The following is a 124774-nucleotide window of genomic DNA, read 5'->3' on the forward strand; positions in this document are numbered from 1 at the left end:
TTCATCGTCCAACTCGTCCTTCACATCAGTTCCTGTTGGTTCCAGTGTTTCATGACACTTCAGAGATGTGATGATATCTGATGTCATTTCTGGTTTATTTACTTTGAAATGAGGCAGAAAAAAGTTGTAATTATCTACAATTATCTTCCCATCAACAACATAATTCTAGAAATATATTTTTTACAAAACAAAATGGAAAATACAATAAATACATTTATGTTATTAAGAATACATAAAGACATGCAGTCACCTTTAGAAATGTTTCCCCGGAGATTCCTCAGTTCCAGCTAATTTTACACTGAGCACAACAAACTCCAACTTCTCTCTGTTCGCATATAAAGGCTTGTAGAACACGTGAGCTGCTGCAGTCTTTTACAGCCAATCACAGCAGAGTGTTTTCTTATTTAAATTTGATTGGAGGATGTGGGGAAGTGGGCCGGACAAAGAATAGTGAAGAAAAGGTTTCGGCATTAAAAGTGAGAATGATCCCAGACATCAGTCTGAATGCGCATTTAGCTGCTATTTAGCATAACTGTATCTGTGATAATGTGTAGAAAGGAGAATCACTCACAGAAAACACAAGAATATTTCTTCTTGTTCAGAACAACTGTGCCTGGGAGCTTACTTGCTCTCTTATCTGGGTATATTTTACCCCCAAGGAAGGCGATGGGTGCCACTTACTGGTGTGGAGTGACATTAATGTTGCCAACTCCTCAGTAAAGTTTTTTTAAAGTTAAAGTGATTGTCACATGTGATACACAGCAGCACAGCACACGATGCACACAGTGAAATTTGTCCTCTTCATTTAACCCATCACCCTGAGTGAGCAGTGGGCAGCCATGAGAGGCGCCCGGGGAGCAGTGTGTGGGGACGGTGCTTTGCTCAGTGGCACCTCAGTGGCACCTTGGTGGATCGGGAATCGAACCTGCAACATTCTGATTACAGGGCCGCTTCCTTAACCGCTAGGCCACCACTGCCCTAGATATTGTAGATATTGGCTGTCCTGCAAGTCGCTTAATGTTGCCAGCAGACTTTTAAGTCTGCTTAAATATACAAAAGTAACAATAAACGAGTGAAATGAGAATATTTTTACCAAAACATTATTTTCATATTAAATCTAGATTAACAATCTAAATGGACCAAAAAATAACAATAGAAAAAAAGCAGAAGACCCAGGTTCAAACCACACTACAACCATTGTGGTCCCTGAGGAAAATCCTCCTGGTGACTGTCCCTGTAATTACTGATTCTAAGTCGCTCTAGATAAGGGCGTCTGATAAATGCTGTAAATGTATATCTGGCTGAACCCTCCCTCCACCTCAGCATTCAGCAGCCATGGCAAGGTCATGAAACAGTTTAACATCAGCTGCATCTGTGAACTTATAAATCCAGAAGCCCAGTGGTGTTTTTGATTTCATTCCATTTACTGAGAGGGATGGCACACAACTGCTGGACCAGGCTTGTCTATCGCTGATCCTACCTCAGATTCTTTATTATACGCTGCACTGCAACTTAGATTCTCCGAACCTCCAGCACTGCTTGCCTGGTCCTTCCACCTGTGAAGGTGCAAGGAAGACAGTCATCTAGACTCTTCTCTGCCCTGGCCCCACGGTGGTGGAATGAATTTCTCCTCAAAGTTAGAACATCACAGTCGCTGAGTATTTTCAAACAGCAAGGAAGCGGCCCTGCAATCAGAAGGTTGCTGGTTCGAATCTTAGGTGATCTTTTCACACATACATTGGGCACCGCAGATTTTCAGACCTTAACGACATTGAGAATCTTTGAGATGTGCTGAGAAGAATTTGTGCAGTGTTCCGACTGTCGCATCATTTGTACAAGATCCTGAAAAGAAGAATGTAACTCTTGTAACTCACTTGGAGTGAATTTATTGAAGCCTTAAAATTTTCCAATATTCAACCAGACAACCACAAGGTTGTAGGTTCAATACATCGTGTTATCACTAAACCCTCCAAAAGAAGCTAACATAATATTTACTTTACTTTACTTTACTTTACTTTACTTTATTTAGCAGACGCTTTTATCCAAAGCGACTTACTCGTTCGATTTCTATAGAATATCGAGTTTACAAACTAAGAGCCCTGATAAGGCTTAGACTTGTCATTGAAGAGCATGCTCGGGGATTGTTGGGTGCTAGACTAAGAAAAATTATAATGTATTTATACATTTGCATTTGTTTATTCAATGTGTACGCATGTGCTTGTGTAAGTGTTAGATTTGTCTGTAATATTTTTGGAATAAGAGGGTTTTCACCTTCTTCTTAAAAGTGGTGATAGTCTCGGCTAGTCGTGTGGAGGAGGGCAGGTTGTTCCACCAGCCAGGGACAACAACGGAGAACAGACATGATTGGAATCGGAGACCCCGTGAAGAAGGATTTAAAAATGCAAAGATCTTTCCTATTACATTTAAGGAAGAAAATGATTTAATAGCAAATGGAAAGATATATCAGAATCATCCTGGTCCTTCCCGGCCAATACAGTACACCTTTATTGGGGCAGTGGTGGCCAATTGGACCTGTAATCGGCAGGTTTGCAAGGTTCCTTTCATGGCTGCCCACCGTCAAGTGATGGGTTAAATACAGAAGACACATTTTGATGTGTGCACTGTGTGTTGTGCTGCAGTGTTTCACAATGAGAAATCACTTCACTTTCCCTTTCTTTACTTTCATGATATTATGGCATTTAATAATGGCCATGTACATCAATGCCAACCTTTACATTGCATTATAGTACATATAGTATAAAAGCACAAACTAAGTAGCAGTTGGGAATATGAAATTATACATCGTTCTATTGCTGCCAACCTTTTTGGAAAATGTGGTTTTGGATAGGAATTGTAAAGTTTGTACAGTTTTTAAAGCCTGCACTGGCACTGCTTCTCTTCGAGATGTAACGTACATTTACATTTACATTTACAGCATTTATCAGACGCCCTTATCCAGAGCGACTTACAATCAGTAGTTACAGGGACAGTCCCCCCCTGGAGCAACTTAGGGTTAAGTGTCTTGCTCAGGGACACAATGGTAGTAAGTGGGATTTAAACCTGGGTCTTCTGGTTCTTAGGCGAGTGTGTTACCCACTAGGCTACTACCACCCCCCGTCTGGTGCGTCTTGAGGTTTAAGTTAATTGTAAAACTCTTCCCACACTCCACACACTGGTAGGGCTTCTCTCCAGTACACTGTAACAAATTGCTGTATTTTTTACAGCAAAATTGTACAGAAACTTACTGTTTTGCCATTTTACAATTTATTGCTGTAATTTGCAATGCATTATGGGTTATACAGGGTTTTACAAGTGTTAACTGTACATTTCACTGTTAGCTGTAATTAATTTACAGGTAGGAGGTGCTTTCACTGTATTTTAAATATTTTTACAAGAATTTACTGTTCTGTTGCATTATGGGATTGCGCGGGCTGATATGGTTTGAAATCTGGTGGACTGAAGCACAGCGACAACAGCTGAAGATAAACAGCAATCGATTTTTTTGGTAAGTTCAATTAAATCTACTTCCATAAGTATTAATTATGTCTTTTAATGTTTAAAACCATTTTCTAAAAGGGATGTGTATTAACTTTATTTATCTGTTGCTTCAGGCAAGGAGGAGAAATGCGGTGCGCGCCATTTCAGAAAGCAGCCTAAAGTAAAAGGTAAATCGTTATCGTCATGTTAATGTTGATATATGCTGCAGTTTGTTTAGCTTTATTTGCCTTTGCTTTCAAGAGTATTTGTAGTTTGGCAGGCACAGCATTGCTATGGAAGTGCGTGTGAGACAAAACCAACGTTACTGTCACGGGTGGGCTGGACATGGCGATGAAGGAGGACGCATTTGCACAATTTCACGCGACAGGGGTTTAATACAAACTGCACACGACAAGGGAACATAAACACGCACAATGACCCGACAGCAAACAGACACGAACAGGATAGTTTTATACAATTATTTAAATATACACCAGGTGAACACGATCAGTGAACATTAAACGAGACAAAGTCATGCTCTGTGACTTTTTTTTATTATAAAATTTTGCTATGGGTTTATAGTTTGTATGTAATTTTTTGTTTTGTTTTGTTTCTTAGGTGTCCAGCAACAGTGGCTGACGTGGAAAAGAGTTTTACACTTCCAGACTCTCCGAGACTGATTTTCAGTTTGTATTTTCTATAACATGTTGCCTGTATTTATTCATTTAGGTGAAATTCTCACTGCAACTCAGTGGATGCTGAGGATTGAGGGCCAAGTGGTCGTGAATCCACACCCCAACTTTGTGGCAGGATTTGCTGCTTTGTTTGCATTAGGGCTGCAACTAACGATTATTTTAATAATCGATTAAGCTGTCGATTATTTTTTTATTAATCGTAGAATACAAAAAAAATTTAAATACAAGAAAAGCATTCATTTCCAACCCTTTATTCAAATCAGAACCAAAATCTTTAGAAAGTGCACAAACATGTTGCTCCTTGAGCTGTTTATAATAATAATAAAATAAAATAAAAATTGACTAACACAAAAAACATACACATGTATGCTTACATCAGCCAAATATAGACTTTCTTTTTTTTTTTTAATAAAGTGCCAACTGAGCTGCCAGAACGATAAATAATTTATAAAAAAATAAAGAACAATACAAATCAGAAAATTTAACAGGATTGTTTGAATGTCAGAACTTGTTCTCTACACTACACTGCAGATGCACACACTCACAGACGCACAAACTCTCACACTGACACACACACACACACTGCAAAAAATGCTTTTCTAACTTAGTAGTTTTGTCCTGATTTCAGTTCAAATCTCTAAAAAATCTTAAATCAAGATACATTTACTAGACACATGAAATAGCATAAGAAATGATATAAGATATAATAAGAAATTTCTGATCAAACATCTCAAAATTAAGTGAATGTTTGTTTAAAAACAAGCAAAATTATCTGCCAATGGGGTAAGAAAACTAATCTTAATGAGATATAATCTCAAACAGAAGTTTTAAGCATCACTTAATTTTTCTTGTCTAGTAATCTTGATTTAAGATTTTTTAGATATTTGGACTGGAAACGAGACAAAATTACTAGGTAAGAAAAGCTTTTTTGACAACAGATTGAAAAATGAATGGTCCAAAAAAGGGCTAGTGAATAAAAACATGTCTTTAGTCTTTTAATGCAAAGTAACTATAGCACCCCTGCTTTACTACTGTTATTAACGAGCTAACGCTAACTTGTCATGCTTGTCAAGCTGGATGACGGGTAAACATTACATTTACAGCATTTATCAGACGCCCTTATTCAGAGCGACAATCAGTAGTTACAGGGGACAGTCCCCCTGGAGCAACTTAGGGTAGAGTGTCTTGCTCAGGGACACAATAGGCGAGTTGTCCACGCGGAGACGCAGAGAACAGTCCGAACGCTGTGTTTTCATCATCCTCCCTCCACACCTGTAGGTGGTGCTGTAAGTCCCCGTCTAGTTCTCCTCCGCGGCGAGTTAAACACCAGCACCAGGGACATTACGTTCCTCACTTCAAAATGGAACTAAAGTAGGATTCTGTAGCGACGTACCCTGCTGCTGAACTCCCTTCCTCCTCATCAAACACTCTTAACATGTTTGCGTTTCAGGTGCTGGATCATTGCCGTGGTGCTCCCGTGCCGTGCCATGACGCTTTTGCATATTTTCGCACAGATTTCTCTGCCTCCGCCCAATATCTGTCCTCTACCCTCCGCTCGTTTTTTTTTGCTCTGCGCCTGTCGATAAGGCGCTAAACTCTGCTAGCATCTGTGCGCGTGTTCATTCCGCTCCACGCTCAAATAAAGTTTTTTTTTTAATAATCAAACGTCTCCGCGTCGCGACATAATGAAGCGATTAGGAAATTCTTTGCCAACTCTTAGTAAACGATTTTTTATCGATTCAATCGATTAATTGTTGCAGCCCTAGTTTGCATCATATCTGGTGTACCAGCATGAGGCATCCTGCACACTTGAGTTTATCCAGAGGTAAAAAAAAAAATACTTTACTATGCATGTGCGTATTTATATTATTAAATATAATATTTTTATATTAAATATAAAAGTTAGAGGTTTCGTTCACCCAAAAATGAAATTTCAGTCATTAATCGCTCTCCTTCGTGTCATTCAAAAGCCATAAGACCTTTGTTCATATTTGGAACACAATAAATATTTTTTAAAGAAGTCCAAGATGATTTTCCCCTTCCATATAGACATCAATAGTAGGTCATATGAGAACTTTTTTTTGCTTTTCATTTCGACGGATTCATTGCTTAAGTGAGATTCGTTTTGGTACCAAAATGCCATTTTGTTGTTTGAGTCTTAAAGGAATTACCATCATTTACTCACCTTCAGGTTGTTCCAAAATTCTGGGTTTCTTTCGTTTTTTAAGATATTTTAAAATGTTGGTAACCAGACAGTTGACAGTAGCCATTGACTTCCATATTTTGCACTATTATTGAAGTCAATGGCGACGTTACTTGTCTGGTTATAAACTACATTAAAATATAATCTTTTGTATTCAACACAAGAAAGAAACAACTTAAGGAAGAGTAAATAATGACCATTTTTCTTTAACTTAGTGCTTTATGCTTTAATCTTGAGTTGTTTGTAGTTGTTTTGTGACAGCTGAATTTTTTCTGTAGTTGAAAAAGTAAAGTTATGTTACCAGTGACAGTGCTGAAGTGCTGTCAGGTGTCAGCTTTAATAAACAGTTTTCTTACAACAGCTTTGAATTGAGTAATTATTTTTTTAAGTCTTTGTTTTAATGCATTCACATCAGTATAATGGTAAAGAGCACTGTACAGTTCACAGTTAAAATTGTTATTTACAGGAATTTCATAGTAAAATGTTACAGCTACATCTTGGCTTTTGTTGAATTCACAGGATTTTTATTGGCAACATAAAATAAAACTGTAAGGCCTTTTTACAAGTTTAATTTTATAATCCTGTAAAAAAACAAATACAATACTGTATTCTGCAAACATCCATTTATTGTAAATTGCTAAGCAGTATTATACTGTAATCCATTTACCTGCAATTAGGCAACTATTTAATAGGATTTTATTGGCAGCATTTTTGCCAGTAAATATTGTGAATTCTACAGTACGTTCTTTACAGTGTATGTATCCTCTGGTGTTTTTTAAAAGCTTGATGAGTGTGTAAAACTCATCCCACACTCCATCACACTGGTAGGGCTTCTCTCCAGTATGTATCCTCTGGTGCATTTGAAGGTGTGATGCTTGTGTAAAACTCTTCCCACACTCCACACACTGGTAGGGCTTCTCTCCATTATGTATCCTCTGGTGCATTTTAAGGCTTGATGCTTGTGTAAAATTCTTCCCACAATTCCCCACACTGGTAGGGCTTCTCTCCAGTAATGTATCCTCTGGTGTTTTTTAAAGCTTGATGCATGTGTAAAACTCTTCCCACACTCCACACACTGGTAGGGCTTCTCTCCAGTGTGTATCCTCTGGTGCATTTTAAGGTTTGATGCTTGTGTAAACTCTTTCCACACTCCACACATTGGTAGGTCTTCTCTCCATTATTATTCTCTGGTGTATTTGAAGGTGTGATGCTTGTATAAAACTCATCCCACACTCCACACACTGGTAGGGCTTCTCTCCAGTGTGTATCCTCTGGTGTATTTTAAGGTTTGATGCGTGTGTAAAACTCTTCCCACACTCCACACACTGGTAGGGCTTCTCTCCAGTATGTATCCTCTGGTGTTTTTTAAAGCTTGATGCATGTGTAAAACTCTTCCCACACTCCACACACTGGTAGGACTTTCTCTCCAGTGTGTATCCTCTGGTGCATTTAAGGTTTGATGCTTGTGTAAAACTCTTCCCACACTCCCCCACACTGGAGGGCTTCTCTCCAGTATGTATCCTCTGGTGTTTTTTAAAGCTTGATGCTTGTGTAAAACTCTTCCCACACTCCACACACTGGTAGGGCTTCTCTCCAGTATGTATCCTCTGGTGTTTTTTAAAGCTTGATGGTTGTGTAAAACTCTTCCCACACTCCACACACTGGTAGGGCTTCTCTCCAGTATGTATCCTCTGGTGTTTTTTAAAGCTTGATGTGTTGTGTAAAACTCTTCCCACACTCCACACACTGGTAGGGCTTCTCTCCAGTATATATCCTCTGGTGTATTTGAATGTGTGATGCTCGTTTAAAACTCTTCCCACACTCCACACACTGGTGGGTCTTCTCTGGTTTTAAACTGTAGACATACATCTTGAACTTGTGCATTTTTTCATCAGTTCCCTTTTTACATGTTTTATATCCATGAGTTTGTTTCCAATGTCTGCAATATAGGAACAATTTAAAGTGAAATTTATACTATTTACAATAAGTTTTTTTTTCTATGATGTAACACTTGTTTGAAACAAAATACAATTATACTATGACATGAAATCGGTTAAATACTCCAGCAACAATAAAAATCACATCTGGTTATCCAGTCATAAAAAAATAGCAAAGAGCTGCTGTTGCCAATTTAGCAACTTAGTATATAGATCTACTGACATTTCAGATACATTTAACAACATTTTAAAGTTTTTAATAACTTTCTAAATAGCATTGGTTACTTTCTGTATAGCATTGTAACTACATTCTCCTGTAAACCAGGCTGAAACACAACACACGCAGTCACCTTTAGAAATGTTTCCCCGGAGATTCCTCAGTTCCAGCTAATTTTACACTGAGCACAACAAACTCCAACTTCTCTCTGTTCGCATATAAAAGGCTTGTAGAACACGTGAGCTGCTGCAGTCTTTTACAGCCAATCACAAGCAGAGTGTTTTCTTATTTAAATTTGATTGGAGGATGTGGGGAAGTGGGCCGGACAAAGAATAGTGAAGAAAAGGTTTCGGCATTAAAAGTGAGAATGATCCCAGACATCAGTCTGAATGCGCATTTAGCTGCTATTTAGCATAACTGTATCTGTGATAATGTGTAGAAAGGAGAATCACTCACAGAAACACAAGAATATTTCTTCTTGTTCAGAACAACTGTGCCTGGGAGCTTACTTGCTCTCTTATCTGGGTATATTTTACCCCCAAGAAAGGCGATGGTGCCACTTACTGGTGTGGAGTGACATTAATGTTGCCAACTCCTCAGTAAAGTTTTTTAAAGTTAAAGTGAAGTGATTGTCACATGTGATACACAGCAGCACAGCACACGATGCACACAGTGAAATTTGTCCTCTGCATTTAACCCATCACCCTGAGTGAGCAGTGGGCAGCTATGAGAGGCGCCCGGGGAGCAGTGTGTGGGGACGGTGCTTTGCTCAGTGCCACCTCAGTGGCACCTTGGTGGATCGGGAATCGAACCTGCAACGTTCCTTAACCGCTAGGCCCACCACTGCCCTAGATATTGTAGATATTGGCTGTCCTGCAAGTCGCTTAATGTTGCCGCAGACTTTTTAAGTCTGCTTAAATATACAAAAGTAACAATAAACGAGTGAAATGAGAATATTTTTACCAAAACATTATTTTCATATTAAATCTAGATTAACAATCTAAATGGACCAAAAAATAACAATAGAAAAAAGCAGAAGACCCAGGTTCAAACCACACTACAACCATTGTGTCCCTGAGGAAAATCCTCCTGGGTGACTGTCCCTGTAATTACTGATTCTAAGTTGCTCTAGATAGGGCGTCTGATAAATGCTGTAAATGTATATCTGGCTGAACCCTCCCCTCCACCTCAGCATTCAGCAGCCATGGCAAGGTCATGAAAACGGGTTAACATCAGCTGCATCTGTGAACTTATAAATCCAGAAGCCCAGTGTGTTTTTGATTTCATTCCATTTACTGAGAGGGATGGCACACAACTGCTGGACCAGCTTGTCTATCGCTGCACTGCACCTCAGATTCTCCAAACCTCCAGCACTGCTTGCCTGGTCCTTCCACCTGTGAAGGTGCAAGGAAGACAGTCATCTAGACTCCTCTCTGTCCTCAAAGTTAGAACATCACAGTCGCTGAGTATTTTCAAACAGCAGCATATTTAGACTAACTTGTAAGTTTCTTACAGTCTGACTTATGTAAGAAAAACAACAACTGAGCCCAGCGGTTAAGGAAGCGGCCCTGCAATCAGAAGGTTGCTGGATCGAATCTTAGGTGATCTTTTCACACATACATTGGGCACCGCAGATTTCAGACCTTAACGACATTGAGAATTTTTGAGATGTGCTGAGAAGAATTTGTGCAGTGTTCCGACTGTCGCATCATTTGTACAAGATCCTGAAAAAGAAGAATGTAACTCTTGTAACTCACTTGGAGTGAATTTATTGAAGCCTTAAAATTTTCCAATATTCAACCAGACAACCACAAGGTTGTAGGTTCAATACATCGTGTTATCACTAAACCCTCCAAAAGAAGCTAACATAATATTTACTTTACTTTACTTTACTTTATTTAGCAGACGCTTTTATCCAAAGCGACTTACAAGAGGAAGACACCAGCAATTCTCGTTGATTTCTATAGAATATCGAGTTTACAAACTAAGAGCCCTGATAAGGCTTAGACTTGTCATTGAAGAGCATGCTCGGGGATTGTTGGGTGCTAGACTAAGAAAAATTATAATGTATTTATACATTTTGTATTGTTTATTCAATGTGTACGCATGTGCTTGTGTAAGTGTTAGATTTGTCTGTAATATTTTTGGAATAAGAGGGTTTTCACCTTCTTCTTAAAAGTGGTGATAGTCTCGGCTAGTCGTGTGGAGGAGGGCAGGTTGTTTCCACCAGCCAGGGACAACAACGGAGAACAGACATGATTGGAATCGTAGACCCCGTGAAGAAGGATTTAAAAATGCAAAGATCTTTCCTATTACATTTAAGGAAGAAAATGATTTAATAGCAAATGGAAAGATATATCAGAATCATCCTGGTCCTTCCCCGGCCAATACAGTACACCTTTATTGGGGCAGTGGTGGCCAATTGACCTGTAATCGGCAGGTTTGCAAGGTTCCTTTCATGGCTGCCCACCGGTCAAGTGATGGGTTAAAAACAGAAGACACATTTTGATGTGTGCACTGTGTGTTGTGCTGCAGTGTTTCACAATGAGAAATCACTTCACTTTCCCTTTTCTTTACTTTCATGATATTATGCATTTAATAATGGCCATGTACATCAATGCCAACCTTACATTGCATTATAGTACATATAGTATAAAAGCACAAACTAAGTAGCAGTTTTGGGAATATGAAATTATACATCGTTCTATTGCTGCCAACCTTTTTGGAAAATGTGGTTTTGGATAGGAATTGTAAAGTTTGTACAGTTTTTTAAAGCCTGCACTGGCACTGCTTCTCTTCGAGATGTAACGTACATTTACATTTACATTTACAGCATTTATCAGACGCCCTTATCCAGAGCGACTTACAATCAGTAGTTACAGGGACAGTCCCCCCTGGAGCAACTTAGGGTTAAGTGTCTTGCTCAGGGACACAATGGTAGTAAGTGGGATTTAAACCTGGGTCTTCTGGTTCTTAGGCGAGTGTGTTACCCACTAGGCTACTACCACACCCCGTCTGGTGCGTCTTGAGGTTTAAGTTAATTGTAAAACTCTTCCCACACTCCACACACTGGTAGGGCTTCTTCTCCAGTACACTGTAACAAATTGCTGTATTTTTTACAGCAAAATTGTACAGAAACTTACTGTTTTGCCATTTTACAATTTATTGCTGTAATTTGCAATGCATTATGGGTTATACAGGGTTTTACAAGTGTTAACTGTACATTTCACTGTTAGCTGTAATTAATTTACAGGTAGGAGGTGCTTTCACTGTATTTTAAATATTTTTACAAGAATTTACTGTTCTGTTGCATTATGGGATTGCACGGGCTGATATGGTTTGAAATCTGGTGGACTGAAGCACAGCGACAACAGCTGAAGATAAACAGCAATCGATTTTTTGGTAAGTTCAATTAAATCTACTTCCATAAGTATTAATTATATCTTTTAATGTTTAACCATTTCTAAAAGGGATGTGTATTAACTTTATTTATCTGTTGCTTCAGGCAAGGAGGAGAAATGCGGTGCGCGCCATTTCAGAAAGCAGCCTAAAGTAAAAGGTAAATCGTTATCGTCATGTTAATGTTGATATATGCTGCAGTTTGTTAGCTTTATTTGCCTTTGCTTTCAAGAGTATTTGTAGTTTGGCAGGCACAGCATTGCTATGGAAGTGCGTGTGAGACAAAACCAACGTTACTGTCACGGGTGGGCTGGACATGGCGATGAAGGAGGACGCATTTGCACACTTTCACGCGACAGGAGTTTAATACAAACTGCACACGACAAGGGAACATAAACACGCACAATGACCCGACAGCAAACAGACACGAACAGGATAGTTTTATACAATTATTTAAATATACACCAGGTGAACACGATCAGTGAACATTACACGAGACGAAGTCATGCTCTGTGCTTTTTTTTTATTATAAAATTTTGCTATGGGTTTATAGTTTGTATGTAATTTTTTTTGGTTTTGTTTCTTAGGTGTCAGCAACAGTGGCTGACGTGGAAAAGAGTTTTACACTTCCAGACTCTCCGAGACTGATTTTCAGTTTGTATTTTCTATAACATGTTGCCTGTATTTATTCATTTAGGTGAAATTCTCACTGCAACTCAGTGGATGCTGAGTATTGAGGGCCAAGTGGTCGTGAATCCACACCCCAACTTTGTGGCAGGATTTGCTGCTTTGTTTGCATTAGGGCTGCAACTAACGATTATTTTAATAATCAAGTAAGCTGTCGATTATTTTTTTATTAATCGTAGAATACAAAAAAATGTAAATACAAGAAAAGCATTCATTTCCAACCCTTTATTCAAAATCAGAACCAAAATCTTTAGAAAGTGCACAAACATGTTGCTCCTTGAGCTGTTATAATAATAATAAAATAAAATAAAAATTGACTAACACAAAAAACATACACATGTATGCTTTACATCAGCCAAATATAGACTTTCTTTTTTTTTTTTTAATAAAGTGCCAACTGAGCTGCCAGAATGATAAATAATTTATAAAAAATAAAGAACAATACAAATCAGAAAATTTAACAGGATTTGTTTGAATGTCAGAACTTGTTCTCTACACTACACTGCAGATGCACACACTCGCAGACGCACACACTCACAAACTCTCACACTGACACACACACGACTGCAAAAAATGCTTTTCTAACTTAGTAGTTTTGTCCTGATTTCAGTCCAAATCTCTAAAAAATCTTAAATCAAGATACATTTACTAGACACATGAAATAGCATAAGAAATGATGTCTTGTTTTCTGATAAAACATCTCAAAATTAAGTGATTGTTTGTTTAAAACAAGCAAAATTATCTGCCAATGGGGTAAGAAAACTAATCTTGATGAGATATAATCTCAAACAGAAGTTTTAAGCATCACTTAATTTTTCTTGTCTAGTAATCTTGATTTAAGATTTTTTAGATATTTGGACTGGAAACGAGACAAAATTACTAGGTAAGAAAAGCTTTTTTGACAACAGATTGAAAAATGAATGGTCCAAAAAAGGCTAGTGAATAAAACATGTCTTTAGTCTCTTAATGCAAAGTAACTATAGCACCCCTGCTTTACTACTGTTATTAACGAGCTAACGCTAACTTGTCATGCCTGTCAAGCTGGATGACGGGTAAACATTTACATTTACAGCATTTATCAGACGCCCTTATCCAGAGCGACAATCAGTAGTTACAGGGACAGTCCCACTGGAGCAACTTAGGGTAGAGTGTCTTGCTCAGGGACACAATAGGCGAGTTGTCCACACGGAGACGCAGAGAACAGTCCGAACGCTGTTTCATCCCTCCTCCACACCTGTAGGTGGTGCTGTAAGTCCCCGTCTAGTTGCTCCTCCGCGGCGAGTTAAACACCAGCACCAGGGACATTACGTTCCTCACTTCAAAATGGAACTAAGTAGGATTCTGTAGCGACGTACCCTGCTGCTGAACTCCCTTCCTCCTCATCAAACACTCTTAACATGTTTGCGTTTCAGGTGCTGGATCATTGCCGTGGTGCTCCCGTGCCGTGCCATGTCGCTTTTGCATATTTTCGCACAGATTTCTCTGTCTCCGCCATGTATCTGTCCTCTACCTCCGCTTGTTTTTTTTGCTCTGCGCTGTCGATAAGGCGCTAAACTCTGCTAGCATCTGTGCGCGTGTTCATTCCGCTCCACGCTCAAATAAATTTTTTTTTAAATAATCAAACGTCTCCGCGTCGCGACATAAAAGAGCGATTAGAAAATTCGTTGCCAACTCTTTTAGTAAACGATTTTTATCGATTCAATCGATTAATTGTTGCAGCCCTAGTTTGCATCATACTACATCTTCAATCTGGTGTACCAGCATGAGGCATCCTGCACACTTGAGTTTATCCAGAGGTAAAAAAAAAATACTTTACTATGCATGTGGGTATTTATATTATTAAATATAATATTTTTATATTAAATATAAAAGTTAGAGGTTTCGTTCACCCAAAAATGAAATTTCAGTCATTAATCGCTCTCCCTTCGTGTCATTCAAAAACCGTAAGATCTTTGGAACACAAATAAATATTTTTTAAAGAAGTCCAAGATGATTTTCCCCTTCCATATAGACATCAATAAGTAGGTCATATGAGAACTTTTTTTGCTTTTCATTTCGACGGATTCATTGCTTAAGTCAGATTCGTTTTGGTACCAAAATGCCATTTTGTTGTTTGAGCTTAAGGGGATTACCATCATTTACTCACCTTCAGTTGTTCCAAAATTCTGAGTTTCTTTCTTTTTTTAAGATATTTTAAAATGTTGGTAACCAGACAGTTGACAGTAGCCATTGACTTCCATATTTTTGCCCTATTATTGAAGTCAATGGCGACGTTACTTGTCTGGTTATAAACTTCATTAAAATATAATCTTTTGTATTCAACACAAGAAAGAAACAACTTAAGGAAGAGTAAATAATGACCATTTTTCTTTTAACTATTGCTTTATGCTTTAATCTTGAGTTGTTTGTAGTTGTTTTGTGACAGCTGAATTTTTTCTGTAGTTGAAAAAGTAAAGTTATGTTACCAGTGACAGTGCTGAAGTGCTGTCAGGTGTCAGCTTTAATAAACAGTTTTCTTACAACAGCTTTGAATTTGAGTAATTATTTTTTTAAATCTTGTTTTAATGCATTCACATCAGTATAATGGTAAAGAGCACTGTACAGTTCACAGTTAAAATTGTTATTTACAGGAATTTCATAGTAAAAATGTTACAGCTACATCTTGGCTTTTGTTGAATTCACAGGATTTTATTGGCAACATTTGTTGCCAGGTAGTACTGTATTAAGCATAATTACAAAAAAAACTGTAATGCCTTTTTACAAGTTTAATTTTATAATCCTGTAAAAAAAACAAATAAAATACTGTATTCTGCAAACATCAATTTATTGTAAATTGCTAAGCAGTATTATACTGTAATCCATTTTACTGCAATTAGCAACTATTTAACAGGATTTTATTGGCAGCTTTTTTGCCAGTAAATTATTGTGAATTCTACAGTACGTTCTTAACAGTGTATGTATCCTCTGGTGTTTTTTAAAGCTTGATGCATGTGTAAAACTCTTCCCACACGCCACACACTGGTAGGGCTTCTCTCCAGTATGTATCCTCTGGTGTATTTGAAGGTGTGATGCTTGTATAAAACTCATCCCACACTCCACACACTGGTAGGGCTTCTCTCCAGTGTGTATCCTCTGGTGCATTTTAAGGTTTGATGCTTGTGTAAAACTCTTCCCACACTCCACACACTGGTAGGGCTTCTCTCCAGTGTGTATCCTCTGGTGCATTTTAAGGTGTGATGCTTGTATAAAACTCATCCCACACTCCACACACTGGTAGGGCTTCTCTCCAGTATGTATCTTCTGGTGTATTTTAAAGCTTGATGCATGTGTAAAACTCTTCCCACACTCCACACACTGGTATGTGCTTCTCTCCAGTATGTATCCTCTGGTGTTTTTTAAAGCTTGATGCATGGTGTAAAACTCTTCCCACACTCCACACACTGGTAGGGCTTCTCTCCAGTATGTATCCTCTGGTGTTTTTTAAAAGCTTGATGCATGTGTAAAACTCTTCCCACACTCCACACACTGGTAGTGCTTCTCTCCAGTATGTATCCTCTGGTGCATTTTAAGGTTTGATGCGTGTGTAAAACTCTTCCCACACTCCACACACTGGTAGGGCTTCTCTCCAGTATGTATCTTCTGGTGTTTTTAAGGTTTGAAGCTTGTGTAAAACTGTTTCCACACTCCACACACTGGTAGGGCTTCTCTCCAGTATGTATCTTCTGGTGTTTTTTAAGGTGTGATGCTTGTGTAAAACTGTTTCCACACTCCACACACCGGTAATGCTTCTCTCTCAGTATGTGTCCTCTGGTGTATTTAAGGTTTGATGCTTCTGTAAAACTCTTCCCACACTCCACACACTGGTAGTGCTTCTCTCCAGTATGTACCTTCTGGTGTCTTTTAAGGCTTGATGCTTGTGTAAAACTCTTCCCACACTCCACACACTGGTGGGTCTTCTCTGGTTTTGAACTGTAGACACACGTCTTGAACTGGTGCGTTTTTTTCGTCAGTTCCCCTTTTACATGTTTGATCCGTGAATTTGCTTCCAATTTCTGCAAATATAGGAAAAATTTAAAGTGACATTCATACTATTTACAACATGAGTAAGTAGTTGTGATTGGTAGTTTTTTCTATAATGTAACACTTGTTTGAAACAAACATGAGAAAATACAATTACAAGATGACATACAATAAAAACAACAATAAAATGACATATGGTTACTCCAGTCACTAAAAAAGCAAACAGTTGCTGTTGCCAATTTAGCGATTAGTAGATATAACTACTGACATTTCAGATTCATTTAAAAACACTTGATTTTTTAATTTAAAAAACAAAGAGACAAATCTAGTGATATTTCGGGAAAAAAAACTAGTTACTTTCTGTATAGCATTGTAACTACATTCTTCTGTAAATCAGGCTGAAACACATGCTTTGCATAGATCATCTCTAATGCAAATTGAGAAAGCTGCTAGAATTCCTACTAAAATCCAAATAACTATAACAACCCTTTATTTAACTCCACTCACCTGCATAGACTTCATCGTCCAACTCGTCCTTCACATCAGTTCCTGTTGGTTCCAGTGTTTCATGACACTTCAGAGATGTGATGATATCGATGTCATTTCTGGTTTATTTACTTTGAAATGAGGCAGAAAAAGTTGTAATTGTTCTACAATTATCTCCCCATCAACAACATAATTCTAGAAATATATTTTTTTACAAAACAAAATGGAAAATACAATAAATACATTTTATGTATTAAGAATACATAAAGACACGCAGTCACCTTTAGAAATGTTTCCCCGGAGATTCCTCAGTTCCAGCTAATTTTACACTGAGCACAACAAACTCCAACTTCTCTCTGTTCACATATAAAGGCTTGTAGAACACGTGAGCTGCTGCAGTCTTTTACAGCCAATCACAGCAGAGGGTTTTCTTATTTAAATTTGATTGGAGGATGTGGGGAAGTGGGCTGGACAAAGAATAGTGAAGAAAAGGTTTCGGCATTAAAAGTGAGAATGATCCCAGACATCAGTCTGAATGCGCATTTAGCTGCTATTTAGCATAACTGTATCTGTGATAATGTGTAGAAAGGAGAATCACTCACAGAAAACACAAGAATATTGCTTCTTGTTCAGAACAACTGTGCCTGGGAGCTTACTTGCTCTCTTATCTGGGTATATTTTACCCCCAAGGAAGGCGATGGTGCCACTTACTGGTGTGGAGTGACATTAATGTTGCCAACTCCTAAGTAAAGTTTTTTAAAGTTAAAGTGAAGTGATTGTCACATGTGATACACAGCAGCAAGCACGATGCACACAGTGAAATTTGTCCTCTGCATTTAACCCATCACCCTGAGTGAGCAGTGGGCAGCCATGAGAAGTGCCCGGGGAGCAGTGTGTGGGGACGGTGCTTTGCTCAGTGGCCACCTCAGTGGCACCTTGGCGGATCGGGAATCGAACCTGCAACATTCTGATTACAGGGCCGCTTCCTTAACCGCTAGGCCACCACTGCCCTAGACATTGTAGATATTGGCTGTCCTGCAAGTCGCTTAATGTTGCCAGCAGACTTTTTAAGTCTGCTTAAATATACAAAAGTAACAATAAACGAGTGAAATGAGAATATTTTTACCAAAACATTATTTTAATATTAAATCTAGATTAACAATCTAAATGGACCAAAAAATAACAATAGAAAAAAAGCAGAAGACCCAGGTTCAAACCACACTACAACCATTGTGTCCCTGAGGAAAATCCTCCTGGGTGACTGTCCCTGTAATTACTGATTCTAAGTTGCTCTAGATAAGGGCGTCTGATAAATGCTGTAAATGTATATCTGGCTGAACCCTCCCTCCACTTCAGCATTCAGCAGCCATGGCAAGGTCATGAAACAGTTTAACATCAGCTGCATCTGTGAACTTATAAATCCAGAAGCCCAGTGTGTTTTTGATTTCATTCCATTTACTGAGAGGGATGGCACACAACTGCTGGACCAGCTTGTCTATCGCTGCACGGGAGTAGCCAAGGAGCTTGGCTATTTTACTATTTCTCCAGGGTTCTTATTGTGGGGGTAGCAAGATCCTACCTCAGATTCTTTATTATACGCTGCACTGCAACTTAGATTCTCCGAACCTCCAGCACTGCTTGCCTGGTCCTTCCACCTGTGAAGGTGCAAGGAAGACAGTCATCTAGACTCTTCTCTGCCCTGGCCCCACGGTGGGTGGGAATGAATTTCTCCTCAAGTTAGAACATCACAGTCGCTGAGTATTTTCAAACAGCAAGGAAGCGGCCCTGCAATCAGAAGGTTGCTGGTTCGAATCTTAGGTGATCTTTTCACACATACATTGGGCACCGCAGATTTCAGACCTTAACGACATTGAGAATCTTTGAGATGTGCTGAGAAGAATTTGTGCAGTGTTCCGACTGTCGCATCATTTGTACAAGATCCTGAAAAAGAAGAATGTAACTCTTGTAACTCACTTGGAGTGAATTTATTGAAGCCTTAAAATTTTCCAATATTCAACCAGACAACCACAAGGTTGTAGGTTCAATACATCGTGTTATCACTAAACCCTCCAAAAGAAGCTAACATAATATTTACTTTACTTTACTTTACTTTACTTTACTTTATTTAGCAGACGCTTTTATCCAAAGCGACTTACAATAGGAAGACACCAGCAATTCTCGTTCGAGTTTACAAACTAAGAGCCCTGATAAGGCTTAGACTTGTCATTGAAGAGCATGCTCGGGGATTGTTGGGTGCTAGACTAAGAAAAATTATAATGTATTTATACATTTTGTATTTGTTTATTCAATGTGTACGCATGTGCTTGTGTAAGTGTTAGATTTGTCTGTAATATTTTTGGAATAAGAGGGTTTTCACCTTCTTCTTAAAAGTGGTGATAGTCTCGGCTAGTCGTGTGGAGGAGGGCAGGTTGTTCCACCAGCCAGGGACAACAACGGAGAACAGACATGATTGGAATCGGAGACCCCGTGAAGAAGGATTTAAAAATGCAAAGATCTTTTCCTATTACATTTAAGGAAGAAAATGATTTAATAGCAAATGGAAAGATATATCAGAATCATCCTGGTCCTTCCCGGCCAATACAGTACACCTTTATTGGGGCAGTGGTGGCCAATTGGACCTGTAATCGGCAGGTTTGCAAGGTTCCTTTCATGGCTGCCCACCGGTCAAGTGATGGGTTTAAAATACAGAAGACACATTTTGATGTGTGCACTGTGTGTTGTGCTGCAGTGTTTCACAATGAGAAATCACTTCACTTTCCCTTTTCTTTACTTTCATGATATTATGGCATTTAATAATGGCCATGTACATCAATGCCAACCTTTACATTGCATTATAGTACATATAGTATAAAAGCACAAACTAAGTAGCAGTTTGGGAATATGAAATTATACATCGTTCTATTGCTGCCAACCTTTTTGGAAAATGTGGTTTTGGATAGGAATTGTAAAGTTTGTACAGTTTTAAGCCTGCACTGGCCACTGCCTTCTCTTCGAGATGTAACGTACATTTACATTTACATTTACAGCATTTATCAGACGCCCTTATCCAGAGCGACTTACAATCAGTAGTTACAGGGACAGTCCCCCCCTGGAGCAACTTAGGGTTAAGTGTCTTGCTCAGGGACACAATGGTAGTAAGTGGGATTTAAACCTGGGTCTTCTGGTTCTTAGGCGAGTGTGTTACCCACTAGGCTACTACCACCCCGTCTGGTTGCGTCTTGAGGTTTAAGTTAATTGTAAAACTCTTCCCACACTCCACACACTGGTAGGGCTTCTCTCCAGTACACTGTAACAAATTGCTGTATTTTTTACAGCAAAATTGTACAGAAACTTACTGTTTTGCCATTTTACAATTTATTGCTGTAATTTGCAATGCATTATGGGTTATACAGGGTTTTACAAGTGTTAACTGTACATTTCACTGTTAGCTGTAATTAATTTACAGGTAGGAGGTGCTTTCACTGTATTTTAAATATTTTTACAAGAATTTACTGTTCTGTTGCATTATGGGATTGCACGGGCTGATATGGTTTGAAATCTGGTGGACTGAAGCACAGCGACAACAGCTGAAGATAAACAGCAATCGATTTTTTGGTAAGTTCAATTAATCTACTTCCATAAGTATTAATTATATCTTTTAATGTTTAACCATTTTCTAAAAGGGATGTGTATTAACTTTATTTATCTGTTGCTTCAGGCAAGGAGGAGAAATGCGGTGCGCGCCATTTCAGAAAGCAGCCTAAAGTAAAAGGTAAATCGTTATCGTCATGTTAATGTTGATATATGCTGCAGTTTGTTAGCTTTATTTGCCTTTGCTTTCAAGAGTATTTGTAGTTTGGCAGGCACAGCATTGCTATGGAAGTGCGTGTGAGACAAAACCAACGTTACTGTCACGGGTGGGCTGGACATGGCGATGAAGGAGGACGCATTTGCACAATTTCACGCGACAGGAGTTTAATACAAACTGCACACGACAAGGGAACATAAACACGCACAATGACCCGACAGCAAACAGACACGAACAGGATAGTTTTATACAATTATTTAAATATACACCAGGTGAACACGATCAGTGAACATTACACGAGACGAAGTCATGCTCTGTGCTTTTTTTTTATTATAAAATTTTGCTATGGGTTTATAGTTTGTATGTAATTTTTTTTTGGTTTTGTTTCTTAGGTGTCAGCAACAGTGGCTGACGTGGAAAAGAGTTTTACACTTCCAGACTCTCCGAGACTGATTTTCAGTTTGTATTTTCTATAACATGTTGCCTGTATTTATTAATTTAGGTGAAATTCTCACTGCAACTCAGTGGATGCTGAGTATTGAGGGCCAAGTGGTCGTGAATCCACACCCCAACTTTGTGGCAGGATTTGCTGCTTTGTTTGCATTAGGGCTGCAACTAACGATTATTTTAATAATCAATTAAGCTGTCGATTATTTTTTTATTAATCGTAGAATACAAAAAAATGTAAATACAAGAAAAGCATTCATTTCCAACCCTTTATTCAAAATCAGAACCAAAATCTTTAGAAAGTGCACAAACATGTTGCTCCTTGAGCTGTTATAATAATAATAAAATAAAAATTGACTAACACAAAAAACATACACATGTATGCTTTACATCAGCCAAATATAGACTTTCTTTTTTTTTTTTTAATAAAGTGCCAACTGAGCTGCCAGAATGATAAATAATTTATAAAAAATAAAGAACAATACAAATCAGAAAATTTAACAGGATTTGTTTGAATGTCAGAACTTGTTCTCTACACTACACTGCAGATGCACACACTCGCAGACGCACACACTCACAAACTCTCACACTGACACACACACACTGCAAAAAATGCTTTTCTAACTTAGTAGTTTTGTCCTGATTTCAGTCCAAATCTCTAAAAAATCTTAAATCAAGATACATTTACTAGACACATGAAATAGCATAAGAAATGATGTCTTGTTTTCTGATAAAACATCTCAAAATTAAGTGATTGTTTGTTTAAAACAAGCAAAATTATCTGCCAATGGGGTAAGAAAACTAATCTTGATGAGATATAATCTCAAACAGAAGTTTTAAGCATCACTTAATTTTTCTTGTCTAGTAATCTTGATTTAAGATTGTTTAGATATTTGGACTGGAAACGAGACAAAATTACTAGGTAAGAAAAGCTTTTTGACAACAGATTGAAAAATGAATGGTCCAAAAAGGCTAGTGAATAAAAACATGTCTTTAGTCTCTTAATGCAAAGTAACTATAGCACCCCTGCTTTACTACTGTTATTAACGAGCTAACGCTAACTTGTCATGCCTGTCAAGCTGGATGACGAGTAAACATTTACATTTACAGCATTTATCAGACGCCCTTATCCAGAGCGACAATCAGTAGTTACAGGGACAGTCCCACTGGAGCAACTTAGGGTAGAGTGTCTTGCTCAGGGACACAATAGGCGAGTTGTCCACGCGGAGACGCAGAGAACAGTCCGAACGCTGTTTCATCCCTCCTCCACACCTGTAGGTGGTGCTGTAAGTCCCCGTCTAGTTCTCCTCCGCGGCGAGTTAAACACCAGCACCAGGGACATTACGTTCCTCACTTCAAAATGGAACTAAAGTAGGATTCTGTAGCGACGTACCCTGCTGCTGAACTCCCTTCCTCCTCATCAAACACTCTTAACATGTTTGCGTTTCAGGTGCTGGATCATTGCCGTGGTGCTCCCGTGCCGTGCCATGTCGCTTTTGCATATTTTCGCACAGATTTCTCTGTCTCCGCCATGTATCTGTCCTCTACCTCCGCTTGTTTTTTTTGCTCTGCGCTGTCGATAAGGCGCTAAACTCTGCTAGCATCTGTGCGCGTGTTCATTCCGCTCCACGCTCAAATACATTTTTTTTTTAAATAATCAAACGTCTCCGCGTCGCGACATAACGAAGCGATTAGGAAATTCGTTGCCAACTCTTAGTAAACGATTTTTATCGATTCAATCGATTCATTGTTGCAGCCCTAGTTTGCATCATACTACATCTTCAATCTGGTGTACCAGCATGAGGCATCCTGCACACTTGAGTTTATCCAGAGGTAAAAAAAAAATACTTTACTATGCATGTGGGTATTTATATTATTAAATATAATATTTTTATATTAAATATAAAAGTTAGAGGTTTCGTTCACCCAAAAATGAAATTTCAGTCATTAATCGCTCTCCTTCGTGTCATTCAAAAGCCATAAGACCTTTGTTCATATTTGGAACACAAATAAATATTTTTTAAAGAAGTCCAAGATGATTTTCCCCTTCCATATAGACATCAATAAGTAGGTCATATGAGAACTTTTTTTGCTTTTCATTTCGACGGATTCATTGCTTAAGTCAGATTCGTTTTGGTACCAAAATGCCATTTTGTTGTTTGAGCTTAAGGGATTACCATCATTTACTCACCTTCAGTTGTTCCAAAATTCTGAGTTTCTTTCGTTTTTTTAAGATATTTTAAAATGTTGGTAACCAGACAGTTGACAGTAGCCATTGACTTCCATATTTTTGCCCTATTATTGAAGTCAATGGCGACGTTACTTGTCTGGTTATAAACTTACATTAAAATATAATCTTTTGTATTCAACACAAGAAAGAACAACTTAAGGAAGAGTAAATAATGACCATTTTTCTTTTAACTATTGCTTTATGCTTTAATCTTGAGTTGTTTGTAGTTGTTTTGTGACAGCTGAATTTTTTCTGTAGTTGAAAAAGTAAAGTTATGTTACCAGTGACAGTGCTGAAGTGCTGTCAGGTGTCAGCTTTAATAAACAGTTTTCTTACAACAGCTTTGAATTTGAGTAATTATTTTTTTAAATCTTTGTTTTAATGCATTCACATCAGTATAATGGTAAAGAGCACTGTACAGTTCACAGTTAAAATTGTTATTTACAGGAATTTCATAGTAAAAATGTTACAGCTACATCTTGGCTTTTGTTGAATTCACAGGATTTTATTGGCAACATTTGTTGCCAGGTAAGTACTGTAATTAAGCATAATTACAAAAAAAACTGTAATGCCTTTTTACAAGTTTAATTTTATAATCCTGTAAAAAAAACAAATAAAATACTGTATTCTGCAAACATCAATTTATTGTAAATTGCTAAGCAGTATTATACTGTAATCCATTTTACTGCAATTAGCAACTATTTAACAGGATTTTATTGGCAGCTTTTTTGCCAGTAAATTATTGTGAATTCTACAGTACGTTCTTTACAGTGTATGTATCCTCTGGTGTTTTTTAAAGCTTGATGCATGTGTAAAACTCTTCCCACACTCCACACACTGGTAGGGCTTCTCTCCAGTATGTATCCTCTGGTGTATTTGAAGGTGTGATGCTTGTATAAAACTCTTCCCACACTCCACACACTGGTAGGGCTTCTCTCCAGTATGTATCCTCTGGTGCATTTTAAGGTTTGATGCTTGTGTAAAACTCTTCCCACACTCCACACACTGGTAGGGCTTCTCTCCAGTATGTATCCTCTGGTGTTTTTTAAAGCTTGATGCATGTGTAAAACTCTTCCCACACTCCACACACTGGTAGGGCTTCTCTCCAGTATGTATCCTCTGGTGTTTTTTAAAGCTTGATGCATGTGTAAAACTCTTCCCACACTCCACACACTGGTAGTGCTTCTCTCCAGTATGTATCCTCTGGTGCATTTTAAGGTTTGATGCGTGTGTAAAACTCTTCCCACACTCCACACACTGGTAGGGCTTCTCTCCAGTATGTATCTTCTGGTGTTTTTTAAGGTTTGAAGCTTGTGTAAAACTGTTTCCACACTCCACACACTGGTAGGGCTTCTCTCCAGTATGTATCTTCTGGTGTTTATTAAGGTGTGATGCTTGTGTAAAACTGTTTCCACACTCCACACACCGGTAATGCTTCTCTCCAGTATGTGTCCTCTGGTGTATTTTAAGGTTTGATGCTTCTGTAAAACTCTTCCCACACTCCACACACTGGTAGTGCTTCTCTCCAGTATGTATCCTCTGGTGCATTTTAAGGTTTGATGCGTGTGTAAAACTCTTCCCACACTCCACACACTGGTAGGGCTTCTCTCCAGTATGTATCTTCTGGTGTTTTTTAAGGTTTGATGCTTGTGTAAAACTCTTCCCACACTCCACACACTGGTAGGGCTTCTCTCCAGTATGTACCTTCTGGTGTCTTTTAAGGCTTGATGCTTGTGTAAAACTCTTCCCACACTCCACACACTGGTGGGTCTTCTCTGGTTTTGAACTGTAGACACACGTCTTGAACTGGTGCGTTTTTTCGTCAGTTCCCCTTTTACATGTTTGATCCGTGAATTTGCTTCCAATTTCTGCAAATATAGGAAAAATTTAAAGTGACATTCATACTATTTACAAACATGAGTAGTAGTTGTGATTGGTATTTTTTTCTATAATGTAACACTTGTTTGAAACAAACATGAGAAAAATACAATTACAAGATGACATACAATAAAAACAACAATAAATGACATATGGTTACTCCATGTCACTAAAAAAGCAAAGAGTTGCTGTTGCCAATTTTAGCGATTAGTAGATATAACTACTGACATTTCAGATTCATTTAAAAACACTTGATTTTTTTAATTTAAAAAACAAAGAGACAAATCTAGTGATATTTTGGGAAAAAAAACTAGTTACTTTCTGTATAGGCATTGTAACTACATTCTTCTGTAAATCAGGCTGAAACACATGCTTTGCATAGATCATCTCTAATGCAAATTGAGAAAGCTGCTAGAATTCCTACTAAAATCCAATAACTATAACACCCTTTATTTAACTCCACTCACCTGCATAGACTTCATCGTCCAACTCGTCCTTCACATCAGTTCCTGTTGGTTCCAGTGTTTCATGAACTTCAAGAGATGTGATGATATCTGATGTCATTTCTGGTTTATTACTTTGAAATGAGGCAGAAAAAGTTGTAATTGTTCTACAATTATCTCCCCATCAACAACATAATTCTAGAAATATATTTTTTTACAAAACAAAATGGAAAATACAATAAATACATTTTATGTTATTAAGAATACATAAAGACACGCAGTCACCTTTAGAAATGTTTCCCCGGAGATTCCTCAGTTCCAGCTAATTTTACACTGAGCACAACAAACTCCAACTTCTCTCTGTTCACATATAAAGGCTTGTAGAACACGTGAGCTGCTGCAGTCTTTTACAGCCAATCACAGCAGAGGGTTTTCTTATTTAAATTTGATTGGAGGATGTGGGGAAGTGGGCTGGACAAAGAATAGTGAAGAAAAGGTTTCGGCATTAAAAGTGAGAATGATCCCAGACATCAGTCTGAATGCGCATTTAGCTGCTATTTAGCATAACTGTATCTGTGATAATGTGTAGAAAGGAGAATCACTCACAGAAAACACAAGAATATTGCTTCTTGTCCAGAACAACTGTGCCTGGGAGCTTACTTGCTCTCTTATCTGGGTATATTTTACCCCCAAGGAAGGCGATGGTGCCACTTACTGGTGTGGAGTGACATTAATGTTGCCAACTCCTAAGTAAAGTTTTTTAAAGTTAAAGTGAAGTGATTGTCACATGTGATACACAGCACACGATGCACACAGTGAAATTTGTCCTCTGCATTTAACCCATCACCCTGAGTGAGCAGTGGGCAGCCATTACAAGTGCCCGGGGAGCAGTGTGTGGGGACGGTGCTTTGCTCAGTGCCACCTAAGTGGCACCTTGGCGGATCAGGAATCGAACCTGCAACGTTCCTTAACCGCTAGGCCACCACTGCCCTAGATATTGTAGATATTGGCTGTCCTGCAAGTCGCTTAATGTTGCCAGCAGACTTTTTAAGTCTGCTTAAATATACAAAAGTAACAATAAACGAGTGAAATGAGAATATTTTTACCAAAACATTATTTTCATATTAAATCTAGATTAACAATCTAAATGGACCAAAAAATAACAATAGAAAAAAAGCAGAACACCCAGGTTCAAACCACACTACAACCATTGTGTCCCTGAGGAAGATCCTCCTGGGTGACTGTCCCTGTAATTACTGATTCTAAGTCGCTCTAGATAAGGGCATCTGATAAATGCTGTAAATGTATATCTGGCTGAACCCTCCCTCCACCTCAGCATTCAGCAGCCATGGCAAGGTCATGAAACAGTTTAACATCAGCTGCATCTGTGAACTTATAAATCCAGAAGCCCAGTGTGTTTTTGATTTCATTCCATTTACTGAGAGGGATGGCACACAACTGCTGGACCAGCTTGTCTATCGCTGCACGGGAGTAGCCAAGGAGCTTGGCTATTTTATTATTTCTCCAGGGTTCTTATTGTGGGGGTAGCAAGATCCTACCTCAGATTCTTTATTATACGCTGCACTGCAACTTAGATTCTCCGAACCTCCAGCACTGCTTGCCTGGTCCTTCCACCTGTGAAGGTGCAAGGAAGACAGTCATCTAGACTCTTCTCTGCCCTGGCCCCACGGTGGTGGAATGAATTTCTCCTCAAAGTTAGAACATCACAGTCGCTGAGTATTTTCAAACAGCAGCATATTTAGACTAACTTGTAAGTTTCTTACAGTCTGACTTATGTAAGAAAAACAAACACTGAGCCCAGCGGTTAAGGAAGCGGCCCAGCAATCAGAAGGTTAATAGCAAATGGAAAGATATATCAGAATCATCCTGGTCCTTCCCGGCCAATACAGTACACCTTTACTGGGGCAGTGGTGGCCAATTGGACCTGTAATCGGTAGGTTTGCAAGGTTCCTTTCATGGCTGCCCACCGGTCAAGTGAAGGGTTAAATACAGAAGACACATTTTGATTGTGTGCACTGTGTGTTGTGCTGCAGTGTTTCACAATGAGAAATCACTTCACTTTCTCTTTTCTTTACTTTCATGATATTATGGCATTTAATAATGGCCATGTACATCAATGCCAACCTTTACATTGCATTATAGTACATTTAGTATAAAAGCACAAACTAAGTAGCAGTTTGGGAATATGAAATTATACATCGTTCTATTGCTGCCAACCTTTTTGGAAAATGTGGTTTGGATAGGAATTGTAAAGTTTGTACAGTTTTTAAAGCCTGCACTGGCACTGCTTCTCTTCGAGATGTAACGTCTGGTGTGTCTTGAGGTTTAAGTTAATTGTAAAACTCTTACCACACTCCACACACTGGTAGGGCTTCTCTCCAGTACACTGTAACAAATTGCTGTATTTTTACAGCAAAATTAGTACAGAAACTTAATGTTTTGCCATTTTACAATTTATTGCTGTAATTTGCAATGCATTATGGGTTATACAGGGTTTTACAAGTGTTAACTGTACATTTCACTGTTAGCTGTAATTAATTTACAGGTAGGAGGTGCTTTCACTGTATTTTAAATATTTTTACAAGAATTTACTGTTCTGGTTGCATTATGGGATTGCACGGGCTGATATGGTTTGAAATCTGGTGGATTGAAGCACAGCGACAACAGCTGAAGATAAAGTATTAATTATGTCTTTTAATGTTTAACCATTTTCTAAAAGGGATGTGTATTAACTTTATTATCTGTTGCTTCAGGCAAGGAGGAGAAATGCGGTGCGCGCCATTTCAGAAAGCAGCCTAAAGTAAAAGGTAAATCGTTATCGTCATGTTAATGTTGATATATGCTGCAGTTTGTTAGCTTTATTTGCCTTGCTTTCAAGAGTATTTGTAGTTTGGCAGGCACAGCATTGCTATGGAAGTGCGTGTGAGACAAAACCAACGTTACTGTCACGGGTGGGCTGGACATGGCGATGAAGGAGGACGCATTTGCACAATTTTACGCGACAGGGGTGTAATACAAACTGCACACGACAAGGGAACATAAACACGCACAATGACCCGACAGCAAACAGACACGAACAGGATAGTTTTATACAATTATTTAAATATACACCAGGTGAACACGATCAGTGAACATTACACGAGACGAAGTCATGCTCTGTGCTTTTTTTTTATTATAAAATTTTGCTATGGGTTTATAGTTTGTATGTAATTTTTTTTGGGTTTTGTTTCTTAGGTGTCAGCAACAGTAGCTGACGTGGAAAAGAGTTTTACAATTCCAGACTCTCCGAGACTGATTTTCAGTTTGTATTTTCTATAACATGTTGCCTGTATTTATTCATTTAGGTGAAATTCTCACTGCAACTCAGTGGATGCTGAGTATTGAGGGCCAAGTGGTCGTGAATCCACACCCCAACTTTGTGGCAGGATTTGCTGCTTTGTTTGCATTAGGGCTGCAACTAACGATTATTTTAATAATCAATTAAGCTGTCGATTATTTTTTTATTAATCGTAGAATACAAAAAAAATGTAAATACAAGAAAAGCATTCATTTCCAACCCTTTATTCAAAATCAGAACCAAAATCTTTAGAAAGTGCACAAACATGTTGCTCCTTGAGCTGTTATAATAATAATAAAATAAAATAAAAATTGACTAACACAAAAAACATACACATGTATGCTTTACATCAGCCAAATATAGACTTTCTTTTTTTAATAAAGTGCCACCTGAGCTGCCAGAGCGATAAATAATTTATAAAAAATAAAGAACAATACAAATCAGAAAATTTAACAGGATTTGTTTGAATGTCAGAACTTGTTCTCTACACTACACTGCAGATGCACACACTCGCAGACCGACACACTCACAACTCTCACACTGACACACACACACTGCAAAAAAAAGCTTTTCTTACCTAGTAGTTTTGTCCTGATTTCAGTCCAAATCTCTAAAAAATCTTAAATCAAGATACATTTACTAGACACATGAAATAGCATAAGAAATGATGTCTTGTTTTCTGATAAAACATCTCAAAATTAAGTGATTGTTTGTTTAAAACAAGCAAAATTATCTGCCAATGGGGTAAGAAAACTAATCTTAATGAGATATAATCTCAAACAGAAGTTTTAAGCATCACTTAATTTTTCTTGTCTAGTAATCTTGATTTAACATTTTTTAGATATTTGGACTGGAAACGAGACAAAATTACTAGGTAAGAAAAGCTTTTTTGACAACAGATTGAAAAATGAATGGTCCAAAAAAGACTAGTGAATAAAAACATGTCTTTAGTCTTTTAATGCAAAGTAACTACAGCACCCCTGCTTTACTACTGTTATTAACGAGCTAACGCTAACTTGTCATGCCTGTCAAGCTGGATGACGGGTAAACATTTACATTTACTGCATTTATCAGACGCCCTTATCCAGAGCGACAATCAGTAGTTACAGGGACAGTCCCCCTGGAGCAACTTAGGGTAGAGTGTCTTGCTCAGGGACACAATAGGCGAGTTGTCCACGCGGAGACGCAGAGAACAGTCCGAACGCTGTTTCATCCCTCCTCCACACCTGTAGGTGGCGCTGTAAGTCCCCGTCTAGTTCTCCTCCGCGGCGAGTTAAACACCAGCACCAGGGACATTACGTTCCTCACTTCAAAATGGAACTAAAGTAGGATTCTGTAGCGACGTACCCTGCTGCTGAACTCCCTTCCTCCTCATCAAACACTCTTAACATGTTTGCGTTTCAGGTGCTGGATCATTGCCGTGGTGCTCCCGTGCCGTGCCATGACGCTTTTGCATATTTTCGCACAGATTTCTCTGCCTCCGCCAAATATCTGTCCTCTACTTCCGCTTGTTTTTTTTGCTCTGCGCTGTCGATAAGGCGCTAAACTCTGCTAGCATCTGTGCGCGTGTTCATTCCGCTCCACGCTCAAATAAAGTTTTTTTTTTAATAATCAAACGTCTCCGCGTCGCGACATAACGAAGCGATTAGGAAATTCGTTGCCAACTCTTAGTAAACGATTTTTATCGATTCAATCGATTCATTGTTGCAGCCCTAGTTTGCATCATACTACATCTTCAATCTGGTGTACCAGCATGAGGCATCCTGCACACTTGAGTTTATCCAGAGGTAAAAAAAAAAATACTTTACTATGCATGTGCGTATTTATATTATTAAATATAATATTTTTATATTAAATATAAAAGTTAGAGGTTTCGTTCACCCAAAAATGAAATTTCAGTCATTAATCGCTCTCCTTCGTGTCATTCAAAAGCCATAAGACCTTTGTTCATCTTTGGAACACAAATAAATATTTTTTAAAGAAGTCCAAGATGATTTTCCCCTTCCATATAGACATCAATAAGTAGGTCATATGAGAACTTTTTTTGCTTGTCATTTCGACGGATTCATTGCTTAAGTCAGATTCGTTTTGGTACCAAAATGCCATTTTGTTGTTTGAGCTTAAAGGGATTACCATCATTTACTCACCTTCAGTTGTTCCAAAATTCTGAGTTTCTTTCTTTTTTTAAGATATTTTAAAATGTTGGTAACCAGACAGTTGACAGTAGCCATTGACTTCCATATTTTTGCCCTATTATTGAAGTCAATGGCGACGTTACTTGTCTGGTTATAAACTTCATTAAAATATAATCTTTTGTATTCAACACAAGAAAGAAACAACTTAAGGAAGAGTAAATAATGACCATTTTTCTTTTTCTTTTAACTATTGCTTTATGCTTTAATCTTGAGTTGTTTGTAGTTGTTTTGTGACAGCTGAATTTTTTCTGTAGTTGAAAAAGTAAAGTTATGTTACCAGTGACAGTGCTGAAGTGCTGTCAGGTGTCAGCTTTAATAAACAGTTTTCTTACAACAGCTTTGAATTTGAGTAATTATTTTTTTAAATCTTTGTTTTAATGCATTCACATCAGTATAATGGTAAAGAGCACTGTACAGTTCACAGTTAAAATTGTTATATACAGGAATTTCATAGTAAAAATGTTACAGCTACATCTTGGCTTTTGTTGAATTCACAGGATTTTATTGGCAACATTTGTTGCCAGGTAAGTACAGTAATTTAGCATAATTACAAAAAAAACTGTAATGCCTTTTTACAAGTTTAATTTTATAATCCTGTAAAAAAACAAATAAAATACTGTATTCTGCAAACATCAATTTATTGTAAATTGCTAAGCAGTATTATACTGTAATCCATTTTACTGCAATTAGCAACTATTTAACAGGATTTTATTGGCAACTTTTTTGCCAGTAAATTATTGTGAATTCTACAGTACGTTCTTTACAGTGTATGTATCCTCTGGTGTTTTTTAAGGCTTGATGCTTGTGTAAAACTCTTCCCACACTCCACACACTGGTAGGTCTTCTCTCCATTATGTATTCTCTGGTGTATTTTAAGGTGTGATGCTTGTATAAAACTCTTCCCACACTCCACACACTGGTAGGGCTTCTCTCCAGTATGTATCATCTGATGTTTTTTAAAGCTTGATGCATCTGAAAAACTCTTCCCACACTCCACACACTGGTAGGGCTTCTCTCCAGTATGGATCCTCTGGTGTATTTGAAGGTGTGATGCTTGTGTAAAACTCTTCCCACACTCCACACACTGGTAGGGCTTCTCTCCAGTATGTATCCTCTGGTGTATTTTAAGGTTTGATGTTAGTGTAAAACTCTTCCCACACTCCACACACTGGTAGGTCTTCTCTCCATTATGTATTCTCTGGTGTATTTGAAGGTGTGATGCTTGTATAAAACTCTTCCCACACTCCACACACTGGTAGGGCTTCTCTCCAGTATGGATACTCTGGTGTATTTGAAGGTGTGATGCTTGTGTAAAACTCTTCCCACACTCCACACACTGGTAGGGCTTCTCTCCAGTATGTATCCTCTGGTGTATTTTAAGGTTTGATATTTGTGTAAAACTCTTCCCACACTCTACACACTGGTAGGGCTTCTCTCCAGTATGTATCCTCTGGTGTATTTTAAGGTTTGATGCATGTGTAAAACTCTTCCCACACTCCACACACTGGTAGGGCTTCTCTCCAGTATGTATCCTATGGTGTTTTTTAAAGCTTGATGCTTGTGTAAAACTCTTCCCACACTCCACACACTGGTAGGGCTTCTCTCCAGTGTGTATCCTCTGGTGCATTTTAAGGTTTGATGCTTGTGTAAAACTCTTCCCACACTCCACACACTGGTAGGGCTTCTTTCCAGTATGTATCCTCTGGTGTTTTTAAAGCTTGATGAGTGTGTAAAACTCTTCCCACACGCCACACACTGGTAGGGCTTCTCTCCAGTATGTATCCTCTGGTGCATTTGAAGGTGTGATGCGTGTGTAAAACTCTTCCCACACGCCACACACTGGTAGGGCTTCTCTCCAGTATGTATCCTCTGGTGCATTTTAAGGTGTGATGCGTGTGTAAAACTCTTCCCACACTCCACACACTGGTAGGGCTTCTCTCCAGTATGTATCTTCTGGTGTATTTTAAGGCTTGATACTCGTGTAAAACTCTTCCCACACTCCACACACTGGTAGGGCTTCTCTCCAGTATGTATCCTCTGGTGTTTTTTAAAGCTTGATGAGTGTGTAAAACTCTTCCCACACGCCACACACTGGTAGGGCTTCTCTCCAGTATGTATCCTCTGGTGCATTTGAAGGTGTGATGCGTTTGTAAAACTCTTCCCACACGCCACACACTGGTAGGGCTTCTCTCCAGTATGTATCCTCTGGTGTATTTTAAGGTGTGATGTTCGTGTAAAACTCTTCCCACACTCCACACACTGGTAGGGCTTCTCTCCAGTATGTATCCTCTGGTGTTTTTTAAGGTTTGATGCTTGTGTAAAACTCTTCCCACACTCCACACACTGGTGGGTCTTCTCTGGTTTTAAACTGTAGACATACATCTTGAACTTGTGCGTTTTTTCCTCAGTTCCCCTTTTACATGTTTGATCCATGAATTTGTTTCCAATGTCTGCAAATATAGGAACAATTTAAAGTGAAATTTATACTATTTACAATAAGTATTTTTTTCTATAATGTAACACTTGTTTGAAACAAAATACAATTATACACTGACATGAAATCGGTTAAATACTCCAGCAACAATAAAAATCACATCTGGTTATTCCAGTCATAAAAAAATAGCAAAGAGCTGCTGTTGCCAATTTAGCAAGTTAGTAGATAGATCTACTGACATTTCAGATACATTTAACAACATTTGATTTTTTAATAACTTTCTAAATAGCATTGGTTACTTTCTGTACAGAATTGTAACTACATTCTCCTGTAAACCAGGCTGAAACACATGCTTTGCATAGATCATCTCTAATGCTTAAATTAATCAGACCTCTTTCAAAAATAATTATTGTGTAGAATAGGTACATAATACAGATATTTCCTCTACAAGACTAACAGACAGAGGTCTTCTTAATCTTCACACAACCATGTGACGCTTGGCAAATTGAGAAAGCTGCTAGAATTCTAACTAAAATCCTTTAACACCCTTTATTTAACTCCACTCACCTGAATAGACTTCATCATCCAACTCGTCCTTTACATCAGTTCCCTTTGGTTCCAGTGTTTTACCACAGTTCAGAGATGTGAGGATGTCTGATGTCATTTCTGGTTTATTTACCTTTTTACAAAAAAACTAATTTTATATTACTGAGAATTTATAAAGACACGCAGTCACCTTTAGAAATGTTTCCCCGGAGATTCCTCAGTTCCAGCTAATTTTACACTGAGCACAACAAACTCCAACTTCTCTCTGTTCACATATAAAGGCTTGTAGAACACGTGAGCTGCTGCAGTCTTTTACAGCCAATCACAGCAGAGTGTTTTCTTATTTAAATTTGATTGGGGGATGTGGGGAAGTGGGCCGGACAAAGAATAGTGAAGAAAAGGTTTCGGCATTAAAAGTGAGAATGATCCCAGACATCAGTCTGAATGCGCATTTAGCTGCTATTTAGCGTAACTGTATCTGTGATAATGTGTAGAAAGGAGAATCACTCACAGAAAACACAGGAATATTTCTTCTTGTTCAGAACAACTGTGCCAGGGATCTTATTTGTTCTCTTATCTGGATCTATCTTTATTTCCAAGGAAGGCGATGATGCTACTTACTGGTGGGGAGTGACATTAATGTTGCCAACTCCTCAGTAAGGAAAGTAGTTATTGGCTGTCCCGCAAGTCGCTTAATGAGTTTTTTTTGCTTAAGCCACAAGTCACAATAAACGAGTGAAATGTGAAAATATTTACCAAAAGATTTTCATATTAAATCTAGATTAACAATCTAAATGGACCAAAAAATAACAATAGAAAAAAAGCAGAAGACCCAAGTTTAAATCAAATTCAAATTTTATTTGCCACATACACAGTCATACACAGTATGAAATTCAGTGAAATACTTTAGCGACTGCTACAGACCACAGTATTGCAAATATTTTAAGTATACAATGAACCAATATGCAAATATTGCAAACATAACCAAATATTACACTTTTATGTTTTTACATAAAATATGTGTAACAGGTAGGGAGAAGGTGTGTAAATGATTGAATTCAAAGTAAAAAGTAGAAAATCTGTGCAAGAGCAAAAAAGTTTGTGCAAGGATTCTGGGGGGATTGAGTCCAGAAGTGATTGAAAGTGAAGTGATTGTCACATGTGAGACACAGCACACGGTGCATACAGTGAAATTTGTCCTCTGCGTTTAACCCATCACCCTCAGTGAGCAGTGGGCAGCCATGACAGGCGCCCGGGGAGTAGTGGGGACGGTGCTTTGCTCGGTGGCACCTTGGTTCTGGATTCGAACCGGCAACCAGAGAGGTGTACTGATTAGGGGGGAGCTTCCTTAACCACTAGGCCACTACTGCCCCTGGGTGCTGTTTTACGTTGGAAGAAATACATAGAATATATAACACCACACAGGCCGGACTTTGATTTACTTAACCTGAGACAATAATGTGTTGTATAAGTAGCAGTAACCATACTTCACTCCCTAAGTGTTTTTTTTATTGTATTTATTTTATTTATTTCTGGAAAACAGACATTCATGTTGATACTTTGTGATTAATACATTTATTAACATGATGGATGTACATGTAACAATTGATACAGAATGTCAACTAAATAAAAAAAAAAAGTGAAAGTGCTGGAGTGTATTGGAGTTCTATGTAGGATTGTTGTTGAGAGCTTGTATAGCCTGCGGGAAGAAGCTCCTCCTCATTCTCTCTGTGTTGGACTTCAGGGAGCGGAAGCGCTTCCCTGATCGCAGCAGAGAGAACAGTCCATTGTTCAGGTGGCTGAGGTCCTTCTCTATCTTCCTGGCACTGGTCCAACACCGCTTATTGTAGGATGATTGAAGGTCAGGAAGCTTGGTACAGATGGTGCGTTCAGCTGATCGAACCACCCTCTGTAAGGCTCGCCTGTCCTGCATGGTGCTGTTCTCGAACCAGGTTGAGATGTTTCCCATCAGGATGCTCTCTATGGTGCAGGAGTAGAAGTCACTGAGCACCTTGGAGGGCAGTCTGAAATCTCTCAGGCGTCTGAGGTGGTAGAGACACTGCTGGGCCTTTTTCACCACGGTGTTGATGTGACAGGACCATGACACGTCCAACATTTCTGCTGATTATTTATTTTATTTTTTCCTCTGTATAAGAAACATTGTCAAATAAAACCTGAAGATTTTAAGGTTTGTTTAACACCAGGACTCTCAAGTCACATTTCAACAAGCTCACATTGTCATGCACCACACATAGAGGTGTGAAACTTCTCTGGTCTCACGGTTCGATTAGATTACGATTATCAGTGCCTCGATATCGATGCATGCCATACATTTTCTACACAGTTAAGGTCTTTGCAACCATGAGCAGAAAATCTCTCTGTTTAGTCCTCTTCTCACCTTGTAACAGTCTCATATGTACTGGTCGTACTTCTTTAAATGCACACCTTTCTCAGCATTTCTCTGATTCGTGTGTAGTGGAGAAAAACCCTTTACAACCTGAAGCCACAAACGCTATAAAAGCGGCTGGTCTAGACGTCCGTGGCGTCAGGTGAGTGCTAACTGAACACAGACCGCTTTTCTGCGCCTTGTAGAAAATCTAAAGCCGCTTTTCATGGCTCAGAGCAAAAAGTCAGCGAGTTTTTCTAGACTCCTGGTAAGACGATAATGTCGGTTTGTAGATCTCTGGACACTCAGAGAAAGATCAGATTTTCCTCCGTTCCAGCTTCGTGTGTGTGTGTTTCGAAGTGGCAGAAAGAAAACTCGCCTGCTTGGATTCTATTAAGTTTCAACTTTGACCGCGGTGCGAGAACAATGCCGGTGGGTGCCTCACCGTGCAGCGTGAAACTCGTACCCAGAGCCGTGCTGTACTCAGGCCGCCACAGTCACTACCGGCACTACTTTTTAACAAGAAAATCACCTAGCAACCCCATTATAATATAATCGATTATGTTTTGCACTGCATCGATGCAATATCGTCCACGTCTGCACCGCCATGCATCGATTATACAATTAAATTCAACACCCCTACCCTGGACACACTCAGGGTTAAGTTTCTTGCTCAGGGACACAATGGTAGTAAGTGTGTTACACACTAAGCTACCACCATCCTCTGTAAACATCATCGAGCTCAAATTGTGAAAGTAGTTATTTTCACACATACATTGGGCACCGCAGAGTTCAGACCTTAACGCCATTGAGAATCTCTGCGATGTGCTGAGAAGATTTTTTGCAGCATTCCACCTGTGGCATCATGTGTACAAGATCCTAACAGAAGAAGAATGTAACTCTTGTAACTCACTTGGAGTGAATTTATTTAAGCCTTAAAACACGGTTGCAGGTTCAATACATCATATTGTCACTTAACCCTCCGTTATCCCTGTAAATGACTGTTGGTTAAGTAATGTCATCTGGTCCCAAAAGAAGCTAACATAATATTTAAAAATGCAAAGATCTTTTCCAATTACATTTGTAAAACCCGCCTATCAGCCCAATAACGGAACCTGATACGACGGTGAAGGGTTTAGTGTGTATGACGTTTTTTGACGCAAAATAAAATAACGAATCTACAAAACTAATTTATTTATCAACCAGATAAATAGTCTTAGATCTGTATTATCTGACTCCAATATAGCTACCAAGACTACAGAGAGTGCAGAATTATTAGGCAAGTTGTATTTTTGAGGAATAATTTTATTATTGAACAACAACCATGTTCTCAATGAACCCAAAAAAACTCATTAATATCAAAGCTGAATGTTTTTGGAAGTAGTTTTTAGTTTGTTTTTATTTTTAGCTATTTTAGGGGGATATCTGTGTGTGCAGGTGACTATTACTGTGCATAATTATTAGGCAACTTAACAAAAAACAAATATATACTCATTTCAATTATTTATTTTTACCAGTGAAACCAATATAACATCTCCACATTCACAAATATACATTTCTGACATTCAAAAACAAAACCAAAACAAATCAGCGACCAATATAGCCACCTTTCTTTGCAAGGACACTCAAAAGCCTGCCATCCATGGATTCTGTCAGTGTTTTGATCTGTTCACCATCAACATTGCGTGCAGCAGCAACACAGCCTCCCAGACACTGATCAGAGAGGTGTACTGTTTTCCCTCCTTGTAAATCTCACATTTGATTGATGGACCACAGGTTCTCAATGGGGTTCAGATGAGGTGAACAAGGAGGCCATGTCATTAGTTTTTCTTCTTTTAAACCCTTTCTTGCCAGCCACGCTGTGGAGTACTTGGACGCGTGTGATGGAGCATTGTCCTGCATGAAAATCATGTTTTTCTTGAAGGATGCAGACTTCTTCCTGTACCACTGCTTGAAGAAGGTGTCTTCCAGAAACTGGCAGTAGGACTGGGAGTTGAGCTTGACTCCATCCTCAACCCGAAAAGGGCCCACAAGCTCATCTTTGATGATACCAGCCCAAACCTAGTAGTCCACCTTCACCTTGCTGGCGTCTGAGTCAGACTGGAGCTCTCTGCCCTTTATCAATCCTGCCACGGGCCCATCCATCTGGCCCATCAAGACTCACTCTCATTTCATCAGTCCATAAAACCTTAGAAAATCAGTCTTGAGATATTTCTTGGACCAGTCTTGACGTTTCAGCTTGTGTGTCTTGTTCAGTGGTGGTCATCTTTCAGCCTTTCTTACCTTGGCCATGTCTCTGAGTATTGCACACCTTGTGCTTTTGGGCACTCCAGTGATGTTGCAGCTCTGAAATATGGCCAAACTGGTGGCAAGTGGCATCTTGGCAGCTGCACGCTTGACTTTTCTCAGTTCATGGGCAGTTATTTTGTGCCTTGGTTTTTCCACATGCTTCTTGCGACCCTGTTGACTATTTTGAATGAAACGCTTGATTGTTCGATGATTGCGCTTCAGAAGCTTTGCAATTTTAAGAGTGCTGCATCCCTCTGCAAGATATCGCACTATTTTTTACTTTTCTGAGCCTGTCAAGTCCTTCTTTTGACCCATTTTGCCAAAGGAAAGGAAGTTGCCTAATAATTATGCACACCTGATATAGGGTGTTGATGTCATTAGACCACACCCCTTCTCATTACAGAGATGCACATCACCTAATAAGCTTAATTGGTAGTAGGCTTTCGAGCCTATACAGCTTGGAGTAAGACAACATGCATGAAGAGGATGATGTGGACAAAATACTCATTTGCCTAATAATTCTGCACTCCCTGTATTCACTTTAGATGGGTAGTTGGAATGAAGAGGACAATAGGGACTGAATAATGTATAAAGTTAGGGAGAACTAAAGACTCTGCAAATTTGCATTGACTTAACGAATCTTGATCAGCAAAACAGTGGCCAGTTAGTAAATCAAGTATAATTAACATAATAACTTTCTACCATGCGGATTTGCACCGACTGACAGGCTGATCACAACAGGGGCAGGAAGAAAAGAACTCTCTATGGTTCACACACAATACCTGCTTACGTGATATAGGATCAAGAAGTTCTTTAAACATACATAAATCTGCCGTGTTGCCATATGATCAGAAAGTTCCCCCTATAACAAACAACTTTAGTTGACAGAATATTCTATAACAAGACTGGAGATTAAAGATATCAATATTTACATTTATTATCATACATAATCTTCACAGCTCTACAGATATAGTAAATAGTTCCTTAATTGTCCAAAACAAGATAGAATGATAGAATGAAAATCAATCCAACATACCCAACAGATGTTACACACAGCACTGAATAAAAGAACAGGTAGCAAAGTTCTTAAAACCGCAGCTTGTGTGGGAGAATCTGAATGCAGTGACTCCCCGAGCGGCACGTTACCTTCCCTTTTGTATCCTCGATCTGGATCACTTTGGGGGGGTCACTATATGACCCCCTCAAGTGTTGGAGACCTTTGATGTTGTTATGGTTTGGTTTCTCATTTATAGGCCTATACTTAAAATTTTGTTGCTGCATATTACAAATATTGTTATTTAGAGTTTCAAAGTTAATGAGATGGCATCATTAAGAAGATCTTGCAGAAATAAGCCTGATGTCTTCTGTTACATTTACGGCGAATACACTCTTGTTCATAACAGGAAACCAATCACAAGTTTCGTAAAGCATGCATACCTTGCTTATTTCAGTATGGCACTAGGTGACCAAGACAAAGCTTCGGCACCACACATGGTATGCAAAAACTGCACTGAGTATCTGCGTCAGTGGACCAAGGGTCGTAAGAGTTGTCTGAAGTTTGGAATACCCATGGTCTGGAGGGAGCCGAGAAACCATGACACTGATTGCTACTTTTGCGCTATTGATGTGACTGGGATAAACAGAAAAAAACGGAACAACCTGACATATCCTGATCTTGAATCAGCACGTCGTCCTGTAGCTCATTGCGATGAAATCCCAATACCTGTCTTTGGAGAACTTCCTGTTACTAGCGACCAAGACTCTTCCAGTGTTGAAGAAAATGAAGAAGAATATGTGGTTGATGAAAGCGGTGCGCTTATTTCTCTCAAGAGAAGGATTTGGTGTACTGTTCAGATATTGCACAACTTCTACACAAGCTTGGAGTGCCACAATACGAACCCACAGATTGGAGACTGTTCATTGACAGCATTTTGCTGCACAATGGCAACCTCTATGCCTCTGTACCCCTCGCACACTCGACTACACTGAAGGAGAAGTATGAAGCAGTGAAGTACGTTTTGGAGAAAATTTGCTATGATCAGCATCACTGGTATATCTGTGTTGACTTAAAGATGGTGAACTTTTTGTTGGGACAGCAGTCGGGGTTTACCATGTACCCCTGCTTCCTTTACATGTGGGACAGTAGGGACAGAACTCATCATTACATACAGAAGGACTGGCCTGAGCGGAAGGAATAGGCCACTACTGCCCCATTTTTTTTGTGTGACTACATCTTTGCTTTTGTTACAATAAAAAGGCACAGTATATGACACAGTGCTGAAATTCTTTAATCAAATAATTCATTTAATCCATCAGAGGGATAGAAACATAAAAAAGGTGACAGTTTGTTAGTTACCGTTTGCTTTTATGGAAATTCAGGTTCTTATTTTGTGGATACAGCAAATTTTGTTATAGAAAATCTGTGAATGTCTAACATCAAAACTGATGTAATCGAAAACATTGGCTATAAATCTGGCAACCAGTTTTGTTGGCAGTTTCTTTTGAAATATGTGTGTTTCAAGCACGGTTCAGAAAAAATCGAAATAAAAGTGTTTCCGTCAGCCGCTTGAGAAGTGTGTCTGTGATTTGACAATACAGAGAGAACAGTACTGATCCTAGTATGGATCCTTGGGTAACTCCATATTACACCAATGCCTTTTCTAAACATTCACCATTGATATTGACAAAAGTGAATCGATCCAGTGGATATGATGTACAGTACAGGCCAAAAGTTTGGACACACCTTCTCATTCAATCAAAACTATGAATGAACACAGGAGAGTGATGGAGTGCTGCGGCCGATGACCTGGCCTCCACAGTCCCCGGACATGAACCCAATCGAGATGGTTTGGGGTGAGCTGAACCGCAGAGTGAAGACAAAGGGGCCAACAAGTGCTAAACCCCTCTGGGAACTCCTTCAAGACTGTTGGAAAACCATTTGAGGTGACTACCTGTTGAAGCTCATCGACAGAATGCCAAGAGTGTGCAAAGCAGTAATCAGAGCAAAAAAAACTAGAATATAAAACATGTTTTCAGATATTTCAGTTATTTTTGTTAAGTACATAACTCCACATGTGTTCATTCATAGTTTTGATGCCTTCCGTGACAATCTACCAATGTAAATGGTCATGAAAATAAACTCATTGAATGACAAGGTGTGTCCAAATCTCATAATCAGAAAGTTGCCGGTTTGAATCCCGATCCGCCAAGGTGCCACTGAGCAAAGTTCGTGCAGGTACAAAAACCACCGCCACTTGACAGACAAAAAGGCTTCTCAGTCGACTCTGTAGCATCCTAGCATGCATGCATGCCTTGCTTTTGTTTACATTTTACATTTACAGCATTTACCAGACGCCCTTATCCAGAGCGACTTACAATCAGTAGTTACAGGGACAGTCTCCCTGGAGCAACTTAAGGTTAAGTGTCTTGCTCAGGGACACAATGGTAGTAAGTGGGATTTGAACCCGGGTCTTCTGGTTCACAGGCGAGTGTGTTACCCACTAGCCTACTACCACATTAATTGGAGCAATAGAAGGTTATGTGCTCTGATGAATCCAGATTTACCCTGTTCCAAATTGATGGGTGCATGACAGAGTTTGAAATTATAAAGCCTAGTTCAGACCTTAACGCCATTGAGAATGTTTGGGATGTGCTGAGAAGAATTTGTGCAGCATTCTGACTGTCGCATCATTTGTACAAAATCCTGACAAAAAAGAATGTAACTCTTGTTACTCACTTGGAGTGAATTTATTGAACCCTTAAAACTTTCCAATATACAACCAGACAACCACAAGGATGCAGGTTTGATACATCATATTGTCATTAAACCATCCGTTATACCAACAATAAAATGACAAAAGCACAAACTAAATAGCAGTTTGGGAATATGAAATTATACATCATACTATTGCCAACCTCTGTGATATGTGGTTTTGGGTTGGAAAGTTTGTACAGTTTTTAAAGCCTGCACTGGCACTACTTCTCTTCAAGATGTAACGTCTGGTGCGTTTTGAGTTTTAAGTTAGTTGTAAACCTCTTCCCACACTCCACACACTGGTAGGGCTTCTCTCCAGTATGTATCCTCCGGTGTATTTTAAAGTTTGAAGAGTCTGTAAAACTCTTCCCACACTCCACACACTGGTAGGGCTTCTCTCCAGTATGTATCCTCTGGTGTTTTTTAAAGCTTGATGCTCGTGTTAAACTCTTCCCACACTCTACACACTGGTAGGGCTTCTCTCCAGTATGTATCCTCTGGTGTATTTGAAGTTGTGATGCTTGTATAAAACTCATCCCACACTCCACACACTGGTAGTGCTTCTCTCCAGTATGTATCCTCTGGTGCATTTTAAGGTTTGATGCTTGTGTAAAACTCTTCCCACACTCCACACACTGGTAGGGCTTCTCTCCAGTATGGATCCTCTGGTGTATTTTAAGGTGTGATGCTCGTGTAAAACTCTTCCCACACTCCACACACTGGTAGGGCTTCTCTCCAGTGTGTATCCTCTGGTGTATTTTAAGGTTTGATGCTTGTGTAAAACTCTGCCCACACTCCACACACTGGTAGTGCTTCTCTCCAGTATGTGTCCTCTGGTGTATTTTAAGGTGTGATGCGTGTGTAAAACTCTTCCCACACTCCACACACTGGTAGGGCTTCTCTCCAGTATGTATCCTCTGGTGTGTTTTAAAGCTTGATGCTTGTGTAAAACTCTCCCCACACTCCACACACTGGTAGGGCTTCTCTCCAGTATGGATCCTCTGGTGTATTTTAAGGTTTGATGCTTGTGTAAAACTCTTCCCACACTCCACACACTGGTAGGGCTTCTCTCCAGTATGGATCCTCTGGTGTATTTTAAGGTCCGATGCTCGTTTAAAACTCTTCCCACACTCCACACACTGGTGGGTCTTCTCTGGTTTTAAACTGTAGACATACATCTTGAACTTGTGCATTTTTTCCTCAGTTCCCTTTTTACATGTTTTATCCATGAGTTTGTTTCCAATGTCTGCAAATACAGGAACAATTTAAAGTGAAATTTATACTATTTACAATTTATTTATACTATTTTTTTTCTATAATGTAACACTTGTTTGAAACAAAATACAATTACACTATGACATGAAATCGGTTAAATACTCCAGCAACAATAAAAATCACATCTGGTTATTCCAGTCATAAAAAAATAGCAAAGAGCTGCTGTTGCCAATTTAGCAACTTAGTAGATAGATCTACTGACATTTCAGATACATTTAACAACATTTTAAAGTTTTTAATAACTTTCTAAATAGCATTGGTTACTTTCTGTATAGCATTGTAACTACATTCTCCTGTAAACCAGGCTGAAACACAACACACGCAGTCACCTTTAGAAATGTTTCCCCGGAGATTCCTCAGTTCCAGCTAATTTTACACTGAGCACAACAAACTCCAACTTCTCTCTGTTCGCATATAAAGGCTTGTAGAACACGTGAGCTGCTGCAGTCTTTTACAGCCAATCACAGCAGAGTGTTTTCTTATTTAAATTTGATTGGAGGATGTGGGGAAGTGGGCTGGACAAAGAATAGTGAAGAAAAGGTTTCGGCATTAAAAGTGAGAATGATCCCAGACATCAGTCTGAATGCGCATTTAGCTGCTATTTAGCATAACTGTATCTGTGATAATGTGTAGAAAGGAGAATCACTCACAGAAAACACAGGAATATTTCTTCTTGTTCAGAACAACTGTGCCTGGGAGCTTACTTGCTCTCTTATCTGGGTATATTTTACCCCCAAGGAAGGCGATGGTGCTACTTACTGGTGGGGAGTGACATTAATGTTGCCAACTCCTCAGTAAGGAAAGTAGTTATTGGCTGTCCCGCAAGTCGCTTAATGAGTTTTTTTGCTTAAGTCACAAGTCACAATAAACAAGTGAAATGCGAAAATTTTTACCAAAAGATATTATTTTATATATATAATATTTTATATTATAATATTGTCATATTAAATCTAGATTAACAATCTAAATGGACCAAAAATAACAATAGAAAAAAAGCAGAAGACCCAAGTTTAAATCAAATTCAAATTTTATTTGCCACATACACAGTCATACACAGTATGAAATGCAGTGAAATGCTTTAGTGACTGCTACAGACCACAGTATTGCAAATATTTTAAGTATACAATGAACCAATATGCAAATATTACACTTTTATGTTTTTACATAAAATATGCGTAACAGGTAGGGAGAAGGTGTGTAAATGATTGAATTCAAAGTAAAAAGTTGAAAATCTGTGCAAGAGTAAAAAAGTTTGTGCAAGGATTCTGGGGGGATTGAGTCCAAAAGTGATTGAAAGTGAAGTGATAGTCACATGTGATACACAGCACACGGTGCATACAGTGAAATTTGTCCTCTGCGTTTAACCCATCACTTTGAGTGAGCAGTGGGCAGCCATGACAGGCGCCCGAGGAGCAGTGTGTGGGGACGGTGCTTTGCTCAGTGGCACCTTGGCGGATCTGGATTCGAACAGGCAACCTTCTGATTACGGGGCCGCTTCCTTAACTACTAGGCCACCACTGTCCCTGGGTGCTGTTTTACGTTGGAAGAAATGCATAGACATTATAACACCACACAGGCCGGATTTTGATTTGCTTAACCTGAGACAATAATATGTTGTATAATTAGCAGTAACTTTCTGGAAAAACAGACATTCATGTTGATACTTTGTGATTAATACATTTATTAACATGATGGATGTACATGTAACAATTGATACAGAATGTCAACTAAATAAAAAAAGAAAGTGAAAGTGCTGGAGTGTATTGGAATTCTATGTAGTATTGTTGTTGAGAGCTTGTATAGCCTGCGGGAAGAAGCTCCTCCTCATTCTCTCTGTGTTGGACTTCAGGGAGCGGAAGCGCTTCCCTGACCGCAGCAGAGAGAACAGTCCATTGTTCAGGTGGCTGAGGTCCTTCTCTATCTTCCTGGCACTGGTCCAACACCGCTTATTGTAGGATGATTGAAGGTCAGGAAGCTTGGTACAGATGGTGCGTTCAGCTGATCGAACCACCCTCTGTAGGGCTCGCCTGTCCTGCATGGTGCTGTTCTTGAACAAGGTTGAGATGTTTCCCGTCAGGATGCTCTCTATGGTGCAGGAGTAGAAGTCACTGAGCACCTTGGAGGGCAGTCTGAAATCTCTCAGGCGTCTGAGGTGGTAGAGACACTGCCGGGCCTTTTTCACCACGGTGTTGATGTGACAGGACCATGACACGTCCTACATTTCTGCTGATTATTTCTTTTATTTTTTCCTCTGTATAAGAAACATTGTCAAATAAAACCTGAAGATTTTAAGGTTTGTTTAACACCAGGAGTCACATCCCAAGTCACATTTCAACAAGCTCACATTGTCATGCACCACACATAGAGGTGTGAACCACAGTTATAATAGTTTTGGATTTTTCATTAGTTTTAGTTTTTATTTCGTTTAGATTTTTTTTTTCAAATTCAGTTAGTTTTAATTAGTTTTTAGAGGCAGATTTACTAGTTTTTATTAGTTTTGATATTTTGAAATTGCTTAGTTTTAGTTTAGTTTTTATTAGTTACAGTGTTAGTTTTAGTTTTTTTTTTTGTAAATTAGGAAATTTGTCAGGTGCATGAATCAAAATCACCAGAATAGACTTATCCATCTTAGCTCCGATAAGGTTATTGACTCTTGCAGCTCCGGGTGTTTTTAATTTTGGTTCGAGTGAAGTGGTGAACTTTTTGAAGGTAATCGAGTCACACAGTCGTGTAGACATTCCAGTCTTAATAAACATATTTACCAATGCTTCTTCTCATTTGTGGTGTTCCTGCGTATTTACTAGCCAGCAGCTACTTGGTCCATTATGGATGCTGTAGTATCACGTTCCTTTCCCATGTTACCTGGCCTGGCTACCGCTTCTCTTTCGGGGAGGGCGGGCGAGAGGCTGGCTTGTTCAGGTACTCTTGGTTCGCCTTTTTGTGTGAGCTTTTCAAATGGACTTTCAGATTTGTGGGGTTTTTCCCCTTGAGAAGTATTCCACATATTGTATCACCTGCTTCTACAACAAGGCACTTACTTTTATTTTTGCCACTGTCATAATCAAAGAAATCCCAAATAGGACTTTCTTCCGCTTTCTTCCGACTTTCGCTGCAGCCATCACGCTAGCCGGTGGCGTCACGGACAGACTATGGACACGTGACGTCACAGACCACGTGTTACCATAATGGTCAAAAACCTGGCTTAAAACTGGCAGCGTGAAGTAAATTGATTTTAATTCAACCCAAAAGGCTTATTACAAAGACGAAAACGAAGGACGTTTTTGCTATAATATTAGTTCGTTTAAGTTCGTTTTGTATACACACAAAACAGTTTCAGTTAGTTTTCGTTTTTTTTTAACTCTTTATTTCAGTTAACGAAAATGCTTTTTCAATTCTAGTTTTAGTTTTATCGTTCGTTTTCGTTAACTATAATAACCTTGGTTTGCACTTTCTCTGGTTTCACGGTTCGATTAGATTACGATTATCAGTGCCTCGATATCGATGCATGCCATACATTTTCTACACAGTTAAGGTCTTTGCAACCATGAGCAGAAAATCTCTCTGTTTAGTCCTCTTCTCACCTTGTAACAGTCTCATATGTACTGGTCGTACTTCTTTAAATGCACACCTTTCTCAGCATTTCTCTGATTCGTGTGTAGTGGAGAAAAACCCTTTACAACCTGAAGCCACAAACGCTATAAAAGCGGCTGGTCCAGACGTCCGTGGCGTCAGGTGAGTGCGGACTGAACACAGACCGCTTTTCTGCGCCTTGTAGAAAATCTAAAGCCGCTTTTCATGGCTCAGAGCAAAAAGTCAGCGAGTTTTTCTAGACTCCTGGTAAGACGATAATGTTGGTTTGTAGATCTCTAGACACTCAGAGAAAGATCAGATTTTCCTCCGTTCCAGCTTCGTGTGTGTGTGTTTTGAAGTGGCAGAAAGAAAACTCGCCTGCTTGGATTCTATTAAGTTTCAACTTTGACCGCGGTGCGAGAACAATGGCGGTGGGTGCCTCACCGTGCAGCGTGAAACTCGTACCCAGAGCCGCGCTGTACTCAGGCCGCCACAGTCACTACCGGCACTACTTTTTAACAAGAAAATCACCCAGCAACCCCATTATAATATAATCAATTATGTTCTGCACTGCATCAATGCAATATCGTCCACGTCTGCACCGCCATGCATCGATAATATACGATTAAATTCAACATTTACATTTACATTTACAGCATTTATCAGACGCCCTTATCCAGAGCGACTTACAATCAGTAGTTACAGGGACAGTCCTCCCTGGAGCAATTTTAGGGTTAAGTGTCTTGCTCAGGGACACAATGGTAGTAAGTGGGATTCGAACCCGGGTCTTCTGGTTCATAGGCGAGTGTGTTACCCACTAGGCTACTACCACCCAATTCAACACCCCTACCCTGGACACACTGGTAGTAAGTGTGTTACACACTAAGCTACCACCATCCTCTGTAAACATCATCAAGCTCAAATTGTGAAAGTGGTTATTTTCACACATACATTGGGCACCGCAGAGTTCAGACCTTAACGCCATTGAGAATCTCTGCGATGTGCTGAGAAGATTTTTTGCAGCATTCCACCTGTGGCATCATGTGTACAAGATCCTAACAGAAGAAGAATGTAACTCTTGTAACTCACTTGGAGTTAATTTATTTAAGCCTTAAAACACGGTTACATCTTCAAGATGAAACATCTGGTGCGTCTTGAGGTTTAAGGTCATTGTCTCCAGTATGTATCCTCTGATGTATTTTAAGGCTATATGCTTGTGTAAAACTCTTCCCACACTCCACACACTGGAAGGGCTTCTCTCCAGTATGTATCCTATGGTGTATTTGAAGGTGTGATGTTCGTGTAAAAATCTTCCCACACTCCACACACTGGTAGTGCTTCTCTCCAGTAGGTGAAGGTGTGATGTTCGTGTAAAACTCTTCCCACACTCCACACACTGGAAGGGCTTCTCTCCAGTATGTATCCTCTGGTGTATTTGAAGTTTTGATGTTTGTGTAAAACTCTTCCCACAAGCCACACACTGGTAGGGCTTCTCTCCAGTATGTATCCTCTGGTGTATTTGAAGGTTTGGTGTTTGTGTAAAACTCTTCCCACACTCCACACACTGGTAGGGCTTCTCTCTAGTATGTATCCTCTGGTGTATTTGAAGGTGTGATGTTCGTGTAAAACTCTTCCCACACTCCACACACTGGTAGGGCTTCTCTCCAGTATGTATCCTCTGGTGTATTTGAAGGTTTGATGTTTGTGTAAAACTCTTCCCACAAGCCACACACTGGTAGGGCTTCTCTCCAGTATGTATCCTCTGGTGTATTTGAAGGTTTGGTGTTTGTGTAAAACTCTTCCCACACTCCACACACTGGTAGGGCTTCTCTCTAGTATGTATCCTCTGGTGTATTTGAAGGTGTGATGTTCGTGTAAAACTCTTCCCACACTCCACACACTGGTAGGGCTTCTCTCCAGTATGTATCCTCTGGTGTATTTTAAGGTGTGATGCTTGTGTAAAACTCTTCCCACACGCCACACACTGGTAGGGCTTCTCTCCAGTATGTATCCTCTGGTGTATTTTAAGCAAATAAAATGATTGTATTTATGGTTGGGGGTCCTAATGAACCAGATTACTTAATTGATTGTAACATTGAAATAAATGTTCACCGATATCAAAACCTATAATTATTCATGGTATAACAGCTTTCTGCTGATTATTTCCTCTGTATAAGAAACATAAGAAATAAACGGCTGAGCAGTATACTGTTCTTTGTGACTTTGTTAATTACAGTATTGTTGACCTGAGTCATGAGGTTTTTTTTCAGTGCCCATGAGCTTGAATGTCTAAAATTTTCTCTTGCCGGTTTGAATCCTGGTCTGCCAATGTCCCACCGAGGTGCCACTGAACAAGGACTATATGCTCTTCCCACACGCCACACACTGCTATGGGTTTATAGTTTGTATGTAATTTTTTTTGTTTTGTTTCTTAGGTGTCAGCAACAGTGGCTGACGTGGAAAAGAGTTTTACACTTCCAGACTCTCCGAGACTGATTGTCTTAGATAATGTACAATGAACCAAAATCTGTAAATTATTTAATAAACTTGGTCTGTTGTATTTTCAGTTTGTATTTTCTATAACATGTTGCCTGTATTTATTCATTTAGGTGAAATTCTCACTGCAACTCAGTGGATGCTGAGTATTGAGGGCCAAGTGGTCGTGAATCCACACCCCAACTTTGTGGCAGGATTTGCTGCTTTGTTTGCATTAGGGCTGCAACTAACGATTATTTTAATAATCGATTAAGCTGTCGATTATTTTTTTATTAATCGTAGAATACAAAAAAAATGTAAATACAAGAAAAGCATTCATTTCCAACCCTTTATTCAAAATCAGAACCAAAATCAGAACCAAAAAAGGAAGTGCACAAACATGTTGCTCCTTGAGCTGTTATAATAATAATAAAATAAAATAAAAATTGACTAACACAAAAAACATACACATGTATGCTTTACATCAGCCAAATATACTTTTTTTTTTAATAAAGTGCCAACTGAGCTGCCAGAACGATAAATAATTTATAAAAAATAAAGAACAATACAAATCAGAAAATTTAACAGGATTTGTTTGAATGTCAGAACTTGTTCTCTACACTACACTGCAGATGCACACACTCACAGACACACACACTCACAAACTCTCACACTGACACACACACACACACACACTGCAAAAAATGCTTTTCTAACTTAGTAGTTTTGTCCTGATTTCAGTTCAAATCTCTAAAAAATCTTAAATCAAGATACATTTACTAGACACATGAAATAGCATAAGAAATGATATAAGATATAATAAGAAATTTCTCATCAAACATCTCAAAATTAAGTGATTGTTTGTTTAAAACAAGCAAAATTATCTGCCAATGGGGTAAGAAAACTAATCTTAATGAGATATAATCTCAAACTGAAGTTTTAAGCATCACTTAATTTTTCTTGTCTAGTAATCTTGATTTAAGATTTTTTAGATAATTGGACTGGAAACGAGACAAAATTACTAGGTAAGAAAAGCTTTTTTGACAACAGATTGAAAAATGAATGGTCCAAAAAAGACTAGTGAATAAAAACATGTCTTTAGTCTTTTAATGCAAAGTAACTATAGCACCCCTGCTTTACTACTGTTATTAACGAGCTAACGCTAACTTGTCATGCCTGTCAAGCTGGATGACGAGTAAACATTTACATTTACAGCATTTATCAGACGCCCTTATCCAGAGCGACAATCAGTAGTTACAGGGACAGTCCCCCTGGAGCAACTTAGGGTAGAGTGTCTTGCTCAGGGACACAATAGGCGAGTTGTCCACGCGGAGACGCAGAGAACAGTCCGAACGCTGTTTCATCCCCCCTCCACACCTGTAGGTGGCGCTGTAAGTCCCCGTCTAGTTCTCCTCCGCGGCGAGTTAAACACCAGCACCAGGGACATTACGTTCCTCACTTCAAAATGGAACTAAAGTAGGATTCTGTAGCGACGTACCCTGCTGCTGAACTCCCTTCCTCCTCATCAAACACTCTTAACATGTTTGCGTTTCAGGTGCTGGATCATTGCCGTGGTGCTCCCGTGCCGTGCCATGTCGCTTTTGCATATTTTCGCACAGATTTCTCTGCCTCCGCCATGTATCTGTCCTCTACCTCCGCTCGTTTTTTTTGCTCTGCGCTGCGCTGTCGATAAGGCGCTAAACTCTGCTAGCATCTGTGCGCGTGTTCATTCCGCTCCACGCTCAAATAAAATTTTTTTTTAAATAATCAAACGTCTCCGCGTCGCGACATAAAAGAGCGATTAGAAAATTCGTTGCCAACTCTTTTAGTAAACGATTTTTATCGATTCAATCGATTCATTGTTGCAGCCCTAGTTTGCATCATACTACATCTTCAATCTGGTGTACCAGCATGAGGCATCCTGCACACTTGAGTTTATCCAGAGGTAAAAAAAAAAATACTTTACTATGCATGTGCGTATTTATATTATTAAATATAATATTTTTATATTAAATATAAAAGTTAGAGGTTTCGTTCACCCAAAAATGAAATTTCAGTCATTAATCGCTCTCCTTCGTGTCATTCAAAAGCCATAAGACCTTTGTTCATCTTTGGAACACAAATAAATATTTTTTAAAGAAGTCCAAGATGATTTTCCCCTTCCATATAGACATCAATAAGTAGGTCATATGAGAACTTTTTTTGCTTGTCATTTCGACGGATTCATTGCTTAAGTCAGATTCGTTTTGGTACCAAAATGCCATTTTGTTGTTTGAGCTTAAAGGGATTACCATCATTTACTCACCTTCAGTTGTTCCAAAATTCTGAGTTTCTTTCTTTTTTTAAGATATTTTAAAATGTTGGTAACCAGACAGTTGACAGTAGCCATTGACTTCCATATTTTTGCCCTATTATTGAAGTCAATGGCGACGTTACTTGTCTGGTTATAAACTTCATTAAAATATAATCTTTTGTATTCAACACAAGAAAGAAACAACTTAAGGAAGAGTAAATAATGACCATTTTTCTTTTTCTTTTAACTATTGCTTTATGCTTTAATCTTGAGTTGTTTGTAGTTGTTTTGTGACAGCTGAATTTTTTCTGTAGTTGAAAAAGTAAAGTTATGTTACCAGTGACAGTGCTGAAGTGCTGTCAGGTGTCAGCTTTAATAAACAGTTTTCTTACAACAGCTTTGAATTTGAGTAATTATTTTTTAAAATCTTTGTTTTAATGCATTCACATCAGTATAATGGTAAAGAGCACTGTACAGTTCACAGTTAAAATTCTTATATACAGGAATTTCATAGTAAAAATGTTACAGCTACATCTTGGCTTTTGTTGAATTCACAGGATTTTATTGGCAACATTTGTTGCCAGGTAAGTACAGTAATTTAGCATAATTACAAAAATTTTATAATCCTGTAAAAAAACAAATAAAATACTGTATTCTGCAAACATCAATTTATTGTAAATTGCTAAGCAGTATTATACTGTAATCCATTTTACTGCAATTAGCAACTATTTAACAGGATTTTATTGGCAACTTTTTTGCCAGTAAATTATTGTGAATTCTACAGTACGTTCTTTACAGTGTATGTATCCTCTGGTGTTTTTTAAGGCTTGATGCATGTGTAAAACTCTTCCCACACTCCACACACTGGTAGGTCTTCTCTCCATTATGTATTCTCTGGTGTATTTTAAGGTGTGATGCTTGTATAAAACTCTTCCCACACTCCACACACTGGTAGGGCTTCTCTCCAGTATGTATCATCTGATGTTTTTTAAAGCTTGATGCATCTGAAAAACTCTTCCCACACTCCACACACTGGTAGGGCTTCTCTCCAGTATGGATCCTCTGGTGTATTTGAAGGTGTGATGCTTGTGTAAAACTCTTCCCACACTCCACACACTGGTAGGGCTTCTCTCCAGTATGTATCCTCTGGTGTATTTTAAGGTTTGATGTTAGTGTAAAACTCTTCCCACACTCCACACACTGGTAGGTCTTCTCTCCATTATGTATTCTCTGGTGTATTTGAAGGTGTGATGCTTGTATAAAACTCTTCCCACACTCCACACACTGGTAGGGCTTCTCTCCAGTATGGATACTCTGGTGTATTTGAAGGTGTGATGCTTGTGTAAAACTCTTCCCACACTCCACACACTGGTAGGGCTTCTCTCCAGTATGTATCCTCTGGTGTATTTTAAGGTTTGATGTTTGTGTAAAACTCTTCCCACACTCCACACACTGGTAGGGCTTCTCTCCAGTATGTATCCTCTGGTGTATTTTAAGGTCTGATGCATGTGTAAAACTCTTCCCACACTCCACACACTGGTAGGGCTTCTCTCCAGTATGTATCCTATGGTGTTTTTTAAAGCTTGATGCTTGTGTAAAACTCTTCCCACACTCCACACACTGGTAGGGCTTCTCTCCAGTGTGTATCCTCTGGTGCATTTTAAGGTTTGATGCTTGTGTAAAACTCTTCCCACACTCCACACACTGGTAGGGCTTCTTTCCAGTATGTATCCTCTGGTGTTTTTTAAAGCTTGATGAGTGTGTAAAACTCTTCCCACACGCCACACACTGGTAGGGCTTCTCTCCAGTATGTATCCTCTGGTGCATTTGAAGGTGTGATGCGTGTGTAAAACTCTTCCCACACGCCACACACTGGTAGGGCTTCTCTCCAGTATGTATCCTCTGGTGCATTTTAAGGTGTGATGCGTGTGTAAAACTCTTCCCACACTCCACACACTGGTAGGGCTTCTCTCCAGTATGTATCTTCTGGTGTATTTTAAGGCTTGATACTCGTGTAAAACTCTTCCCACACTCCACACACTGGTAGGGCTTCTCTCCAGTATGTATCCTCTGGTGTTTTTTAAAGCTTGATGAGTGTGTAAAACTCTTCCCACACGCCACACACTGGTAGGGCTTCTCTCCAGTATGTATCCTCTGGTGCATTTGAAGGTGTGATGCGTTTGTAAAACTCTTCCCACACGCCACACACTGGTAGGGCTTCTCTCCAGTATGTATCCTCTGGTGTATTTTAAGGTGTGATGTTCGTGTAAAACTCTTCCCACACTCCACACACTGGTAGGGCTTCTCTCCAGTATGTATCCTCTGGTGTTTTTTAAGGTTTGATGCTTGTGTAAAACTCTTCCCACACTCCACACACTGGTGGGTCTTCTCTGGTTTTAAACTGTAGACATACATCTTGAACTTGTGCGTTTTTTCCTCAGTTCCCCTTTTACATGTTTGATCCATGAATTTGTTTCCAATGTCTGCAAATATAGGAACAATTTAAAGTGAAATTTATACTATTTACAATAAGTATTTTTTTCTATAATGTAGAACTTGTTTGAAACAAAATACAATTATACACTGACATGAAATCGGTTAAATACTCCAGCAACAATAAAAATCACATCTGGTTATTCCAGTCATAAAAAAATAGCAAAGAGCTGCTGTTGCCAATTTAGCAAGTTAGTAGATAGATCTACTGACATTTCAGATACATTTAACAACATTTGATTTTTTAATAACTTTCTAAATAGCATTGGTTACTTTCTGTACAGAATTGTAACTACATTCTCCTGTAAACCAGGCTGAAACACATGCTTTGCATAGATCATCTCTAATGCTTAAATTAATCAGACCTCTTTCAAAAATAATTATTGTGTAGAATAGGTACATAATACAGATATTTCCTCTACAAGACTAACAGACAGAGGTCTTCTTAATCTTCACACAACCATGTGACGCTTGGCAAATTGAGAAAGCTGCTAGAATTCTAACTAAAATCCTTTAACACCCTTTATTTAACTCCACTCACCTGAATAGACTTCATCATCCAACTCGTCCTTTACATCAGTTCCCTTTGGTTCCAGTGTTTTACCACAGTTCAGAGATGTGAGGATGTCTGATGTCATTTCTGGTTTATTTACCTTTTTACAAAAAAACTAATTTTATATTACTGAGAATTTATAAAGACACGCAGTCACCTTTAGAAATGTTTCCCCGGAGATTCCTCAGTTCCAGCTAATTTTACACTGAGCACAACAAACTCCAACTTCTCTCTGTTCACATATAAAGGCTTGTAGAACACGTGAGCTGCTGCAGTCTTTTACAGCCAATCACAGCAGAGTGTTTTCTTATTTAAATTTGATTGGGGGATGTGGGGAAGTGGGCCGGACAAAGAATAGTGAAGAAAAGGTTTCGGCATTAAAAGTGAGAATGATCCCAGACATCAGTCTGAATGCGCATTTAGCTGCTATTTAGCGTAACTGTATCTGTGATAATGTGTAGAAAGGAGAATCACTCACAGAAAACACAGGAATATTTCTTCTTGTTCAGAACAACTGTGCCAGGGATCTTATTTGTTCTCTTATCTGGATCTATCTTTATTTCCAAGGAAGGCGATGATGCTACTTACTGGTGGGGAGTGACATTAATGTTGCCAACTCCTCAGTAAGGAAAGTATTTATTGGCTGTCCCGCAAGTCGCTTAATGAGTTTTTTTTGCTTAAGTCACAAGTCACAATAAACGAGTGAAATGTGAAAATATTTACCAAAAGATTTTCATATTAAATCTAGATTAACAATCTAAATGGACCAAAAAATAACAATAGAAAAAAAGCAGAAGACCCAAGTTTAAATCAAATTCACACATACACAGTCATACACAGTATGAAATTCAGTGAAATACTTTAGCGACTGCTACAGACCACAGTATTGCAAATATTTTAAGTATACAATGAACCAATATGCAAATATTGCAAACATAACCAAATATTACACTTTTATGTTTTTACATAAAATATGTGTAACAGGTAGGGAGAAGGTGTGTAAATGATTGAATTCAAAGTAAAAAGTAGAAAATCTGTGCAAGAGCAAAAAAGTTTGTGCAAGGATTCTGGGGGGATTGAGTCCAGAAGTGATTGAAAGTGAAGTGATTGTCACATGTGAGACACAGCACACGGTGCATACAGTGAAATTTGTCCTCTGCGTTTAACCCATCACCCTCAGTGAGCAGTGGGCAGCCATGACAGGCGCCCGGGGAGTAGTGGGGACGGTGCTTTGCTCGGTGGCACCTTGGTTCTGGATTCGAACCGGCAACCAGAGAGGTGTACTGATTAGGGGGGAGCTTCCTTAACCACTAGGCCACTACTGCCCCTGGGTGCTGTTTTACGTTGGAAGAAATACATAGAATATATAACACCACACAGGCCGGACTTTGATTTACTTAACCTGAGACAATAATGTGTTGTATAAGTAGCAGTAACCATACTTCACTCCCTAAGTGTTTTTTTTATTGTATTTATTTTATTTATTTCTGAAAACAGACATTCATGTTGATACTTTGTGATTAATACATTTATTAACATGATGGATGTACATGTAACAATTGATACAGAATGTCAACTAAATAAAAAAAAAAAGTGAAAGTGCTGGAGTGTATTGGAGTTCTATGTAGGATTGTTGTTGAGAGCTTGTATAGCCTGCGGGAAGAAGCTCCTCCTCATTCTCTCTGTGTTGGACTTCAGGGAGCGGAAGCGCTTCCCTGATCGCAGCAGAGAGAACAGTCCATTGTTCAGGTGGCTGAGGTCCTTCTCTATCTTCCTGGCACTGGTCCAACACCGCTTATTGTAGGATGATTGAAGGTCAGGAAGCTTGGTACAGATGGTGCGTTCAGCTGATCGAACCACCCTCTGTAAGGCTCGCCTGTCCTGCATGGTGCTGTTCTCGAACCAGGTTGAGATGTTTCCCATCAGGATGCTCTCTATGGTGCAGGAGTAGAAGTCACTGAGCACCTTGGAGGGCAGTCTGAAATCTCTCAGGCGTCTGAGGTGGTAGAGACACTGCTGGGCCTTTTTCACCACGGTGTTGATGTGACAGGACCATGACACGTCCAACATTTCTGCTGATTATTTATTTTATTTTTTCCTCTGTATAAGAAACATTGTCAAATAAAACCTGAAGATTTTAAGGTTTGTTTAACACCAGGACTCTCAAGTCACATTTCAACAAGCTCACATTGTCATGCACCACACATAGAGGTGTGAAACTTCTCTGGTCTCACGGTTCGATTAGATTACGATTATCAGTGCCTCGATATCGATGCATGCCATACATTTTCTACACAGTTAAGGTCTTTGCAACCATGAGCAGAAAATCTCTCTGTTTAGTCCTCTTCTCACCTTGTAACAGTCTCATATGTACTGGTCGTACTTCTTTAAATGCACACCTTTCTCAGCATTTCTCTGATTCGTGTGTAGTGGAGAAAAACCCTTTACAACCTGAAGCCACAAACGCTATAAAAGCGGCTGGTCTAGACGTCCGTGGCGTCAGGTGAGTGCTAACTGAACACAGACCGCTTTTCTGCGCCTTGTAGAAAATCTAAAGCCGCTTTTCATGGCTCAGAGCAAAAAGTCAGCGAGTTTTTCTAGACTCCTGGTAAGACGATAATGTCGGTTTGTAGATCTCTGGACACTCAGAGAAAGATCAGATTTTCCTCCGTTCCAGCTTCGTGTGTGTGTGTTTCGAAGTGGCAGAAAGAAAACTCGCCTGCTTGGATTCTATTAAGTTTCAACTTTGACCGCGGTGCGAGAACAATGCCGGTGGGTGCCTCACCGTGCAGCGTGAAACTCGTACCCAGAGCCGTGCTGTACTCAGGCCGCCACAGTCACTACCGGCACTACTTTTTAACAAGAAAATCACCTAGCAACCCCATTATAATATAATCGATTATGTTTTGCACTGCATCGATGCAATATCGTCCACGTCTGCACCGCCATGCATCGATTATACAATTAAATTCAACACCCCTACCCTGGACACACTCAGGGTTAAGTTTCTTGCTCAGGGACACAATGGTAGTAAGTGTGTTACACACTAAGCTACCACCATCCTCTGTAAACATCATCGAGCTCAAATTGTGAAAGTAGTTATTTTCACACATACATTGGGCACCGCAGAGTTCAGACCTTAACGCCATTGAGAATCTCTGCGATGTGCTGAGAAGATTTTTTGCAGCATTCCACCTGTGGCATCATGTGTACAAGATCCTAACAGAAGAAGAATGTAACTCTTGTAACTCACTTGGAGTGAATTTATTTAAGCCTTAAAACACGGTTGCAGGTTCAATACATCATATTGTCACTTAACCCTCCGTTATCCCTGTAAATGACTGTTGGTTAAGTAATGTCATCTGGTCCCAAAAGAAGCTAACATAATATTTAAAAATGCAAAGATCTTTTCCAATTACATTTGTAAAACCCGCCTATCAGCCCAATAACGGAACCTGATACGACGGTGAAGGGTTTAGTGTGTATGAAGTTTTTTGACGCAAAATAAAATAACGAATCTACAAAACTAATTTATTTATCAACCAGATAAATAGTCTTAGATCTGTATTATCTGACTCCAATATAGCTACCAAGACTACAGAGAGTGCAGAATTATTAGGCAAGTTGTATTTTTGAGGAATAATTTTATTATTGAACAACAACCATGTTCTCAATGAACCCAAAAAAACTCATTAATATCAAAGCTGAATGTTTTTGGAAGTAGTTTTTAGTTTGTTTTTATTTTTAGCTATTTTAGGGGGATATCTGTGTGTGCAGGTGACTATTACTGTGCATAATTATTAGGCAACTTAACAAAAAACAAATATATACTCATTTCAATTATTTATTTTTACCAGTGAAACCAATATAACATCTCCACATTCACAAATATACATTTCTGACATTCAAAAACAAAACCAAAACAAATCAGCGACCAATATAGCCACCTTTCTTTGCAAGGACACTCAAAAGCCTGCCATCCATGGATTCTGTCAGTGTTTTGATCTGTTCACCATCAACATTGCGTGCAGCAGCAACACAGCCTCCCAGACACTGATCAGAGAGGTGTACTGTTTTCCCTCCTTGTAAATCTCACATTTGATTGATGGACCACAGGTTCTCAATGGGGTTCAGATGAGGTGAACAAGGAGGCCATGTCATTAGTTTTTCTTCTTTTAAACCCTTTCTTGCCAGCCACGCTGTGGAGTACTTGGACGCGTGTGATGGAGCATTGTCCTGCATGAAAATCATGTTTTTCTTGAAGGATGCAGACTTCTTCCTGTACCACTGCTTGAAGAAGGTGTCTTCCAGAAACTGGCAGTAGGACTGGGAGTTGAGCTTGACTCCATCCTCAACCCGAAAAGGGCCCACAAGCTCATCTTTGATGATACCAGCCCAAACCTAGTAGTCCACCTTCACCTTGCTGGCGTCTGAGTCAGACTGGAGCTCTCTGCCCTTTATCAATCCTGCCACGGGCCCATCCATCTGGCCCATCAAGACTCACTCTCATTTCATCAGTCCATAAAACCTTAGAAAATCAGTCTTGAGATATTTCTTGGACCAGTCTTGACGTTTCAGCTTGTGTGTCTTGTTCAGTGGTGGTCATCTTTCAGCCTTTCTTACCTTGGCCATGTCTCTGAGTATTGCACACCTTGTGCTTTTGGGCACTCCAGTGATGTTGCAGCTCTGAAATATGGCCAAACTGGTGGCAAGTGGCATCTTGGCAGCTGCACGCTTGACTTTTCTCAGTTCATGGGCAGTTATTTTGTGCCTTGGTTTTTCCACATGCTTCTTGCGACCCTGTTGACTATTTTGAATGAAACGCTTGATTGTTCGATGATCGCGCTTCAGAAGCTTTGCAATTTTAAGAGTGCTGCATCCCTCTGCAAGATATCGCACTATTTTTTACTTTTCTGAGCCTGTCAAGTCCTTCTTTTGACCCATTTTGCCAAAGGAAAGGAAGTTGCCTAATAATTATGCACACCTGATATAGGGTGTTGATGTCATTAGACCACACCCCTTCTCATTACAGAGATGCACATCACCTAATAAGCTTAATTGGTAGTAGGCTTTCGAGCCTATACAGCTTGGAGTAAGACAACATGCATGAAGAGGATGATGTGGACAAAATACTCATTTGCCTAATAATTCTGCACTCCCTGTATTCACTTTAGATGGGTAGTTGGAATGAAGAGGACAATAGGGACTGAATAATGTATAAAGTTAGGGAGAACTAAAGACTCTGCAAATTTGCATTGACTTAACGAATCTTGATCAGCAAAACAGTGGCCAGTTAGTAAATCAAGTATAATTAACATAATAACTTTCTACCATGCGGATTTGCACCGACTGACAGGCTGATCACAACAGGGGCAGGAAGAAAAGAACTCTCTATGGTTCACACACAATACCTGCTTACGTGATATAGGATCAAGAAGTTCTTTAAACATACATAAATCTGCCGTGTTGCCATATGATCAGAAAGTTCCCCCTATAACAAACAACTTTAGTTGACAGAATATTCTATAACAAGACTGGAGATTAAAGATATCAATATTTACATTTATTATCATACATAATCTTCACAGCTCTACAGATATAGTAAATAGTTCCTTAATTGTCCAAAACAAGATAGAATGATAGAATGAAAATCAATCCAACATACCCAACAGATGTTACACACAGCACTGAATAAAAGAACAGGTAGCAAAGTTCTTAAAACCGCAGCTTGTGTGGGAGAATCTGAATGCAGTGACTCCCCGAGCGGCACGTTACCTTCCCTTTTGTATCCTCGATCTGGATCACTTTGGGGGGGTCACTATACAACCCCCTCAAGTGTTGGAGACCTTTGATGTTGTTATGGTTTGGTTTTAGTACTAACATATTTGTTATATCTTATATCTGTTTAATTTATGTGACAGGATGTCACATTATGTCCTCAGGATGAAGAGTCTGTGGGAGAGATCTCATCCACCTGCTCTCATGACCATTTGGTAATAATAGTCCGTGGGGGTCAATCTTTGATCTTGTGACCATTTGGTAAATAATAGTCTGTGGGATCGATTACACTGGTCAACAGTAAAGGTCTAACTTTTCATAGCTGATCTAGGATAATTTAAATGTGCTAAATCCAAAAATCACATTGGTTTTGCGCTACCAGGTCAACTTTTTGATCTATTGTTGAAATTAGATAAACTGATGCCATGCAAAGCATTATGTAAACTACATTGTGTGCGTGTGTGCGTGTTTCTCATTTATAGGCCTATACTTAAAATTTTGTTGCTGCATATTACAAATATTGTTATTTAGAGTTTCAAAGTTAATGAGATGGCATCATTAAGAAGATCTTGCAGAAATAAGCCTGATGTCTTCTGTTACATTTGCGGCGAATACACTCTTGTTCATAACAGGAAACCAATCACAAGTTTCGTAAAGCATGCATACCTTGCTTATTTCAGTATGGCACTAGGTGACCAAGACAAAGCTTCGGCACCACACATGGTATGCAAAAACTGCACTGAGTATCTGCGTCAGTGGACCAAGGGTCATAAGAGTTGTCTGAAGTTTGGAATACCCATGGTCTGGAGGGAGCCGAGAAACCATGACACTGATTGCTACTTTTGCGCTATTGATGTGACTGGGATAAACAGAAAAAAACGGAACAACCTAACATATCCTGATCTTGAATCAGCACGTCGTCCTGTAGCTCATTGCGATGAAATCCCAATACCTGTCTTTGGAGAACTTCCTGTTACTAGCGACCAAGACTCTTCCAGTGTTGAAGAAAATGAAGAAGAATATGTGGTTGATGAAAGCGGTGCGCTTATTTCTCTCAAGAGAAGGATTTGGTGTACTGTTCAGATATTGCACAACTTCTACACAAGCTTGGAGTACCACAATACGAACCCACAGATTGGAGACTGTTCATTGACAGCATTTTGCTGCACAATGGCAACCTCTATGCCTCTGTACCCCTCGCACACTCGACTACACTGAAGGAGAAGTATGAAGCAGTGAAGTACGTTTTGGAGAAAATTTGCTATGATCAGCATCACTGGTATATCTGTGTTGACTTAAAGATGGTGAACTTTTTGTTGGGACAGCAGTCGGGGCTTACCATGTACCCCTGCTTCCTTTGCATGTGGGACAGTAGGGACAGAACTCATCATTACATACAGAAGGACTGGCCTGAGCGGAAGGAATCGGTGCCTTGCAGAGCAGAGAACATCATAAACAACCCTCTGGTGGACAGAGATAAGATACTCTTCCCACCACTGCACATCAAACTTGGTTTGATTAAGCAGTTCACCAAAGCATTGGACAAAGCTGGTGGCTGCTTCATTTACTTGTGCCAGGCTTTTCCAGGATTGACCATTGAGAAATTAAAGACTGGCATCTTTGACGGTCCTCAAATCAGTCAGCTCATCACAGATCCTCAGTTCGAAAAGTCAATGAACGAAGTGGAGCTGGAAGCTTGGAAGGCTTTTGTTATGGTTGTGAAAAACTTTCTGGGCAACAATAAGGCCCCTAACTACGCGGAACTTGTCACGAATATGTTGACTGCTTTCAGGAACCTTGGATGCAACATGAGCATCAAAATGCATCGCTTATACTCACATATGGATCGGTTTCCGGAAAATCTTGGATCTATGAGTGATGAACAGGGTGAGCGTTTCCATCAGGAGATGGAGAACAGGTACCAAGGTCGGGGGTTAGTCGGCCCCAAGTTTTGAACAGTGATGATTGAACATACAATTTCCAGATATAAAGTTAATGTTGTGGTTTTTCGAGACAGAAAATCGCACTATAATAAAATCAACTTAGCTGAAAAACCTGACCTGATCTACAAAAACTGATGCCATATTTGTGTTCTGTGGGCCAGAAATATGTTAAATCAGCAGAAATATATTATAACCCAGTGTTATGTTTCCTGGTTCTCATGGTTTTTCTGAGGTGTCAGGATGTCCCCTGCTGGGACAGGCCTGGTCCTGCCGGGGACCTTACACGTTTAAGGAAGAAAAGTGATTTAATAGCAAATGGCAAGACATATCAGAATCATCCTGGTCCTTCCCGGCCAATCCAGTACACCTTTACTGGGGCAGTGGCGGCCAATTGGGCCTGTAATCAGCAGGTTTGCAAGGTTCCTTTCATGGCTGCCCACTGGTCAAGTTTCGGATGTGTACACTGTGTATTGTGCTGCAGTGTTTCACAATGACAAATCACTTCACTTTACTTACCTTTCATGATATTATGGCATTTAATAATGGCCAAGTACATCAATGCCAACCTTTACATTGCCTTATAGTACATATAGTATAAAAGCACAAACTAAATAGCAGTTTGGGAATATGAAATTATACATTGCTCTATTGCTGCCAACCTTTGTGGAAAATGTGGTTTTGGGTAGGAATTGTAAAGTTTGTACAGTAAAGCCTGCACTGGTACTGCTTCTCTTCAAGATGTAACGTTTGGTGCCTCTTGAGGTTTAAGTTCGTTGTAAAACTCTTTCCACACTCCACACACTGGTAGGGCTTCTCTCCAGTATGTATCCTCTGGTGTATTTTAAGGTGTGATGCTCGTGTAAAACTCTTCCCACACTCCACACATTGGTAGGTCTTCTCTCCATTATGTATTCTCTGGTGTATTTTAAGGTGTGATGCTCGTGTAAAACTCTTCCCACACTCCACACACTGGTAGGGCTTCTCTCCAGTGTGTATCCTCTGGTGTATTTTAAGGTTTGATGCGTCTGTAAAACTCTTCCCACACTCCACACACTGGTAGGGCTTCTCTCCAGTATGTATCCTCTGGTGTATTTGAAGGTTTGATGCTCGTGTAAAACTCTTCCCACACTCCACACACTGGTAGGGCTTCTCTCCAGTATGTGTGTTCTGATGTATTTTAAGGCTTGTCACTCGTGTAAAACTCTTCCCACACTCCACACACTGGTAGGGCTTCTCTCCAGTATGTATCCTCTGGTGTATTTTAAAGTCCGATGCTTGTGAAAAACTCCTCCCACACTCCACACACTGGTAGTGATTCTCTCCAGTATGTTTCCTCTGGTGTATTTTAAGGCTTGTCACTCGTGTAAATCTCTTCCCACACTCCACACACTGGTAGGGCTTCTCTCCAGTATGGATCCTCTGGTGTATTTGAAGGTTTGATGCTTGTGTAAAACTCTTCCCACACTCCACACACTGGTAGGGCTTCTCTCCAGTGTGTATCCTCTGGTGTGTTTGAAGGTTTGATGCGTCTGTAAAACTCTTCCCACACTCCACACACTGGTAGGGCTTCTCTCCAGTATGGATCCTCTGGTGTATTTGAAGGTTTGATGCTTGTGTAAAACTCTTCCCACACTCCACACACTGGTAGGGCTTCTCTCCAGTATGTATCCTGTGGTGTACTTGAAGATGTGATGCTCGTGTAAAACTCTTCCCACACTCCACACACTGGTAGGGCTTCTCTCCAGTGTGTATCCTCTGGTGTGTTTGAAGGTTTGATGCGTCTGTAAAACTCTTCCCACACTCCACACACTGGTAGGGCTTCTCTCCAGTATGGATCCTCTGGTGTATTTGAAGGTTTGATGCATGTGTAAAACTCTTCCCACACTCCACACACTGGTAGGGCTTCTCTCCAGTATGTATCCTGTGGTGTACTTGAAGATGTGATGCTCGTGTAAAACTCTTCCCACACTCCACACACTGGTGGGTCTTCGCTTCTGTTTTAAGATTTGTCTCTGGTTTTGAACTGTAGACACATGTCTTTAACTGGTGTGTTTTTTCTTCAGTTCCCCTTTGACATGTTTGATCCGTGATATTGTTTCCAATTTCTGCAAATATAGGTACAATATGAAGTGAAAGTAGTAAGTAGTTGTGATCGGTAGTTTTTTCTATAATGTAACACTTGTTTGAAACAAAATAAAATTATAATATGGCATGAAAGTGGTTAAATTCTCCAGCAACAATAAAAATCACATCTGGTTATTCCAGTCAAAAAAATTGCAAAGAGTTGTTGTTGCCAATTTAGTGACTTTGTAGATAGATCTACTGACCTTTTAGATTTTTAACAAAAAATTGATGCTTTTGGAAAAAAAAGTTACTTTCAGTACAGAATTGTAACTACATTCTCCTGTAAACCAGGTTGAAACACGTGCTTTGCATAGATCATCTCTAATAATTAAATTGATCAGGCCTCTTTGTGTGTAGGTGTGTGTTTTGTGTGTCACCCAATATTTCAAATAACAGAATTCTTGTGTGGAACAGGTACATAATACAGATATTTCCTCTACAAGACTCACAGACAGAAGTCTTCTTAATTTAATTCTTCTTAAAATTGAGAAAGCTGCAAGAATTCCTACTAAAGCCCAAACAACTATAACACCCTTTATTCGACTCCACTCACCTGAATAGACTTCATCATCCAACTCGTCCTTCACATCAATTCCTGTTGGTTCCAGTGTTTTACCACAGTTCAGAAATGTGATGATATCTGATGTCATTTCTGGTTTATCTTACCATGAAATGAAGCAGAAGAACTTGTATTTCATTTTACAATAATCTCCCCATCAACAACATAATTCTAGAAAAATATTCTTTGACAAAAAGACACATGGAAAACATAATACAACCGACAAAGCAGGTTTCTGGAACTAAAAATTCACATAAAGACACACGGTCACCTTTTGAAAATGTTCCCCGGAGATTCCTCAGTTCCAGCTAATTTTACACTGAGCACAACAAACTCCAACTTCTCTCTGTTCGCATATAAAGGCTTGTAGAACACGTGAGCTGCTGCAGTCTTTTACAGCCAATCACAGCAGAGGGTTTTCTTATTTAAATTTGATTGGAGGATGTGGGGAAGTGGGCTGGACAAAGAATAGTGAAGAAAAGGTTTCGGCATTAAAAGTGAGAATGATCCCAGACATCAGTCTGAATGCGCATTTAGCTGCTATTTAGCGTAACTGTATCTGTGATAATATGTAGAAAGGAGAATCACTCACAGAAAACACAGGAATATTTCTTCTTGTTCAGAACAACTGTGCCTGGGAGCTTACTTGCTCTCTTATCTGGGTATATTTTACCCCAAGGAAGGCGATGGTGCCACTTACTGGTGTGGAGTGACATTAATGTTGCCAACTCCTCAGTAGATATTGCCATCCCTCTCAGTAACTGGAATGAAACCAAAAACACACTGGGCTTCTTGATTTATAAGTTCACAGATGCAGCTGATGTCAAACTGTTCCATGACCTTGCCATGGCTGCTGAATGCTGAAGTGGAGGGAGTGTTCAGCCAGATTTACCTTTACTGCATTTATCAGACGCCCTTATCCAGAACGACTTACAATCAGTAGTTACAGGGACGGGTTAACATCAGCTGCATCTGTGAACTTATAAATCCAGAAGCCCAGTGTGTTTTTGATTTCATTCCATTTACTGAGAGGGATGGCACACAACTGCTGGACCAGCTTGTCTATCGCTGCACAGGAGTAGGCAAGGAGCTTGGCTATTTTACTATTTCTCCAGGGTTCTTATTGTGGGGGTAGCAAGATCCTACCTCAGATTCTTTATTATACGCTGCACTGCAACTTAGATTCTCCGAACCTCCAGCACTGCTTGCATGGTCCCACCTCTGAGGGTACAAGGAAGACAGTCATCTAGACTCTTCTCTGCCCTGGCCCCACGGTGGTGGAATGAATTTCTCCTCAAAGTTAGAACATCGAAGTTGCTGAGTATTTTCAAACAGCAGCATATTTAGACTAACTTGTAAGTTTCTTACAGTCTGACTTATGTAAGAAAAACAACAACTGAGCAAATAAAATGATGGTATTTATGGTTGGGGTCCTAGTGAACCAGATTACTTAATTGATTGTAACATTGAAATAAATGTTCACAGATATCAAAACCTAAAAATTTTCTTATTTAAATTTGATTGGGGGATGTGGGGAATTGGGCTGAACAAAGAATAGTGAAGAAAAGGTAGGCGATAAAGTGAGCTACATTTTATATATTCTAAAGACGTGCTTACTCTTTAATAAAGAATAACCCTAACTGTACATTTGAACATATTTATATGTCCTTTTGATTTAGGCTATAACATGTGCACTTATACGTGTGCGTGGTTTTGGAGAAGAAGAGGCATGAGCTGAATTCCTATGTGTACCAGCACTGCATAAAAGCAGTTTGATTATAACATTATTTGGAAAATTAGCAAGAAAGAAAGCACAGCCTTTTAAGTTTTCTGAAGGATTTGCTATGAAATTTATCTTCCTGGTTCCTGGTCCCACTGTTCTTCTTTTGTTTTTTCTCAATTACAATATTTTGGTTTGTGGTGATGTTCAAAAACGTAATAAAATTATTTTCCTTAACAATATGACCTTTACTTTTGCCATTATTAAGTACCATATATTATATTATCCTGATTTAAAATATGTATACACATAGCTTTCCTCTTAGTAGAATCAGCCCTTGCAATATCTACCCTCCTAAACTGCCCACTTCAACTATATGCTGTACTTACTGTAAGCCCTGTAATGCAGCCCTTCTGTAGCTTTTGTATTTACACTCCTCATACATACACTTTACCTGTAAATGACTATTCTTCTGTACTTCTGGTTAGATGATAACTGTTTAATTGGCTTTTTACACGTTGTAACTTCACAAAGCCAAGTGTAATTTAGGACTAATATGTGAAGAAACAGCAGGTTCCTAAGTAATGCATTTAATATAAGTAATCAGTAATTGCATAAGTAGAATAGTTATATACATGCAGAATTTGTAATGGTGCTGATACACAGACAACAGAGAATCAACAACCTAACATAGGTAAGCTGAACGCCTGCGACATAAGGATATCTATTATATACATCGTACTGTAATTGTCTGCTAACTATGAAACCGAACTATATGGTGTTCAGTCTGTTCAGAAGTTACAACCATATGAATATGAAGAACACCCAAACTGTGTAAATGCATAAAGGTAAGCAGACAACGATTAAAGTGTTATAACCAATAAATTCACGCAACGTCTGTAATCATGCGCATCATGTTTGTCACGTGACCTGCCAGGTTGGTCCATTCATAAAAAAAATAAGAAAACGTTACTATCCACTGCGCTCAGCTAACGAGTTCCACGTGTCATGAGAACGCCCCCACGACCAACCTCCAAATCGGAGAATGCTGACCCAGCTGCACTCCCTTTAACCCGGCCTCCTCAACTCCTCTCACCACTCCGACCAGTCAAATCAGTTTTGCCATTCCTGACTGAATGCGCGCTCAAACTTGTGGACGACCCTGAGGTTGAAGCAGGAAATCTGTTTCAGTAATTAACATAAATCTGCAGTGATCTATGACCCTACTCAAAATTGTGAACTATTAGAAATAGTACCTGTTAGGTTTATCTGTCAGTCTAACATTTACTAAACAAAGAGAAGAAAGACACAAAGCATTTGAGTCCGTTTTACTTGCAAGGAGAGCGAATGGAAGTTACGCCTTACAACAGGCCTCTAAAAGCTCTGGCGTCCTTCATTGCATCTCCTTCTTTTATTTGGTAAGTTCATTAGGGTTCACATAAAATCACACCATATTAGTTAATAATTGTGTATTACACGTAGTCTTATGAATTGATCTTTGGTCGAGTCATGGTGACATGGTGACATGTTCATCTTCGTCTGTAGATTCTTCAGGTGATTGGACTCTGGTTCATCATAGTCTGCTTGTTGTTGGTCCTCAGGTCGCGGTCATGCTGTCCTGCAAACTTAAAACCTTTGCTCTGAGATTTGCTAATGATTAAGAGTTGTCAGTAATATTCCAAGGATTAATACATATTCGTGCTTAAAGGATATGAATAAAATAAGTAATTACATGATAACATATATACATTTTTCCAACAGTACCACTCGTTACATGCCTGGCCCAACACCGTTCTTACTGCATAACTCACCGCGGAACTTTGCTCATATGCACAGGTTTATGATGAATATGGATATTCATATTCCGGGTAATGTAAATGGGATGCACAAAGTTTTGGGCCACTGAGAACTCCATAGTTTCGGGTAAAATGGGATGTGCAGAAATTATATAAAAAAAAAGAGGTTTTACCTGCTTAGCTTCGACACTGTAGAACTCACCTGGAACTCTACACACGCAGATAGGTTTATGATGAATAAGGACGCTGTCAAGAGTGGGGTAGAGAGTGCGAGAGTGTGAGGTAGGAGGGATGCGTAGCTGGTTTTGTCAATAGAAGGTAGGACGATGTGTCGCTAACGTATTTCGATCATTTTAGTCCAATTAGTCTTTTTCCCCCCTACTGAACCAGGTTAGCACACCGGCTAACCCGCGCCTGCACCTGACAGGGTCCGGGCTGCAGCGGAGCAGAAACGTTGCGAACCGAGGAACGATTAGAACCCGTCGAGTCGTCATTTCTGACCCAGTTTCGCACGTCGATGATGGTTAGCCGCGTTAGCTTGCTCCTCAGGCAGCGTTAGCAGTACACACAAAGTATTTATTAATCACGTCTAAAAAAAAAAACATTATTGAGACATCCGAAATGTAAAAGGTCAGTATGTTTCCTAGTAACCTTCTGGTTTTTTTTTGTTTTATAAAATGAAATACAGATATAGACTTGCAGTGTCTACTAACTTTAGTTCAATATAATATAATAAGTACAGCCGTGTGGTATTACATTTAAGAGTTGGTGGGGGTGGGTGATTGGTGTAAAACACAGGAAATTTTAAATATATCTTAGTAAATATATACAAGTCAGAACACCATATACTACATTATAATGAATAAATCGATTTTTTTATGTTTACAAGCCAAATGCTGTTGCAGAAATGAAAAATGGTATTACTAGTGGTGGTAGTAGCCTGAAAGAGGCAGGTTCAAATCCCACTTACTACCATTGTGTCCCTGAGCAAGACACTTAACCCTGAGTGTCTCCAGGGGGGGACTGTCCCTGTAACTACTGATTGTAAGTCTCTCTGGATAAGGCCGTCTGATCAATTCTCTAAATGTAAATTAAAAATTGATGTGCGTTTAGCAATTAGAGCTGTAATCGGGCCTGAAAGGTTTGCCTGCGCTGGCCTGTAATAGAGTTGTTCCTCGCTGAGCAGCCATTTAGCTGGAAAGGTCACGGCGTGAACCGCCATATCCTGATTTATGACCTCAGCAATAAGGTGCAACGGCTAATAACATTAAGGACCCCATCAGGGATTCAGTGAATGAATCCCAGTTACCCAATGCCAGCTGCTCCAAAGCGCACAACTGAGTGATTAAAGGTTTTGTACTCAGACCTTGAAATTGGAGCCACGTTCTGAAACGTCGTGAAGTGTGGAAATAGGACACAAGAGAGCGCTATACCCCAGTTTACCACGTTACAGCATGCCTTATACTACAGTTATACCACTGTTTAATCCTGATTTACATGTAAGGTTTACCTTCCATGATGCAGCTGCTCCAAAGCAACGGGAATCAGGCAGCTGCTGGTCATGTGATGCTGTAATGATTAGTGATCATTTTGGTGAGATATGCTGGTGACATAATATCACATATGAATTCAAAGTCAGCATTGTGCAATGGCAAGTTTGTCGTTTTGAACATATAAAATTGATTATATAACAATAACATGCTGGTCCATTTCTCTCACTGAACCGGCAGATGCGCAACTGGAATTTAAGTATCGATACCAGTCCTTTTTTTAGTATCGAATCAATTTTTTTGACAACCCTACACGCATGTGGAGTTATGTACATGCTGGGAAAAGATGAGTTGATTGGCATAGCTGTGCGAGCCACGGCCAGAGACGAACTGGCTTGATATACAAGGAGGGGAGCACAGTGAATGTGCGCTATAATTAAGGCTAAAGCTGGTCCACTTGCAGTGAATTAATTGAAGCCTTATCAATATTTAACTTGATGTTAAGTCTTGTTAATAAGTCATAGTCATTAAACCAAGACAGAGACTTCATTCCACAACACCGCAATCTTTATTACAAAAAATACGACTAAATCGTGAGCGAATATTAGAGTTAACATGCATGTGCAAATGAATCAAAATTCTCAAATAAAAACAGCACAAAACATGCTTAAATCAAAATACTGTAAAAATACTGTAAAACTACCCACTTTGTCCTATTTACCTTTTTAAGACAGATACTAACTAGGTGTATGCATACCCATATACACACACTAAAACATAAACGAACATAAAAACACAAGGTAACTCCAGACCCGGGAAAAATAAAAGAAATACACTATATTTCAATCAGGTTTGGGAAAAATTTAAATAAGTTGGAGCAAAAAATCTAATCAAGGCCAGCACTAAATCAAAGTAGGACAAACACCAAATTGCTGGGAAACCAGCAATTCAAAATAAAGAAACAACTAAATAAAAACAAAAGGAAACATACAAAAAAAGCAATCAAATGAAAAACAATTAGGTTTAAGAGAGACAGACAGATATAGAGTAAAATATAATATCAAAATACAAGAACAAAACAGCAAATCGCAAACTGGAAGGCCACTCCAATTTACACATCATGCAACCTGCTCAATAGAGGACCAGGAAGCACAGTGCAACCAGACTTCAGACAAGTCACCACGACTGTATACCAAGAGCCAAAATCATTAAACAGGAGTCTATTGTCAAGGCGATTGAAACCCGTTGTCAAGAAGCCAACCAAAGCAATAATTACTCTCCCTCATGGAGATATGATGTCCCGAATTCTGTGCAACCGAGCCAAACAGAGAAAGCAACCAACCTCTCCTGCCACATGTGAACAACTTCCTTAGTAGTGGCTTAGTGGGTAAGGAAACAGATCCATAATCAGAAGGTTGCTGGTTCAAATCCTGAGCTGCCAAGGTGCCACTGAGAAAAGCACCGCCTCCACACACTGCTCCCTGGGCACCTTTCATGGCAGCCCACTGCTCACCAAGGGTGATGGGTTAAAAGCAGAGGACACACTTCGTTGTGTGAGAGATTTTTAAGACAGACGTCTACCCAAACCTCGCCCCTTAATTATTTCACATTGTCATAGGCTGCAAAAAAACAACTATAGACGCAATCTTAATTTTAGCTTTAGTCTTTGCGTCAAGCGGTCCTTTTAGTTATTATTAGTCTTAGTCACATCCAAAGGCCCCAAAGTTCTGGTCAAAGGCAACCTTTGAAGGAGGAAGGAGCTGGTCATAGCAGAAGTGTCAGCCATAGTGAATGAGCATCTCAAGATCAAGGCCATGACCTTTCATTATAGTACATGTAAAAGCACATATATAGAATCTCATAATACTTCAATTAATAAATAGCATTTTGGAGATATAAATATATGGAAATAGATCACACTATTGCAACCAACCTCTGGGACAAAAAAAATAGGTTTTGGGTAATCCAGAATTTCTGTAAATACACCATTGACAAACACTGAAAATTGATTTCATTTAGCAAGTCCTGTTTGTTCAAACATTCAAAGATGCTTTTACTACATGCAATGAGTTTAAATATAATTTAACAGGTGTGATCATATATGATATCAGTTCAACTATGTCTGTACACTTGTAGGGCCTTTCATATTAATATTGGTAAAGTATTACACTGGTAAAACTACTCTCGAATGTGTAATGTGTGTTTCGTTTTAAGGTTTGACTTAGTTGAAAAACTCTGGTAGGGCTTCTCTCCAGTATGTATCCTCTGGTGTTTTTTTAAGGTTTGATGCTTCTTCAAAATTCTTCCCACAATCCACAAACTGGTAGGGCTTCTCTCCAGTATGTATCCTCTGGTGTATTTTAAGGTATGATGCTTCTGAAAAATTCTTCCCACACTCCACACACTGGTAGGGCTTCTCTCCGGTATGTATCCTCTGGTGTATTTTAAGGTGTGCTGCTCGAGTAAAACTCTTCCCACACTCTACACACTGGTAGGGCTTCTCTCCACTATGTATCCTCTGGTGTTTTATAAGGCACGATGCTTGTGTAAAACTCTTCCCACACTCCACACACTTGTAGGGCTTCTCTCCAGTATGTATCCTCTGGTGTATTTTAAGGTTTGATGCTTCTGCAAAACTCTTCCCACACTCCACACACTGGTAGGGCTTCTCTCCAGTATGTATCCTCTGGTGTATTTGAAGGTGTGATGCTTGTGTAAAACTCTTCCCACAGTACACACACTGGTAGGGCTTCTCTCCAGTATGGATCCTCTGGTGCTTTTTTAGGTTTGATGTGTCTGTAAAACTCTTCCCACACTCAACACACTGGTAGAGCTTCTCTCCAGTATGGATCCTCTGGTGTATTTTAACGTGCGATGCTCCTGTAAAACTCTTCCCACACTCCACACACTGGTAGGGCTTCTCTCCAGTATGCATCCTCTGGTGTATTTTAAGGTTTGATGCTTGTGTAAAACTCTTCCCACAATCCACACACTGGTAAGGCTTCTCTCCAGTATGTATCCTCTGGTGCTTTTTAAGGTTTGATGCGCCTGTAAAACTGTTTCCACACTCCGAACACCTGTGGGTCTTCTTTTCAGAATGGATTCTTTGTTCCGTTACAAAGTTCTTCTCTTGTTTTGAACTGTAGACACATGTCTTGAACTGGTGCATTTTTTCTTCAGTTACCTTTTCACATGTTTGATCCGTGAATTTGTTTCCAATTTCTGCAAATATAGGAACAATTTAAATTGAAATTTATACTATTTACACTGTGTAACTTCATGTGATTGGTAGTTTTTTACGCAATGTATAACACTTGTCTGAAACAAATATGGGGTGGCTTTTAATTCTTTCTTAAAAAATTATTCCACTTCTCGCAAGATATTTGCATTAGTTTTGGTATTTTTATATGTGTTCTTAATCTTCACACAGCTATGTGACTTTTGGCAAATTCCTTCTAATATCCAAATCACTTTAACCTGAATCACTCACCTAAATAGTCTTCATCATCCATCTCTTTCTTCACATGAATTCCTGTTGGTTCCAGTGTTTCACCACAGTTCAGAGATGTGATGGTATCTGATGATATTTCTGGTTTAACATCTGTGCTGTTCTGGTCTACACTCCACAGATCAGTAGGAAACAGAGACGGACTGGGATCCATCTTGGGACCTTGGAATGAAGCAGAACATGTTGTAATTATTCTTTGACAAAGACACATGGAAAATACAATAAAACAGACAAAGCAGGTTTGTAAGAATACATAAAGACACACAGTCACTTTCACAAATATTTCCCTGGAGATTCCTCAGGTTCGGCTAATTTTACACTGAGCACAACAAACTCAAACTTCTCTCTATTCTCACATTTTGAGCTTCATAGTAAGAAATGTTTTAAAATTTTTACTATCATGCATACACAGAGGTACACGAGTACACAAACTCACGGACTTGCATACATTTTTTAAGACACTTTCTGTGCCACTGAACTCTGGACATATTGGGATGCCGTAATAAATGTCACACATATTTTAGCCTCCACTGGTAGAAGTTGTAGGTATTTACATGCAGTAATGTAAAGCACAGGTATTAACCATATTGGTGAAGCAAGAAGCAAATGCCTTATGTGGTTTGTACTAATGTAATAATGGGATAACAGGGATAAAAGTTCTCATTCAGATGTGTTTAGGGCTCTTGTGCCCTGGCTGGTGGTGCAATGAGTCCACAGCTGTAAATAAAGATGATGAAAATTCTTCTGCTATAATTTACATATGAGTTCATTCTTATCAATAAAAAACAAAAGGCTGTGAATATTTATGTATATGTGATTTATCATTTCTTATTTTTTTTATATAAATTAGCTAAAACTTTTATTTTCACGTTGGCATTATGGGGTGTCACCTTTAAAAGCGATTAATAATTCATTAAAAATAATTTTTTTAAATGTAATTTATTTAAACAATGTGGGGTGGTCTTTCTTTTAAAAAAATCCACTTCTCTCAAGACTACTTGTAAGGTTTTGGTATTTTTAAACTGAGAAAGCTGCTAAAATTCATACTAATGTTCAAAGCACTTTAATGCCCTACAATCTTTTTAACTCCACTCACCTGAATAGTCTTCATCATCCGACTCTTCCTTCACATGAATACCTGTTGGTTCCAGTGTTTCACCACAGTTCAGAGATGTGATGGTATCTGATGATATTTCTGGTTTAACATCTGTGTTGTTCTGGTCTACACTCCACAGATCAGTAGGAAACAGAGACGGACTAGGATCCATCTTGGGACCTTGGAATGAAGCAGAACATGTTGTAATTATCCACCCACAAAACATAGATCTAAACAGAAAGATATTCTTTGACAAAGACAAATGGAAAATATAGTAAAACGGATAAAGCAGGTAGTGGGCTGGAAGGTTTCGGCATTAAAAGTGAGAATGATCCCAGACATCAGTCTGAATGCGTATTTAGCTGCTATTTAGCGTAACTGTATCTGTGATAATTTGTAGAAAGGAGAATCACTCAGCGAAAACAGGACTATTTACCGGGAAGCTGCAGCTCTCGCTGGGTCTACTTGCTCTCTTATCTCTATCTTTTACCACCAAGAAAGGCGGCGGCGCCACTTACTGGTGCGGAGTGTCACTGCAGGTCGGTGTTCCTACACTTTTCATTACAACGATTTCATTATCTTTTTTTTCTTTGCATAAAAGCATATTCAAAACATGGCCAACTTAAAACATTAACAAACGCCTGAGCAGTACACTGGTCTTTGCCATTTTGTTTCAGGGTATCTGCAGGTTTAAGGGAGCCAAATTAAAGACTTTTAAAGTCATTTTAAGGAAATTTTCATTACATTTAAGACTCTTCATTTGGTTTGTCTAATACACTTGGGCAGAGTTTTTCTCTACAGACACTGTAAGGACTATAGATGCTCTTCTGAATTATTATCTTTCCAAATATCTGTAATTTTTTGTTAGCTTTTGTCAATATTAACAGACTCATACTAAAGCATACCACTAGGGAGCGATCATTTTAGTTTTTATATTTTGGAGTTATTTCATGCGTACACTGCACCTAGGCCACCGATCCAGTAATATCAGAGACATGATTTATATAAGGAGAACTCCAACTCTCAGAACACATCCACCTGCAAGTGCATAATGTAGACGTCTAGCTCCAATGGACGTCTATTAATTTTCCATCAGGCCCGGATGTGGCCTGCGGGCCGACAGTTGATGATCACAGAACGGCAGCATTTCTAAGACCTTTAAACTCTGAATTTAAGGATTTTAAAAATAATATTTATGGCTTTAATGTAAGAGAATCCAATTTAAGACGTTTTAAGTATTCACTGATACCCTGTTGTTTATCATAGTGTAATTCCTTTTTAGGGCCCTCGAATTTGCCATAATAAAAAAACAGTGTTTGTGCCACTCTCAAAACTTTTGGCCACGACTGAACAACGTTTCCTTCGTGATTTTTTTCCCTTTTTGTTCAGTAAGAATCTGGCAATCATTAGTGTTGCCATGTCCGTGCAATATAAACCGTCGAAATATAAACGGCTCGTTCTCGTAGACTTTGACGCAGCAGAACAACGAGATCTGGCAACAACCGGGACGCTGTCAAGATAGCGAAAGTGTGAGGTAGGAGGGATGCGTAGCTCCATCCTGAACGCCACATCTGTCCGGCATGTCTGGTTTTGTCAATAGAAGGTAGGACGGTGTGTCGTTAACGTGTTTAGTTACTTTTAGTCGTATTAGTCTTTAAGCAAGCACTCGTCTTTTCCCCCCTACTGAACCAGGTTAGCACACCGGCTAACCCGCGCCTGCACCTGACAGGGTCCGGGCTGCAGCTGGGCAGAAACGTTGAGAACCGAGGAACGATTAGAACCCGTCGAGTCGTCATTTCTGACCCAGCTTCGCACGCCGATGATGGTCCAGCCTGTCAGCGGTGTGCGCGGACAGGGAGCATGTTAGCCGCGTTAGCTTGTTCCACAGGCAGCGTTAGCAGTTAGCGAGTCTGTATCGCCTTACACACCAAGTAATTATTAATCACGTCTAAAAAAAACATTATTAAGACATCCGAAATGTAAAATCTTTTTTGTTTTATAAAATGTAAATATTGCTGTGCTCATACCTATAATATACAGCATCTAATAAGTTTAGTATAATGTAATACATTAAGCACAGCCGTGTTGTATTACATTTTTTTTTTCCAGGATCTTCTGAAGATGCTCGCTTGTGGAGTCATGAACACGCTGGGAAAAAACGGGCTGATTGGCATAGGTGTGGGAGCCACGGCCGGTGTCGGACTGGCCGGCTACTTGATATACAAGGAGGTGAGCCGGAGACAAAACGAAGCCCCCCCGACCCCGCCGCGACCTTTGCTGCTTGACCGCACTGAAGGGGAGTGCATCCAGGTGGTTGAGGTTCAAGGTAAGGCTGTTGTCCGAAGATGCAGGCTTTTAAGGCCCCTCCTGTCGTAATAAGTGTGCGACACCGCTCTTTCTGGTGTGTTTGTAGAACTGGGCGCTGCATTTCATGGTCTCTCCCCGGAGCAGCAGGTCGAGCTGCGGAACCGTCTGGACGAGGTGCTGACGTGCGTTTCAGGCCTGAAGAAGGAGGTATCTGAGCTACGCAGTGGCCTCAGTGACATTGCTGAGAGGATGATCGAAGACGTGAAGTGAGCCTCACACACCCTGGGGGCAATTCCTTCGTTTTTGATCTAGTTAATGAAATGCCCCCTTCTCCACAGGAAGGCAGTAGAGGAGAGCCACCGGGCACGCCGACGCCGCCACATCCTCCCTCGTGAGCGCTCTGACTCCATGAGCTCCAGCTCCATCTACTTCAGCGCCAGTGCCGGCCCTGCCAGCCTGTACGGTGACAGCGAAGCCGGGTATGGTAGACGCTCTTTCACTGTGTTTGAGTTCGTCTTCTTTAAAACACATTTTATACAGTGCCATCACTTTCAATTTCCACAACCAAAGATGTGCTGTGAAGAGATTAAATTACAAGTTGGGATAAGGAAGTGCATTATAATTCATTTTGGGGGGGGGGTCCAATACAAATGAGAAGGCAAGGTTTCTCTGATTTCCGAAAATCCGATAACGTGAAAATACTGTAGACTCCTGTACTGACCTACACATGGATGAGTGTATGTTTTAATAACCATTATATTCTGGTTTTATATAGCTATTCCACAGCCAACGCAGAATCGGACTACACTGACCGAGAGACGGACCGCGAGACGGACAGGGAGGAGGATAAAGAAGAAGACGAAGAGGACGAAGACCGCAGCTGTGCCACGGTCCTCACCCTCCGCCAGGGGGACTCGCAGGCTGAGGAAGATGACGACGACGACGATGATGAGGGGTTGGAGGTCCCCAGCCCCGAACTGACGTCGCTGCTCTCCCAGTGTGACCTGTTGCATGAGGGGGACCACACAGCGAAGACGCAGGGCTTCCATCTGCTCCACTCCAACAAGCTACTGGTGAGCAACGTGTCCATCCGCGTGTCTGTCTGAATACTTGTCCAGTTTAAAACATGGCCTGAGCTCTTTTTGCCTTCTCTCTGTCAGTATGGTGAAAGCGTGGAGTTCCTGTGGCGTTTGGCCCGGGCCTATAAAGATATGCATGAAGTTACCCAGGATCCTGAGGACAGGAAGAGCTATGCTGAGCAAGGTGAAGTTAGGAATGCTCTTTCGGCACTTTTAATTAATGACATAATCAGTGCTAATTTTTCACTGCAATCTTTTAACTCCGGGCCTGCAGGGTGTGACGAGGCTGAGGCTGCGTTGCAGAGGAATGGACTGAATGCTGAATGCCATAAGTGGTAAGTGCTGAAGTGTTCTCCAGAAGTGTCAGTGTCTCCCGACCATTTAAAAAAAATTATAATAATTCTCTCTATTTTCTTTAGGTTCGCTGTCCTCACCGGTGTCAACTCTCAGTATGACAGCATGCACAGCAAACTCAAGAGCAGTCACATCCTCAAGGTAAACCTGTCTGCAAACTCTTCTCCCCAAGGACATCATTTGTCAAATTCCAAATCTGTACTACTGCACACTAGAATATTTTCATTATTAATTAAAAAAAATTTGGAGATACTTGAAAATATGTAATGATCACAAATGAATGTGATGAAAAGAGCATTGTCTGTTTTAAATGGCAAATTGAGGTACTACAATAAACAGATTATAGTAAATGGTAAACATGGATTTAATTTCACTTTTATTTCAACTGAGCTTAATTCTTTTTTCTCATTTGAAATTTTGTTAGGGCTGGTAACTTTTTTTTTATAATGCAACTCATTTTATAATGTTTAATGCATTGAAATGAACGCATTGTTCTGCTGTCAACGCCTGTGCAGGGAGCGCAGGAGCGGCAACCAGTCGTTGTTTCTCGCTCGCCACAAGAACCCGCTTTCTGTTCTGTTCTATGCAATGCAAAGTAACGGACCCACACATAGGTTTCAATTTGACGGCACACGACGTCACGGTGAATGGGGGGGGGGGAGTGGCTATGTTGATCCCTTCAGCGCTACATGCGCGTGTAACGTTACCGCCTGAGGATTTGAGTAGGCTTTGGTCTAGGAGACTAATCACGTTGGATTGTTATACATTATATATACTATGTAAATAACCGTGGTGTATGCTGTTCAGGAGCATTTAGACCGAGCCATCGCGCTGCGTGATGACGATCCGCTCTGTTTCTACATGCTGGGCCGCTGGTGCTACGAGGTGAGCTGTAGAAATTGGATTTGCATTAAAGTGTTACTCTGTGTTGATGTGTTTAATGCTGCATGTGGCTTTCATGGGATTACCTGTACTAGCGCTTGAGCTAATTGAGCAGCGGCAGTATTCAAATGTGATTATTGAATGTGCAGATGTCTATGCTGGGCTGGCTGGAGAAGAAGGCAGTAGCAGCAATGTATCCATCTCCACATTCGCCAACGTTGCACGAGGCTCTGGAACATTTTCTGAAGGTAAAGGTACACTTTGCTTAGATTTCTGACAGAAATGAGATTAAAATCAACTGCTTAAGTGCAGACATTTTATATGTATATATGACAACACAAGAAAAATGTAATAGTAAAATAATTTCTGCTGTGTTTTATACAAGTGGAGTATACAAGAGAGTAAATAAATTAATATGGTCTTCTGTATAAGTTATTTAAATATTGCAAAGTAATGAATGTCATAAAGTCATTCATTAGTAGATATTTGACAACAGGAATAATATTGTTCCACAGTATACAGACATAATTATTAAATATTTCGGGGCTTAGTCAGTCACATGTGGCCTTGTGTGCCACATCCACGATATGAAGTGCTGAGCACTCTACGCACTGAGTTCATACGGCGCTTTGGTGACTTTGAAGCACAAAAAAAAAAAAAAAACTACATTTTGAGCGTCTCCGCTTTTTGGCCAGGCAACTGAAGTGCTGCATAATGGGATCTGTAGTTTGTGTGTTCTCAGCACTTCATATTGCCGGGCTATAATCTTGCGGGATGTAGCCCGTGGGTCAGTGTATATTGTTCCAAACTGTAATGGCTTTTGGGAATCTGACTGGTCCTGCAATCCAATTGTCTGAATAAATGTAGTCTTTTGCGCCCCCTGCAGGCAGAAGAGCTCAGCCCCGGCTCGTCCAAGACCGTGCGGCTGTACATTGCTAAGGTAACGTGATGTCAAAACTATTGAAATGGGACACTTTTGAAACGTTATTAGAATGTTAATGAGTCTGTCTTGTGTTTGTAGTGTCACAAGGAGCTTGGATACACTTCAGAGGCCTGCAACTGGGCCAGGTTGGCCCTGAAAACACCCAGTGGCACTAGCGAGGTCCGTCAACGTCCTGCAGCATCTCAAAATTTGCCACAAGCCAAATTAATGTCAATTAATGATAAATATTTTATTCCCTTAACTAGCCTGACAGCTCTGAGCTGGAAGAGGAACTGAGAGCTTTAATCGACACGTCAACAGACCCACACTGACCCCCAGTTTTCACGAGCTTCGTCCAACCAAGCGGAGAGAGCCACGGGTTCTCACTGGCTGGTTTTAATCCATGCATCTATGTGTCTGGATGCGAGAAGTGGTTGATCATGGTGGATGATGACCAGTAAGAAGTGTGCGGTCGCACGTTGTAGCAGTCATGCTCACACTTCACCCTTAACATCTCATGTTTACACGATTGAACTCAGACGGGACTTTCCTGTCCTGATTCTTCCCTGAAGTTGCCATTCCTTACTTTAACTTTTTTTTGTTTGATAGCATTCCGCATACATTTATATTTATGTATTTGTGTATTGTTTTTTTTTTTTTTCCCCTCCCCCATGGTACAACTAAGTACATTTGACCTTAAATTCCAATACAACAATAGTAACACTTTAGAGATTGAACAGGTCTGCTATTAAACCTAAAGCACTGAATTGAAATACAGAAAAAATATGTTGCTGCCTTTTTTTTTTTTTTTCCTATTTGATTGACATAAAATGTCTTGATTCTGAAATGTGAAATGTTTGTTTGTCTTTATTTATTAAATGTCTTTTGTTGTTTGGCCTTTTATTTAAAGTCATGACAAAAAAACTGTCCATTTGTCAGTATGTATAATGTATTTAATACCTAAAACTTCTCTGTTCTGCTTTGTTCCCACTTAAATAAACAGATTTTAAGCCAGACATGGCGCTGGGGAAAAAAAACAATCCCGTTGGAAGGAAAAGTTTGTGCTACTATGCTCCAGGACAAACTCTTGCATTTATATCACTGCTCAAAAAGTGAAAATAAAGGGAACACTTAAACAACACGCTTCTGTGAAATTAAACTGTCCACCTTGTCAGTCAGTGTTGCTTCCCATCAATTTTTCATGCTGTTGTGCAAATGAAAAGAAGAAAGTGAAGTGATTGTCACTTGTGATACACGGTGCACGCAGTGAAATTTGCACTTAACCCATCACCCTTAGTGAGCAGTGGGCAGCCATGACAGGTACCTTGCTCAGTGGCACTTTGGGCGGATTGGGATTTGAACTGGCAACCTTCTATCAGACGAATCCGCCCTTCTCTGTCAACCCAGGCCACCCAACTACTGGTTCAGTCCTTAGTAATCTCACGACTGGATTACTGTAACTCCCTTCTAGCTGGTCTTACCACTATGTACCATCCGACCTCTACAACTCATTCAAAATGCAGCAGCACGACTGATCTTCAACCTTCCCAAATTCTCCCACACCACCTCTCTGCTACGCTCCCTTCACTGGCTCCCAGTAGCTGCACGCATCAGGTTCAAAATACTGATGCTGGCCTACAAAGCCAAACATGGAGTAGCACCACCCTACCTCACAGCCATTATTACACCTCGCACTGCACCTCGTATACTCCGAGCCTCCAGTACTGCTCGCCTGGTCCATCGCTGAAGGTACGAGGAAGACATTCATCTAGACTCTTCTCTGTCTTGGCCCCTCGGTGGTGGAATGAACTTCCCCTTGATGTCAGAACAGCTCAGTCACTGAGCACCTTCAAACGGCAGCTCAAGACCTTCCTCTTTAAAGAATATTTAGATTAAATTGTAATTTTCTTGTTGTCAAACTTGTGTACAGAATCTACAACAGAGTGAATAAAATAGATGTATTCATAGTTGGGGTCCTAGTGAACCGTAATTGATCTCTTCATCGATGGTAACTTAAGCACGTTGTAAGTCGCTCTGGATAAGGGCGTCTGCCAAATGCTGTAAACGTAAACCTTCTGATTACGGGGCTGCTTCCTTAACCGCTAGGCCACCATCGCCCCATAAATGGAATATACAACAGGTGGAAATTGATAGTAAATAGCAAGACATCCCCAATAAAGGAGTGGTTCTGTGGATGGTGGCCGTAGACCTTTTGAATGCTGGCGGTGTTTTTGCTCTAGTGGTAGCATAAATTTGACTTCCATTGATAATGTTTGTCTGGTTTTGCTACGAGCACAATGAACGATGTAAAGAACTAAATATTTAGTAAGTATATTTAATTCATTCAGATCTAATTGGGTCTGTCAGAAAGACAGACCATTTATTATTGTGCTGAGAATGGCAAAAAAGAACATGTCTTACGTTAAAGACCGCCACGCGAAGACAGTCAAACGTAAAGAAACAACGGAGTGGTCAGTCCGAAGGCAGTACCACATTAAAGAATTCCCATTTTACAAATTCCATGCCCGCAGCTGTGACCAATGCCCGGACAGACCAATCAAAATTTCCCCTGGAATTTTGGCTTCTAGTATATCTTAATCTTGTGTTCCTTTTATTTTTCTTTAGCAGTGTATATAATAACAACTTGCTTTTTAAATATAATGGAAAAGATTTCAGAAGCTGGAAATCCCCATAATCACCAAAAAAAAAAAGGTTCTTTCACTGAACTATATTTTCAGATATAATATGAACCTACTGATCATGGGTCATGAGTTGTATTATAATCCAAGTAAAACATGACAAAAGGTCGCCTTTTAGTACTAAATTATATACAGAATGCGTAGATATTTAACAAATAACAGGACATGACTATGTACATAACACAGTGTTTCAAAACAGGGAAAAAAAAAAAAAAAAAAAAAAGCTTGTTATGTTCTTCAGCAAGGAAGTCATTAAATGATGAATATGCCGCCGCCTCTCTCATCTCGGTCCACCTCTCCACAGTTTATATCGTGATTCATCTTCTCCCACCAGCGTATCCTGAAGCTGTTGACCAGTGTCAGGTCACGCTCATGCACGAGTCCTCAGTCCTTGGTGTCTCCCACCCCGTCAGCATTGATGGCGAACATGGCCTCAGCCTCGGGCAGGCACGGAGAGTCGTAGATCTTGCATATCCTGGTCTCGCCTCTGCCTTTCCTCAGGTACAGCCTTTCAGAAGAAATCAGAAAACAATTTTGATTAAGTAAAATAAAAAAAATAAAATAAATAAATAAAAATAATAATAATAATAATTTAAAAAGCATGCCGTAGGAAGAAGTCCATGATGTACCTTGTAGTGGAAGCGTGGGCCAGAATGTTGCCTCCAATGGGCTTCTTAGGATCGGCAGAGAACATGGCAGCTCCGTCCACCTGGGCTACCACCTGGTTTGTGATGACAACTGCCACACCAAACTATCAAACAAAAATCAATTATAAACCAATAATAATAATAATAAAAATAATAAAAAAACACCTACATCATTCAGACAGGATGTTGATGACTAACCTCATCAGCCAATCGCAGCAGCATGCGCAGGAAGCGGCCCAGGTGACCCTGACGGGCCGAGAGCTCCCCCCGGCCCGAGTAATCGGTTCTGTACAGGGCTGTAGCGCTGTCCACGATCAGCAGGGCGTACCTAGCAGAAACGAGGACATTCACAACGTCAAAACAGCTCCGCTACTTTTTCTATTAATCGAGAATGGACTGAGTGGAAAGGCTTCCTCTTGATTCTAAACTGACATCTTCCTACCTGGACTCAGCCATCATGGCGGAAGCTTGGTACAGGAGCTGGGTCTGGTGGTCTGTGTTGAATGCTCGGGCATAGGCAACATTATCGAGGACGTCACCCCCAACCAGGCCGTACCTGTCGGACATACATGGGCAGAGTTTCAGTTTGATTAGCTCTGGTGATTACCAAATCCAAACTTGGTTTGAACAATTTTTCTGAGATGAAAAAAAAAAATGTTCCTGGCATTTTGCACATTTTCCCTCGAATCTGTAAACCGGTGGCAATGTTGAGTTTTCCCTCATAATAAACACAACCGGGGTCGAGTTGGACATCTTACCGCTCAGCCACGGCCAGAAGCCTCTCCGGTCGGAAGGTGCCTTCTGTGTCGATGTACATGGCTTTACCCTCGCCACCACCTTGGTCAACAGGCAACTGGTGAGGGCGGGGGAATAATAAATCCATATTCCATCACCATGTACACCTTGTGACCATCAAAATGTGAACAGTATACATTTTAAAATTTTAAAACACTGTACCGCTGTAGTGAACGTTTTAAATTAAACTTTTGTTTAATCCCGGAATCAGAAGTGTGTGTTGTGAGCCAACTAGCTCATGACAGATTGCAGAGATTAAAAAAAAAAAAAAAAAAAAAAAAAAAAAAAAAAGATGGAAACAACTAAAATACCTGACAAGTGACTGCAAGCGTGTGACACAGCTGCGTCTTCCCCGTCCGAAACTCACCAAACATCTCAGTGATGGAGCCAGTTTCTACGCCACCTGAGCATATGAAAATGCAAAAAAAAAAAAAAAAAACGCTAAGAAATAATGGCTTTTTCAAAAAACTGAATCTGTTCAGTAACCCGTGTTCATGTGACTTTAGTACATAAATGACATATTTCATCACAGAATAAATGTGAAGTGTTCCCATGATAAATGTGACATTAATGGCTTTCAATTGTCTCATTTGTCCTTTTGGAAATAAGTACAATTATGTATGCAGAGATGACTTAAAAGTTAAGGTTCCCATTCTTTAGTTAGGGCCATATCTTTATTATATTTTGGTTTAAAATAAAAGCATTTGTGATGTTAAACTTATTCATTATATTGTCATTTTATGCAATAAAGAGATGAATTTAGCATTTATACAGGGATTTAGAGGAAATCTTATAGATATTAAAAAATAGATATTAACATTTTAAATATATAAATGAACACTCAAAATACATTGTAGGGGTGTTAGGAAAATATTGATACAGCAATATATCACAATATTTTACGTGGTGATATTGTATAGCTACAAGGACATGACAGACTGATTACAATATCTTGTATTTCAGCTCTGTTTTTACAATTTTCAGTGAACTGTATATCCTGATATAATCAAATCTTGAACCCTGAAAGGAGAATCGCAAAATAGCTTAAAAATATTGTGATATTATCTTTAGGTCATATCACCCAGCCCTTCATCCAGTGTGGTTAGAAACTGGGAGGGTTATGGGACTGACGCTCTGGGAATAACGGTCCAGGAGAAGCGACAGGAATTACCCTGGAGTAACTTGTCAAGTTCCTTGGAACCGGTCGATATCTGGATGATTTCGGAGCGCCGCTGGTGAAACTCTGTGGCAGTTGTGAAGCCCATCGGTACCAGCTTCGCCGCTTCAGTCTGAGGGGAGGTGGGGGACAGAAGAGGGGAAATTATTATTATTTTTTTAAGATGTACTTTAAACTGATCTTCGCAGGAAGACTATCGTACCAGAATTTTATCTGCTTTGGCCTCACTGATGCCCTTGATGTTGAGAAGTTCCTTCTTGGGGGCATACGCTACAGCTTCGATGGTGTGAAAGCCGGCGTCCTCCAACTTTTTTAGATCACTCGCACTGATGCCACATTGCTGAGGAAACAGAACACCATTAATTAGGAACTTAAATATTTCACGGTTATCTGGCTACGCAAATCTTATTTTTCCACCAGGATGGTACCTCAAGTCTGCTGAGAGGCTGAGGGCCAAAATTCTCCTCTTCCTCAGTCGCCGCCTCCACCCTGGCCTCGTTCCTCATCGCCATCCTGGATTCTGTCGGACAGCCCTGTTAAAAAGCAACCACAGGACATCAGAGCAGCCTCCTCCGTGGCCTAGTAATAAACTCCTGTAAGGGTGGAGCGGGCAGTCCGGGTGAGGGTTACAGGTTCAAATCCCCAACTGGCAAGGGCACCTTTCACGGCTGCCTACTGCTCACATCATGCTGTGTGCTCTGCATCACAGTGATGACAAGAACCAACCACTGGGTCTGGGTGTTAGTAGCCTAGCGGGTAACACACTCGCCTATGAACCAGAAGACCCAGGTTCAAACCCCACTTACTACCATTGTGTGCCTGAGCAAGAGACTTAACCCTGAGTGTCTCCAGAGGGGACTGTCCCTGTAACTACTGATTGTAAGTGACTCTGGATAAGGGCGTCTGATAAATGCTTATTATTTCGAAAATGTCGAACTTGATTCGCCGTGAGCCATATCGACATGCTCGATTACAGACAGCCCCGTATATGTAAACACACAGCACAACAAATAAAATACGACTTGCAACTGTAAGTTAGAAAACGTAAAAGTCGTGTTTGTAACACGTGTTATTTTGCTGGTGCCTGAGCTTTACAAAAAAAAGGCCCGATATACACCAGATCAGACCGGTCCGTCCACGACCCTGGTCCTGACCGTCGTAGACCAACGCAGACGCAGTGCAGGCGACAACCGAACAGCAACGACGCAAAACACACAAAAAAAAAATACACAAAACAGACACGTACCGCACTTAGACGCCGACGGGCGAAAACGTGTCGGTTATCGGTAAATTTAGTCAAATACCCACGTAAGTTAAAAGTGGAAATGTGAGGAGGAGCAGCAGCACAAGCAGGTTTTTTAACAGCGCCGGCGTTTACTGAAGCAGGAGGCCCCGCGCAGGGAAACGCGACAAGGCGACCGCGTCGCCATCTCACTCACCTCTCAGCGAGACGAACTTTCCCGCTCGGCCCGGCGGCGCCGGTGACGTCATGACGTCCACGTCGCGGCGTGCTGTCTTAAAGGGGCAGGCGCGGCTCAAAACGCCGAGAAAGAGTGAGGGGACGTTTAGGAAATATTTCAGACTTTTGGTACACATACACATGTGAAACTGACAAGCATGCATTTATACCTGAAACGCTCGCACAGATACAGGTGAAATAGACTCTTATGTAACAAAAAAAAAATTAACTTCAACGGTGTGTTAAACGCCCATATAGCATTAGTGAAGCTTTTCACATGTTCGTGTGAGGGGAAAAATCTTCACTATATCCGGAAGGCGGTTCTGTGGATTCTTGAGTGGCGACCCGTTTCATATCAGTAATGGTATGTTGCGCATGCGCAGTCCAAACCGGGCAGCGTCGCCGCTCTCCCTTCTTTCTCTCTGTATCATCTCAATACATCTCAGTGTGTCCGCGAAGAACTGAATTATGTCTTCATTGGCCCAAACTCCAAGGAATTAGCGAAGTTAAAAACAAATGAAAAAAATGCATGCGTGTCAGTTTCATTTGTGAATGTGTTTCACATGTGTTTGTGTAACAAGTCTGAAATATGTCCTAAACGTGGACTCTTAGCATCAGAATCAGGAAACTTTATCAATCCCGAAGGAAATTGCTTCGGAAATTGAAAATGTTTCTAGCAGAAGCCAGAGTTCATTAATCGATCCTCAGTTATGGAATAGCAGCATTAAATGAACGGTTAATACATTTAGTAATAACCTGTATTGAATTAGTGTTACACTAAATGCGACATTGCCCTTAACGGAAAACAATTATAATAATAATCGAAGACAGCTCCTAAAGCAAGGAAAAACACTTGCAGATTTTCACGACAAATTTATTTTCACAACACAAAGAATATGCAAAAAAGCACCATTAAACGCTTAGGCTCTTAAAGTGGGAACACTAACATTTTATTATTTACCAACATATATACAACAAAATATAATGTTGCATACAGCTAAATGATAAACTGTAAACATTTATACATACACATTTCCAGTATTTACAACAAAACCGGTTTAAGTCAGGCTTAGGCCAGCAGATCGTCATGAATTATCTTCAGGACCTTGGTTAAGTAGTTCTTGGCAGGGGTTACTGAAGACACGCTGGCCGCTACCTGATCCATTCTGTCAGGGGATTGGAAGGGGGAAAATGAAAAAAATTAAACATTTCGCCTTCTATAATACGATGTTCACTATAAAACTGTACAATATTAACATGGTCAGAAAGTGCTCATTTCTAACCTTGTTTCACCAATATAGTTATGCAAGTGCTGGATCTTAAGACAGCCAAATGGATACGATGAGGGAATATCTAAGGTGATCTGGAACTTGACAAAGGCTTTGAGGCTGGAAAACAAGACACTGACCCTGGAACAAAAACGCAAAAAACATTACTAAAATAAAAGCTTTTATTAAAAAAATGAAACAAATTTAGACCTACATTGTGTCCGAACAACTAATCTCCAAAATCCCCAGTCTGAGAGCACCCCACTTCTTCAGCCGGTGGATCTCTTCGCCCAGGAGACGACAGCGGCTCACCACCAGGCTGACATCATGCAGCAGCTGTCAAGAGAAACACAGGCTGTCAGTTTACTGTGAATCACAAAACTCAAGTTATATGCATGCACTACCAGTCAAAAGCTTGGACGCACATACTCTGTGGCGGTTATGGACGGGAGATGGGAGGACATTTTAAACAGCAAAGCAGCTCACATTGCGATACACCTGTGAACAACCCAGGGTAATTCAGTGCTGACTGGGGGATGATGGGAGTTTTTCCTTTCCACTGTCATGTTTCAAATTCAAATTTTATTCGTCACATACACAGTCATACACGGTATGATGTGCAGTGAAATGTTTTTTGCGACTGCTACAGACCACAGTATTGCAAATGTTGCAAGTAAACAATGAACCAATATGCAAATATTGCACTTTTACGTCTTAAACATAAAATATGTGTAACTGGTAGGGTGAAGGTGTGCAAATGAGTTAGTTTTTTTTTTTTTTTTTGACTGCTGGCTTGGCTTGCTTAGTAGAGGCCTTGAGTATTGTTTTGACAGAAGCCTAGTGGGTAAGACACTCGCCGATGAACCAGAAGACCACAGAGTTACTACTACCATTGTATCCCTGAACAAGATCCTTAAACATGAGTGTCTCCAGGGGGACCGTCCCTGTATATACTGATTGCAAATACTCCGGATAAGGGGCGTCTGATAAATGCAAATAATGAATCAATTTTTCTTCAGTTTTACATGCTTCGACATCTTTTTTTTCATCAGAAGATGCTCATTAACACGAGCCTTTGGGGCTTATGGGCCATCTCCGTTGTCCAACTTAAGGTGGTTGAGAAACCAGTGGTGGCCTGGTCGGTAAGCATACCTTTAACCAAAGGGTTCAAATCCTGAACTGCCAAAGTGTCACTGAGGTATCTTTGAGCAAGTTAATGTGCACACTGCTCCATGGGCACCTTTGATGGAAGCCCACAGCTTACTTGCTGCCTTGTTTGGTTTATTATATAACCTTTGGTGTGTTATTTCAATCTTGTCTCTTCAGTTTTGTTCTATATTATAAAACATACAAGACCCATAAACAAATAAGTTGCTTCCAAACTTTTGATTAGTAGTTTCAAAGTGGTTTAAACCTACCATGGGAATGTCCCGAGTTGTCTGGTACTCCTCTGTCCAATTCTTTTTAGACTGTGTGTACTGGTAAATCAGCTTATGCAGCATATTTGCATGACACTCTGACTTATCAGCTGCGACAAAAAAAGAAAGATTTGGCCAACATGAAAATCACCAAAACGACCAAATGGTAGTGAATGTTTTACTCTCACCATCCAGCAGAAAATGGAATGAGATGTCAAGGAGATCTTGTTCAGACTGGTTGCTCAGGCCATGTTCTCCTATAAAGCATAATGCTGATACATGGCACCTTATCCTCCTCTTTTTAAAAAAATAATGTTATAAACAGTATCTCAAACAGGATGAATCTTACCTTTTGACTGCTGGAAGGTCACTTCTAACTGAATAGAGTTGTACAAAAAGCTGAACAGAGCTCCGCTGTTGCATTTCTGGCTCAGTTTCCATTCATTCACACTTTCAGATAAAAAAAAAAAAATAAATAAAATAAAAAAAAAAATATTTCATTTGGATAATCAGACTAGAATTGTTACAAAACCTCGATTAGCTATTTGTCTAATAAAAGTGTTATTTGGTGATGTATGAGAGCAAAGCTAACCTATCCAGGAGATGGATGTGGTTTTCCATCTCTCGAGTCTTTTTTTGCAAGATCACCAGCTTTTCCCCCAATGCCATCTTCTCACATCCCAACTGGGTAAGGTGCCTACACGCACAAAAAAAAAACAACAATGATAACTCCTAAAAATTCCTGCGGTAAAATATTTTTATTGAAATGAATGATTTTTTTTTAATCACCATCTGAGGCAACAAACAGCTCACAATAAAACATACCTTTGTTTCTTTTCCAGAGCGACATCTAGAGTATCCAGTTCTAGGGTTTAAAAAAAATAAATAAAAAAATTTCAACTACATTACCTCAAAAACCACAGTAATGCTTTTTGTATGTTGATATGTTTCCTGCCTTTTTGCCGTGTTTCCAATATTGGTGGCAGGTCAAATGAATCTGTCACCGCAGAGTCAATTGCAGATATTTCTAGAGTACAAAATATACAAAAAAACGTAATTAAATATGGAGACAAAATCATATAGGATCTCTTTAAAGCATAAAGGTAAAACAAATTGAAAAGTATTGTTAATATATGTAATTCAGTTTTGCCATATTTCTCTCGTTTTGATTTTAAAATACAAATATATATACATATATATATATAAAAAAAAAAGTTGTGCGTAATGACATCATAAAGTGCTACTGTACAATATTTCTGCATACCCATCTCCAAACCATGTGCACATGCATCCAACTCTTCCAGCCACTTGTCAGCCTTCGTTATCTTCTCCCTCAGGCTCTCCTCAGCCTCCTATACTCGGTTGAGGAGGAGGAGGAGAAACAGTTTAGGATGCAATCGCACCAAAAATCACACAGAGACACGTTAAATTGAGTTCCGAAGAGCTCACCTGCACTGTGTGGACCAGTTCAGAATACATCCCAACCTTCATTTCATGAGAGCGGGCTTTACTTCTCTTCCTAAAATAACCCTTTCTCTCTTTCAGCTTGGAGCCAAAGCTTTGGAGCTAGTGGGGAAAAAAACGAATGAAATACATTCATGCTTTTCAAACAACAAAACATGATTATTAATATTTTTTAAAATTACACACCTGTTCTTTTGACAAGACAAGCATTTCCTGCAGAAGGGATTTGTTTACATTTCTGAGCAGACTGTCCTGCTCCAGCATCCGCGGCTTTAATCTGAAAGCACAGACAAAATTATGTATTTATACTCAAAATTATAAAAAAAAAAAAAAAAAAAAAAAAAAAAAAAAAAAAAAAACAAGAAATGGGACACCCACCCTTCCACCAGCTCCGTCAGCTTCTCACACTCAGCATCATAAACCCTTTGTTTGGGGCGGTAAATGTGCAGCTCCCGCAGATGGTGTTCAATACTTTGTTTGTCATCAGGAACAAACTAAAATAAGGTAAAACTCGTAAAATAAACTTTGGTAAAACTCGTTTTATTGGAATAAAACGAGCAAACATGTGCTTCCAATTTTAAGAATTTAACAATAGTAAATTCACACATAAAAACATACAAACATAATAACAATATGCAAAGCTTTTTTAAAAAGCTTGGTCTTCCTGTGAGTCAGGTGGATTTGGATTTACAGTGAAATTTGGTGCCCACCTTTTCGGGAAGTGCACTTGGCCGAGATCTGTGTATGACAAAGTCAATACCAAAGTGTCGCAGAAACTCGTTTACTGTAATGCTGCCATCTTCAACTTTCTGAAATGAAGAACAAAAAAGAAAGCATTACATATATACAGTACAGGCCAAAACTTCGGACTCACCTTCTCATTCAATGTATTTTCTTTATTCTCATGACCATTTACGTTGGTAGATTCTCACTGAAGGCATCAAAACTATGAATGAACACATGTGGAGTTATGTTCTTAACAAAAAGTGGAGACCTGACCTCCAGTCACCGGACCTGAACCCAATCCAGATGGTTTGGGGTGAGCTGGACCAACAAGTGCTTGAAGGAACTCCTTCAAGACTGTTGGAGAGCCATTTCAGGTGACGACCTCTTGAAGCTCATGGAGAGAATGCCAGTGTGCAAAGCAGTAATCAGAACAAAAAAACTAGAATATAAAACATGTTTTCAGTTATTTCACCTTTTTTTGTTGAGTACATAACTCCACTTGTTCATTGGTCCACATGTAAATGGATGTGAAAATAAAGAAAACACATTGAATGAGAAGGTGGCCTTTACTGAATATACACACAAACCAATTTTATAAAACCATACTTTAGGTTGAATACCTTGTGGAAATCAAATTCAGAATCCATTGTCTCATAATCCATCTGGGAGTCACCTTGCATTTCTGCAGATTTATACACTGCAACATGAACATATAGCAATTAGATCATTTTTCGCCAAAATGAACAGAAACATTTCAAGTTCCACTTCGATCACTCACTGGACTCAAACGTTGCTTCACATTTAATATTGGTGGAGTTACTGCTGGAGTTGGTGCAATCCATGGTCTTCACTGACCCTGCTGGACCTTTACTATCCCACAGTACATTAGGGCTTGAAGGGACCTGTTGGGAGGGAAATTGTATACATACAGTTTACCTATTTTCAGCTAAAATGATTGTAAAATTAACCAAATAGTCTTCAACTGAAGGAAAAAATTTACCATTTCTTGAATGGGTGATTCTGACTGTGGCCTCTTTCTTTGAGAATCTTCAGTCTCTTGGTGATCCTCGGGAAATGGTCTTTTCAGGCCTTGAGAGGTTGCTGAATCTTCATCATCCTGCACCGGAACTTCGGATGGTGTTTCTATATCCATTGTCTTATTAAGACAATTTCTGTCCAAGGTTTCAGACACATCCTCATTGGTGCTCATCTCTGGCAGCTCGATATCATTGAGATTGTCTACAGTCTCGAAGCTGCCATTGGGTTCGCAAGTGGTGTAATCATTCTGAACTGCAGCAGCAATTTTGGACATAACAGGGTCAGGATCCGTTGGTTTGGGTCTCGAGGGGAGTTTGGGAAGGAACCCTCCAACAGAAATGCGTGCTGTGAGTGCCTTGTTTTGCCAACTGCCCATGGTTTTCCTCTCAGAACCTTCAGACAGTGAATTGTTCCGCAACTCGTCTGAAGTCGCTGTAGTTCTCAACTCCTTCAGACCTTCCGTTTCAGTCAATCTCTCCCTCAGCTGAGGCAACGGGGCTGTGACGCTCCCCGCCACCTCCTCGTTGCTGTGGTTCATACATTGTAATATGCTTTGAAGTTTTGACTGGAGATCTGCCAGACTCTTGCGTCTTGATTTGATCGGTTCCTCAGACCGGTTATCACCATACATCACTACAGAATCAGCGCTGTCTGCCACATGAGTGTTTCCTTCAGGAAGCACACTTTCCTGACAAAGAAACTCTGTGTAGTGATCTTGAGGATCCACAGGAGCTGGTTCATTTGTTCTTTCTACGCCAACAGAGTCTATAACCACAGTTTTACTTCTAGTGAATTCCATTTCATCCAGATCACAAGTCACTGCATTGGCAGACTTCCAGGATTCCAGGACTCTATGGTCCTGAATAGAAATGGAAGACATGGCTACCCTCTGCTGATCTTCAAAGTCTCGGGTTACTGAAGACACAGGGGATGAACAGACGTCTGGCTCAGGAGTGCCAATAAGACCAGTCTCAACTTCTGTCCTGGTGCAGGTTTGAATTTTACATTCTACTGTATCCATCCCAACATTTCCAGTGATTGTTCTGTTCATTTCCAGACCTTCCATCATTTTAGGACAATCAACATTGCTTCTCTCTACTTCTTTTCTACCATCATTTAATTGGTTTGAAGATGAAGATGAAATGTTAGGTGAACTTTTTCTTGCCTGGTGAGACTCAGTTAGAACAGTCTGACTTTTAGTCATTTCTGTGTCATTAAAATCTGAAAGGCTACTGCAACCTGTGCTTCTTTCTTTATCGTTTACTGACCTGAAGAACGGCTCCTCATAACCACACAACACTTTTTTCTTTCCATGAGTTCCAGTCATTTGCATTTCATTGTCCTTCGTTGGAAATATAAGTGTTCTGTTTGTATCCTGGCTCCTAGTAATTTCCATGTCGTCATCAGGGACTGAGCCACTAGCAGGCCAGACATTGGAAACAATCTGGTTTAAAGTCAAATCCATGCATGTATTCGCATTGGAAGGAATGAACATGCTGTCTGTTTCTATATTTCCACCAATGACCCCAGTCATCTCCATGCCCGGACAGTCATCTGTGCAATTGTCACTATTGTAAGACGCCAAGCCTGTTCCCGATGGGTCATCATTTGAAAAACGGGTTTTATTCAACTCTTGATTGCCACCAACATCCTTTGCAGCGTTGAGTGAGAAATCATTGACCAACTCTGTGTGTTTCAAGGCAATAATTACCATCTGGTTCCTTGTCATTTCCATGGCATCTGGAATAGGTTTCACCTCAGTGAACCCAGTCTGGTTTGAGTGACCGTTTGCCTCTATGCATCCACTGATTGCTTCAGTCAGCTCCATGGTCAGTCCATCTTGCAAGAAGTCCACGCCTCTGTGAAAGGACAAACTTTTTCTTGGTTTATTGATTGACATTTTTAGTGAATGAGGCACCAAGCCAACGTTTTTGGAGTCGGTGACCACTGTTTGGCTCCTAGTCAGTTCCATGTCATCAGGATCCAAGTAACCATGAACTCTGGAGTCACTGGCCACAGTCTGGCTTGAAATCGAATTCATATAAATGCTCTGGTTGGAGGGAAGCAGGCTTCCACCTTTGTTGCCACTTGAGTAATTGTTGGCTTCTATGCATCCAGTGATGGCTTCTGTCAACTCCATGGCCTCGCCATCTTGCATGAACTCAACACCTCTATGAAAATGCAAACTTTTTCTTGGTTCATTGACTGTCAGTTTTTGTTCTTCTGTATGCACTGCAACCGTCTGACACTGAGACATCTCCATGCCATTATCTTTATCTGAAAACACAATGGTTTTGTCAAAATTGCAAATGCTCCTGGCAGGCTGTAATGAATAACCCACCATGTGTTTTGAGTCAGTGACCACTGTTTGACTTCTAGTAAGTTCCATGTCATCAGAACCTGAAGAACCAGAAGCTATATAATCTTTGGAGTTACTGAAAGCTGCCTGGTTTAAGGGCAAATCCATACAAACACTCTGATTTGAGTGAAGCACTGTGTCATTTCTTTTAGCTTCAATGCATGCAGTGACTGCTTCAGTAAGCTCCATGGCTTCATCTTGCATGAAGTCAACAGTTTGGTGAAAGGACAGGCTTTTTCTTGGTTTGTGGACATACTGTTCCTTTTCAGAGCATTTGAAGTTGATTACAACATTCTGTCCTTGCGTAAGTTCCATACCATCACAATCGTCCTTTGAAAAAATAAGGGTTTTATTTGTTTCATCTCTGCCCATATGGGTCACTTCTATATGTCCATGGAGAGCTTTGGTCAGGTTCATGCCCTCACAATCCACCACAGTCTGGTTAGACAACATGCTTCTCCTTACTTCACCAAAAGGCTCCACTTGATCAAAGCCTTTAGATTTGATGTTTACTGTCGAAATACATGGAATTTGTGTGCTGTCAGAATCAGGAAGACACAATGCATTAGCAACGCTGGGAAAGCCACCACCCCAATGTTGATTTCCAAGCTCATGAGTGGATGCACAGGCAGTTTTGGAAAATTGAGTCTCAACTTGCCCTTGAACTCCAAAGGACCCACTCACTACTCCAGTAAGCTCCATCCCACACTCATCCGCAGAGAAAATTTTTGTGTTATTGGGATCAAGTCTCAAGGTCTCAGCTCTATTATCCACATCTGTAGTTTTGAATTTGATTGCAACAGTCTGGTTTCTTGTCAATTCCATATCGTCCTCATTGTTGGGCAAAGTTGATTGCTGCGGGGCACTTATCCAGTGTAAACCTTGTCCAGGAACATCATAGTGCCCGTGACGAGGCCCTCCACCCTCAGTGTGGATTTTTGTGCGCTCTATCAGTTGTTGTTCTGGATGTCCTGTACTTCTCCTCTTAAGATGAAGACCCTGGGATTGAGAGGTACCTGGACGGTCTGATCTCCTCGATGACAGAACTGGAGGAAGATTTTCTTTGTCGGTTCCAGTAACATAATCAACATTTTTAGGTGCCACATCACACTTTTTGGAATTATCCTTCTGTGAAAAACCTGCTAGGAAGGCTAAAAAGTCAGTATCCCTTTCTACTTGAGTGTGGAATATGCTTTTGTCCTGAGTCGTTTCGTTTTTAGAAAGTCCACAGCTGGTCATCTCTGTTCCACAGTCAAGATTCAGATTGGACTCATTTTTCAGGTTTGAGTCCTTGTCAATAACAATAGTGTGACAGTGGGTCATGTCCATGTAGGCATCTTCTTCTGCATCAAAAACCTTCGTCTGATCTCCCTGTGCAGTGGGGTCAGTGAAGAACCTGACCTGTTTAGCAATACAATTGGGCAAATTGTTAAGGGTGTGCTTAAGATATTTGAAGAATTGTGTCTCATTATAGTATGAATACAATTACGACACAAAATGGTTTAAAAGCCTTCATGTCATTAAAAATGATGATAACCTTGTTGTTTAGCTGTGAGACGTGAAGGGGTGCCATTAACAGGTCATCCATGCCTGTATTAAAAAAAAGAGGAAATTAAGCATGAGCAGATACATTACAAGGCACCACAGTTAGAAATCAGTGCTACAAAACAATATGGCGGAACAGAGGAAAATAATTCAGTACCAGAAACGGGCTGAGTCCCATCCTCATGAATATAGATGCCCCTGTATAAACAGTTAATAAACACACAATCTGAATTTTACCACCAATTGGCACAAACATTCATTAACTGCAGTAATCAGATTTAGCCTTACTTTGTGCTCTCAGGATCTGTTCCTGTCAAACAGAAAAGAAAACCAATAATGTAATTTTTCGCCGAAATGCAACTGAAAGCCTTATTCCCATCAAAGACAAATGTGTTACATTTTAATAGACTTTAAAATAAAAAGGGATAAGAAAAATCAAATCAAATAAAAAATATATATAATCTTGTCTCACATTTTAAGACAAAAACCGAATAAAAACATACCGCTGGTGAAAACATCTTGCAAAGGACTCCGTACAGGAGGCGCACCTCTTTCATTACTGGTGGGAGGAGAGGTGATAAATAAACTCTGAGGGTCTTGGTGCACATTTCTGAAGCATACGCTGTGAATACTTACTTTGCAAACAAACGAATGTCATTTTTGGAGGCAAAGCTGACCCTACGTGAATTCCGCCTTTTTTCTGTTGGCCTGACATTCTCAGCCTGTTCAAAAAAAAAAACATGAGCAAACAGAAGAGATTTAAAGCATCTGATGGACAATAATCCAACAGGCAGCGTAAACTCATAAAGCTCAGTTGTTGCTACCTGAACCTCTTTCTGGTCTGAGTCAGAGAGTCTGGTGGAAGGGCGAGGTGCTTTTAAAATCTGGTAAAGCAGCAGATGTACGAAACAACAAAAGTAAATAACAAACAAAAATAGGCCTGATATTGTCATAAATCTATAAACTACGCACCGATGAAATCCTCCTTCTGCTTGACCCAGCAGGTTCAAAACTGAAATTGATAGAACGATTAGGTCAGTTTTTAGTTTTTTTATTTAGATGGGTGCTGCGCTGAGTATCACTTTCACATGATATGTAGGATGAATAGGGATGGGTCAATAAGTAAAAACAAAGACTATAATGAGCATGAATAAACGTCAACAAAAATTATACAGATAATATACACGTACAGAGCGCTCACATAATGATCTTCTGTTTCCCAAAAGGATTTATTGAAAGGACATACAGTCCTTTCTGGCCTAGAGTAATAACGCAGCTAACAAGGCATCGATGTACTCACTCGAATCTCAGGGTTTCGGTGGGATCCATTACAGGCTGATAACGGAAGCCCACTCGGGTCTTCAGAAGGATCACTGACGGCGCAGGGGTTTATCAACGTAACAAAAAAAAATATTATTATTAAAAACCGGTCAACGTGGAGAACGGACCACGGACAGAAATTAAATACAGCCTGCTAGCATTAGCTTGCTAACTATTAACAACCTGAACGCGTTTTCACGCCTGCGACTGGACGTTGTGACTCGCGTGTGCGTGCGTTTTTATAGAACAATAATTCATTTTGGGGTTTGAACCGTCTACTTACGTCTAGGCCGCTTGCATTTGACAGCCCTTTTCTGGTGTGTACGAGTCGCTGTTGTTAGACAGCTCCGGCAGTTTGAATTTAACCGCTCCCGGTGCTGTCATGCGCAGTAGCGCCGTTTGGGTTCTACGGGACCCCGCCACAGACCTTGTTGCCAAATCCGCGTAATATCCACGATGCGCACTTTTTTTTTTTACATCAATTTTTCTTTTTTTTTTGGCAATGGATGGTCGTCGATCCCACTACAAGCTAACCCAAGGGGCCTTAAAAATACGAACACTGGTTGTGTCGCGCTCTGCCTACATCTTCACAAAAGCAAGCCATGGCATTGGTTGCCTGGTTTTATTCAAGATTCAACATTGATTGCAAATTCATATGAAAAAATTTGACAAGAAAATTAAATGAAGATCATTATTTCCCCGTGACGGTCACTTGCCGCCTTAGGGACGATTGGCCCTTATATTTATTTTTTCTAATAATAAACTAAGAAGTAGCGCCGGGACACGGGGTGGTAGAAGCCTAGATGGTACCACACTCGCCTACGAACTGGAAGACAAATCCCACTTACTACCATTGTGTCCCTGAGCAAGACACTTACATTTACCTTTACAGCATTTATCAGACGCCCTTATCCAGAGCGACTTACAATCAATAGTTACAGGGTCAGTCCCCCTGGAGCAACTTAGGGTTAAGTGTCTTGCTCAGGAACCTGGGTCTTCTGAATCATAGGCGAGTGTGTCCCTGTTACTACTAATTGTAAATCGCTCTGGATAAGGGCGTCTGATAAATGCTGTAAATATAAGTAATAAATTAAGGATAAAGTATATTAGGCGCGCACAGAACCAGATCAAAATTACCCATAAACTGTTTTGTAGGTGGAGAACGTCACGAAAACACTGCGAACGAAACATCGCACGTTCCACCGACAACCAGGAGGGGGCACCAACGACAAGTCCCGCAACCGGAAGTGACGATTATTTTTTTACCCTTTCAAATTTCCCAAGCGCGGCGCGCGCCGAAGCGCTTTCCTCGGATGTAACGTTGTCGCGGCGGCCATTGGGTAAAGGAGCACGGTGATCGTTTATTAAATATATATATGCTGACTGAGATGATTGTGATCGCGTCGAACTTTTCTTGCAGTCGACCACTGCTCGCTGAAATGAAGAAGGCCGGACAAGGTGAACCCAAGACGACAGTCACCAAAGCTCTCGGCGACAACCCTGCCAGGTAAAAATAAAAAACAACAACATCAACACGCACACAATTCCACAGCCCAGGGCTTCAACTAACTAACCGGCGATTCTGTCTCTTCTCAGGAAAATTCCGCCCGGAAAGTCCCTCAAAGCGTGAGCGCCGTTTATTTCCCCAAATTGGCCGTAAGATCCCCAAGCGGGCGACGTCCTGTCTGAACGCCGCCTGTCCGTCTTTCCTCAGACCCTCGACCCGGTATGCCGCGCAGAACGAGCTGAGGGAACACAACCAGCTGCTGGCGTCGACCAACGAGGCTTTACAAAAGCGGCTCCACGAAATGCAGGTGCGTGTTCGCAGAAGGAAAGTCTCTGTCGTTTCATTTTGCGTTTGTCAACCAACTCTCAGCACCACTGGCTTAATGGCATATAAAGCAGGTTTACCTGAAACTAACCTTTTTACAAGTTAAACTGGCTAAAAACAATGGCGAGTATTGCATTTTTTGTTTTTTTTTGCACAGCAACACTGGTATTAGGTGTTGTTTTATTGTCAGATTCTTGCCTGCTACACACCCCGAGCCTCAACTTGACATCCTTTTTACACCGATTGCATTCCTTCGTATGTGTAGAGTAAATGTTCTACGCTGGAGCAGGAGCGTAGTGTTCTCAGGGGGGAAAACGAAGACATTCTGAAGCGTCTGAGGGAATGCCACGTTCTTCTTGTGGCCGAAAACATTGACCCTGGTAAGATACAAAGTAGCCTCTTTTATTGATTTTTTTTTTTTTTTTTTTTAACCTCTTGCTCACTCATTCATATATAGGTGTGTGTATGTGCATAATATTTCAGTAATGACTGTATTAACCTTTCAGTGGTGGGAGAGAAAATATGTCAGACATCGGCCCAAGATGAAGAACTGAGAAGGGCGACAATGGTAACGCTACGCCACCATTCTGACAGTCAAACGATAGAAGCCCCTCTAATAACTTTCTTTCACTTCAGATTGTGATATTACTGATATTTGAAATTGGCGACACTGTTTTAAATGTCTGTGCAATATTCATTGCTTTTTTTTTTTTTTAATCATCATTGTTGTTATTTGTATGAACCATTAGAACCTTTCGGCAAGTTTGCTGGCTGAGCTGAAGAGGTTTGACTGCACGATGACCGACCTGAAGACACAGATGCTGGTGAGTGTCTGCAGGGTGAAGATCCTGTTGTCCTTCAAGTGATAATAGCAGTGAAGGTGAAGTGATTGTCACTTTCTTACACAGCAGCACAGCACACGGTGCACACAGTGAAATTTGTCCTCTGCATTTAACCCATCACCCTGAGTGAGCAGTGGGCAGCCATGACAGGCGCCCGGGGAGCTGTGTGGGGACTGTGCTTAGCTCAGTGGCACCTTGGCGGATCGGGATTCGAACCGGCAACCTTCTGATTACGGGACCGCTTCCTTAACCACTAGGCCACCACCTAGAAATCAAATATTGCTGTGTGAGGATCGAACTCATGACCTTCAGATTATGAGACTTACACACTACCTACTGCACTAACAAGGCTTGCATGGTGAATGCTGGAAATGTAAGGCGAATCGGGGTGAAACGTTTTAAATTAAGCTCTTATTCATGCCCCCAGGAGATTAAAAACCACATGAAGGAGGTTAATGAAGCCCGAGAGAAACTGAAGGTGAATTCTGCGTCCTACATCTCGGAGGTTAAAGAAATGGAACTAGCTCTGGAGGAAGCAGAAGCGCTGTTACAGTGAAAGATTTTATTGTTGTTATTATTATTATTGTCTGAATGGTAATTGTAATTAAATGTTCTTTTTGACTGGTCTTTTCTTTATTTATTCATTCTTGAGTTTGATGATAATACAACAAAGGATATCCATGCTTTATTCTATGAAATCATTCATGTATTAGGACATAATTTAACACACAAGAAAATGCATCAAGAAAGCACTGATCCTGCTATTCTGGTCTGACACTGGTATTTAAAATAATGTGGTTGAGACTGTTTCTGAGGTGGGGGAAAAAAAGAAGCCTTATCCAGAGCAACTTACAATCAGTAGTTACAGGGACAGTCCCCCTGGACACACTCAGCGTTAAATGTCTTGCTCAGTAAGTGGGGTTTGAACCTGGGACTTTGTGGTCTTGGCTTATAGGCTACTACCACCACTCAAACAAATTAAGACATTTAAGCAAACATTTATAAATACAAGCATAATAATATACAAGCCATATTGATATTATGCATAATTTTATATATATTTATATATAAATAAAAGACACTGTATACTATGTATACTGCTCTGTTGGCAACAAACATCTTGAATTTGGAAAGAGCCTAAAAGTGACAGTCACGCCTCTTTTCTATTTATCTGTTTATCAGTTGAGCCACTGAGGCTCTTCATACTGCAGCTAAAGACCTAAAGATCTATTTTAAGACCCTACTTTTTTTTTTTTTTTACAATAGTGATGTTCATAGCCAGGGTCCTAGTGAACCAGTAGCAGAATGAAGAACAGCAGAGCAACATGATAGCGATAGTAGTAGATAATGACAGAAAATGCTTTTCAAACGTGTCCGATGTGGATCAAATCATTTTTTGACTACATATGGATTGTCGAAAATGTTTAATGTAGATACTGAGGTGTTCGTTTGGCTGCTTTGGACAGGTGCCATGTTGGTTTTGTAGTAGTACAGGAACAAGATGAACCCTTTGAGGAATTAACATTTTTAAGATGAAACATTTTAGAAACATTTTGAAACATTTTAATGCCAAAAAAACACTTTTTGCTGCCCACCTTGAAAGGAGTTGAGGATGGTGAAGATGTAGTAGGATGGAACCCGCAAGGCTCCGTAACTGAAGAAGGCAAAGCCCCAGCTGAGACCCAGGCTGCAGAAGAGGCCGACAATGGTGAAGATGCCTGCTCTGCCGGACAACTGCGAGCTGCCAATTTTACTGCGAAGGAGGTGGAGCCAGTGCAGCATGATGATGAAGGTGATGAAGGTGAAGAGGAAGATCAGGCTGTAGTAACTGGTGTTCACCACATAGTGAAGGAAGGAGTCCGTGATCCAGCACCTGGTGGAAAAGACGTGTGTGTGTGTGTGTGTGTGTATATATATATATAAACACAGATATTAATCAATATTAGAGTTATGTTTCTTTTAAAGTCTTCAAAACACAGTCCTACTAATATTCTCTTTTTTTTTGTACTAAGTACTGGTGTTATTGTTGATATGAAAAGCGATGCAAATAACGTGCACTCACATACTGACACTGTTTCCAGAATATGTGGTGATCGTCAGGTTGCCGTACTTCCCGACTGAGAAAATTCCCATCACCACAAACATGGAAGGAGCTGAGGAGATGGGAAAGTTCATTTGTTCCTGAACTTCTGAAAAAAGCACAACTATGCTGTGTATCATATTGTCCATGGGTGCTAGTAGCCTAGTGGGTAACACACTTGCTAATGAACCAGAAGACCCAGGTTCAAATCCCGCTTACTACTATTGTGTCCCTGAGCAAGACACTTAACCCTAAATTGCTCCAGGGGGACTGTCCCTGTAACTACTGATTGTAAGTCGCTCTGGATAAGGACGTCTGAAAAATTCTGTAAATGTAAATGCTGTAAATGTCCTGTGTAGATTTTCACCACAGTATTTACATAAACAGATAAAATAAATTGAATTACAATAGACTGGTGGAATTAAATAATTCAGAATGGGGAAGTTAGTGAGCTGGTTCCTGCCTTTCAAAATTTATATTGTGTTATGGGTGACAGAAAACATTCAAATCAAATATTTTTTTTATTAATCTTCAGTGGGTCAATAGCTTTATTTTTTACATTTTGTGACATTGTTGAGAAGCCAATTTGGAAAAATCTTGATTTGGAACAAGTATCACATACATAAAAAAAAGACATCGATTATTAAAGCAGATGATAATGGATTGGAGGAGGAGATGGAAACTCACCCCACCCGGCGATGCAGACCTTCACCATGTAGTTGTGGATGTCTGATGAGGAATACCTGTAGATTTGCAGGCAGAGGTGGAATGCCTCCACCGCAAACCAGTTAAAAGAAGACAACATGAAGTAATGCATGAGGCTGGCGACGGCCTTGCATAAGATAACGTTATTCAGGTTGGTCATCCATGTGTTTGACAGGAACAGGAGGTTCAGTAGGAACAAGGCCACGAAAAGGTTGGCGAGGATCTTGGAACCGTGTCTGGTGTTTCTGTGACATGAAGGACAAGGTCATTAGAATCTGTTGTTTTACAGTCCAGTCATTAGTCAAACACCAACAAGACATAGCGAGGACAGTTGAGAAGATCATCGGAGTCTCTCTTCCCTCCATGACAGACATTCACCCCACACACTGCATCCGGAAACACACCCCTCACACTCTGACACACACAAACTACCTCCTCTATGAGGTACATCGTAACATTTTTTAAAGTCATTAATTGTCACGTCACACATGGTGCACGTAGTGAAATGTGTCCTCTATATTTAACCCACCACCCTAGTGATCAGTGGGCAGCCATGAAAGGACCCTTGATCAAGAGGACCTCAGTATGGGATTTGAACCCGAAACCTTTCGATTATTGAACGCATTGGCAGGTGCACGGTTCCATTTTGCGCAGCGGCATCATTGCACTGCTTCTTCTGTTTGGACGTCATGCAGTCTGGTTTGTCAATGTCACACACGTGCACTCTATGTCAGTATGTGACTTTGTTTAAATGTCACATGTAGCACCAGGTTCTGGAAAAATGTTGCTTCGTTTCACTATGTACTCTCCAACCTGTAATTAGCTGAAATTACAATAAAGCTCACTTGAACTTGAACTTGAAATAGTTTAAAGATGTCGGTATTTTGTTGAATTTAAGCCAATCAGATGGTAGACAAAGGCACAGGCTTCTGGCTTCGGCTTCAATAAGTTCCACGTACCTGACCACAGCATGCTTCAGCAGTGCAATGCCAAGGAAAAACATTGACATCCCGCACCCAATGTAGGTGATGTACGTCAGCGTGTCCAAGTCCACTTTGGAGATGTAATTGGATGGATCCTGAGTCTGACGTACAGAATGAAAGCGTCCAGCTGAGAACCAGTGCAGCATGCCGTGATGATCTTAGTAAAGCGGGGGCGACCACATACCATCAGCACAGCAAAGAAAGTCAGGTGGGAACATTCACAGGTTACAGTGCCATTTAACAGGCTTGTGAAGCAGCCGTCAGTTGTCCAGTTGGTTGCATTTCCTAGGGGGTAAATATAATTCCCCTCAGCCGTCTTTAAACTAACAATCATTCGAAATGCTTTAATAGAACCACGAAATAATCACAATACCTTCTCCATCCCAGGATGAGCAAGTGTAGTTTCTTGTCCCCTCCTGTGAAAAACGAGTATTGGATGAGGACTACTTTCAAGGCATTTAAAAATATATTCATGTACCTTGTCCAATTTGATGTTTAGTCTGATTGGATTGGAGAGATTAGAGACATTCACTCCCATCTCAATGGCATAAATGGAATTATAGAGAGTATTCTGAGTATCCTAAAGACAAACAAATGAAAAACGTTGTGTAGAAATTTATGGAACTCTAACAGAATTAAAAGATTGAAAAGTATCATTTTAAATAAACAATACAATCATTCTGAAGCAAGAATTGTGAAGAATTGTGTGACAGAGTTGTTGGTTGAGGATTATATGGAGTTGGCATTTGCAACCTGTGACCTGTGTATGAGCTACTTTAATCGAAACATTAATATTCTTTTTCTTAATATACTGATCAGTATATAAGTTACAACATTCTTGCAGTTCCATATATAGTTCCTGACAAAAGTCTTGTTGCTTGTGTGCAAATTGACCTCAAGTGCCGCTGCAATCTATTTTTCATCAAGATTTGTTTTACAAGAAATGGCTCATTTTATTCCCAATAGCTTTTGTAATAATGTTTCATAATAATTTTGTAATAACAGTGCAAAACGAAACTGTCAAAAAGTATTCTGATATTCAAAGCTTGGTAAAACCCATTGAGTCAATTTTTGACTCAATGTGTTGATGCCTTGTCATTAGGTCTCAGGTGTGTATAAAAAGAACCCCAGTACACTAGACCTTCACATCAACTGCAACTAGACCTCTGCAAACATGCCGAAGATGCACCCTGAGACTAAAGTGGTGATTATCAAGAGGCTGATTATCAAGACACCTTCAATATATCTCAGCGGCAAGTACAGAGGATAAAAAAAGATTTGAAGAGACTGGAGACGTTTTTGACAAGCCCAGGTCAAGCCCAGGTCAAGCTAGGAGACTAAAAATTCCTTCTTCACGGGGTCTCCGATTCCAATCATGTCTGTTCTCCGTTGTTGTCCCTGGCTGGTGGAACAACCTGCCCTCCTCCACACGACTAGCCGAGACTATCACCACTTTTAAGAAGAAGGTGAAAACCCTCTTATTCCAAAAATATTACAGACAAATCTAACACTTACACACGCACATGCGTACACATTGAACAAACAAATACAAAATGTATAAATACATTATAATTTTTCTTAGTCTAGCACCCAACAATCTCCGAGCATGCTCTTCAATGACAAGTCTAAGCCTTATCAGGGCTCTTAGTTTGTAGACTCGATATTCTATAGAAATTGAACGAGAATTGCTGGTGTCTTCCTCTTGTAAGTCGCTTTGGACAAAAGCGTCTGCTAAATAAAGTAAAGTAAAGTAAAGACCCCGCAAGACAACTGCTCGAGAGGACCGTTTGTTGGCTTGAAAATCCAAGGCCAGCGCATTTTCCACTGCAGCAGAGCTCCACGAGACCTGGTCACCTGAAGTCCCTGTGTCAACCAAAACAGTTTGTCGGATTCTGTCTCGAAATGGCCTCCATGGTCGAAACAGTGCCCAGAAGCCGGCACTAAACAAAAGACAATTGATAAACCGTGTGGCATTTGCCAAGGCCCACAGCCTGCTAAAAGGATGGACGCTGGAAAAGTGGCAGAAGATGGATATTTCAGATGAATCTTCTGTTGACTTACACCACAGTCGCTGCAAATATTGCAGGAGACCTACTGGAGCCCGCATGGATCTGAGATTCACCCACAAAACTCATGGTCTGGGGTTACATCCAGTATGGGGCTGTGCAAGAGATCTGCAGGGTGGAAGGCAACATAAATAGTCTGAAATACCAAGAAATCTTAGCTACCTTTTATATTCCCAACTATTCAGAACCAAATTCTGCAGCAGGGTGGTGCTCCATCACATACTTCCATCTCCACATCAAAGTTCCTCAAGACGAAGGAGATCAAGATGCTCCAGGATTGGCCAGCCCAGTCACCAGACATGAACATCATTGAGCATGTGTGGGGCAGGATGAAAGAGGAAGCATGGAAGACGAAACCAAAGAATATCGATGAACTCTGGGAGGCATGCAAGACTGCTTTCTTTGCTATTCCTGATGACCTCACCAGTAAATTGTATGAATCCTTGCCAAACCACATGGATGCAGTCCTTCAAGCTCATGGAAGTCAAACAAGATATTAAATTTGGATCTCACAGCACCACTACTTAATTAGCTGTCATATTTTTGTATTTGCAGTAAATTTGTTCAATTTCTGTATAGGCAACAAAACCTTTGTCTTTTTGTCTTGATTAAATTATAAATCTTTTTTCAGTGAAATAATGCATTGAAATGCATAAAACATCATTTGGTAGGGTTTTAGCTTTTCATATGAGCTATTTCTAACACCAATTGATCAATTAAAAGTCAGGTTAATAGCAGGTGTTTTTACAAAATAGATAAGCAACAAGACTTTGTCAGGGACTGTATAGCATGCTATATATTATAGCTATATATTATTATTTTTAATATGTTAATGAGGTAATAATGCATACCTGTCCCAAGTTTGGGAATTTAAACACACCAGCAAATGTAGTATTCTGGGAACGAAAAGCTATCTCAAATGCTTCCTTTGGAACAGATAGTGAAATGGGATACTTTGAGAATACATCTTCAGACTCAACAATCTGCAAAGTGACCAAAAAGTGAATTTAAGCAAAAAATTGTTCCTCAAGAAGGGTAGGGAAAAATCTTGAAAATGTTAACAGTATTAATGTTAAGCAGAACCCAGCTTAAAAATCCTTATTACATGTTTTACAAAAGTAGCCATTACATACTATGCAGACCTGAAACTGATATATGTAACCTGAGCCAAACACTAGTGTTAGAATGAAATGTATATTCTTCTCCAGGTGAACAGGTCTTGTTCAATAATATCACAGAAATCCTCTGGGTTTCCTTCCTTTGTCCAAATGCGTGTACACTAGGTGGAGTGGTGACTCTAAGCTGACTCAAGGTGTGCGGTGGGCTGGTACCCCACCCTGGGTAAGTCCAGCGTCCCATATATTGGGGCAGTGGTGGCCTAGCGGGTAAGGAAGCGGCCCTGTAATCAGAAGGTTGCCGGTTCTAATCCCGAACGGTCAAGGTGCCACTCAGGTGCCACAGAGCAAAGCGCCGTCCCCACACACTGCTCCCCTGGCGCCTGTCATGGCTGCCCACTGCTCACCAAGGGTTAAAATGCAGAGGACACATTTCGTTGTGTGCTGTGTATCACAATGACTTTCACTTTCACTTTCAAAACCCCTCTGGGGTTTGAGGGAATTGATTGAATGGGCAGAGCTGTTGACGCTCAGACTGTGACTGTTGATTGCAGATTGGACAACATCACTGTGACTATTGATGAAATTAGATGCCATCTATGAGAAAATCAATGTTGGCTGTAGATGAGTGTGGACACTGAGCTGGAAATTCACAGCTTTTCTGCATGGATTACCCAAACAACCCATCCGATCAGTTTTTGGCCTCCCCTAATGAGCAGTGGCCTCGACCTTGGCCACTGTTGATCCAAACACCCCCATCCCAAGGACATTCCCACCCCTGTCCAACGCATCCGTCAGCTTCATATCCCCGTGTGGAGGGGCAGGTCTGATGACCAGCGCCCCCAGTGCGGCGGGTGACTTTTTATGTTGTGTTCATGTAGCTGAGGTGTTTTTTTTTTCAGTTCCTACAATGTACTCCTATTGCAGCCCAGTCTAAAGCCTGAATCACATGCCTCCCCATGTGATTCAGTTTTCTCTGTTTTTCCTGACCTGTCTACCCCCATATGTGATGTTTGTGTATGTGTACAGCAGGGTTGATGGTCAGTTTTTTTATTTTTTGCTGATACTTGTGACATGGTGTATTGCAACCGCAATAAAGAGTTCTCATCTCAAGGATCTCATGTGAACCCTGACTACAGGCATACAGGCTGCTAGGCTAATAAGGTATGAATGGTAACTTCTTTTCCATTCTTCAGACAATGACCCACCATGGTTTTAACAAATACATCAGTGGTTCGTTTCTAAATGAAAGCGATCATTGAGGATTCACATTGTGGACTGTTGTGGGGAATACTTACACTTAAATTGTCACTCTGCACAATGGACAGCGTTTGAACAGTACTTATGTTGTTTGCTTTCACCATGACCCCGGAGACGGGCCCTATGGAAATGGCGGCGGCTGTCAAGTTGCCCATCATGTCCGCCACAGAGCGCAAGTCTTTCATGGCCGTACTGTTGAGAGAATTGCCAAAATGAGGGTCTGTGCATGATACTTAGATTCCATAAAATGAACAAAAGCATAGCAGCATTTGCTTACGCAGCATCTTTGGGAGATATTGCGCTGCCCTTTTCATCTCCAAATGTAAAATTCACTTTTAGCACACTTAGGGGTTTCGCAGGATTCCCACACAATCGACATTTTAAGTCATTGTTCAGGTCGATCCTGTATCCGAAGGACTGTGAATATACTGAATGGTGAAAAAACAGATACATAGTAAATGCCAAATAAAAAAAATGAGCGTAATCATTTAACAGAATTCTCAAAAAATTAAGCACTCTGGTTCAACGAAGCTCTCCTACATACGGTTGCATCTGTCATCAAACGTCGCCCCTTTACACAAGGTATCTGTATTCACAGATCGAGTGGCTGTAAACCAAGTCCACATTGCATTTGAGAAGGCAACACATTTTGCTCACATTTATGCATCACTCAAATCAACATTTCTTGAACGAATTTATCTGTCTGACCACCAATTTACTCATCACTTACCATTTTCTCCATACAGTTTAACAAGAATGGACAAGTTGCTTTTACTAGAAATTTCTATATGATATGAAGTCCCCTCTTTGTACAGCCAATACCCCAGTGCCTGAAATAAAGGCGTTTCTGTAAAGAACCAGACATCACATTTTATTTAATTGCAGTCAACAGTCTTACTTACATCAGTTAACGGTGGTGCAATGTGTAAGATTTTTTGTTTTGAATTTTCATCGAAGTAACCGTAATTATCAAGAGAATGTGAAGAAATGATGCCGAAGATGTCAGCGTGTGTTGTTGCCGTTATTTAATATAAGCAGGACTCACAAATGATGACGTTCGCGTGAGATTGGTGGGGGCGACGGTGGGGACGGGCAGTGCGCATGTGCTCCAGCGGCGGCCAAGAGCATCTGGCTGCAGCCACTGTGAGGCCTGTGCCTACCCGATTTGGGTAAGGATAGGGCTAGGGTTAGGTTATGGCCGTACCATGTGGCTGTCGGGGTAACCATGCGCAGTCCAAATTGGGTTACCGGTCTACATTTTTGTCTGGTAAACATCTCTAAGTGTGAGCAATGCCAAGAAGGTGTATCTCATGAGAGGACTTGAGAGCCCTGTTTCAGTGTGCGTCTCAAGAAAGAATGAAAAAAAAAAAAAAAGTGAAACACAGCACAGCGCGCGGTGACAGAATGAATTGTGTCCTCTGCTTTGCTCAGTGGCACCTCAGTGACACCTTGGCGGTTCTAGGCCATTGCACTCCACTGCACTGCCCTCAAGAGGTGCTAGTGAGTGACTTACTGTAATACCAAGTCCACCCTCAGAGATGAGAAGACAAAACGCTGCCACGAGATCGTATCCTGTCAGCTGGTGGGTTGTGAAGTGATTGTCATTGTGATACACAGCACAGCACACGGTGACACAACGAAATGTGTCCTCTGCTTTTAACCGTAGTGAGCAGTGGGCAGCCATGAGCAGTGTGTGGGGCAACCTTCTGATCACGGGGCCGCTTCCTTAACCACCACTACACTGCACCACTGAAAACGACACACCACTGCGTCGTTTACCAGGGCGAGGAGTTTGCCAGAATCTTACATGTTGCACCTTTAACAGTATTCAATACAAACACTAAGTGCATTTCTCAATAATGACAATATTTTAGTAGTATTTTAAAGTTCTGTATATGTTCAAAACAGAACGTATCCGATTTATGACAACATTCAACTCACCGTCAGCAGTCATTGTAGTATTGTTGGTATCAAATGACCAACCACAGTTCGTCCCTGTCAATGCAATAAGTTATGTTATTAAAAGATTTGGTTACATGTGTCATAACTATGTGTGAAACTGTATAATTATGGCAATTGTAATTATTTGGAATAATTGTTATTATTTCTTGTAGTTTAGACCCTGAACTGGTGACTGGTTGACAGTTGTTGATTGTTAATTAAGAAATCAAACACAATTATAATTAAAATGTGATGATGAGACTCCCACATTCCAAGACACTTTTGCACAGATTTACCTGAGGACGTATTTGAGCAGAAAGGAATGATGAAGTCTGTGTAGCCTTCATCAACTGTGGTTGTGTTCGAGCAGACGGTATTGCTGCTATTATTCGAATCACCACTCGAACCTGCAGCGCAACAAAGAGACACCATACAGCATGAGTACATCAGTCTGGGACAGGCCAGGCAGCACAATGGCTGGGGCTGTTTACACCGAATTATGGTTATGGTGATAGTAGCCTAGTGGGTAACACACTCGCCTATGAACCAGAAGACCCGGGTTCAAATCCCACTTACTACCTTTGTGTCCCTGAGCAAGACACTTAACCCTAAGTTGCTCCGGGGGGGACTGTCCCTGTAACTACTGATTGTAAGTCACTCTGGATAAGGGCATCTGATAAATGATGTAAATGTAAATGAATCGCTTCAGCAGGGTCCATCTGCTGAAGGTCTGAAGGACAGGACCTGAGACAACCCCACTCTGGAGCTAGTGCTACATCTGACCTGATCATGCACAGTGGCCATCATTGGCCTGTTGATTAACGCAACCATAGTGATAAGTACCACAATAATCTCCTGTGTGATACAAGGAAATTGCACGTTGTGTGAAATCTTACTTGGAGATGTCGCGCCAGCGCTTTGGCAAGTCTGGGACGTATATCCTGAAAAGACGGAAACAAAGTCTGACCAGTACAGAACGTTTTTCAGGGAGTGGGGAGGGGGTGTGTAATATTGACATTCTAGTTTACGACTGACAGGACAATGTGGAAATGTCCAAAGCCTTCTAAAGTTCACAAAGAAAGCTGAAGAGATACAGACACTTTCAGGTAAACAGGAAATAAAAGGAAAGTAGATTTAAAGCGATATCTCCAGACAGCAAGTTGCTAGTGTCGTTTAATAATTTTTACTCCTGCTTGCTTTCTACATTAAACCCTGGATGTCGATCCTAATGCTCACAAACCTGCATGAGCAGAAAGTGGCTCAAAGTGACTGAAAGCAAATGTTCTACATTCCTTAGCTGAGATTACAGTAATTTGCAAACACAGCAGCACAAAGGACATTAAGAAACTGGTCAAGATTAGTATGGTTTTTATGACTTACCAATGAAGTATTTTACTTTGCACCATATTTCTGCTGTAAAACAATCATCCTGATTAATGAAAATGTAGCACTGATCCTATGCACTGAACTATGCTGGGATTGTCTTTTCCCACGCCTCTCCAGCTAAGTCTGGTTGTTTAGCCTCTGCTGCATTTTCTCTGATTGAACACATTTCATTAAAATTGTTAATTTAATTAATTACATTTCTTAAAACAATATTTGGATATTCTTTCAAACTAATTTAATTAAGGAGCTTAACTGATGTTAAAAAAACTGTTAGATGCAGAATCTCAAAAAAATGGGGTGTTGCATGGAATGTATAACCTAACTGCGGGATGCAGTGTGAACGACCGTTTGTCTTCCCCAGCAAGATGATAAATTCTGCAGCCATTTCATGCAGTAATGCCTCAGACAGGAATTGACAGGCAATTTTTTTGATGGAAATGCAAATTACCCCCCGTTCTTAGATTTCAAACTAAGTGCTGATTCAGATCAGAATTCAGATGTGAATTGCGTGTCACATGGAACTATGTGCATTTTGATATTTTCATGTGGTAATGCATTGCTCCTGTCTTTGAGCACCTCACTAGCCGTGTGTTCCCAATTGAAAATAATCAAAATGAGCATGTTAAATGAATATTCCTTTAATTCTGGCAGCCCCAATGACACCAAACTCATATATGAATGAATAACAACAGAAAAATGTAATCTTTGTATTATGCAGTAGAAAAGAGTATTTTTGTCTTACCAGCGAATTTGCCATTTTCTTTATCTGTAAAACAAAGAGTCAGCACATTAAGTAGTGTATACGTGTATTCAGAAGTGTGTTCAGCAGCCAGCTCAGCCAGTAATGCTTCCGTAAATTGCTCATCATCTGAACAGCCACGAGACACATTGGTATGGATCATTTTCTGAAATACTGACATCCAGAGGTTTTAACACCTCAGTCGGTACATTTATGGCAGGTAAGATGTTAGATAAGCGTGCATAATCTGCAAGTTTGTCTTGATGCATGGCTGTAGATCCACGCTTCAGATTGGCAAGTGTTACTAGGAATGGAGGGAAACAGCGGACATATGGGATGGAACAGGAATGGGATTAAATCATCCAGAAATATGAAGTGGAGTCAATATGACTGCTTTTTACAGGACCAGTAAAGTTTAACTTTTGGGTTGTGGGAATAAATACACACCAATGAAAATTGTTGCGTGGATATGATGTTTATTACAGAACATGCTCCATTTTATTCTTATTTGGTGACAAAGTAAACAAGGTTGGACTCACCATTTTTACCTACAGTTGGAGAACACAGGTAGAAGAAGGTTAGGATCAGCAAACCCACCCGCCGCTTGTTGTCCATGTGTGTAAAAACACGTTGTCCTTAGAGTTGTATGAGCTGCGGCCTGCGTTTCAAACATATTCAGTCATTTACAATATTATTACGCAAAAGGCACTGGTAATACGGCATAAAACTAAATCCCAAAAAATTACAGCTCTTGTGTGATTCCTCGAGGCACTTTGGGTCCAGGCTGGTGTCTGAGCTCTTTACATAGATAGTGACCTGGGAGAATCTGTGGAAATATGCAAAGTCGTGTGTCCAGCCTTTGAATGAGCACTGGGGACACTTTGTTCTGCCGTGGGGTGTAGATACCATGCAATCAGGAAAAGCAGCAGGATGCATATTAAAGCAGGATGTGTTTGCGAGGACATGAATGACTCCCTTTCAGGACTGTTGTTCTAGAGACACAACGTTCTCGTCTTTACCTGCCGGCGTCACCGCTTCATGTAAATCTTCTTCACCCCCTATATTCATTACAAATACATACATTCATAGAAAAATGACAAAACAACAGAATATCATTGTATTCGATTTTTGTACGCCTTGTGCATAACATATAAACACATTTTTAGGGCTAAAACTATTATTCGAGTAACTCGAAGGATTCGATTACAAAAAAATTTTCAAGGAAAATTCTTTGCCTCAAGGCTTTGTTTAATTTGTCACCAGAGTCCATCTATTATCGTATCGCTCCCGCTTTGTAGACGACTGTGCAGCACCGCAATCATTGTTCTACACGGACTGTTTTAACAGTCTGTGGTGGCAGAGGCAGAGGTGGCCTAGCGGTCATTCCGAGACTCAACTATCGACCGAACCCTCCTCTCTTGGAGTACCTTGGAGTAGACCTTTCCTGCGAGGATGAGGCGTGTGATCCCCCTATAGTTGGAACCCTCTGGTCCCCCTTCTTAAAAAACGGGGACCACCACCCCAGTCTGCCACTCCACTGGAACTGCCCCTGATGTCCACGCAATGTTGCAGAGACGTGTCAACCATGAAATCCCTACAACATCCATAGCCATGAGATCTCATCCACCCCCGGGGCTCCGGCGCTGTGTAGCTGTTTGACTACCTGGATGGGGTCAACAAAGTTTTCAGAAGATTTCGTTACAAGTAGCAGAATAACATGAAGCATGAAGGATTCCAGGATGGTGGTTGTGTTGCATTTTACCCAGACACAGTACTGCTGTTTTCTGAATGGCTGTTGTCTAGGAGCCAGTGGAGATGTGCTTGTGTCCCATCTCTTCAAGAGAAATGAATAGTCCTTTTAGTCTAGTTTTTATTTAGTCTCGTTATTATTAATGAGATATTACATCATATACACTACTCACTTAACACATTTTTTGGATGGGGGGCAATTGTATTGGGGTGATAGACACACCTCATGTAATGAGTGAGGAACAGAACAACCATGTAGGGTTCGTGTTTAGATCATTGCTTCTGGAGGAAAAAACGTATAGCTTGCTTCATATGCACACAGGGGAAGTCTACATAAGGGACATCATAAACAGGCACTTATAGGGAGTGAAAAAGAGCATATATATCACCATATATATCGCCAGTCATCCTTAAGATGTGAAAAGCTTATCTGTATTGATTGTGCATTATTTTGTTACAATAGACTTATTCTGAGTTAAGCCTTTTAATGGGGTGAAGAGTGTTTTTTTTTTTAAACATAAAAATGACTTAGGAATGGATCCACACGAAAAGATCGATGGACGCTGAAGGCACAACAGCTCAACTCCAGCGGTCCAGGATCGGGGGACGCTACCACCTGAGAAGCGGGAATGAATACACCAGATGCCTTTATCATTAATTTGATTTACGCACCCACTGTGGTCATTTAAAATACATTGTGCAACATTTACATTTGTGGCATTTGGCAGACGCCCTTATCCAGAGTGACTTACAACGTGCTTTCATGTTACCATCAATGAAGTAATCAAAAATTAAGTTACAAACCATGAGTACAGTAATTTTATTCACTCTATTGTAGTTTTTCTTGCATAAGTCAGACGATAAGAAAGTTTAGTGTAAGTATTGTCTAAAGACAAAGGTCTTAAGCTGCTGTTTGAACATGTAGGGTGCTGAAGTGCGACTGATCTACCATCTGACAGCCTTGGGAGATATTTTAGGTGCTGCTGCAGTGCAAGAGGAAAAACTTTGAATATGATCTGAAGGGAGATTTGTGAAAAGGTCAGGTTTTTCACAATGACAGCATATATGCACAGAGGCACCAGTCAGACATGATTTTTTCCCCTGCATACTAAAACATTTTTACCAAACTACAATTAATCAGTATTTACGAGGTGAAAAAGGTGCTTACTGCTCCTCTTACAAAGCTTGTCTTGTCTGATGGCTGAAGCACCTTTACATTTACAGTATTTACCAGATGCCCTTATCCAGAGCAACTTACAATCAGTAGTGACAGAGACAGTCCCCCCTAGAGACACTCAGTGTTAAGTGTCTTGCTTAGGGACACAGTAGTAACCACCACCATTTCAAATTACTGCCCTTTGGAGTAATGTTCAGATCCGTTAGGTGTGAAACCAACAGATTGAAGATCCTCAAGCCAGGTTTCACTTTCTCTATTCACCTTTATTTTGCTCCTCACATCTGTCCATCCTTTGAAGATGCCGGTAGGTTCTCTGTAGTGTTCCTCTGTGACCAGCCGGGGGCGCCGCTGCACCTTGTTCATTCGCGGTTCTTGATTGAACTGGGCTGAACCGAGGTAGCCCCCGAGGTGTTAAGTGCATGATGCCAGTGTGTCCAAAAAAAAACAAGATTTTAGAAACCAATGAAGGACATTTTTAATGAAATGACGATCAATGAGTTGGATCCTTCAGCGGCTGAGGGCTTGGGGAATGTTGACCTGCTGAAATGTCCTCCAAGGACACGACGTTTCAGGAATCCGTGGTCGTTCATGTGTGATCTAATTCTGAAGGACCCTTTTACACACTGGCCTTCCCTCTGAGGTCATCTTTGTCTATGGTGGTGACATCAACTCCAGCCCACTGGCACCCCACCCGCCCAGCAGCTCGTTCTTCATTCACTCACTTCAGCAGCTTGTACGAGTGATGATTAAAGAGATTATAACAGGAGGCACGTCTGTGTGTGTGCTTATCCTGCACTTTCCACTGCAGTACGAAGGACTAAGAATAAAGAGTGTTTTTTTTTTTTTTACACGCTGACAAATCGGAAAGTCCTGTTTTGAGATCATTTGCAGAAAAAAACTCAAGACTAATTTTTGCTGATACATTTACGCAGAAGAAATTTCCAGAGACCAGAGTCTGGAATGTCAGTGAAACCATAGAGAATCTTTATTATATCTGAGTGATTTGCACGGGTGATGCAGTGAACGATCTGTTTTCTGTTAAATCATCAAGCCGTCTGTGAAATTACTCTGCACAAAGAGAAAGTGCTTCATGCTTCCAACTCTCCGATACAAAAGAACCACCCACTCACACACACACACACACACACACACACACAAACACCGAATCACATGACCGGGCTCGCATGAAAGGGGGCGGGGCGGAGGAAGAGGGGTGATGTCACCTCTGCGGCCGAGGCGCGCAAGCGGGCCTGAGATAATGGTGGCATTTTCGGAGAGGGTGATGTCATGCAGCCCTCCCTTCGTCTGTCACGAGGGCAGGTGGCAGCACGGGCGTCTGAGGCCCTCCACTCCGCGCGGACGAAGTGAGAAGACGGCGGCGTGTGCGTCTACTGGAGCGACTGGGAAAAAAAGGCCCAACCGAGGAGAGCCGCTCAGCAAGTGATGGTTACACAACACCCCCCCCCCACACACACACACACACACACACCCTTCTTCACGAGAGCGCCGGGAACAAAGCGCCGAGTGGCTTCCACTTTGGCGGCTGCTGACGTGGGATATTTTTAGAAGCGATTGAACTTTTTTTTTTTTACGCCGCATGCCGTCACGTCGGCCTTTAAGGCCGCCGAGCCTGTATCTGGGCAAAACAGGTTTGTTCCGAAGGCACGTGCGCGATCAGCACCTGATCAGCAGCAGCATCAATACATAAAAAAGGGAAAAAAGCCGCAGTTTTCAACCCGGGAGCAGCGGCGACGATGAATAATTCACCGAGGGTCCACTCGCACTGGCTCTGTGGAGGACAGACAATGTTCAGATGCAACGTGCTGGCCAGGCGAGGCCCCACACCTTTGCACTGCCGCTCCCTTGTAATCCCTAGGAATCTGTTCGGAAGGATAAGTCGGACGCGTCCGCTCCGCCCCGTTCTCCTGACCCCGCCGCTGTTTTTGAGCTCCAGGTGGCCGGACACAGCGGCTCAGGATGGGTCCCGGGGGGGGGGGGTTGGGCTCTAATGCCTCACAGATGACATCACCCTGTCCCCCCTTGTCCGGGAGGGGGGATGCCCTGCTGTCTCAGGCCTCCGGAGGGTCCGAGGGCTGATCCACTTTCCCGCCCGAACCCTTAAGGGCGTCTATTTCTGGAGCCGACGTGCTGACCCCCGCCCGCACGCTGGATAAACATGCAATTCCGGAAAAGGCCTACGTCTCCGGGACCTTTCAAAGGGCCCTTTCCATGTAAAAATGGAGTCTGCGGGTGTAGGTGGGACACCCTGCATTCCCGCCATCAGGAATTTCTATTCCTAGCTGTGTTTTTTTTTTTTTTTTTTACGACAACACGCACGAACGATTAAAAATAATTCTCGCGGATGAGCTGTACTGTACCATGAGACGGCGAGGGCGAACAGAGCAATTCTGATTTATTCTGTTTTCCTTGAAAAAAAAAAGTGTACACACACATTCGAGGTAAATGTGCCGTGATGCGAAGGATGGTGGCGCAGGGTCTGATCAACAGCGCTGGTGGAACCTGTTTGGTGAACGTCTGCGTGCCACACGCACGCCGTGAAAGCGAAATGAAAGTCCCCAGAAACCCGCAGCGCAGGAAATGTGCTCACCGTCATCTTCACCTGATTCAGCGGCCGCAAAAACACATGAGCTCATTGTGGCTTTTTTTTTTTTTTCTCTCTCTCTTTTTTGTTTTTCTTCGTGGAGGCGCTTTGATCCTCTCGGGTTTACATGTCCTGCATGGTCTGTACTTTAAGGTAGCACAACATAACATTTTTTTTGAAGTGATTGTCATTGTGATACACTGCAGCACAGCACACGGTGACACACAGTGTGTGGGGACGGTGCTTTGCTCACTGGCACCTCAGTGGATCGGGATTCGAACACGCAACCTTCTGATTACGGGGCCGCTCCCTTAACCGCTAGGCCCCCACTGCCCCTTTTTGAATGTTTTCCCCCTACAGACTAGAAGTGTGCATCTTCATTTGCTTTACAATTGCATTTTAATATTATTTATGTAGCAAAACTTACAAAATGCCAATATACATACTGAATACATACATACATAGGGGCAGTGGTGGCCTAGCAGTTAAGGAAGCGGCCCTGAGGGTTCAGAAGGTTGCCGGTTCGAATCCCGATCTGCCAAGGTGCCACTGAGCAAAGCACCGTCCCCACACACTGCTCACCGGGCGCCTGTCATGGCTGCCCACTGCTCACTCAGGGTGATGGTTAAATGCAGAGGGCAAATTTCACTGTGTGCACCGTGTGCTGTGCTGCTGTGTATCACATATGACAATCACTTCACTTTAATAAAACACTTTAACTTCAATAACCAAGTGGCGCTGAATTGGTCACTTGTGCTGCATTTGTGCTCTGGAAGTGGTGGCCTAGCGGTTAATGAAGTGCCCCCATAATCAGAAGGTTTCCGGTTCGAATTCATGGCTGCCTACTGCTCACCCAGGGTGATGGTTAAATACAGAGGGCACATTTCGCTGTGTCACCGTGTGCTGTGCTGCAGTGTTTCACAATGACAATCACTTCACTTTCACTCTTAATGACCAAAAAATTCAACATTCAGTTATTATTTTCGACCATTTCACAATAGCTCTCCTTTGTAGAAGAATTGATCTGACGGGTTGGAGTGGTGCACCGTGTGAACACGCAGTTTAGTCTGTGGGAAATTATCTTTTTTTTTTACGGATCTAACGGCTCATGGGGAGGCGGTGGAAAATATATCATGTAACAAAACGGGATAAATCTGTCACCTTGGATACTGCACGGAGTAACAGTACTCAGAATACAGTAAATGTGACAGGGACCTTGGGTAAAATCGTCTTTTTGCGGCCTGTTCCTCCTGCTGTTAAACCGTATCATGCATCAAAAGTGTTTTGCTTCACGTTTTTTCAAAGCATTCTACACACAGCGTCACAATGAGCACAAAATAATAACCAATTGTCTCATTTATTGTTGGCACAAAAGAGTAGCATCGAAAATGAATGAAGTTTGAAGTGTTACTTTTCATGCTATTTTGGACCACGATTAAGTTTGGTTGCAAAAAAAAACCAAAACCAGTAGCACCATTGTACAGTGCAAAAGAACAGCTTTACCATACGTCCCACTCCTCATCTTCTAGGCACTGACCACTTCACAAGAAATGAACGGGAAAGTGGCCATTTGTTCACAGAGTGGCATTGATAACAAAACAACCATAAAAAAAAAATTGCCATAGATAAAGTGGCAACGCCTTGCATGTGAAAGCTGAAGAATTTGGTGCAATGTCAGAGTCGTGGAAATCGAACGTCATGGAAATGGCAAACTGTAAAACCGTACGGCATTTTCACAGCGCTGGCAGCTGCTGTAGTGACCCACGTCAGCAGCGTTTACATTCATCTGACCACTCCGGGTCCATATCGGGAAATGACCATTTCCATCTTAATCCCATTTTATGCTTTATGTGTAAGTGAAGTGATTGTCATTGTGAAGCACTGCAGCACAGCACACGGTGACACAACGAAATGTGTCCTCTGCTTTTAACCATCACCCCTGAGTGAGCAGTGGGCAGCAGGCGCCCGGGGAGCAGTGTGTGGGGATGGTGCTTTGCTCAGTGGCACCTTGGCGGCTCAGAAATCGAAACCGGCCACCTTCTGATTATGGGGCCGCTTCCTTAACCGCTAGGCCACACTGCCCCCACCCACTGTTTCGTTTCCTAGTGTCATGCAGCGGCTATTAGAGGTTGCCCAAAGGCGATGCCATATCAAATTCACAAGTCCAACAAACGCCATTTTCCTGATTCATCTGCTGTGGTATGGAGAAACATGCTGTTTAGTTAAGATTCTTCAGATTCATTGAGTCACATGCTCAGTATTTGTGACAAAACCACAACCAATTCTCCTCACTGAAATTAAAATCGCCAGCAAGCACTGACATTCAGTGAAAGCACATTTCAGTAATACTGATACAACAGCGCAGGAAATTTACATTTACAGCATTTATCAGACAAGTGCAGAGAAGAACACCGATTTTCTGAAGAAGTGGGATTAGGCCACAGGTGAACCGTCAGTGGATTGAGTTGGAAGCAGAGAAAGTGTCATGATCTCCAAGTATGGCTCGAGAAAGTGCTGGCAACGGGGTCACGGGTGCCCTGAGTTCTGGAAAAACAAGGCCGATCCATGGAAGCTCAGGACTTACGAGGCCTTCTGCTGGAACAGACGCCTCAGGACCAAGGTCTGGTGGATTTCAGGTCTATTCAGGTCAGAGCTTTTTGATTTCACAGTAGGGATCTACGCAACATTAGGCTGATGGTGGTAGTAGCCTAGTGGGTAACACACTCGCCTGTGAACCAGAAGACCCAGGTTCAAATCCCACTTACTACCATTGTGTCCTTGATCAAGACACTTAACCCTGAGTGTCTCCAGGGGGGGACTGTCCCTGTAACTACTGATTGTAAGTCACTCTGGACAAGGGCGTCTGATAAATGCTGTAAATGTAAATGTAAATGATGGTTCTAATGTTATGGCTGATAGAAGTATACGAATAATGCTGTAACACAAAAAAATAATAACTTAATTTCCCATCTTAATGTGGCTCACGTCATCATAACTGAAAGCTTCATCAGATACGCTGAGATCTATTTGGAATATCTCATTAATTTCATTTAAAGCTCTGAACCGTCGGCACACGCCGCGGTGCACACTGTGCTCCAGCTGTCTGCTTTCAACGCGAATCGTTTGATCAATGATCCATTAATCTTCTGATTTTCCCCCACTCCATGCTCTCTTTTTAACCCGTCTCCCATAAAATCGGCGGAGAGGCATTCGCTTTCATGTGACTGGCCGCTGCGTGACTTTGATGTGATGGGAGTGTTGAGGAAAGGCCCACCCCGGCTCTCTGTGGCCCAGAACGGCGCTTCGCCCCGCGGTAGTCTGGCCGACGGAATGCACAGAGTCTGTGTGAGTCTGTGTGAAGTAGGTGGTCCTACTTTTTTAGTTTTTTTTGTCCACGACAGTGTCCAGGTGTCGGTGACCACATGAGACGGCCTCCGGGGAAACACACGTTTGCCGCAAGCCACAGACGTCTGGTGAATGCAAACAACATTTATTTTCCAGTGTGACGGTCCGAAGCACATCTACGGGCCAGATTCTGTTTCACCCTCTTAAATGGGAGTCGGGGGTCAATTATGAGCAAGGTAATTGGTCTAATCTGTCTATGGCTCTTTAGATGTAATACACGATTTATGGCAATGGTTTTATGGCATTAATAAGCATTAAAGGAAGCTGAAAACTGTCACGGATGTGAATGTCCAAGAAAATGTTACAAGAACTCCAATTCCCACCGCGCTCCGGGTCTCGGTAGTTATGAATCCAGTCATAATGCGAGGGAGGGATTAGCGTACGAGGACGTTTCATTTCACAGGCCGCTTGGCAGCGCGGCTAATACCCAGAAAGTGATGCGCAGCGGTTTTCTTTCCCCTGAAGACGATGCTACCTGCCTCCAGGGAGGGGACGTTTGCAGCACAGATTTCCCGACTTGTGACTGCATTCCAGTGGGGTGACATCGGCTAATACCCTGGGCTGTGGGTCACCGGGTTAATCTTCGCTGGCAAAATATTGACACATGAGTATTGTGAGCATCTTAAATACACCATGCATGGAAAATATGTGATCGGGCGTTTTTTTTCCCCCGCCTTACGGATGAAACAGATAAAAAAAATTAAGAAAATATGCATTACATTTACCCTCGAAAAAGACCCTGCTTCAAATTCTTGATTATTTTATTCTATAATCGTTTTTCAAAACCTTTTTTTTCTTATCTGGCCACACTAGACAAGAGCACCGTGCCTGTGCAGAAGTTATGTCGACGGCAGTAAATTGACTATGTGATGGTTGCGTAAGAGCGGCCGCCGCGATGCTCTCGGGCCCATCTGCCTGTCTGCACTACATGTGCTGGTATTTAAGGCGTTCATGGCTGGTGGTGTCTGCCGCTTCACCGCAACGTGCGAAATGCTCTCGAGGCTCCCGGGCTTTCAAAGTTGCACTGTATCAAAGCAACACTTCTGCCCGCTGCTTTGCAGGCATTAAGCTCCATTAGCGTTTCACTTCTGATTGGTCACCATGAGTGATGGGGGTGGGTGGGGAAAAAAAAAAAAAACTTTTCCAAGTTTAATCAGAGGCTTGTTACCAGGATCGCATTTTGCCGCTGCCAATCTCGGTCGGAAGGCCTTGACCTTGGCCGGCGGAGTCCCTTCTGGGAGGGGCGGCCGCTTTTCCTGGTGAGGGAAGAAAGGAGGGAGGGAAAAAATAAAAAATAAAAATCAGCAACAGCGAAAAGCATGAATGACCGAAGAGCTTGGAATGCCGCAGCCAATCAGGCCGGAGCAGGAGTCGCGGCCCAATCGGAGCGCGGCTGGCCACCCCCCTGGCTCCGGCCGCGGACTGTTACTAGGTCACTGTGCCTGCCTCGGCGTGACGACAGCCTGTGGCATTGGTTCAGTGTGCCACGCACGGCGCGGCTGATTGGCTGGCGGGGTGTACACCGTTGCTATGGAGGGCGACCAATCGCGGCGGAGCGGAAGCGCCCCCCTAGGTTTCTAGGCAGGATTCACGTGCAGGGGATGTTTTGGCGGGAGAGCGTGGCAGAGGAGGGGCGGCTGCTGCAGGGTAAAGTGGAGCATGTGATTATGTGTGTGTGTGTGTGTGTGTGTGTGTGTGAGCGTTACGCTCTTTCTGATGCAACATCTAGACGTGAGGGGAGGTGTCTCCAGAGCTTCTGAGGGACCTTGTTTTGATATTTGCACCCTCCCACCCCCCCCCACCATTGCTGGAGACGGGAGCCAATTGCAGCGCTGTTGCCATCGGAGGAGGGAGGTTTGTTTTGCCTCTCCT

At 40.7% G+C, this 124774-nt stretch overlaps 6 protein-coding genes and 1 long non-coding RNA gene across 9 annotated transcripts in view; 1 reads left to right on the forward strand and 6 right to left on the reverse strand.

The window, feature by feature from the left end:
* LOC114803402 (uncharacterized) overlaps nucleotides 1–350 on the reverse strand; it is an 895-nt gene extending 545 nt beyond the window's left edge. The window contains exons 1-2 of the long non-coding RNA XR_003751915.1: nucleotides 251–350; nucleotides 1–101 (exon numbers count right to left, since the gene is read on the reverse strand). The exon at nucleotides 1–101 is cut by the window's left edge and continues 10 nt beyond it. This is a non-coding gene — a long non-coding RNA (uncharacterized LOC114803402). The remainder of the gene's footprint in view (nucleotides 102–250) is intronic.
* Nucleotides 351–15621: 15271 nt separating this feature from the next.
* LOC114763647 (uncharacterized) lies at nucleotides 15622–76046 on the reverse strand (the record flags this gene model as incomplete). The annotated part of the gene is given in 16 exon segments (XM_028953415.1): nucleotides 15622–15979; nucleotides 16151–16265; nucleotides 16268–16584; nucleotides 24376–25392; nucleotides 32245–33193; nucleotides 33196–33848; nucleotides 43115–44044; nucleotides 48911–49103; nucleotides 49106–49753; nucleotides 53486–54822; nucleotides 64015–65260; nucleotides 73193–73241; nucleotides 73243–74180; nucleotides 74449–74628; nucleotides 75563–75742; nucleotides 75999–76046. Coding segments are annotated over 15 exon segments (9102 nt in total), but the record flags the coding sequence as incomplete, so codon positions are not given.
* Nucleotides 76047–76980: 934 nt separating this feature from the next.
* On the forward strand, nucleotides 76981–81902 carry LOC114763512 (regulator of microtubule dynamics protein 3-like). 2 transcript variants are annotated; one of them, XM_028953255.1, is made up of 13 exons: nucleotides 76981–77096; nucleotides 77672–77888; nucleotides 77976–78135; nucleotides 78208–78348; nucleotides 78645–78942; nucleotides 79030–79132; nucleotides 79223–79283; nucleotides 79368–79443; nucleotides 80110–80187; nucleotides 80334–80432; nucleotides 81071–81124; nucleotides 81206–81286; nucleotides 81373–81902. In XM_028953255.1, the coding sequence occupies exons 2-13, from the start codon at nucleotides 77684–77686 to the stop codon at nucleotides 81436–81438; spliced, it is 1422 nt and encodes a 473-aa protein (XP_028809088.1). In that variant the 5' UTR covers nucleotides 76981–77096; nucleotides 77672–77683; the 3' UTR covers nucleotides 81439–81902. The 2 variants fall into 2 exon arrangements, with proteins under 2 accessions (XP_028809088.1, XP_028809087.1); XM_028953254.1 differs by having other exon boundaries at nucleotides 77046–77165.
* Nucleotides 81903–84102: 2200 nt separating this feature from the next.
* On the reverse strand, nucleotides 84103–87882 carry LOC114803456 (DNA repair protein RAD51 homolog A). 2 transcript variants are annotated; one of them, XM_029003014.1, is made up of 10 exons: nucleotides 87864–87882; nucleotides 86853–86957; nucleotides 86627–86764; nucleotides 86419–86536; nucleotides 85559–85650; nucleotides 85211–85305; nucleotides 84895–85008; nucleotides 84651–84780; nucleotides 84435–84556; nucleotides 84103–84313 (listed from the first exon to the last, which is right to left on the reverse strand). In XM_029003014.1, exons 2-10 carry the CDS (start codon nucleotides 86934–86936, stop codon nucleotides 84190–84192), a joined length of 1017 nt encoding a protein of 338 aa, XP_028858847.1. In that variant the 5' UTR covers nucleotides 86937–86957; nucleotides 87864–87882; the 3' UTR covers nucleotides 84103–84189. The 2 variants fall into 2 exon arrangements, with proteins under 2 accessions (XP_028858847.1, XP_028858846.1); XM_029003013.1 differs by lacking the exon at nucleotides 87864–87882 and adding an exon at nucleotides 87671–87697.
* A 1070-nt stretch (nucleotides 87883–88952) lies between these two features.
* LOC114763648 (kinetochore scaffold 1-like) lies at nucleotides 88953–94922 on the reverse strand. Its single transcript, XM_028953416.1, has 17 exons — nucleotides 93760–94922; nucleotides 93538–93661; nucleotides 93380–93456; nucleotides 92744–92842; nucleotides 92412–92527; nucleotides 92220–92310; nucleotides 92019–92135; nucleotides 91834–91921; nucleotides 91525–91596; nucleotides 91395–91434; nucleotides 91162–91266; nucleotides 90919–91019; nucleotides 90758–90826; nucleotides 90570–90679; nucleotides 89366–89487; nucleotides 89167–89292; nucleotides 88953–89049 (listed from the first exon to the last, which is right to left on the reverse strand). The coding sequence occupies exons 1-17, from the start codon at nucleotides 94864–94866 to the stop codon at nucleotides 88953–88955; spliced, it is 2661 nt and encodes an 886-aa protein (XP_028809249.1). The 5' UTR covers nucleotides 94867–94922.
* Nucleotides 94923–96005: 1083 nt separating this feature from the next.
* LOC114763649 (kinetochore scaffold 1-like) lies at nucleotides 96006–99358 on the reverse strand. The gene is made up of 11 exons (XM_028953417.1): nucleotides 99305–99358; nucleotides 99002–99074; nucleotides 98674–98713; nucleotides 98526–98585; nucleotides 98338–98423; nucleotides 98205–98260; nucleotides 97990–98011; nucleotides 97859–97899; nucleotides 97694–97746; nucleotides 96139–97557; nucleotides 96006–96074 (listed from the first exon to the last, which is right to left on the reverse strand). The coding sequence occupies exons 2-11, from the start codon at nucleotides 99028–99030 to the stop codon at nucleotides 96006–96008; spliced, it is 1875 nt and encodes a 624-aa protein (XP_028809250.1). The 5' UTR covers nucleotides 99031–99074; nucleotides 99305–99358.
* Nucleotides 99359–102351: 2993 nt separating this feature from the next.
* On the reverse strand, nucleotides 102352–114806 carry LOC114802855 (adhesion G-protein coupled receptor G2-like). Its single transcript, XM_029001979.1, has 20 exons — nucleotides 114716–114806; nucleotides 114509–114627; nucleotides 113973–113996; nucleotides 113225–113257; nucleotides 112741–112785; nucleotides 112141–112251; nucleotides 111845–111898; nucleotides 110634–110750; nucleotides 110448–110510; nucleotides 110181–110331; nucleotides 109942–110095; nucleotides 108380–108511; nucleotides 105941–106042; nucleotides 105836–105878; nucleotides 105647–105747; nucleotides 105439–105563; nucleotides 104462–104724; nucleotides 103757–103847; nucleotides 103290–103567; nucleotides 102352–103202 (listed from the first exon to the last, which is right to left on the reverse strand). The coding sequence occupies exons 2-20, from the start codon at nucleotides 114582–114584 to the stop codon at nucleotides 103084–103086; spliced, it is 2082 nt and encodes a 693-aa protein (XP_028857812.1). The 5' UTR covers nucleotides 114585–114627; nucleotides 114716–114806; the 3' UTR covers nucleotides 102352–103083.
* Nucleotides 114807–124774: the final 9968 nt, after the last annotated feature.

This window comes from Denticeps clupeoides, chromosome 14 (assembly GCF_900700375.1).
Source record: "Denticeps clupeoides chromosome 14, fDenClu1.1, whole genome shotgun sequence".
NCBI classification, from domain to species: domain Eukaryota; kingdom Metazoa; phylum Chordata; class Actinopteri; order Clupeiformes; family Denticipitidae; genus Denticeps; species Denticeps clupeoides.

Excerpts from the sequence above, each read along its gene's own strand:
- LOC114763512 (XM_028953255.1), top strand. The coding sequence starts at position 77,684 with ATGCTCGCTTGTGGAGTCATGAACACGCTGGGAAAAAACGGGCTGATT. Across the intron at positions 78,349-78,644 it reads TACGGTGACAGCGAAGCCGG|CTATTCCACAGCCAACGCAG; the intron begins GTATGGTAGACG and ends GGTTTTATATAG. Across the intron at positions 79,284-79,367 it reads AATGCTGAATGCCATAAGTG|GTTCGCTGTCCTCACCGGTG; the intron begins GTAAGTGCTGAA and ends TATTTTCTTTAG.
- LOC114803456 (XM_029003014.1), bottom strand. The coding sequence starts at position 86,936 with ATGGCGATGAGGAACGAGGCCAGGGTGGAGGCGGCGACTGAGGAAGAG. Across the intron at positions 85,651-86,418 it reads ACTTGACAAGTTACTCCAGG|GTGGCGTAGAAACTGGCTCC; the intron begins GTAATTCCTGTC and ends TCATATGCTCAG. Across the intron at positions 85,306-85,558 it reads CGCTTGCAGTCACTTGTCAG|TTGCCTGTTGACCAAGGTGG; the intron begins GTATTTTAGTTG and ends CGCCCTCACCAG.
- LOC114763648 (XM_028953416.1), bottom strand. The coding sequence starts at position 94,866 with ATGATGGAAGGTCTGGAAATGAACAGAACAATCACTGGAAATGTTGGG. Across the intron at positions 93,457-93,537 it reads TGAAGCAACGTTTGAGTCCA|TGTATAAATCTGCAGAAATG; the intron begins GTGAGTGATCGA and ends TTCATGTTGCAG. Across the intron at positions 92,528-92,743 it reads CAAGTGCACTTCCCGAAAAG|TTTGTTCCTGATGACAAACA; the intron begins GTGGGCACCAAA and ends ACCTTATTTTAG.
- LOC114763649 (XM_028953417.1), bottom strand. The coding sequence starts at position 99,030 with ATGGATCCCACCGAAACCCTGAGATTCGA. Across the intron at positions 98,586-98,673 it reads GCAGAAGGAGGATTTCATCG|ATTTTAAAAGCACCTCGCCC; the intron begins GTGCGTAGTTTA and ends CTGCTTTACCAG. Across the intron at positions 97,900-97,989 it reads ACAGATCCTGAGAGCACAAA|GGGCATCTATATTCATGAGG; the intron begins GTAAGGCTAAAT and ends CTGTTTATACAG.
- LOC114802855 (XM_029001979.1), bottom strand. The coding sequence starts at position 114,584 with ATGGACAACAAGCGGCGGGTGGGTTTGCTGATCCTAACCTTCTTCTAC. Across the intron at positions 113,258-113,972 it reads AGAAAATGGCAAATTCGCTG|CAGAAATATGGTGCAAAGTA; the intron begins GTAAGACAAAAA and ends ATTGTTTTACAG. Across the intron at positions 105,748-105,835 it reads CTCATCCTGGGATGGAGAAG|GAAATGCAACCAACTGGACA; the intron begins GTATTGTGATTA and ends TTTACCCCCTAG.